A 144,179-nucleotide genomic window follows, 5' to 3' on the forward strand; every position below is an offset into this window, starting at 1 on the left:
TCGAATTTTCCGCGAACAACGCATAATGTTCGTTGTTCGGCGAATGTCCAAACAACCAAAGTTCGGCCAGAACTTATGCTCGGGCCGAACTGTTCGCCCATCCCTAACTTGGATGTTCCAGCTCAGGATCGGCCTCCCTGGCACTTTCCCCTCTATCCTTCCTGACTGTCACCCATCTACTCTTTTTTAGTGCCTGCAACTCTTTGCCTCCACCCGCCTCTGTGCTGGCCCCGTACCTGCTGGGTACGTTCCCGGCTCTCCTTAAGTATGGAGGGTCTTCTTAGTGCTGACAGTTGCTTCCTTAGATTCAGAACCTGTTCTTCCATATCACATGTGTGATTTGGACGTCATTTACATATGCGGGCGCGACTTACGTATGCGTTCGCTTGTGCCAGCAGGGACGGGGGCACTTTAATTATTTTTTATTGTTTATTTTATTTAATTTTTTTTATTTTTACACTTTCCCTTTTTAACAATTTTTTTTTGATCACTTTTATTCCTATTACAAGGAATGTAAACATCCCTTGTAATAGGAATGGTGCGTGACAGGTCCTCTTTATGGAGAGATGTGGGGTCTACAACCCCACATCTCTCCTCCAGGCTTGAAAGCATCAGATAAAAAAAAGAAAAAAAAAAAAGCATCATAACGTCGCGCCCAAGCCTCCGAGGGTCATAGAGATTGCCGGGAACCATCTGTCCTTTGGAAATCTCTATGCCTCTCTTCCGGTGCCGGCCGATTTGTTCTTCGGGTCCCCGATTGCACAGAAGAGCCCGGAGAAGCACCGGAGGACAGCAGGAGGGGGGACTTCCCTTCCCATTGCCGCTAAAAATGATCAAGCGGCTGAACAGCTGCTATTATTATTCTTATTATGCTCAGAATCGCCGGCTCTAAAAAACAATATCTGGATGATGCCTGTAGCTGCAGTCATCATTCAGATATATCCCGTGAAAGCCAAGGACATCATATGATGTTCAGCGGTATAGAAGTGGTTAAATTCATTAAAGTGTATTTTAAAAAAATTGTTTAAAAAAACCCTTGCGCAAATACCGTGTGACATAAAATATTGCAACAATCGCCATTTTATTGGAAATAATACTAAAAGGTTGCGCTTAGCCTTAGAAAATGTAAAATCGAAAACTGTTGCAATCAAAAACTCCTTGAAAAGTGAGGAAAATAGATATGTATATCAATAAGATGGACTGTTTTTGACTGTGATGGTGTCCCTAAAATAAACGCATACCTCCCAACCTTCCCGGATTGGGCGGGACTTTCCCGCATTCAGATCTTTGTCCCGCTTTCCCGATGTACAGGGGCTTTGTCCCGCATAATTATGTTGCTTATATGTCAACGTGTGACTGAATAGGACCTGCAGCAGTTTAAACATCCAGCACATCCAGGGATTGGCGAACAAGCCAGCTGGATGTGCACTGTGCAGCCCCGATGACGAACTTCACCTGTCAAATCCAAGCTGTGATGTCGGGTATGGGCGGGACTGCTACTGAGACCCGCCCCCTCTGTTAAACAACCAGTGTAATGAAAGAGTCGGCTCACATTGTACTTCATTACATGGAGTGCTCCTCCCCCTCCCTATCACATCCCACACACCACACATCCCCATTCCTCCCTTACACAGAGCACAGCGGCCCCTCCCCTATAGGACGTTGTATCTAAGCCCCGCCTCTCCCCCTACATCCTTTCCGGCATGAGCAGCTTCTGTTAGTATACACAGGGAGAACACTGGAGGTGAATGTGAGGTGGGTGTATAGTGAGAGGAGGCTGAGCTCTGATTGGACGGTGGGGTATCTGAGACATTTACAGGAGGGACTACAGGTCCCAGCATGTCAGCTGCATTCTGAGGAGGTTTGTGTGTCTGCAGCCCTGATGTTTGTTATTGTGCCATCGCTATGTACAGTGCTGAGGATATCACTTCCTGGGTACTACATGCTGTGTGATGTTCCATCCACTCACTGTGCTGGTGGTAGAATGATGTGTCAGGCTGGCCTCCCCTTCAGCTGTCTGTAGTGGGATCTCTCATTAGTGGGATCTCTCATTGCAGATATTATATCTCTCTGCAGATTGGATCTGTCCAGTGTGTAGGCTCCAGGGCCCCCTACAGGAGATCTGAAAGGAGGATCAGGCACCTAGGGGTGTCTGGCAGTAAAGAGAACCTGTCATCGTCCATTCAGATCAAAGTAGAAGGTAAGTACTACAGCTGAGCGCCTCCATTGCTGACACCATCCGTGCACTCTCCTGCCATCTGTCTGTCTGTAAGACACCTGGTGAATGCTTTGCTCTGTGCCAAGGCCCTATCCCTGCTGTGGGGAGACATTAAAGTCGACAGTTACCTGAAAATCTAATTGGGTATACACTGTTCATTTTTTCTCATTCAACCAGCAGGCTGAACGAAAAAAAAACTGACAGCTCTGGCTGGCTCTTTCATTATACTGGTTGTTTGACAGAGGGGGCGGGTCTATTGGACAGCTTGTTCCAATGGTGCTTTACCATTGGTCCAAGGCTCCAAGCTGTCCATTGAGCTCAGTGCCTCTGACAAGAAGTCCTCCTCTCAAACAGCGTGTGCCAGCTTGTATTTAAACTGGCCGCGATGTATGTAGCTTCTGACAGACTGCGCAAGGAGCCCCGTATCTCTGAACCATAAGTTTGAGGAGCCCCATATTTTGACCAGTGGTGGGGTAGGATTTTGGCTTTTTGGGGTCTCTGTCACCCCAGGTTGCCGAGCTACGACCCTTAAAGCTCAATTTTGCTTTGCTCTGCCTCACCTGCCTCCCCTGACTGCATGTCCCTGTCACATATCTCACATCATATGATATGAAAAGCAATGGAAAAGGATTATGATGAATTACTGTGTAAAATCTGTTTTATTAAAAGCAAAAATTGCACTTACATCAAAGAAGTCAGAATCGGGCTGTTTGAATGTCAGGCATGGCCGCCCGCAGAACGGTCGGCACGTATTGATATCACGCTGCTATCTCCAACCCAATGCGTGTTTTCTTATAAGGCATCGACTGAAAATGGAGGCTCCATGGGGGCATGCCATCCCCAAGTGTCTTCTGTCTCTAGATGCTGCAAAAGGTAACTTGGCCGGGCAGAGGTCTATGATTACCTGCCCAGATTGTTATGGAAAAATGTCTGCTATCGCCACGCCTGGTTACAGTGATCAGGAGTCATTCCAGGCTAAGTACACGCAAATGAAGACTGAGACACTCAATGCTGTGATGGGTAGGACTATCTTTGATGAAATTGGTACTGGGACGGCAAATACAGTGACTAAAGAGACTGGTTGTGAGACATACAGTGAAGTGGGAGTGACCACAGTTGGGAGACCCGCTCAGATGTTTAGCACTGATGATGAAAATGTGAGGTTTATTGTTTATTGCTGCTGATAATGCAGACAAAATGCTGAGGTATGTGTGGAAGGGGTGACCACGGAGGAAACTCTGTTACTGTATCTCACCTAGCATGTCTGGTGCAGCAGATATCCATGGAGACCTCTGAGGGGCTTGGTGAGTCAGAGGCTTCTCAGGACTACGGTGCAGACTTGGTGGGTGACAGTAATCTGAAAGTGTCCCTGTATTTAAAGCAAACTTCACCCATTATGTGAAATATATGACAATGCAATCTCCTATAGGTAATGATGTATTTGATGTGCAGTTACCAGATATTTCTGTCTCTCTTGGATTGATGGGATTCTTCTAATTCATTCATTCCTCTTTACGTTTATAGGAAGACCGCCTAGTAACTGAAATCTAACTCCATCACATTTTGTATTTTTTTAAGGCAAACTAATATTCCAGAACTTTTATAACTGTATATATTAATATTTCTGTCTTCTATTAAAAGCTGTACAAATATATGAGAAATCTTCATTACACCGACCCAGATGAACGTGAGATCTACTTTAATGAGAGGAGAGAAGTTCCAGCTGATCTTATTTTACAAAGCTGGTATTTTTTTAACAAAACATATTATTCATTTAGAACAATTTCCACTATGCGAAGCCCAGAATATGTGCCTGAACCATTTATCAATTTAAGTGACCCATCCTTCTGGAGAGAAGGCAAAGTAAGAAATCACTTTATTTTCTATTTATATTGTTTGCTGAGGAGGTTCATAATTCGGATTTATTAATATAGTAGCCAATCTGCCTCTCCATGAATGGGATCATTTTTGGAACCCTTGAAGGTTTTTGATTGTGAACATTTTTATACATATGGATTTCTTATAAAATATTTATGTTCTAGGTGTGTATGTATGTGTTCTGGAATTAGGTTGGCAGAGGAAGTAACGGGTGGCTGTAAATCTCTGACACAAATGACATGGAATATAATTATTACAGTAAATAACAGCACTGAAATCAGCAGATTATTAATAAAATCTAATTGTGGAATCGAGAAGTGGGATTTTAGTAGATATATGCAGAATTGAAAAATTTGTTTAGTTTCGTATATATTCGTTTTGTTACAAATATCATTTTGTTTCATTATTCTCTTAGTGTCGTTTCAGAATTTGTTTATTTTCATTTCGTTTTCATTAAATTTCATGACATTTTCATTAAATTTAGTTTTGTTTATTCATTTTCTAATAAATGATCTAATGATCGATCAATTTGAATTCTGTATGAAGAATAGATGGTTGTTAAGCAGCGGGCCAGGAGGCCAGCTGCTGCTTCCCCACTGACAGCTGAAATGTAAACAAAACTATGCTGGCAATAGAAAAAGGCCCTCAGGGTCTGTATTCTAAGAGGAACCCCAAGCCAAAATGTAAAAAAACACGACGTGGAGTCCCCCCCCCAAAATCCATACCACACCCTTACCTGAGCATGCAGCCTGGCAGGCCAGGAAAGGGGGGTGGATGAGCAAGTGCCCCCCCTCCTGAGCCATACCAGGCCACATGCCCTTTAAGTCAGGTTCCCACTTAAAGCAAAACAATAAAAATTAAACATTCCTTTAAATATAGTGCCTGGGGGTCCCCTTAGTCTGCTTGTAAAGTGACGCATCTGTAGCATGTATAGAACATCTGAGAATATCCAAGCACACAGCCTAGCAGGTCAGGAAAGAAGGGGACGAGTGAACACCACCCCCGAACCATACCAGGCCACATGCCCTCAGCATGGGGGGATGGGTGCTTTGGGGCAAGGGGGCTATGCCCCCCATCCCAAATTACCTTGTCCCTATGTTGATGAGGAAAAGGGCCTCTTCTCAACAACCCTGGGCAGTGGTTTTGGGGGTCTGCGGGCAGGGGGCTTATTGGAATCTGGAAGCCCCCTTTAACAAGGGGGCCCCAGATCTCGGCCCGTCCATGTGAATGAGTATGGGGTACATAGTACACCTACCCATTCACCAAAAATGTGTAAAACATGAAGAAAGACAGTAAATGAGTTTCTGACAATTCTCTTATTAAAAAGAAAAACGAATGTCCCCCGATGTGAGTCCATTTCATGCAGTCCGCCACACCGCTGAACCTGAAAAAAGGAAAAAAAAAGGAAAAAACCCTCTGGCCTCATTGAACGCTTGTATGGATGGATGGATGCAGAGATCTGGACAGCCGCACACCGAAATAAATTGTATTCGTCTTTATTCGTAAAACAGGATCATGGGGTACATGGGGCACCACTGTGGGTGGTAGAGAACAACAGCTGACGCGTTTCACACTTACATTAAGTGCTTACTCATAGTTCATTGAACGCTTCCCGCGGACTGCCTGCTCCTCCACTTGACATTTCTTAAATAGCCCAAGGGGTGGAGTCACCCGATAACATCACTTGGTGACCCGTCCCCTGTGACGTCATCGACCCAGCATTGATCAATCAGAGTTGATAAACTTTCAACAAATGGGTAGACTGTACTGATTTTCTCTTTGTGTTTTGCAAGATAAAACTCGCTTACTCAGGAGTCAGGAGAGGTACAGATGGATATCTGGAGATAGAAACACAGTAGTTACAGAAAAAATCAGTACTGTCAGGAAGGGCATGCCAGCACCCAAGATGGCTGCCGAAGAAGACGACCTGTTACCTCTTTCTGTCAGGAAGGCCATGCCAGCACCCAAGATGGCTGCCGAAGAAGATGACCTATTACCTCTGCCCCTGTCAGAATGCCATTGGTGCACACACACCCTGTGACAGCTTTTGACACCCAAACAGGCTACTTAAATTCAGTCAGTTTTCAGACTCAGTGCTGTCTGCTCTACAGCGTTCCCTGTGTATTCTGCGATTACCTACCTGACTTCCATTCCTGTTGTGACCCTGCTTGCTTCCTGACGTTCATGTTTCCTGCCTGCATCTGTCCCCAGCTTGTCCTCTACTCTGCATCTGCCTGCTCCTTCTGCCACTTTGCTGCCAGTCTGCTGACGACCCGGCCTGTAATCTGATTCTGCTTCCGCTTCAGCCTCTGTTCCTGACGTGCCCATTTGTGTATGACCCGGCCTGTCTGTACCTGCCTTCTCTTCAGCCTCGAGGGTGCCACCATCCCTTCTGCTGCACCTGCACTTTTGCTTGTGGGGACCGATTGTCTACTCGCTCCAGCAACCTGCCTACCACTGCTCTGGGATTCCTACAGACACCTCTACAGCCCGGCCGAGTCCAGCTCCAGGTTCAGCGATCCCGCCAGGCACTCGTGCGACTCTGTATCTCGGTGCTTACTGTCAGCTCTATCAGGGGCTCCAAGTCAGAGTTGTAAGAGAGGCCGTCGTCTATATGTCAGGCTCCATCACCAGGTACGTGACAGTACAGTCTACCCGTTTGATAGAAGTTTATCAATTCCCATTGATCAATGCTGTTTATCTATGTACCCTTATTGTTGGTAATTATATGACAGTACGTTTTTTTAATGTATGTAATACTTATGTTTTGAAATATTAAACTATTCTGTACATTTTACATTTTTTGTCTGTGCCTCGTATGTACAATTTGGGACACGCCTATGCCCTCTATATGCCAGCCCATTTTATATGTGGGATATTTATTAGGATTTTTAGATGTGGCAGACATGGGGTATTATTAGGTGTTGACAGTTGTGAGATATTATTAGGTGTGACAGTTGTGGGATATTATTAGTTGGGATGAGCCCGATGTTCGAGTCAAACATAAGTTTGACTCGAACATCGGGTGTTGGCCTGTTCGCCGAATAGCGAACAATTTGGGGTGTAACTAAGATATATTAATAAACACTATTAATTGTAACCAGTCCCCAATGGGTAGTCCCTATAATGGATAAACCAAATAAATATTTTGTGTGTACAATATAGGCACAATATAGGCACAATATAAACATATTCAATGCACAATAGTCACATATTTATTCATGTATAAACATAAAAGAACATGATTGGTACAAAGGACAATAGTGAGTAAAAATCTGATACATAATTGTAATAATAATAAACAGTGCATAATAAAACATAAACATACCCATTGGGGACTGGTTACAATTAATAGTGTTTATTAATATATCTTAGTTACAATATCCTTTATTACAGAGACAAACCTCATTTAAAGTCCCGCTTCCATTTTCTTTTTATTTATATGTACTCTCTAGGGATGGAGGCATGTCTCTGCCAGGTTAGGGGTGTTCTGGGTTACATTTTGTTTTATTTTTTATTTTTTATCCTGCTCATTAAAGTGTATTGGTTCCCCAACAAATTGTGCTTGTAACAACGCTGTGCAAATAAAGTGTGATATCAAAAATTGCAACACCGATCATTTTTTTTAAGGCCTCTGCTAAAAATATATAATGTTTGGGGTTTTAAGTAATTTTTTAGAAAAAAAAATAGGATTTTTAAAACAGCCTACCTATAAAATCCTTTGCTTGGAGTACATCATAGGACACAGAGCCTCAAGTAATTACTTAGTGGGTTATGGGCCTACCTTCAGGTGTTGACACTGGTATAACCAATACAGGAAGTTGACTCCCCTATATAACTCCTCCTCCTTCCAGGAGTCTTCAGTTTTTGTAGCCAAGCAATATAAGCAATATACTCTCACCCAATAAAACAGAAGGCGGGAGCTCTGTGTCCTATGATGTACTCCAAGAAAAGGATTTTACAGATAAGCTGTTTTAAAAATTTATTTTCTTTATCATACATCATAGGACACAGAGCCTCAAGTAATTACTTAGTGGGACGTCCCATAGCAATGCTACTTGAGGGGAGGGAGACACAACCCGTAGGGCACCCCCAGACCTTGAGGAATTATACTGCTGCCTGCAGCACACTGCGCCTGAAGGCGATATCCTCATTCCATCTTACATCTACTTGTTAAATTTTGTAAATGTATGTACTGAAGACCAAGTTGCGGCCTTGCAGATCTGAGACATGGAGGCCTGGTGACGCACTGCCCAAGAAGCACCAACCGCTCTGGTAGAGTACGCCTTAACTTGAAAAGGGGGAATCTTTCCCTTTAAATCATAAGTTTGAATTATAACTTGCTGAATCCACTTAGCGACAGTGGATTTTGATGCTGCCTGTCCTTTCTTAGGACCCTCTGGCAGAATAAATAAGACATCAGTCTTACGAATCTGAGCAGTTTTCTTTAAATAGATTTACACTGCTCTCACCACATCAAGACAATGTATTGACTTTTCTTCCCTGGAACATGATTTTGGGAAAAACGATGGCAGGACAATATCTTCATTCAGATGAAAGCCTGAAACCACTTTTGGCAAAAAGCCTGGACGAGGGCGTAACACCACTCTGCCCTTATGAATAACCAAATATGGCTCTCTACAGGAAAGAGCAGCCAATTCTGAAACCCTCCTTGCTGAGGATAAAGCAACCAAAAATACCAGCTTACTTGTCAAAAGGACTAAAGGAATATGCTGTATCGGTTCAAATGGCTGTTTTTGTAACACCGACAAAACTAAATTCAAGTCCCAAGGACTTAAGGATGATTTAACTGGCGGGTTAATCTGCATCACTCTTTGCATGAAACCCCAGACTAAAGAATGCGTAGCAAGTGGTCTTTGAAATAAAATTCATAAGGCTGAGACTTGGCACTTACTCAGGGCCAACTTCATCTCTATGCCTACTTGTAGAAAGGCAAGAATTCTGCCTATAATATATCTCCGAGGGTGCCAACCCTTGGATTCACACCAGGAAACATAAGCTTTCCAGACTCTGTAATATATAGCTCTAGAAGCTGGCTTCCTAGCATTAAGCAAAGTAGAAATAACTGACCTGGAAAGCCTACGTTTCTTCAGAATGTGGGTCTCAATAGCCAGGCTGGTAAATTTAGCATTCGTAAAGTAGGATGGAATATTGGCCCCTGTGATAGTAGGTCTGGCCTTAGTGGGAGGAGCCATGGAACCTCCACTGCCATCTTTACGATCTCTGCATACCATTACCTTCTGGGCCATGCTGGTGCTACCAAAATTATCAACTTTCTTTCCAGCCTGATCCTGCAAAGAAGTCGAGGTAGCAACTGAATCGGGGGAAATGCATAGATCAGTGAGAACTGATCCCATGGGGTCACCAACGCATCTGTTCTGTATGGGAGTGGATCCTTTGTTCTGGACACAGAGTTGACTAGCTTTGTGTTGAACCTGGACGCTAAAAGGTCTACGTCCGGAGTCCCCCATCTTTGGCAAACAGCCTGAAAAATCTTGGGATGAAGAGACCATTCCCCCGGGAATAACTGCTGGTGACTTAAGTAGTCCGCCTACCAATTCTCTACTCCCGGAATGAAAACTGCCCAAGTTAGAATCTGGTTCACCTCTCTCTGAGCTGAGAGACTTTTGGTGCCCCCTTGGTGATTGATATATGCCACAGCCGTGGCATTGTCGGATTGGATCCTGACAGGACAATTCCTTAACCTGGAGGTCCAGGTTCTCAGAGCCAAATACACTGCCCGAATCTCTAGGATGTTGAAGGGCAAGGCTCTCTCTCGGTTCTTGACCACTGTCCCTGGACAGTCGTCTTCTCTAGTACTGCTCCCCAGCCTGAAAGGCTGGCATCTGTTATTACTACTTTCCAGATAATTGGTCTGAAGGACTTTCCCTTCAGCAGGTTCCGAGTTAATAACCACCAACTGAGGCTTTGGGACACTCTTGGGGACAGCCGCATTGGTAAATCCAAAGCTTGAATCGTCTTGTTCCAAGCAGACAGTATACTGTTTTGAAACAGTCTCGAATGGAATTGGGCATAGGGAACTGCTTCGAATGAAGCTACCATCTTTCCTAACAACCTTGTGCAAAGGCGTATTGAGGGATTTCTCTTTGACCTGACCATCCGCACCAGCTCTTGTATGGAGCTGATCCTTGCGGGAAGAAAGAACAACCTTTCCTGGGCTGTGTCTATGATCAGGCCCAGATACTCCAGCCTTTTTAGTGGCTTTAAGGAGGATTTCTTCAGGTTGAGAATTCAACCCAGACTCTCCAAGTAACTGCTTGTAATGGCTACATCTTGCTTCAAGCTAGCCACCGACTGGTCTATTAACAATAGATCGTCTAGGTAAGCCAAGACAGTTATGCCATGTGCCTTTAACCTGGCTAGAGGTGAGGCTAGTACTTTTGTGAATACCCGGGGTGCTGTAGCAAGCCCGAAGGGCAAGGCTACAAACTAAAAGTGCTTTCGCTCTACTTCGAACCACAGAAACCTCTGGTGAGGGGGGAATATAGGGGAATATAGGGACTTGTAGGATGGAAACAACTGACTTGATTGACTCCATGCGAAAGGAGCGGATCTTTAGGAACTGATTTTTAGATTCCATAGATCTAGACTTGGTCTGATATCCCCATTTGGCTTTGGTACCGTAAACAGATTTGAGTAAAACCCCAAACCTTGCTCCTATTTGGGAATCTGTATGATCACCCCTTGAGCCAATAAATGGTCTAATGTTTGCAACAGGGATTGTTTTTTTTCCTGGATCCTTGGGAACGTTTGATCTCTGAAAACGAGAAGGTGGAAACACTTGGAACTCTAGCTTGTATCCTCGAGAGACTGTGGAGAGAGTCCATTTGTCCCGAATTTCCCTTTGCCAGACTTCTGAGTACCTCAGAAGTCTTCCTCCCACTTTGGTGAGGGGAGATGCCTCTTCATGAGGATGCATTGGTATTCTGCTTTGCAGACTTGTGGCCCCAAGTCTTTTTGTGCCTGGGTTTGACCCTGAGGTCTTCCTCTAGAGTCTGACTGTGGAGGCCGTCATCCCTGCCTAGAGGTGGCTGTACCTGGCGTGGGAAAACAAGTGTGTTTAAATGAAGGACGTTTATATTTTCTTTTGACTAGCAAAAGAATACTCTTTCCGTTAGAAACTGTTTGGATTAATATTTATACAAACTCTCGCTACATAGTCATTCTCCATTAAAGGGAAAACTAGTTAAAAGGTTCTTACAAGGCACTTCAGCTGACCAACCCTTTAACCAAAGGGTCCTTCGCATGTGTACAAGTACAAGCGCAAGGCGAGAAGCCTGATGAATAGAATCCTTCATAGCATCTATGGCAAAGCATAATGCTTTTGGTAGTTCTGCCAACTCCCGGGTCTGTTGTGCAGGGAGCACGTTAAGAGCATCTGTGAACTGGTCCTTTAAGGACTGATAGGTGCCTATAGCTGCAATTGCAGGCTGAGTCACGGTTCCTGCTAATGAAAAATAGGATTTTAACAGACCTTCCAACTTCTTATCTGTTGGATCTTTAAGTATATGCGCATTGTCCACTGGATAAGTTAAACTTTTATTCACATTGGAAATCACAGCGTCAACTGCTGGAACTTTCCATCTTTTTGTGAATTTTTCCTCCATAGGATAGAGAATTGAGAATCTCTTCGGAGGTGAAAAATGCTTATCCGGATGATCCCATTCGGTATAAATAAGCTTATCTAGTAATGCGTGTACGGGAAATGCATGTAAAGGTTTCAGGGAACCCAGGGAGGAGACCGGACCTTCAGCTAACTCTGTTAGGGGTAGCATGTAAGCAGAGCGAACCATTCTAGTAAGGCTCTGTACTTCAGTTTGTGAAGCTGAAACATCAAGTATTGTTCCCTCTGCAGAGAAATAACCGGCTTGTCTTTCCTCTAGATTGTCTGAGGGTAATACCTTATCTTGTTCCCACAATTCCCTTGGACCCTCCACTGTTTGTAAAGAGTTTAAGGTGGGGGAGGGGGATGCTTCCTATCCACCTGGATGGAGGATGCGATTTAAATCCGCTAATCTTCTTTCTAGGCCCTGCAGGGCTGAGGAAAATGCATCTTCAGTCGCGTATACAGGGGCTGAAGTGTGTGAAGCAGTTGCACCACTGCTAGCTTCCAATGACTCACCCTGGCTTGCCATGTCTTGTATCTCCGGAGAGGATGATAGTATGGTAGCATGACTGAGTTTCTAAGCGCCTGGAGGTGGCGCCTTAGGTACCTTTACAGTAGCTCTGGAAGTCATATTGCAAAGTACAAAAGCAGAGGTAACAAAATATATAAATATCTTTTGCTTTGACAATAGTTTTCAAGAAAACAATGTCACCATAGGATCAGCAAAATGCTGATAACAATAGTGTTTCCTACTGGAAATGCCTGTTTTACACCCCTTACGTGCCCAGCGCTGCTGTGTCTCCTTAGTGTGATGTGGCCGTAGGCTGTAACAGACTCTTTTATCAGTTTAGCTTTGTATACTGAGAGCGTTTGTGTTACAAGCATCAGGTGAAAACCTGATTGGCGTCCTCAGCATCTTCCGCCCTTAGCACCGCGTGTTTCCAGACTGTGAAGCTGTGTGGACTTTTTTACTTCCTATACACAGCGCTGCCTGACTATAGAAACGCGCCCCTTAGCAAACCCGCCCCCTCGTCCTCAGCACAACATAGTCTGTGCGCATGCGCTCTGTTTATCTAAAACACAGACACGAGGGGAGGAGGCGGCGTTGCCGACGAGAGCCTGCAATGCTGCTGTACCTTTGAAAGTACTGCCTGTAACAACAGGCTGGCGAATCTTGAATAAAAAATACCAAGCAAAGCTAAGTACACGAGGGCAAGTTTTATATATAAAAAACTGGAAGTTGCCACCGTGCCTCCCTGTGGAGGGAGGGGGAGGGGAATATTAGCAGATATATAGCCTTTATAACAGTAGCTATTTATACATAACATGATTTATATGAAGCAGAACTCAATAGTTGAACTAGTGGCTTGTGGATTAAATCCCATGCCTGTCAGGAAGTCTCCTAAGGCTGCATTAGCTACCAGAGTACTTTAACCTGTGAAATGCTGCTTCTGTAACTGTTGTATCCCCTTGATTCCTCTAAAAGAGTCCCTTGTTCACTGAGAACCTGTCTCTGGCTGCTGGGACCACACATGGCTGTTTATAACCAGACACAGAGCTGCTTGAAGCATCACATTAAGTTATGTGTAACTTACTCCTTCTAGAGGAGACATTTTAAAGGCATACTTTTAAATATGGAAGGAAAGCATAGGCACCTTTTTACAGTACCTAGCCTCTTCCCTTACCTTTTCCTTGCTGCAGGATACTGCTGATTTAACAGACAGATCCAACTTTCCCCCATCACGGTGGGCAGCGTAGTTAAACCTTCAAAGACTGGGGCCCTTTTAATAGGGGTTCCGCTCCTTTGGACCTGTATAGCACCCCTCAGGAACAGCTTTAGGTAATGTAGCAAGACCAAAAGAGTCCTGGTTCCTATGGTCCAGCTCTCAAAGAGAAGCTTACAGGCAAAACCTCTTTTTTGAATCGAGGTCCAGGTACCATCCTATGGCCTCAGTGGCGAGGATGGATCCGATTGTGGAGGTTTTTTAAATCCAGCATGGATCCCTCCCTGGAGCTCCTCAGAGCACATCTTCACTCGTGACCAACACCTTAGACACTGGCGAAAAAACTGAGGAGTCCTGGAAGGAGGAGGGGTTATATAGGGGAGTCAACTTCCTGTATTGGTTATACCAGTGTCAACACCTGAAGGTAGGCCCATAACCCACTACGTAATTACTTGAGGCTCTGTGTCCTATGATGTATGATAAAGAAATAGATTTTTATATATGTGTAAATATTTTTTTTTTATATATATACTCTATGTAAGAAGTGTCAGAATTGGCCCGGTGTTGACATTTCCCCTAAATATACATACCAGACCCTTACTATAGATGAGGGTTTAGTGTGGATGTCAAGAGGCAACCCCACACAAAAAACAACAACCTTAAAATTCATACCAAAGTCTTATCTAAGCTTGCAGCCTGGCTGTCCAGGAAAAGAGGCATAAGTGTACAACCCCTTCCTGAACCATACCAGGCCAAATTTCCTGGGGGTACCTTGTCAGGGGGACCCCCCTTGGGAAGCACCTTATCCCTATATTGATGAGGAAAAGGTGCCTCTTCCCAACAACCCTGACTTGGTGTTTTTGGGGCTCTGGAATCTGGAAGCCTCCATTCAGAAATAAGGGGGGCCTAAGATACCTCCACCCTACATAAATGAGTAGTATTAGTAACCCTATCTAATTACAAAAAAAAGTAAATAAACACACAGAACTTTTTGACACGTCCTTTATTAAAAAAATGAAAAAACCCAAAAAGTCCCACAGTGTAAATCCATCATCAATCACATCACCCAGCGATTCAAATCCACGTCAATCACAATGAACAACATCCCCCTACTCACCTAAAGGTAAATCCCTCCAAGCGATGGACACATCCAATCTCAATGCTACACTCGAATGCCAGTTTTGGCCCCCACTGCCATATTTGGTCAATATCATCAACCAGATATGTCCACATGGCCATATTGGTCACAGCCAGCACATGAATGGAGCCGGGTGGTATCACCGACAGCTAAGGACGCAGCAAGACTCATTGCTTCCTTATTAATTTGCAGTGGAAGTTGTTATATATAGTATTGGTAGAACACAAACAAAACACTACTATATACAACATGACTAACTGAATGAGCACTTGGACTAACAGAGAGCTCATCCCTACCCAGTACCTGAAAAAAGGCAGCCATGCCCTGGTTTTTGAATGTGCCCCTGACCCTTGCTTTGGCCTTTGGATACAAAACCTGCTCATCCCCCTGATGGCTGCACATGAACAACCTCTGTGTCTCCCTTTAAGTGGTTGTAAACCCTGTGGAGATGCGACCCCGTGTCACAGGTGCATATGAGCAGTGTATGCCTGATTTTTGGAAGGCTTGCTAATTGCACACCTTCATAATCATCCCAGGAATAGAGGTCAATGCTCAGACTTGGAGACAGCTCCGCCCGGCAGACAGGAAGTCTGGCCTGGGAGGTCGGGAGGGTCCCAGTAGGAGATGGCTCCAGGAGAAAGAGACAGGAGGTCTCAGAGTTTAAGGCTGCAGGTGGCAGCCTGTGTGTGCACGTCTGTAGCAGGTAGATGTGGCCCGTGACTAAAACACTACGAAGCTGACAGTGAGTGAGCCAGGAGGCTATAGTTTGTGTTTATACCGTGATGGCGGAACCCCCCTGCGAGGGAAGATTACTGTTTGTTTCAACATTTTCATTACCTTTAAATAAAAGTGGGCTGCCATGACCTAAAAACGCAGTCTGAAGTTGCACTTTTCTGGAAAACTGCATGCACCACTTGAACCTAATCACCCCAGATCGTCACAACCCCTACATATACCCAATGAAATGACGCCTCAGTTGATACAGAGATGAAACAAATCCTTCTATGCAAGTTATTTGCAGTCTTCTCTTCTCTACATCTGTTCAAAGTCCAGAATGAATACAGCTAGTCTGATGCCGCGTACACACGACCGGACTTTCCGTCAGAATAGACTCCGACTGTCTTTCCGATGGAGTTCCGCTGAAACGGACTTGCCTACACACGATCGCACCAAAGTTCGATTGTTTAGAATGCGATGACATACGACGGGACTAGAAAAAGGAAGTTCAATAGCCAGTAGCCAATAGCTGCCCTTGCGTCGTTTTTTGGTCCATCGGAATAGCATACAAACGAGCGTTTTTCCCGATAGGAACTGATTCCGTAGGAAAGATTTGAAACATGTTCTATTTCTAGGTCCGTCAGAATTTTAGAAAGAATAAGTCCGATGAAGCCCTCACATGATCGGCATGTCCAACGGAATGACTCCGTCGGACCTTTTTTGCCGGAAAGTCCGGTCGTGTGTACGCGGCATTATCTTTCAGAAAGCAGTGGGCTGGAAGCTGACATCACCTGGTGGAACCACCCCTATTGTGAAGTAATTAACCAGTGCATGCTGTGTCAGTGATGTCAAAGGGGGCGGCGCTACCAGGTGACATCGCCCGGTGGCCCTGCCCTTACCTATATAAGAACTGTCACACAGCAAGCCAGGCATTCAGCAGTTTGCCTTACTGGATGGCAGATTGATTTTTTTTCTTTTTCTGGTGCGGCGGGCATTGTGATTGACAATGGATTTACATGGGGGGACACTGTTTTTTTTATTTTTTAATAAAGGAATTGTCAAAAACTGTCTGTGTTTTTATTATTTTCTTTAGTGAATGGATAAGGGAACTACGTACCACATACCATTTCACATAGTGGGGGCCGGGATCTGGTGGCCTCCTTATTTCCGATAAGCCCCTTGCCCGCAGACCCCCACAACCAGAGCCCAGGGTTGTGGGGAAAAGACCCTTGTCCCCATCAACATGGCGACAAGGTGCTGTGGGGTGGGGAAAAAATGAAAAAAGACTGAATGTTTTGAAAAAGAAAAACTGTTTCATAGTTTGTTATACAATTTTGACAACAGGTAATTTTTCTCCTTCTTTAATGTGTGCTGGTGAAGCGGCACTTATGGGCACTGATGGGCACTGATAGGCTGCACTGATAAGCTGTACTGATGAGCACTGATAAGGTGGCGCTGATGGGCACTGAGAGGTAGAACTGATGGGTGGAACTGATGGGTGGCACTGATGAGCACTGATGGTTGGCACTAATGGGCAGCACTGAAGGGCACTGATGGGTGGCACTGAAGGGCACTGATAGGTGGCACTGGTAGGCAGCACTGATTGGTGGCACTGATGGGCATTGATTGGATGCACTGGTGGGCATTGATAGGTGGCACTGTGGGCACTGATAGATGGCACTGTGGGCACTGGTAGGTGGCACTGTGGGCACTGGTAGGTGGCACTAGTTGGTACTGACAGGTTGCACTGACAGGTAGCACTGGTGGGCACAGATGAGGCAGCCGCAGCTTTCTGTGTGAGGGACTGATGTCCCTCTGACAGAAGCTGGTGATCGGCTGTTACTGATCTTCTGTTTACATTACATGATCAGCTGTCATTGGCTTTCAGCTGAACACGTGGTAAGGGACCGGGATCGGGCGGGAGAACGTCATATGATGGCCTCCCAGCAATTAAAGTGGAGTTCCACCCAAAAGTGGAACTTCCGCTCATCTGATACCACCCCCCCTCCGGTGCCACAATTGGCACCTTTCGGGGGGACGGGGAGACAGGATACCTGTCTTTGAAAGGTGTCCTTTCCCACTTCTGGGAGCCTCAGCCGCGGCTATTGATGTCATGGCCGGGGCTCCCTCCTCCTTCCTCTGTTGCCGGGTCAGTAGGAGAGAGGAGCGGGTACCCTTAACCGCAATGGCGGCAGCAGCACCCGACAGCTGATGGAAACATGAGCTGCAGTGCCGACATCGCTTACCTCCAGGACAAGTAAGTGCCCTATTATTAAAAGCCAGCAGCTGCAGTATGTGTAGCTGTTGGTTGTTCTTTTTTTTTTTTTTGGGCGGACCTCCACTTTAAGGCCCGTGCTGTACCTGTCATTTGGCTATAGCACGGGCGGGAGGAGGTTAAAATATTGTTTTCTTACAAAAGCTCTTCTGGGGTCTTTTATTAAATTCTAAAGTATCTTCCCAACTAAAAAAGTTAAACTCACAGGTCGGTAGTTACTTGGTAAAGACTTTGAGCCCTTTTTAAATATAGGCACCACATTGATCCTAAGCCAATCCAGTGGAACCAAGTCAGTCATTAAAGAGTCTCTAAAAATTAGAAACAATTGGTTAGATATAACAGAGCTCAGCTCTTTGAGAACATGTGGGAGTAAGCCATCTGGTCCAGGTGCTTTATGCACCTTTATTTTATCGAAATGCTTCTGGACCATATCCCCCCCCCCCCCCGCCCGGTTCGGTTCGCACCAGAACATGCGAACAGGGAAAAAATTTGTATGAACAAGCGAACACCATTAAAGTCTATGGTACACGAACATGAAAAATCAAAAGTGCTCATTTTAAAGGCTTATATGCAAGTTATTGCCATAAAAAAGTGTATGGGGACCTGGGTCCTGCCCCAGGGGACATGGATCAATGCAAACAGAAGTTTTAAAAACTGACGTTTTTTCAGGAGTGATTTTCATAATGCTTAAAGTGAAACAATAAAAATGAAATATTCCTTTAAATATCGTGCCTGGGGGTGTCCTTTTTTCTTTTCTTTCCCGTGTTTAGAACAATACCACAGCAAAATGACATTTGTAAAGGAAAAAATCTCATTTTAAACTGCTTGCAGCTGTAATGCATGGTCGGATCCCGGCAATATAAATAAAAATCCTTGAAAAAAACTGCATGGGTTCCCCACCAGTCCATTATTAGGCCCTTTGGGTCTGGTATGAATATTAAGGAGAACCTCGCACCAAAAAAAAAATGCGTGGGGGTCCCCCCAAAATCCATACCAGGCCCTTCAGGTCTGGTATGGATATTAAGGGGAATCCTGCGCCATTTTTTTTTAAAATGGCGTAGGGGTCCCCCCAAAATCAATACCAGTAGGGCTCATCCCTACTGAGGAAGGTATTTAATACATTTGTCTCCAGTCACCAACTCAAAATCTTGTAAAGGGCCTATGTACTCGGATTTGACCTATATATTATTATTATATTTGAATTTGGGGGGTTGTCCTACTTTCTTTTGTAACTTTTTTTGCAGATTTGTTTTCCTTTTTACATATTCTAATATATTCTTTGCGGCTGCTAATATCACTCCTGAACTTTCTGCTTCAATCCAAGATTCCTTTTTACCACACTCAAAGGATTTTAAACTGCAAATCAGTATTCTTGAAAATAGAATGGACACCTTGGAACAGAGGGTTGGTTCTACTGCCAACATTACTGACTCTATTTAAACTCAGTTTAAATCCATTTACATGAGAAAAACTATTATGATGCATACAATTGAGGATCTTGAGAACAGATTATGTAGGAATAAACCTAGCCTAGTAGGTATCACAGAGAGGCTCTGCATTATCTATGTGCCTATGATGTTCCAGAGGCACTGGGCATCCGAGAACTGGTTAGGGTGGACAAGCTCATAGGATTGGCTACCTAAGCAGATTATACAAAGCATCATCCAATTATGGCTTGCTTGACAATGCAGACACAGTATAGCTTGTATCGAGCGAGCTTATAGATCCCAGAAGAAGCTTGTTAATGCAAGCAACACTGGGTGAAAATGTTGCCCAGGAATGACTTTCTAGTCTATCAATAATTAGTGGTTCTGAGAAATTCTGCAACTAATCTTTAATAATTGTCTCCATACTCTCTACTTTTTTTGGCCCCCTATTTTTTTAGCTCTTTAGGGCCCTCTTAGGGTTGAATAATATAAGTGAGTGGGGTAGAGTGGTGGTTACTTTTCTTTTTCTATCTGCTATAGGCTTTAATGTATTATTTATTTAAAATTGTTCTATTGAGGCATTATGTACTTATTTTTAAGATAGCAGTTAGAAGCTGCTTCATTTAAAATGCTATTTATCTGAATTTGAGACTTCAGTTTGGCCAGGTTCTTTCACAGTTGGTACCATCTGGTACTCTCATTGGAAAAAAAAAGTAAGCACGCAAACTGAATTTGCATGAAATGGAATTAGGAGTTTTAAATGTTAAAAATGTCTCATCCGCTGCTTTCTGCCTCTTTGTTTCTTGAGAGATTATAAAGGTTATAACGTTATGGGAATGGGGAGATATGTTTAGGAAAACCCCCAATCCCTCTATTTTCATTTTTGGTGAAATCTTAATTAGGGAGCATTTTAATTCTGTGTAACCCTCCATGAATATTATTTCTTGGAATGATAAGGGTTTTTGATTAGACGTGCAATTTGTTTCAAATTTGTTTTTTGTTAAAATTGAATGAAAGACTATTTGATGAATTTTTTCAAAAACAACTTTTCTGAAAGAACAAAAATTCGAAAGAATGAAAATCCGAAGATTTGTTAATCAGAAAATCAGAAAGAACAAAAATCAGAATGAAAATCAGAAAATAACGGAAATCCGAAAATATGAAAATTCGAAAGAATGAAAAACATTTGGATAATTTTGTTTTTTGTATTTTCTATTATAATTAAATTATTAACCATTATTATTATTATTAGTTTTTATTATTATTATTAGTTTTTATTATTATTATTATTATTATTATTATTATTATTATTATTATATATCATAAATAATAATAATAATAATAATAATAATAATGATAATAATAATAATAATAATAATAATAATAATAATAACTATAATAATAGTTATAAACTATTAAATTATAGGTATTGAAATTTCCTTTCAAATTTGGCTGTTAGTGAATGTAATGAATACAAATTTATCCAAAGTTACGAATTATCGAAATAACAAATACTGCATCTATACAAATGGAACTGAACAAATTAATGGGGTGGGCAACTACATGGCAAATGAGGTTCAATGTAGAAAAATGTAAAATAATGCATTTAGGTGGCAAAAATATGAATGCAATCTATACACTGGGGGGAGAACCTCTGGGGGAATCTAGAATGGAAAAGGACCTGGGGGTCCTAGTAGATGATAAGCTCAGCAATGGCATGCAATGCCAAGCTGCTGCTAACAAAGCGAACAAAATATTGGCATGCATTAAAAAGAGGATTCACTCCAGAGATAAAACAATAATTCTCCTTCTCTACAAGACTCTGGTCCGACCGCACCTGGAGTATGCTGTCCAGTTCTGGGCACCAGTCCTCAGGAAGGATGTACTGGGAATGGAGCGAGTACAAAGAAGGGCAACAAAGCTAATAAAGGGTCTGGAGGATCTTAGTTATGAGGAAAGGTTGCGAGCACTGAACTTATTCTCTCTGGAGAAGAGACGCTTGAGAGGGGATATGATTTCAATATACAAATACCATACTGGTGACCCTACAATAGGGATAAAACTTTTTCGCGGAAGGGAGTTTACAAGACTCGCGGCCACTCATTAAAATTAGAAGAAAAGAGGTTTAACCTTAAACTACGTAGAGGGTTCTTTACTGTAAGAGTGGCAAGGATGTGGAATTCCCTTCCACAGGCGGTGGTCTCAGCGGGAGGCATCGATAGGTTCAAGAAACTATTAGATAAGCACCTGAATGACCGCAACATACAGGGATATACAATGTAATACTGACATATAATCACACACATAGGTTGGACTTAATGGACTTGTGTATTTTTTCGACCTCGCCTACTATGTAACTATGTAACTATGTAACTAGTTTGAATGCATCCGAAGTTACGAATTATCAAAATAACGAATGCGGATCATAACGAATGATATAATAAACAAAAAAAACAAATGTAACGAAAAAAAAAAAATTTGGCAGTACACATGTCTATTTTTGATCACCAAATAAACATTCCAAGAGTCTACGTGAAGATATTGCTTTGTTACAAGTGATCCATCTATGTCAAGATGAGTTGGTTGGTCTGATGTGTGGGGCCCCTGCTAAGGGCTGTAAAGCCCGTATAATTATCTAGCTTCATAAACACATTGGTTACCAGGTGGTTTTGAAGAAATGTGATTCTATGGAGAGGAGGTGGGCAAATGTTACCATCCAAACACTTACTAACTCTATTACTATTTATAGTATTACGGCACAAATGTGGATGATAGTGATTATTTTTTGGATCTTTAAATAATATTCACTATCATCCTCTAGAGTCAAAAATTGTGGTAGGAAAATATTTATAAATGTGGTAGGAAAATATTTAAATGCAGAGAATAAACCATAGAGAAAAGGAAATTACTCACAGGAGCTCTTCTGAGATTTACCCATAGAGATCATCAGTTTTGCTGTTTTATGTCCTCCACGGTACATAGCGATACCTGGAGACATATGAATCTGTAGGGATCATACCCACCTTTCCATAGTTCCTAAATCATTGTCCAGGTTTGATTCTGGTTGCTGGTAACTGACCATATCCAATGTTACTAATTTTACATACTAACTGCAATCAGTAAACCAATCCGGAGATTTCCTGTCTATATGATGATGATGGTTTTAAAACACAATTACAGTCCTGGTGGTTAGGCTATGATCATCATAATTTCCAACATAGAACCAATCTGATTCTCTATTAGGTGGCAGAAAAAAGATGTAGTGAGAGGTAGAAATAATTAGGCATTTAATAATATCCATTAATGGAAGCTAGTAAGAAGGCTAGACTGGCTTATATTGATTTCAAGCATCCTATGACTGTACAGTTAGATGAACACGATAAGTCCATTAGATGCTTTTAAAAATGTAACAATTACAAATTTAGTAATAAGGCAGTACACCCTTGTTAAAGCTTGACTTTCCCTTCAATATATTACTTATATAGTAAATGACCAGGGATATTCTAAAAAGACATCACATATAGCTGAAGCTTCTGCTCAATATTATACTACATTGTTTCCAGGTGATCAACTAACATTGTTAAAAAACAGGAAGGATTTTTTTTTTTCAAATTTGCCCCAATTGAACTGTCAAGATTTGGATATGCTCAATGTGGAAATGTATTTGATAGAAGATAATGTTTACATCACTTAAAAAAGAGTTGTAAAATCTCAGGGGTTTTCACCTTAATGCATTTGATGCATTAAGGTGAAAAACCTTCTGTACTGCAGTTGCCCCACAGAGTCCCCCTATTTCTAACCTGAACCCGATCGTTCCAGCGATAAGCATGAACCCAGCATCTCCAGCGGCTGTCTCGAGTGCCGCCCATCAGCGCCGCCTATCCATGCTGCCTATCAGTGCCCACCAGTGCCGGCCATCAGTGTTGCCTATCTGTGCTCATCCGTGCCACATATTAGTGCCACCTATCAGTGCCCATACGTGAAGAATATTAGTGCCTCCTCATCAGTGCCACCTAATCGGTGCCCATAAGTGCCGCCTTATCAGTGCCCGTAAGTGCCACCTCATCAGCGCACATCAGTGAAGGAGAAAAATTACTTATTTACAAAATTTACTGACAGAAACTTAGAAAACCTTTTTTTTCCAGATGTTTGGTCTTCTTTTTTTTTTTTTTTTCAAATAAAACTCCCAGCAGTGATTAAATAGCACCAAAAGAAAGCTCTATTTGTGTGAAGAAAATGATAAAAAAAATTTAACATGGTTACAGTGTAGCATGACCGCGCAATTGTCATTCAAATTGTGACAGCGCTGAAAGTTGAAAAATGGCCTGGGCAGGAAGGGGGTAAAAGTGCCCTGTAGGTAAGTAGTTAAAGTTGCCGGTCCCTGATGGATTCACTAATGATTTTTTTCAATGTCTACTACAAGAAGTTACATAGTTACATAGTTACATAGTAGGTGAGGTTGAAAAAAGACACAAGTCCATCAAGTCCAACCTATGTGTGTGATTATGTGTCAGTATTACATTACATATCCCTGTATATTGCGGTCATTCAGGTGATTATCTAATAGTTTCTTGAAGCTATCAATGCTCCCCGCTGAGACCACCGCCTGTGGAAGGGAATTCCACATCCTTGCCGCTCTTACAGTAAAGAACCCTCTACGTAGTTTAAGGTTAAACCTCTTTTCTTCTAATTGTAATGAGTGACCACGAGTCTTATTAAACTCTCTTCTGCGAAAAAGTTTTATCCCTATTGTGGGGTCACCAGTACAGTATTTGTAAATTGAAATCATATCCCCTCTCAAGCGTCTCTTCTCCAGAGAGAATAAGTTCAGTGCTCGCAACCTTTCCTCATAACTAAGATCCTCCAGACCCTTTATTAGCTTTGTTGCCCTTCTTTGTACTCGCTCCATTTCCAGTATGTCCCTCCTGAGGACTGGTGCCCAGAACTGGACAGCATACTCCAGGTGCGGGTGGACCAGAGTCTTGTAGAGCGGGAGAATTATCGTTTTATCTCTGCAGTTGATCCCCCTTTTAATGCATGCCAATATTCTGTTTGCTTTATTAGCAGCAGCTTGGCATTGCATGCCATTGCTGAGCCTATCATCCACTAGGACCCCAGGTCCTTTTCCATCCTAGATTCCCCCAGAGGTTCTCCCCCCAGTGTATAGATTGCATTCATATTTTTGCCACCCAAATGCATTATTTTACATTTTTCTACATTGAACCTCATTTGCCATGTAGTCGCCCACCCCATTAATTTGTTCAGGTCTTTTTGCAAGATTTCCACATCCTGCGGAGAAGTTATTGCCCTGCTTAGCTTAGTATCATCTGCAAATACAGAGATTGAACTGTTTATCCCATCCTCCAGGTCGTTTATGAACAAATTAAATAGGATTGGTCCCAGCACAGAACCCTGGGGAACCCCACTACCCACCCCTGACCATTCTGAGTACTCCCCATTTATCACCACCCTCTGAACACGCCCTTGTAGCCAGTTTTCAATCCATGTACTCACCCTATGGTCCATGCCAACGCACCTTATTTTGTACAGTAAACGTTTATGGGGAACTGTGTCAAATGCTTTTGCAAAATCCAGATACACCACGTCTACGGGCCTTCCTTTATCTAGATGGCAACTCACCTCCTCATAGAAGGTTAATAGATTGGTTTGGCAAGAACGATTCTTCATGAATCCATGCTGATTACTGCTAATGATACCGTTCTTATTACTAAAATCTTGTATATAGTCCCTTATCATCCCCTCCAAGAGTTTACATACTATTGATGTTAGGCTAACTGGTCTGTAATTCCCAGGGATGTTTTTTGGGCCCTTTTTAAATATTGGTGCTACATTGGCTTTTCTCCAATCAGCTGGTACCATTCCAGTCAATAGACTGTCTGTAAAAATTAGGAACAACGGTCTGGCAATCACCTGACTGAGTTCCCTAAGTACCCTCGGATGCAAGCCATCTGGTCCCGGTGATTTATTAATGTTAAGTTTCTCAAGTCTAATTTTAATTCTGTCCTCTGTTAACCATGGAGGTGCTTCCTGTGTTGTGTCATGAGGATAAACACTGCAGTTTTGGTTACTGAAGCCCCCCGATTCACTCGTGAAGACTGAGGAGAAGAATAAATTCAATACCTTTGCCATCTCCCCATCCTTTGTAACCAGATGTCCTTCCTCATTCTTTATGGGGCCAATATGGTCTGTCCTCCCTTTTTTACTGTTTACATAACAACATAAAGTGAAGCATAGAATCATGTTTCTAATGGATAGATATCCACCAATGGGAAATTAGGCCACTATAAATGTTCTTCTAAAGAAAGCTAAAGATCAGCCCTCTGATTCCTCCTGTATTGAATTGTATTGTAACTGTACTGTCTGCCCTCATGTTGTAAAGTGCTATGCAAACTGTTGGCACTATATAAATCCCGTATAATAATAATAATAAATACTAAAAGAGGGGGGGGGGGGTCTGTGGGACTTTATATGAGGAGATGACGTTGTCATCAGCCTCCATCCCTATTATTTTATACAAAAGAGAACAAGGAGGCGGGACTTTAAATGAAGTATGCAGAGAGTAAAGTGTTGTGTGGCATCTATAATATATGTAAAGGAGTAGGACATTTGTCTCATAATTCATATTTGATAGAAAATTGATATACTACACATATAATTAAATACCTGCATGGAGTAAGATATTAAATTAGAAACTTTATTTCGTACTGCAATACATAATACATAAATAATAAAAAAAAAAAATGGATGGCACATAATACATATAGAAAAGCCCAAAATTGGAAAGCACATGATTAGAATATAGTCAAATACATATTGCATGAACAGAATCCACAATGACGTCGTAGGATGAAGTATGCGATTTTAACACAACATCTGTTAGCTCAATGCATTTTGTGACTTGATGTCACTCATCAGGAGAAAGCGTGTGCACAAGCAAGATATCTCTGTAATGACATATTGTGCATTTCTAGTTGGTCTATTATAGTCACAGTTGTGAAAAATCTAAAAAGAAATGAGGGGTAAAACACCCTATTTAATACTTACATGGCATCCATGTGCAATTGGTACGGAATTGAGAGTCATGAATTAGGGATGAGCCCGATGTTCGAGTCGAATGTAAGTTCGACTCGAACATCGGTGTTCATCTGTTCGCTGAATAGCGAACAATTTGTGGTGTTCGCAGCAAATTCGAAAGCCGCGGAACACCCTTTAAAAGTCTATGGGAGAAATCAAAAGTGCTAATTTTAAAGGCTTATATGCAAGTTATTATCATAAAAAGTATTTGGGGACCCGGGTCCTGCACCAGGGGACATGTATCAATGCAACAAAAAGTTTTAAAAATGGCCGTTTTTTCGTGGGCAGTGATTTTAATAATGCTTAAAGTGAAACAATAAAAGTGAAATATTCCTTTAAATTTCATACCTGGGGGGTGTCTTTAGTATGCCTATAGCGTGGCGCATGTTTCCGGTGTTTAGAATAGTCCGAGAGCAAAATGACATTTCTAAAGGAAAGAAAGTCATTTAAAAGTACCCCCATGACATTTTTTTTTTAAATTTTGGCATGGGGTTCCCCTAATATCCATACCAGACCTGAAGGGTCTGGTAATAGACTGTAGGAGGATCCCATGCTGTTTTTTTCAATGACTTTTATGTGTATTGTCAGGACCGACAATTCATTATAGCCGCAAATACTTTTAAATGACTCTTTTTCCTTTAGAAATGTCATTTTGCTCTCGGACTGTTCTAAACACGTGAAACATGCCCTACTTTACAGGCATACTATAGACACCCCCCAGATACGAAATTTAAAGGAATACTTCACTTTTCCTGTTTCACTTTAAGCATCATTAAAATCACTGCTCCCGAAAAAACGGCCGTTTTTGAAACTTTTTTTGCATTGATACATGTCCCCTGGTGCAGGACCCAGGTCCCCAAACACTTTTTATGACAATAACTTGCATATAAGCCTTTAAAATTAGCACTTTAGATTTTTCATGTTCGTGTTCCATAGACTTTAACGGTGTTCGCGTGTTCAAACAAATTTTTTCCTGTTCGCATGTTCTGCTGCGAACCGAACCAGGGAGTGTTCGGCTCATCCCTAGTTATGAATATCCCCACATGGAAAACATCTCCTCCGGGAGCTGAGATGGTATGTTAAGCGACAGCCAGCCCAACAGGCAACCCTCCAAGGGACGGTCATGCATCAGGCTGTGATTACTTATATTATAGATATGTTAATTATAATGCCACACAACACTTTACCTTCCGCGTACATCATTTAAAGTCCTGCCTCCTTGTTCTCTTTTGTATAAAATAATAAATATTATTCCACCCCCCTTTTCTTTTTTTTCCCTTTTCTTCTTTCCCTTTCCTCCCTCTCTCTTTCTGTTTTGGTGCCCATGGGTGACCTTTTGTTCCTTTGTTCTTGTTCCATCTTCTCTAAAAAATGGAAGTGTCCACCTGTGCAATCCCTGGCATTTCCTCCTCAGTTTTGGAAGTGAGAAATAAATATGGGTTTTAGCGATGTCTAAATTTTTTGCATTTCTGTATATCGCTTTATATTACCATGCCATTTTGGATCGTCTTTAAATTATGTGTGACATTGCAATACAATATATATACAATTTATATAAATAAAGAATTTGAAAAAAATAAAATAAAAAATAATAATCCCCTATCTTTTGCTTCTTATCAGCATATCTCTTTAATAAACCAAGGGGTTAATTTACTAAAGGCAAATCCACTTTGCACTACAAGTGCACTGCAAGTGCACTTGAAAGTGCACTTGGAAGTGCAGTCGCTGTAGATCTGAGGGGGACATGCAAGGAAAATAAAAAACAGCATTTTTGCTTGTACATGATTGGATGATAAAATCAGTAGAGCTTCCCCTCATTTCAGATCTTCCCCTCAGATCTAAAGGGACTGCACTTCCAAGTGCACTTGGATTTGCCTTTAGTAAATTAACCCCCAAATGTCTAAAATCTAAAATAACAGCTGACCAGCTGTCAACACCTCTTCCTAAATTGATAGGTCCTGAATAGGGATGGGCTGTCTGTTCGAATCGAACATGAGTTTGACTCGAACATCGGCTGTTCACCGAATTTTGAACATTATGGGCCGTTTGCGCCAAATTCTAGCGGCACGTCACGGCCCATAATGCACTGCGCCATCGCAGTGCATTGCTGGCTGATGATTGGCCAAGCATGCACTATGACCCGCATGCTTTGGCCAATCACAGCACCGTCAGCGAAGAGAGCCATAATTAGCCACAGGCAAGGTGCCTGTGGCCAATTATGGTATAGGGGGTTAAGTACACGCCCGCACGTCGGCCTCGTGTAGTGTGTTGGTGGCGTTTGTTCAGAGAGACAGAGAGAGTGTCATTTCATTTAGTTTGAGCAGGCAGGCAATTCCTGGTGTTCTGTTGCTAATATACTTCAGGCAGGCAGGCGAGACAGTTAGATAGCTGCAGTGTATTTAGTATATATATATATATATATATATATATATATATATATATATATATATATATATATATATATATGCATCCCGGTTTTGTATATAAATATATATATATATATATATATATATATATATATATATATATATATATACAATGTATACAGTTTAGCTAGATCCCACTGCAGACCATTCCTGGTGTACTGTTGCTAATATACTTCAGCCAGGCAGGTGACTCACTGAGCTGCAGTGCATTTAATATATAAATATATATATAGGCTTGTATATATATATAGTCTAGCCAAGCCTTAACCTGACTAGGCCATTGCCTGAGTGCATGTTCAAAGACACTTTCAGCCAAGCAGGTGACTCCCTGAGCTGCAGTTCATAAAATATATATCCACTGCATTGTATTCCAGCCAAGCCTATACCCGACTGTAGGCTATTCCTTGAGTGCGTGTTCATAGACACTTTCAGCCAGGCAGGTGACTCGCTAAGCTGCAGTTCATTTAATAAATATATATACAGGCTTGTATATATATAGTCTAGCCAAGCCTATACCTGACTAGGCCATTGCCTGAGTGCGTGTTCAAAGACACTTTCAGCCAGGCAGGTGACTCACTGAGCTGCAGTTCATAAAATATATATCCACTGCATTGTATTCCAGCCAAGCCTATACCTGACTGTAGACCATTGCCTGAGTGCGTGTTCAAAGACACTTTCAGTCAGGCAGGTGACTCACTGAGCTGCAGTTTATAAAATATATATCCACTGCATTGTAGTCCAGCCAAGTCTATACCTTACTGTAGGCCATTCCTGGTGTACTGTTTTTAGTAAACTTCAGGCGTTGTTTTGCTAATCTAATTGTACAGTATGTCTGGAAGGCCACCAAGGAGGCAAGACGCTCACAGGCCACTAAAAGAGGGCAAGCAGGCTCTTTGTATACAGCAAACAGTGCTGGTCATGAACACGGTGCATCCCCAGCAGGTGGCTGTGGGGCACGCTTGTCCTTTTTTTCGGCAGCTGGCCGTGTTGAGCCACAACATGCAGAAGAGTTGGTAGAGTGGATGACCAAGCCGTCCTCATCCTCCTCATCTTCTGTCACCCAGGCTCAGGATACTATGTCTGCCAATGCAGCTGCCAAAGCGGCCTCTTCCATTGGCTCAATGTCATCAGCAATGCTCCTAAATTCAAGCATTGTTTACAATAATCATACTGGTTCTGACCTCCCAGGAGGTGATGATAAACCCCTCGGGCAGCTGGAGGTGCTCGTTATCACAGCAGGCTCAGCTCCCCAACTACTTGATTGAGGACAAGCAACTTCTTTCCAATGTTGAAGAAAATCTCCTATCAGTCGCACAATAAACAACCTGACATGTGACCTGCTCCGGACAGTGTCAGTGTTGTTGCAGTGTTGTTACAGGAGAGAGCAGACGTCTGAGTCAGCAAGCTCCAGCCATCCAGCAGCCCCAGCCTTCCAGCTGCAGCCATCCCAGGACTATCCCGAACTCCCCAGTGGAACCTGCCGGGCCCCCCACCTACACACCGGGCATCCATCACCTTTTCCATCTGGAAGCCGAGTCCCAACTGGCAGCCGTACAGGCCCTTCCTGCAGGACACTCGGCAGTCAGCCTAGCGCCATTAGGAAACTCCGTGGCTTCGGCCTAGCGCCGGGCCAGGGTCGTCCTGCTGTTTCACCGCCCATAGCCGGATTGGCGGGCCGACCAGCAGGCCCAGGATCACCTCCTCTCAGATCGATCCGACCCCATCGCCATGCGGACTGACCGGTAGTCGCGCCGGTATCAGAACAACCGGACAGCTGTGGCTTGGGCCTAGCCGGCGGCCATCTTGGTCCTCCCTCCCGAGGCCATAGCACTCCGCCAGCTGCCCGGAGATCATCCCAGACATCCAGCAATACCACCGGGACATCGGCCTCAGCGGACCCCCAGCCCAGGTCACCAGCATCCCCACCACCACATTCACCTCCCGCCTCAGCACTCCCACGGCGGCCCAGGCCTTGGCCTTCGGCCATCTTGGTCCACCCACTTGGCTGTGATTATCACCTCCACCCAGAGCTCATCCACGGACCCCCAGGCAGGTAGTACTAGGACCGACCACCATCCACCACAGGACCTGCAACCTCCAGAGAGCGAGCATCTGGACAGCCCGTGTCTCGGATCCATCCCGTCAGCCATCTTGGTCCTCCCAGTGCGGCTGAACCTCCACCTGGAGCTCAGCCCGGACTCCCCCAGCAGGTTAGTACCCAGACCGCCCCCCCAGGCCTGCACCATCCCACTACCAGGCAAGGACCACCATCCCTCACCCCCCCTCCTCAATCCACCCGGGGCACTACCGCAGCCGCCGTCCAATCACCCGCTCTCTAGCTATTAGACTCGGGGGACAGACCACGGCTGCGGCCTAGCTCCAGCCACCCAGCTCCCACACCTGTCCAGCGGGCCCAGTGCCCCCACTCCCGGAACACCCCCTCCTCTACATTGACTTCACTGCGTGGGCACAGCCTACCACCAGAGACGCTGGACCAGACCAGTGTCCATCTTAAGTTCCGCCTAAACCCAGTCACAGCATCACTCCAACCGGTAAGTAGCGGCCAGATCCCCTTACCCCCCACCCCCCCGCCATCATCCTCCAGACCAGCCTGCAGAGGTAAGCCACCGGGGTACCACAGCAGTTGATCCAGGGTCCTGAGCCGATCGCACCTCGGGGGGTCAGGAAGGAATTTTTCCGCTGCTGTAGCAATTGGCCAGCTCAGCCAGAGGTTTTTTCGCCTTCCTCTGGATCAACGGGGAGGGTGGTAGGCAGCCTCCATCACCTCCATCATCCTCCTTCAGCAACTTTCTTGCGTCACCATGTGTAATCTCAAGTACACCGTGGACGCACTCCACAGGCTAAGAAACATCTGTTCAACTCTACCAACCGCCACTCAAAAAATACTAAGGAAAGAAAAATTACTGAGGACCAACCTACAAGCAACCATCAAAAACAGGGAGACACCAATCCAACTACAACAACTAGCATGCGCCCTGATTAATACTAGATCTGCAGTCAAGCACAGACTAGAAGTCCACGAAATCATGGTCGACAACAACATAGACTGCCTCTTCATTACAGAAAGTTGGCTAACATCCGACTGCAACACCATCCTAGCTGAATTGGTGCCAGAGAACTACAGCATCCTAACCGAGCATAGAATAGGAAAAAAAGGAGGAGGCCAAGCAGTGATCTTCAAATCGCACCTTGCCATCACCAAACCAACCTCACTGAACTCGGTGCATTTCATGGAGATACTCCCCCTGCAACTTCAAACTACACCCCAAAACACCATCCACATATTACTATGCTACAGACCACCAGGACCAAAGACCAATCTCCTCACACCACTTACGGAATTCATCTCAATGCACACCCTGAAAACCAAAAACCTTCTGGTACTTGGAGACTTCAACCTTTGGGCAAACTCCACCCAAGATCCTATTGCGACCGCCTGCATCAACGGACTGGAAGAGTTAGGTCTCCAACAGCTGATAAAGACTCCCACGCACAGTTCAGGACATACCCTAGACCACATCTACCAACAGAACATGGACATCAACATATCCGACAACACTCCACTACCATGGACGGACCACTACGCCATCAAATTTAATATCACCACCAACTCCATCCTCCAAAAACAGAAACATTCAACAACAACACACTGGAACAGATCCCAGAAGAAACTGCATTCTGAACTCTTTAAAACCACATTATCAAACAAAATACAATTAATAATGGTAGACCTCTCAACGGAACAAACACTAAACTCCTTAAACAAGGCTTTACTACAAACAGCAGACTCAGTAGCACCAATACGCAGAACACTCATCCGCAAAAAAAAACTCGAGATGGTTCAACGGCACACTCACTCTACTCAAGCAAGAACGTAGAAGAGCGGAAAGAGCATGGAGAAGAAATCCTACCATGGAAAACCATACAAACTACAAAATACTCACTGTGAAATACCACAAAGCGATTTTCACAGCCAAAAAAGAACATTTCTCGAACACCATCGCAACTGCCTTAAACCGACCGGAACTAGTCGCCCAATCAATGAACCCAGCCTGCTTAGAGCCCCCAACAAACGATGCTCAAGAATTTTGCAATGAGCTAGCTAATTTTTACATTGACAAAATCGACAGCATTCGGGAATCAATTCAACAGAAAAAAGCAACCAACCTTACCCAACCAAAACAAAAAGAGGACATTGACGTGAACAGCACAACAGCACACAACCGCCAGACTTCTTCCTGACCCCAATCACCACTGACATGACCAAAAACATTATGAGAAGCCTTCGAGACAGCACATCACCAAACGACATCATTCCCACGAAACTCCTGAACAAATGTGCCGACATCCTGGCTCCCACTATAATGCCCCGTACACACGGTCGGACTTTGTTCGGACATTCTGACAACAAAATCCTAGGATTTTTTCCGACGGATGTTGGCTCAAACTTGTCTTGCATACACACGGTCACACAAAGTTGTCGGAAAATCCGATCGTTCTAAACGCGGTGACGTAAAACACGTACGTTGGGACTATAAACGGGGCAGTGGCCAATAGCTTTCATCTCTTTATTTATTATGAGTAGGGATGAGCTTCGAGTTCGAGTCGAACTCATGTTCGACTCGAACATTGGCTGTTCGCAAGTTCGCCGAACAGCGAACAATTTGGGGTGTTCGCGGCAAATTCGAATACCGCGGAACACCCTTTAAAAGTCTATGGGAGAAATCAAAAGTGCTAATTTTAAAGGCTAATATGCAAGTTATTGTCAAAAAAAGTGTTTGGGGACCTGGGTCCTGCCCCAGGGGACATGGATCAATGCAAAAAAAAGTTTTAAAAACGGCCGTTTTTTCAGGAGCAGTGATTTTAATAATGCTTAAAGTCAATCAATAAAAGTGTAATATCCCTTTAAATTTCGTACCTGGGGGGTGTCTATAGTATGCCTGTAAAGGGGCGCATGTTTCCTGTGTTTAGAACAATCTGACAGCAAAATGACATTTCGAAGGAAAAAACTCATTTAAAACTACCCGCGGCTATTGCATTGCCGACAATACACATAGAAGTTCATTGATAAAAACGGCATGGGAATTCCCCAAAGGGGAACCCCGAACCAAAATTAAAAAAAAAAAAATGACGTGGGAGTCCCCCTAAATTCCATACCAGACCCTTCAGGTCTGGTATGGATTTTAAGGGGAACCCCGCGCCAAAAAAAAAAAAAAAAACGGCGTGGGGTCCCCCCAAAAATCCATACCAGACCCTTATCCGAGCATGCAACCTGGCAGGCCGCAGGAAAAGAGGGGGGGACGAGAGTGCGGCCCCCCCTCCCTCCTGAACCGTACCAGGCCACGTGCCCTCAACATTGGGAGGGTGCTTTGGGGTAGCCCCCCAAAACACCTTGTCGCCATGTTGATGAGGACAAGGGCCTCATCCCCACAACCCTGGCCGGTGGTTGTGGGGGTCTGCGGGCGGGGGGCTTATCGGAATCTGGAAGCCCCCTTTAACAAGGTGACCCCCAGATCCCGGCCCCCCCCTGTGTGAAATGGTAAGGGGGTACTTATACCCCTACCATTTCACGAAAAAAGTGTCAAAAATGTTAAAAATGACAAGAGACAGTTTTTGACAATTCCTTTATTTAAATGCTTCTTCTTTCTTCTATCTTCCTTCATCTTCTGGTTCTTCTGGCTCTTCTGGTTCTTCCTCCGGCGTTCTCGTCCAGCATCTCCTCCGCGGCGTCTTCTATCTTCTTCTCCTCGGGCTGCTCCGCACCCATGGCATGGGGGGGAGGCTCCCGCTCTTCTCTTCTTCTTTTCTTCTCTTCTTCTCTTCTTCATTTTCTTCTCCGGGCCGCTCCGCAATCCATGCTGGCATGGAGGGAGGCTCCCGCTGTGTGACGGCGCTCCTCGTCTGACAGTTCTTAAATAACGGGGGGCGGGGCCACCCGGTGACCCCGCCCCCTCTGACGCACGGGACATGACGGGACTTCCCTGTGGCATTCCCCGTGACGTCACAGGGAAGTCCCGTCAAGTCACCGTGCGTCAGAGTGGGGCAGGGTCACCGGGTGGCCCCGCCCCCTCCGTTATTTAAGAACTGTCAAACGAGGAGCGCCGTCACACAGCGGGAGCCTCCCTCCATGCCAGCATGGATTGCGGAGGGGCCCGGAGAAGAAAATGAAGAAGAGAAGAAGAGAAGAAGAGAAGAAAAGAAGAAGAGAAGAGCGGGAGCCTCCCCCCCATGCCATGGGTGCGGAGCGGCCCGAGGAGAAGAAGATAGAAGACGCCGCGGAGGAGATGCTGGACGAGAACGCCGGAGGAAGAACCAGAAGAACCAGAAGATGAAGGAAGATAGAAGAAAGAAGAAGCATTTAAATAAAGGAATTGTCAAAAACTGTCTCTTGTCATTTTTAACATTTTTGACACTTTTTTCGTGAAATGGTAGGGGTACTTATGTACCCCCTTACCATTTCACACAGGGGGGGGGGCCGGGATCTGGGGGTCACCTTGTTAAAGGGGGCTTCCAGATTCCGATAAGCCCCCCGCCCGCAGACCCCCACAACCACCGGCCAGGGTTGTGGGGATGAGGCCCTTGTCCTCATCAACATGGAGGGAGGGGGGGCCGCACTCTCGTCCCCCCCTCTTTTCCTGCGGCCTGCCAGGTTGCGTGCTCGGATAAGGGTCTGGTATGGATTTTTGGGGGGACCACACGCCGTTTTTTTTTTTTTTTTGGCGCGGGGTTCCCCTTAAAATCCATACCAGACCTGAAGGGTCTGGTATGGAATTTAGGGGGAACCCCACGTCATTTTTTTTTTTTAATTTTGGCCGGGGTTCCCCTTAATATCCATACCAGACCTGAAGGGCCTGATATGGAATTTAGGAGGACTCCCACGTCATTTTTTTTTTTAAATTTTGGTTTGGGGTTCCCCTTTGGGGAATTCCCATGCCGTTTTTATCAATGAACTTCTATGTGTATTGTCGGCAATGCAATAGCCGCGGGTAGTTTTAAATAAGTTTTTTCCTTCAAAATGTCATTTTGCTGTCAGACTGTTCTAAACACAGGAAACATGCGCCCCTTTACAGGCATACTATAGACACCCCCCAGGTACGAAATTTAAAGGGATATTACACTTTTATTGTTTGACTTTAAGCATTATTAAAATCACTGCTCCTGAAAAAACGGCCGTTTTTAAAACTTTTTTTTGCATTGATCCATGTCCCCTGGGGCAGGACCCAGGTCCCCAAACACTTTTTATGACAATAACTTGCATATAAGCCTTTAAAATTAGCACTTTTGTTTATTCATGTTCGTGTCCCATAGACTTTAACGGTGTTCGCATGTTCGAACGAACTTTTTTCCTGTTCACATATTCTGGTGCGAACCGAACAGGGGGGTGTTCGGCTCATCCCTAATTATGAGCATGCGTGGCACTTTGTCCGTCGGATTTGTTTACACACGATCGGAATTTCCGACAACGGATTTTGTTGTCGGAAAATTTTATATCCTGCTGTCAAACTTTGTGTGTCGGAAAATCCGATGGAAAATGTGTGATGAAGCCTACACACGGTCGGAATTTCCGACAACAAGGTCCTATCTCACATTTTCCGTCGGAAAATCCGACCGTGTGTACGGGGCATAGCTCACCTCATAAATCAGTCATTCAAAGAAGGGATTGTGCCAACCACCCTCAAGCAAGGCATCGTCAAACCCCTGCTAAAGAAACCCAATCTCGACCCTAAAGACCCTAACCACCGCAGACCGATAACAAGCCTCAACACCGTCTCCAAGATTATGGAGAAAGCGGTAGTACAACAGTTACAACGCCACCTTGACACGCATCAACTTCTGGACACTCTACAATCAGGTTTCCGCCCAGGCCATGGTATGGAAACTGCACTTCTAAAAATATGGGACAATGCACTCGAAGCAGCAGATGACGGAGAATCATGTCTCCTGGTACTGTTAGACCTCAGTGCAGCATTTGACACAGTGGACCACAATACTCTACTTGTCCGGCTCACAGAAGTAGCAGGAGCCACAGATTCTAGTCTAAAATGGTTTGCATCCTTCTTAGAGAATCGCTTGCAGACAGTGAAACTTTACCTCGGAAACCCGGGCAATCTCCTGTGGAGTCCCTCAGGGCTCCCCCTTGTCGCCAGTGCTATTCAACATTTACATCCGCCCTCTCCTCAATATCATCAAAAAATCAGACCTCTGCTTCCACTCATACGCAGACGATACCCAAATCTACTTTCGGATCACCGGACAAAAAGACCACCATCAACAACTAGAGAAATGCCTCACTTCAATAGATGACTGGATGACCATTAGTTCCCTCAAACTCAACAGGTCAAAAACAGAACTTCTCTACCTACACACTAACCAAAATCCCAAAACCAAGACCCCATGGACACCCCCCGCCATTTTTGGACAGACTATCTCTCCGAGCACCAAAGCCAAAAGTCTAGGGGTTATCTTTGACTCAGAAATGACAATGGATGGACAAATAGGATCAGTAGTTAGTGGATCGCACCATCTCCTCCGCATGTTACGCAGACTCATCCCCTTCATCCCAGAAGATGACAAAGCAGCAGTAGTTGGAACAATCATCAATTCCCATCTCAACTACGCAAACTCACTCTACATAGGATTACCCCAATATCAGCTTACGCGCCTACAGGCCATTCAAAACGCGGCAGCAAGACTACTAACAGGATAAAAAACCCTGGGAGTCCACCTCCCCATCCCTGAGGAGCCTACATTGGCTAACAGTAAAGAATCGGGTCACCTTCAAGACCCTCTGCCTTACCCACAAATGCATACATGGTAACGCCCCTCAATACCTCAGAGAGAAAATAAAACATTACACACCGAATCGCAATCTGCGATCATCTAGCCAAAACCTCCTCCTCGTTCCCAAATACCGCTACAAAGTGGTGAAGAGGGGAGAACGAAGATTTGCAGTCCAGGGACCTCGGCTATGGAACTCTCTTCCGACTCACATCCGCATGGAAGAAAACCATCTGGCATTCAGGAAAAAACTCAAGACTTACCTCTTCTAATGAAGCTGACAACACAACGCATCAGCGCCTTGAGGCGATTCAGTTCGCATTTGCAGCGCTTTACAAATCATTCATTCATTCATTCATTCAGTCACTCCTTCCCTAGCCCCACCATCATGCCCTGAGGAGTACCCCGAACTATTTGACCACAGAGTAGGGTACATGCTGCAGGAGGATGTGCATCATTTTGAAGGCTCTAATGATGGTACCCACGTTGAGGATGAGGCAGTAACATGAGCCCAGAGAGAAGAGGGGGTGCCCAAGAAGTACAAGAAACTGGCAGTCATGTTCCCCCAGCTGCAGCATACTGCCAGGTTTGCTCCAGTGGTGAGGAGGGAGGGGATGATGAGGTCACTGACTCTACGTGGTTGCCTGATAGAAGAGAGGAGGAGGAGGCACATCTCCAACGAGGCAGGATGCCCTCCAGGGGCCAGCTTAAGGGCAGCCAACCGACTGCATCACACCGCAGAGCATGTGCAGGGCGCTGCTGACTCTGCACGTTTTTCCAAAAGTTCTTTGGTGTGGGCCTTTTTTGATACATGCGCAGCAGATTGCACTGTTGCTGTTTGCAACATATGTCTGAAGCGTATCAAGCGTGGCCAAAACAGCAGCCGCCTGGGCACCACATGCTTGACCAGACATATGTCGAGATCCCATGCAGTCCATTGGCAACAGTACTTAAAGATCCACACCAAAGAACAAGGCGGACCTCTCCTTGCTCCTCATCAGCTGGGATCTCCAACCCCACTATACCTTCAGTCCTCTTAGAAACCAGCATTGACAGGTGTAGAATTAGGTGTGCCAAATACTTGCGGGCAATCTGCTATCGCTACACCAACGTCTGATTGTAGCAGGCAAATTTCCCTACCCCAGTTGCTAATCCGGCGAAAGAAATTCTGTCCCAGCCATCCACATGCTCAGTGCTGAATGCTAGTTTGGCCAAATTCCTAGCACTCCAACTGCTGCCTTTTCAACTGGTAGACTCTGCCCCTTTCGAGAATTTGTGGAATGTGCGGTACCTTAGTGGCAGGTTCCCAAACGCCAATTTTTTTCTCGCAAGGCGATTCCGGCTCTCTACCGACATGTGGAAGTCAATGTCTTGGCCTCGTTGGACAGGGCGGTAAGTTGCATATTACTGCTGACTCATGGTCCAGCAGGCATGAACAAGGATTTTACCTTTCTTTCACAGTGCACTGGGTAACCCTGCTGGCAGCTGGGAAGGATGCAGGACAGGGTGCAGTATTGTTGGAGCTTGTTCCGAAACCACGCCTCCAAAATGCTGGTAGTGGTGATTCTGCCACACCTCTCTCCTCCAACCCCTCCTCTTCTTCTTCCTGGCCTCTTCCTGTGCAGATTTGTCCTCAGAACCAGCAGTGCTCTCCAGAGGTTATGCAAGCACTCAGGCAAAAAGATGCCATGCGGTGCTTGATTGGGTCTGCTTAGGGGACAGGAGCCATACTGGGGCAGAGATTCTGTCAGCTCTGCAGGGGCAGACTCAGAGGTGGTTGATGCCACACCAGCTTCAGCCAGGGGTGGTGGTTTGCGACAATGGCACCAACCTCCTCTCCGCCCTCTGACAGGGACACTTCACCCATGTGCCCTGTTTGGCTCACACCCTTAATTTGGTGGTGCAGCAGGTCTTGTGCAGGTACCCGGGCTTACAGGATATCCTGAGGCAGGCCAGGAAAGTCTGTGGGCATTTCCGCTGGTCATATAATGCCAGTGCTCGGCTGGCTGATCTTCAAAAGGAATGCAACCTGCCCAAGAACCGCCTCATCTGTGACATGCCTACCAGGTGGAACTCAACGTTGGCAATGCTGCAGTGGCTGCACACACGACAGAGGGCCATCAACAAGTACCTGTGCGAGTATGGCACCTGGACAGGGTCAAGGGAGCTTGGCTTTTTTTCGTCATGCCAGTGGCTCATGATCAAGGATGCATTCACTGTCCTGTCACCATTTGAGGAGGTCACGAGGATGGTGAGCAGTGACAGTGCATGCATCAGTGATACTGTCCCTCTTGTCTACCTGTTGGAGCACACACTGCATGGAATAATGGACAGGGCACTTGAGGCAGAACAGAGGGAGGAAGAGGAGGACTTCCTTACCTCTCAAGGCCCCCTTTATCCAGACAGTAATTCTGCGGGCCCGCCGATCTCACAGGAAGAGGAGGAGGATTGTGTCAGCATGGAGGTGGAGCCTAGCACTCAGCATCAGCAGCAGTCTTCAAGGGATCGTTTTCAGTCCCCAGAAACCCATGGACTTGTACGTGGCTGGGAGGAGGTGGCTGTGGATCAGGTCATCCTTAGTGACCCAGAGGATTCCAGATCGAATGCCTCAGTAAAACCTATGCTGCATGGCCTCCCTGATCGTGCAAAGCCTGCAAAAGGACCCTCAGATTCGTGTAATCAATGAGAGGGATCACTACTGGCTGGCAGCCCTTCTTGATCCACGTTACAAGGGTAAGGTTGTGAAACTTATCCAGCCATTGCAGAAGGAGTAGAGGATGAAACATCTTCGGGAGGCCTTGCAGAAAGGTTTGTGCAACGTGTTTTCAGAGCCTGGGAGGGTACAAATTCCTGGTCCTGGGCAAGGTGTTGCTGAGGCTTCGGTCAGTCACAGAAGGAGTGGTGGAGAAGGTGGCCATCTGACCGATGCGTTCAGACAATTTTTTAGTCCACAGCCCCAAGGTATGATCGGTTCCAGCAACCATCACCAGCGTCTGTTGTACATGGTGCAGGAATACCTAGGGGCAAGATCAGACTTGGTGACCATTCCAACCAAAAATCCACTGGGTTACTAGGTCTTGAGGATGGATCACTAGCCAGAGCTTGTACTCTCTTTTGGAACGCACATTCAGTGCTGCTGGAGGCTTTGTAAACGATCACAGAGTGCGCCTGTCCACCGACTCAGTTGATCAGCTCACCTTCATAAAAATGAATCAGTCTTGGATCACCAGCTACCAAGCACCTGATGCTGATGTAACCAAATATTTTTTTTATGAATGTGAGATCCTTTGAAGACTGCCTATGCTGATGCTGACTGACTATCCTGTTATGCCGAGTGACTATCCTATTCCTCCTCAATGTTCATGTTGATAGCTTCTAAGAAGATTTTTGGTTCTGGGCACCAGCACCAGTGCCTAAAGCCCAATTTTTCTGCCCCTGTTTAACAGGGGAGCGTAATTACAACTTTTGCTGTAATATTTTGCAGCAGGGCTCGTTCCTGCACTCAACTAGAGTATCTGTGAGGGGTTGCAGTGTTGTGGCACCAGCACCAGTGCCTAAAGCCCAATTTTTCTGCTCCTGTTTAACAGGGGTGTGTAATTACAATTTTTGCTGTAATATTTTGCAGCAGGGCTTGTCCCTGCACTCAACTAGAGTATCTGTGAGGGGTTACAGTGTTGTGGCACCAGCACCAGTGCCTAAAGCCCAATTTTTCTGCTCCTGTTTAACAGGAGCATGTATTTACAATTTTTGCTGTAATAGTTTGCAGCAGGGCTCGTTCCTGCACTCAACTAAAGTATCTGTGAGGGGTTGCAGTGTTGTGGCACCAGCACCAGTGCCTAAAGCCCAATTTTTCTGCTCCTGTTTAACAGGGGCCTGTAATTACAATTTTTGCTGTAATATTTTGCAGCAGGGCTCATTCCTGCACTCAACTAGAGTATCTGTGAGGGGTTGCAGTGTTGTGGCCCCAGCACTAGTGCCTAAATCCCATTTTTTCTGACCCTGTTCAACAGGGGCATGTAATTACAATTCTTGATATAATATTTAACAGCAGGGCCCGTTCCAGCGCCCACCAAGAGTAACTGTGAAGGCTTACAGTGTTGTGGCAACACCACCACACCACCACCAAAGGCCCAATTTTTCTGACCCTGTTTAACAGAGGCATGTAATTACAATTCTTGATATAATATTTAACAGCAGGGCCCGTTCCAGCGCCCACCAAGAGTAACTGTGAAGGCTTACAGTGTTGTGGCAACACCACCACCAAAGGCCCAATTTTTCTGACCCTGTTTAACAGAGGCATTTAATTACAATTCTTGATATAATATTTTACAGCAGGGCCCGTTCCAGTGCCCAGCAAGAGTAACTGTGAGGGCTTACAGTGTTCTGGTACCACCAACACCTAAGGCCCAATTTATACAGTAGGTGACCGCAATATTGTGTCAATCTTGCCGCATTTATCGGCGAGATTTGACACCTGTGAGCCCCGTCGCGGGAGCCAGCGCCGAGCTGGCTCACTGATCGGGAAAGGAAAACTTTTTTTTCTTTCGCGATGAGCGACAGGCAGTGCTGACAGCTGTCTGGTATGAATCATGAGGGGGAACGCCGCGGCGCCAAATTTTAAATGAAAAAAAAACGCGTGGGGCATACCAGGCCCTTAGGTCTGGTATGGATTGTAAGGGGAACCCCCTACGCCGAAAAATCATCGTGGGGTTCCCCCCCCAAATCCATACCAGACCCTTATCCGAGCACGCAGCCCAGCCGGTCAGAAAAGGGGGTGGGGAGCCTGCAAAGAGATACCTTAAGAGCCCATATCACCCTCATTCCCAAGGAAGGAAAGCACCCTACCACCTGTGGGAGTTACAGACCTATATCCCTCTTGAATATAGATCTGAAACTTTATACTAAAATACTGGCCAATCGGCTGTCACAGCACATGACAGATCTCATACATCTAAGCCAAGTAGGCTTCATCCCCTCAAGAGAGGCTAGAGACAATACCACAAAGGTACTCAACCTAATACATAGAGCCTCAGTGACCAAAACCCCAGGAGTATTTCTCAGCACAGACGCTGAGAAAGCTTTTGACCGGGTGAACTGGGAATTTATGTTTGCTGTTCTCAAACACGTCGGTTTAGGAAATAAGATGTTACAATGGATCTCTAGCATATACTCTATACTGACTGCTCAAGTTAAAGCTAATGGAGTTGTCTCTGAACCCTTTACCATCTCTAACGGCATGAGGCAAGGCTGTCCGCTGTCTCCTCTGCTCTTCGCCCTAGCTTTAGAACCATTTTTATGCACAATACGGAAGAACCCAGATATAACAGGTATCACTATAGACCAAGACCAATACAAGATCTCAGCATATGCTGATGACCTTCTGTTTTCCCCAACTAATCCCTTTATATCCCTTCCAAATTTAATTAAAGAATTCAGAAAATTTGGGAATATATCTAATCTGAAAATAAATTTTGATAAGTCCACAGCCATGGGCATCAATATGACACCAGACGAACTGTCTCCACTGATAAATAAATTTAGATTCAAATGGTCAGATAGTCATCTAAACTACCTGGGGACATGTATTCCAAATGATTTGAAACGCACCTTTGAACTCAACTTTCCCCCAATGCTGACAAAAGCCAGAGAGCTATTAGAAGAGTGGAACAAGGGACTACACTCCTGGTTCGGCAGATGTAATCTCATCAAAATGTGCATCCTCCCGAAATTTCTCTATCTGTTCCAAGCACTGCCAATCAGGATCCCATCCCTATACTTCAAACAAATACACTCCCTTTTTACCAAATTTGTAAATTTGTATGGTCACATAAGAAACCAAGACTACGCACGCGACTCTTGACACTATCAAAACAATATGGCGGTCTGGCCCTCCCAGACATAAAAAACTACTATCTGGCAGTACATCTAGGGAGAATCATTAACTGGAATAGACACAGACAGAACAAATTGTGGACACGGATAGAATGCAATCAGGTACATATTCCTCTAAAGAGGGCGATATGATGTTATGACCAACTTCCCTCAGACATGAAAACACACCCCATCATAGGGGCCACGTTACGCGTTGGTTCGAGATTGATTAACACGACCTCTCTGACATCCAAAAACTCCCCTTTATAAGCCTGGTTTGAACCAAGCGGAATATGAGACACTTTGGAAAGAGGGTAAGGACTGCGCGGTACACTATGTGGACGGAGATCGATGGCCATCGATCCACTCGTTGATGGATGGCACTGGTAACTTTAGACTCTCATTCTGGACAGCTATACGTCTACATCACTTCCTCCACTCCATACCAGAGCCAGTGCAGTATACACGTGACTTGACAATATTTGAAGACTACTGCAGAGACGAAGGTGTACTACCTCAAGTACTGACAAAAACTTATACCTTACTTAACACTCCAAACAACCAGACCTGGGGTTTTTACATATTTGGGAAAAAGACCTGAAACAGACCTTTACTGATGTACAAACAAAGAACATTTTCAGATTCTCTCTGAAATCATCAATCTGCACCAGAATACAAGAAACAAACCACAAGATTCTCACAAGATGGTACTATACATCGCAACTACTGCACAAACTCTTTCCTAACACAACAGACAAATGCTGGAGGTGTCACATAGATAGAGGAACACTCTTTCACATTTTTTGGTCTTGCCTATTATTGCTACACTTCTGCACGACAATAGAGATGATCATACAAAAATTCACTGATCACAGGATCCAAAAAGATCTGACGTTCTTTCTGCTGCACGCTACCACAATCCCAGCACAATTGTACAAAACATCCATTGTACGACACTTCCTCAATGCAGCTAAATCGTGCATCCCAGCTACATGGAAACAAAACACACCCCCATCCATTGGATTGTGGTTGCGTAAGGTAGAGGAGATTAGGAAATTAGAGGATCTAGTGCTTACAGCTCAAACAAACAAGAAAAACACTCCAAAGTCTGGAGGCTATGGAACCTATACATATACTCTAATGAAGGGCAATCCCTATTAAACTCTTAAAAGTCCTACGGATGCTGGTCAAGCGTGCGGGACACTACTGATATATCTATCACCTCCGTGCTGAAAAATAACCCCCTCTCCCCACCCTTAACACACCCACCCTCTTCCCTCTCTATCATCTTCTCGCTTTTTCTGTCTTCTCGATTTTTTCTTCTTCAAACTGCTGGTTTTATGTCTAGATGGCTAGGGGCTGCGTATTTAGTTTGGATTACGATCTCTGCAACTAAACATGCAATGTGACAATCAACAGGTCATCATATTCACTAGAAAACAAGATCAAGAAAATTATTCCCAACGTGGATTATGTTATTAAAACCATATTGAAATGTTGGTCAGTTGTAACAGTGTATGTAGTCCGCGTTATAGACTGCGGAGGGGCTTTAACTGGAAGGCCCACATGTAACATAACATTTTATTGTTTATCATAACCACAGTTGTACTGTATCCCCACTGTATTTCTTTGTTGGAAAACTTAATAAAATCAATATTTGAAAAAAAAAAAAGAAAAGGGGGTGGGGACGAGCGAGCGCCCCCCTTCCTGAACCATAGCAGGCCACATGCCCTCAACATGGGGGGGTGGGTGCTTTGGGGCAGGGGGGCACCCTGCGGGCCCCCGCCACTCCAAAGCACCTTGTCCCCATGTTGATGAGGACAAGGGCCTCTTCCCGACAACCCTGGCCGTTGGTTGTCGGGGTCTGCGGGTGGGGGGCTTATCGGAATCCGGGAGCCCCCTTTAATAAGGGGGCCCCCAGATCCCGGCCCCCCACCCTATGTGAATGCGTATGGGGTACATGGTACCCCTATCCATTCACCTAGGAAAAAAAAAGTGTCAATAAAAAAAACACACTACACAGGTTTTAAAAGTAATTTATTAGGCAGCTCCGGGGGTCTTCTTCCGACTCCGGGGTCTTCTTCCGACTTCGGGGGTCTTCTTCTGACTTCTCCGCTCTCTTCTCCCGGTGTTCGGCTTCTTCTCCCGGGCCCCTCCGCTATCTTCTTCCAGCTCTTTTGCTAGCGGGGGCCCGGTCTGCTGTGCTGTCTTGTCCTCTCTTCTCTTCTTCCGATGTTGACACGACGCTCTCTCCTGCTGGAATGCTGTGTCCGAGCTGCATAGCCATTTATATAGGCGGTGACCCTGCCCCCTTGTGACGTCACAGTCCCAGCATGCGCAGGGACTCTGGGGTCACGTCCCCTTATGACGCCAGAGTCCCTACAATACAAGACCCAAAGGGCCTGGTAATGGACTGGGGGGGTACCCATGCCGTTTGTCTCAATGATTTTCATCCATATTGCCAGGACCCGACATTACATTAAAGCCGAAAGTTTTAAATGACTTTTATTCCTTTAAAAATGTGCAGAGACTGTTCTAAGCACGGGAAACACGCACCACTTTACAGGCATACTATAGACACCCCCCAGGTACGAAATTTAAAGGAATATTTCACTTTTATTTTTTCACTTTAAGCATTATTAAAATCACTGCTCCCGGAAAAACGGCCATTTTTAAAATTTACTTTTGCATTGATACATGTCCCCTGGGGCAGGACCTGGGTCTCAAAACCCTTTTTAGGACAATAACTTGCATATTAGCCTTTAAAATTTGCACTTTTGATTTCTCAATAGAATTTAACGTTGTTTGAATGTTCACACAAACTTTTGGTCTGTTCGCATGTTCTGGATGCGAACCGAACCGGGGGGTGTTCAGCCCATCCCTAGTCCTGAACAGGCAGGTATTGTGGTTGGTAGACAAGCGATGATTAATGTGGGGGAGGTTATTATTGTACCTGAGAACTATAGATTGGTGGATTTTTTTCCAAAGTCAAGAGCCATTGGAAGTGGCTATTTCAGGCTCTACCTCATTTTGTTTTCAGAGCACACTTATTTTGTTGTTTAGATAGTTTCGAAACTACAACTCAGAAAAGCCAAGGGGCTCTTTGGGCCATTTGAAATGTTTCTGATCCAACAAGATTATATACTGTATATTGAAGGGTTCATTATACTCTGCTTGGTTTTATCCTCTGGAACATAATATGAGGATACTCCAATATGTATTCTTTTTAACCCTTTCTGCTTTTTGTGTATGAGAGGATGGATATTGTTAGTGTACGCAATCTACTTCTTTCTTCATGTTAGAGGTATATTTGGATACTTTAATGTCTGTAAAATTTGAGAGCTATAATTATTATAATATATTTGATTCATTTGTATTGGTGAAAATCAAAATTAAAATATAAAGAACATAATTTGACTTTTGTATTTTCGATGTCCCAGCTGAATGATCATTTTTATTTCTTTTTTCAGTTGGTGCCTGGCCCTCAAGACCTCTGCCAAGCTCCCTATGCCCCTTGCTTTACAATGCCTAGTCTATTAGACTAGAAAATTGCCATTACTGATTCCTAAAACTTGGCTTCAATTGGTTTTAATGGGGTTGAGATTCTGGATCTGAACTTTGACAACATTCGCAGAACTTATGTTGAACAGAACTCGGGTACATTCCACTCATCCCTAGTCATAACTAGTGAAAGATTAAACACAAACATCATGCATCTTGCCACTGCTATGGGGAAAATTGCTCGCCCATATCTCTTCCCATTTAATCATAGTTAAAATTCTGGAAAAATATTTTTCTTCCTTTAGGTGTCTAGAAAAAAGGAAAATCCAATTGCAAGGGAACTGAGGATCTTGGCGATGGACAAAGATACATCCACTTCTAACAATAATAGAATTTTCTTATGTGTTAATAGCTGGAGATTGTTCAGATAATTTTATTGTTTGATAATCAGGTCATTATATTCATGAGAACAACATGTTTAAAGTACCATTCTTGTATATATCAGAGAATGTACAAACACCCCCAGTTTACCAATTACGTAAATTAAATTTGGATTATTTTTCGTCAGGTATGTCAATGGTAGTTGCACTCTATAGATTTGACTCTTCTATGTTCGAGGCAAGTATATTTCTGACCCGCCATTCAGTGTGACACGAGTAGTAGGGAATTGGGTATTAGGGATGGGATGAAAAGAGGGGATTCTGGTGCTCCAATAGGTGTAATGTCCTTAGTTTAAAACCATGGGTGGATAGCTGTAATATCAGTAATCAATAATTCAATGCTGGTGACTGGTATTTAACAATAAAGGAGGCAGCCATCCTCAGAGGGTGGCCATTACCTCTGTAGACAAGTCAGTAGTAAAGAGGAGATGGGGGAGGCACCAACTGGGTGTGGAAAATTAAAAAAAAAAATTCACAATAAAAAAAGGTGTGCAAAGTCCAAGAACGAGTGAAGATGCCTATCAAGATGATCAGTCTGAGGTCATCTGATGCCGCTCTGATGGCTCCACTGGCTGTCCACTTGCTGATGGGGATGTAGATCTTTTTGCTGGCCCTGTTCTGTGTCTCAGGAAGCTCCACGCTGACCAGCCTGGAACGCGAAAGCAGATGTGACGTCACCGAAACCGGAACAGGCATTTTTAAAAAAGAATGTGTTCCCTTTTTTTTAGCAAAACATAAAATACCCAGTAGTGATTAAATACCACCAAAAGAAAGCTTTATTAGTGTGAAAAAAAGATAAAAATGTCATTTGGGTACAGTGTTGCATGACTGAGTGATTGTCATTCAAAGTGTGACCTCGCTGAAAGCTGAAAATTGGCATAAAACAGTGGAACTATCAACTTGCAATAGAAATCAGTATACACCCCAAATGAATAAAACCCCCAAAATACTGCCCTCCCCCCTGAATGGATCTCAAACCTGAAGAATTCACTGTGAACTCATGGTGGGGGCAAACATGAACCTCGTTTGTATTTGTAGCACCTAGTTTGTATATCCTCATGTGATATGATGAAAAATAATAATAATAATAATAATAATAATAATAATAATAATAATATCTGATTTCAGATCCCGGTATCTCGATGCTCAGATCCCTGTTTACCTGGCAGCAGAAAAAAGTTTGGCTCTTCAACAAATAAATGCTTCTATGAGTGTGTCCCATGTTCAGAAGGAGAGATATCCAACATTTCTGGTAGAGTTTGTATTTGTTAACAAGTTATTGTTGGACTGGACAGAAGGTACCTCTTTGGTTAAAGTGTATGAATAAGACATATGAAGTACATCTCTGCAATGTGTGCACATTTCCCCCGAGCTTTATCCTTTTAAAGACCCTGTAAGTACCGAAGTATACCTGTTGATCCCGCCAGCAATGCACTCAGCTTATAACTCCTCAAATTAATTGTAAGCTGACACACACAGATGTTTTTGGACTGAAATCATAAGAAATGGTGCCAGCCCTGCCCAATTGTATTTTGCTATTTTGCTGTAATACTATTAGAAAATACTGAATCCCTCCCATCTTCTCATTTTTTTTCTGACAACATCAAAGGGTATTTTTTGCACGTTTATATATTTAAAAAAGGAAGAGTGTGGTCCCTCGTGCTACCAAGTGAATAAACAATTTAAATAATGATAAATGTAACTGCTGCTAGACCTATAGTGTACACAGTGCACATGAATGAATAAAATAGTAAAATGATCAGTGCACTTTCTAAATAGTAAATATAAATCACTATATAAAGTATCAAATAACAGTGACATACTAAATGCCACAAACAATAAGTGCAAAACGGTGAAGCTACAATCCAAAAGATTCTTCCAAAATATCTATGAGACAGTCCTTCAAAAAAAAATTTCCGTGCAAACAAACAGTGTTCCCATGACTTCACACAATTGCTTAATGCGTACAGAACTTTCATCTCTGTGAAATGGTGAATCAGCCTTATGGGTATCTTTGGTGATGGCGGGCTTCCACTTCCAGGCTCCCATCTACCAGGTCTTAATAGATCACTCAGGGTTCCGGGTACCTCTATGAAGTAGTCAATAAACCTTATGGATATCTATGGTGATGGTGGGCTTCCACTTCCCGGCTCCCAGCTACCAGGTCTTGATATGTTACTCAGGGTCCTGGGTACTATGTGAGAATACAATAAATGCCTCCCATAGTGTAAAACGTTTAAACAACTAAAGATTTATTAAAAAGCCAAATGGAATCTTACATAAAAAGAATATAAAAGTGCATCAAAATGTAACAACAGTGTTACAGATGCCTCCTACATCACTTTCAGTCCGCTCTTTACTTCCGGCCATGCCCTATGCGTTACGTCACGTGACTTCATCCCTGATGAAGTCACATGACGTGACGTTACCCCTACGGCATTATGTTTTTCTTATTTTCTTTTCCAAGAGCATCACAGTGTTTTCTACCCAGGAACTGACTACCAGTGGTATGACCTTCCCTCAGATCTCCAATATCTTATACTGTGTAATCTCTATTATTTTTCACATCAGCTATCATTATGACCCTGCCTTATGAGTATTAACTTCTTGTCCTCCAATGCCAAAGGGTTAAATTATCCTGCTACAAAGGCCATCCTTATGGAGAGAGGCTCAAATTTTTAAATGTGACATGCTATTGTCCAAGAAACCCACTTCCACCAGGCATCCCCTCTCAAATGCTCTTGTAAAGAATTTCCGCATATTTTCACCGGCCAACATGATAACGAAGAAAAGAGGTGTTTTGACCGATATAAAAGTCTCTGTCTCTGTACAATCCCAAACCCATCCAAAACTGATATAGATAATTTCTTACAATCACTAGATCTTCCAAAATTGTCTGCATCCCAACACCAGGCTCTAAGTGCCCCATTCTCTTTGGAAGAAATACATAAAACTTTAAATTCCCTGCCAAATAACATTTCCCTCAGCCTAGATGACCTTATTGGAGAATATTACAAGCAATTCAATCATGTGATAGCACCCCATTTCCAGAAGATGTATGTCACTGCTGCTTCTTCCTCATCCTGCCCTTCAGGAATGTTGGAAGCCTTAATTATCACACTACCAAAGCCAGGAAGAGAGCCTGACAAACCGCAAAACTTTTGTCCTATATCTGTTCTCAACAATGATTTGAAACCTTTTATACTAAGCCTTTAGCTTCCAGAATAGTCAAATCTTACCAGATTTGATACATCCTGACCAATCTGGCTTCACCAGAGGGAGACAAACCTCTAACACCACCAGGTGACTTATCAATATCACTCATCTTGTGGCCCACTCTAAAATGCCTTCTCTGCTCCTAGCCTTGGATGTAGAGAAGGTGTTTGACAGAGTGCATTGGACATATCTGGCAAAGGTCCTCACTAAATTTGGGATCACTGCCAATGCTGCTTTATTAATCACCATCAGGCTGGTTATGTTCTCGTCTGGTATATTATCACAACCTTTTCAAATATCGAACGGCATGCGCCAGGGCTGCCCGTTATCTCCCGATTTTTAGTCTAGTAATGGAGCCCTTGGCAGCCTATATTATAGCAAACCCTAAGATTACAGGCTTTTGCCTTGGGGCTAGAGAGTATACCATAAGTCTGTTTGTGGAGGATGTTATTTTAATGCTAACCAATGTCCAATCCTTTTTGGCTTTGGTACACCCAACTCTCCAACTGTTTATCAAGATAGACTATATTAAAAAAAATGTGGGACACCTGCCTTTGTACGCACATGAACTTTAATGGCATCCCAATCTTAGTCTGTAGGGTTCAATATTGAATTGGCCCACCCTTTGCAGCTATAACAGCTTCAACTCTTCTGGAAAGGCTATGCACAAAGTTTAGTGTCTATGGCCTGTCTCGCAGTCTCTACTCTAATTCATCCAAAAGGTGTTCTATCGGGTTGAGGTCAGTACTCTGTGCAGGGCGGTCAAGTTCTTCCACCCCAAACTCGCTCATCCATGTGTTTATGGAAATGGTCCCCCCCATTTCAGGCCAGGAAAGGGGGGGTGAGCGAGTGCCTTCCCTCCTGAACCATACCAGGCCACATGCCCTCAGCATGGAGGGGTGGGTGCTTTGGGGTGGGAGGCACTCTGCCCCCCCACCCCAAAGCACCTTGTCCCCATGATGATGGGGACAAGGGTCTCTTCCCCACGACTCTGGGCTGTGGAGGTCTGCATATCCAAACAAGAAGACTGGCTGCTCCAGGTGAGGTTTTGAAAGCCTGATGATCTTGACAGGTGCCCGCCTCGGCTCACCTCCGCATATAATCAAAACAAGAAATGGCCGCACTCTGTACTCGATCAAAATTCCTTTATTCAGAACGAAGTGTTTGACAGAAAGCTGGTAGATGCATTTCACACACTCCAAGTGCGCTTAATCATTACACAGGAAGAGCAGCATAGATTCCCTTATAAAGCCCCACCTAGTTGTATAACAGGTGACACTAATCATTGAATTGCATGCTTCCTGTTAGATGATACACATAGAAACTAAGAAAACAGAAAAACCTACAGCAACCCATAGCAACGCACACACATATAAATATGTGTCACATTGCATATGGATTCATGTAAAGTAGAACAACCTTATAATGTGAAAAGACATTACTAAACATACTCAAGAACACACACCATAAAACCATTGTAATCACCATATTGGATTAAAACAAGTCTGTGTAACCCATCATATACCATCCCTTACCAGGAGTATGCACACACGCATCACACACACACATATACAGTCAGGTCCATAAATATTGGGACATCGACACAATTCTAATCTTTTTGGCTCTATACACCACCACAATGGATTTGAAATGAAACAAACAAGATGTGCTTTAACTGCAGACTTTCAGCTTTAATTTGAGGATATTTACATCCAAATCACGTGAACGGTGTAGGAATTATAACAGTTTGTATATGTGCCTCCTACTTTTTAAGGGACCAAAAGTAATGGGACAATTGGCTGCTCAGCTGTTCCATGGCCAGGTGAGTGTTATTATTCCCTCATTATCCCATTTGCAAGGAGCAGATAAAAGGTCCAGTGTTCATTTCAAGTGTGCTATTTGCATTTGGAATCTGTTGCTGTCAACTCTCAATATGAGATCCAAAGAGCTGTCACTATCAGTGAAGCAAGCCATCATTAGGCTGAAAAAACAAAACAAACCCATCAGAGAGATAACAAGAACATTAGGTGTGGCCAAATCAACTATTTGGAACATCCTTAAAAAGAAAGAAGGCACCGGTGAGCTCAGCAACACCAAATGATCCGGAAGACCACGGAAAACAACTGTGGTGGATGACCGAAGAATTCTTTCCCTGGTGAAGAAAATACCCTTCACAACAGTTGGACAGGTCAAGAACACTCTCCAGGAGGTAGGTGTATGTGTGTCAAAGTCAACAATCAAGAGAAGACTTCACCAGAGTGAATACAGAGGGTTTACCACAAGATGTAAACCATTGGTGAGCCTCAAAAACAGGAAGACCAGATTAGAGTTTGCCAAACAACAACTAAAAAAGCCTTCACAGTTCTGGAACAACATCCTATGGACAGATGAGACCAAGATCAACTTGTACCAGAGTGATGGGAAGCGAAGAGTGTGGAGAAGGAAAGGAACTGCTCATGATCCAAAGCATACCACCTCATCAGTGAAGCATGGTGGTGGTAGTGTCATGGCGTGGGCATGTATGGCTGCCAATGGAACTGGTTCTCTTGTATTTATTGATGATGTGACTGCTGACAAAAGGATGAGCACCTATATAGCGTAACAAAAAATCTATCAACAAATGTGGCCATGTGGCATTGATACTACTATTCAAAAATAACTACATAGTGATCTATTCATCTTTCATTATTTACTATTTTTTTTTATTTTTGTTATTTATATATATATATTTTCAGATACATATTTTTTCAAAAAATAGTTTTTTCATTATCTCATCCTTTTATTATTACTCTCAGGGTCCGTCCAAGACATGTACTTCATACACACAGGAATGTGCATTTGCATATTCTTCGGGTATAGACATATATATACATTGAGTGGATGGAGGGCGGCTGAAAATTTGGCCTTATATTCACCGCCCTGGTCTTTCTCTCCGCACAGGCCTGCAAATGCACATTCCCGTGTGTATGAAGTACATGTCTTGGACGGACCCTGAGAGTAATAATAAAAGGATGAGATAATGAGAAAACTATTTTTTGAAAAAATATATATCTGAAAATATATATATATAAATAACAAAAATAAAAAATATAGTAAATAATGAAAGATGAATAGATCATTATGTTGTTATTTTTGAATATTAGTATCAATGCTCTGTTGGAGAGACTGTATTCATCACATTTATTCATAATAATGGGTCACATCCCACTCAAAATGTAACCCATGTGGGATGCGAGTCTGATGCTGGAAAATCCAGAATACCTCTCTACGACAGAGTAATCAAAATATATCACCCCCTCTGGGTGGAACCCTGACTTTCTCAATAATTTGTATATGCATGGCTGCAAAATTGCCATTATGGCATAAGTTAAAGTGTTTGGCCACATTTGTTGATAGATTTTTCGTTACGCTATATAGGTGCTCATAAAAAAGATCATGTAGACGTCTAGTTGTTCTGCCAACATACTGAATGTGGCATAAATCGCAAGTCAACAAATAGACAACATAGCAAGTATTACAATTATAAAAATGTTATATTTTATATTCTTTATGTGTCATTGATGAGGCGAACTGGTCACCATAATATGGCCCAACAGGAACATCCCGTTATACCGCACCTAAAGTTTCCCTTAAAATGCAGCCATGTGGCCGGCTTAGTAGTTTTCTTATTGAAGAAACTAGGGGACAAGGTGCGACTCAGGGAAGGGGCTCTGTGGGACACTGCATTGATAACACCCACCCCTCCTGCACAATATTGGCCCAGGTTTCATCCGCATATAGAACAGGAAGATGTTTAGTGATTGTATCTCTAATTTCCCTAAATTCATTGCTATACGGAGTAGATAAAGTCATTCTGTCTAGATGGCAATCCCTAGTCCGCAATTTCCTCCTGATAAGATCCCCCCCGGTTCTTACTTCTAGCAATAGTCAGAGCCCTATCAATCATCCACCTTGGATATCCTCTTTCTAAAAAATGTTGGAACAGGGATGCTGCCTCACATTCAAAATCCAAATCATATCTCCAGATTCTTCTCACTTGTAAAAATTGTCCCACAGGTATACCTTTTATTGTGTGTCTGGGATGTCCTGATTAGGCTAACAGAAGAAAATTACCTGACAGAGGCTTTCTCTATAGGGACATGCAGACTCTCGTGTTCCGTCCCTTACACATTAGTGTATTTCATCATTATGAACTTCACCAGTAAAGGTGAGATTTTTGTTATTACAATTAAGGTACTCCAGAAAGGGAATGAATGTGGATGTCCCATCTTTCATGATGAACAAGAGATCATCTATAAATCTCAGGTATAACCTGATAGAAGACTTAAAGGGGTTCTCCCCTCCAAAGATGGGGGACCGCTCCCACCAACGCATGTACAGATTGGCTAATGAGGGCGAAAATTTAGCCCCCGTCGCTGCCCCGCACTTCTGTAGGTAAAACACACCATCAAATGAGAAATAATTATGGGACAGTAGATATTCCAAGACTTCCACAATGAATTTGCTCTGTTTAATTGGTAAATCCGTGAATGTCTCTAGGAAAAAAAGACACTGATACAATGGCAAGGTCATGAGGAATTAACTAATATAAATTCGCCACGTCACATGTGACCCATGAGTACTCATTTTTCCACTGAAAATCCTCCATGACCTCAAGAAGATGATTTGTGTCTTTTAAATATCCAGGGAGTTGCTGAACCAAAGGCTGTGATGGCCTATCCAGCCACTACCCTAGTTTCTCATTGAGGGAATCGATGCCTGATATAGTAGGACGCCCTAACAGGGGGTCTAGTCCCTTATGGGTTTTGCGGAGATGGTAAAATGTGGGAACAATAGGACTTTCTGGTATTATTTTGATAATTTCTTTATGATTGAATATACCTATTTTTACTCCTCTATTGACAAGTTCTGCCAACACTGATCTAAACTGTTTAGTTGGATCCCCTCTAAGCTGGATATGTATGGGTGTCATATAGCTGTCGGATGCCTTCTCTTCTATATGATTCAACATCCATCACGACTATAGGCCCTCCCTTATCTGAGTTACGAATAACAATAGTGTCATCACCCTCTAGATTTTTTAGGGATACTCTTTCATCCTTAGTCAAATTGTCACGCCATACAGTGTCCCCTACCATAACCTGGGATGCCAGAGCCGTCAAATCCCGTTCTACCGCTCTCTGAAATTTGTTTATCTCAGGAGTGCGGGAATTTACAGGATAGAAATCGGATTTTGTTTTAAAAAGATTTGACAGCACTGGCATCACCCATCTGTGCAATAGGAGGATTTTCACTAGATAAATCCTCAGGATCCCTTATGGCACAATGTTCCCTAAATGAGAGATCTCTGTCCTCTTATACATCAGTGGATACAGATACAGATGACCCAAGACCTTCACTTTCTCCTGCTAAATAATAAAGTTTTTTCATAGTCAAATTTCTAATGAATCTGTTCACATCCAGAATGGTATCAAATAAATTTAGATGCCTCTGGGGACAAAAATGTAAACCTTTAGGCAATAAAGACTTTTCATTGTCCACAAGAATCCCCTCATATAAATTCAAAGCGTTAGAATATTTGATTATGACTTGCGTGGTTGCCTGCGGGATGGATATCGTTTCTGTTCTTCCATTTCTCCCCCTTCTGAACCATGGCGTGTCCTTTTGTATCTCGGGTTCGATCCCTCTTGCGCTGTTTGCGCCTCTTGACCCCTTTTTTTGCTACTGCAGAGGGGGCAGATCCGGCATGTACACCCCTAATAGCTGAGCGGGGTGGTGACTAGTCAGAGTCCTATGCAGCCAAGTTATTATCCCAAAATTCGGGGTCCATATCTGAAAAACTGACATGTTTAGTGGTACCGCTAACCGGCTGGGATGTCCCACTCAAGTGGCGCCTCCACTTCCATACATACAGTCAGGTCCATAAATATTGGGACATCAACACAATTCTAATCTTTTTGGCTCTATACACCACCACAATGGATTTGAAATGAAACGAACAAGATGTGTTTTAACTGCAGACTTTCAGCTTTAATTTGAGGGTATTTACATCCAAATCAGGTGAACAGTGTAGGAATTACAACAGTTTGTATATGTACCTCCCACTTTTTCAGGGACTAAAAGTAATGGGACAGATTAACAATCATCCATCAAACTTTCACTTTTTAATACTTGGTTGCAAATCCTTTGCAGTCAATTACAGCCTGAAGTCTGGAATGTATAGACATCACCAGACGCTGGGTTTCATCCCTGGTGATGCTCTGCCAGGCCTCTACTGCAACTGTCTTCAGTTCCTGCTTGTTCTTGGGGCATTTCCCTTCAGTTTTGTCTTCAGCAAGTGAAATACATGGTCAATCGGATTCAGGTCAGGTGATTGACTTGGCCATTGCATAAAATTCCACTTCTTTCCCTTAAAAAACTCTTTGGTTGCTTTTGCAGTATGCTTCGGGTCATTGTCCATCTGCACTGTGAAGCGCCATCCAATGAGTTCTGAAGCATTTTGCTGAATATGAGCAGATAATATTGCCTGAAACACTTCAGAATTCATCCTGATGCTTTTGTCAGCAGTCACATCATCAATAAATACAAGAGAACCAGTTCCATTGGCAGCCATACATGTCCACGCCATGACACTACCACCACCATGCTTCACTGATGAGGTGGTATGCTTTGGATCATGAGCAGTTTCTTTCCTTCTCCATACTCTTCTCTTCCCATCACTCTGGTACAAGTTGATCTTGGTCTCATCTGTCCAAAGGATGTTGTTCCAGAACTGTGAAGGCTTTTTTAGATGTTGTTTGGCAAACTCTAATCTGGCCTTCCTGTTTTTGAGGCTCACCAAAGGTTTACATCTTGTGGTGAACCCTCTGTATTCACTCTGGTGAAGTCTTCTTTTGATTGTTGACTTTGACACACATACACCTACCTCCTGGAGAGTGTTCTTGATCTGGCCAACTGTTGTAAAGGGTGTTTTCTTCACCAGGGAAAGAATTCTTCGGTCATCCACCACAGTTTTCCGTGGTCTTCTGGGTCTTTTGGTGTTGCTGAGCTCACTGGTGCGTTCTTTCTTTTTAAGGATGTTCCAAATAGTTGATTTGGCCACACCTAATGTTTTTGCTATCTCTCTGATGGGTTTGTTTTGTTTTTTCAGCCTAATGATGGCTTGCTTCACTGATAGTGACAGCTCTTTGGTTCTCATACTAAGAGGTGACAGCAACAGATTGCACATGCAAATAGCACACTTGAAATTAACTCTGGACCTTTTATCTGCTCCTTGTAAATGGGATAATGAAGGAATAACACACACCTGGCCATGGAACAGCTGAGCAGCCAATTGTCCCATTACTTTTGGTCCCTTAAAAAGTGGGAGGCACATATACAAACTGTTGTAATTCCTACACCATTCACCTGATTTGGATGTAAATACCCTCAAATTAAAGCTGAAAGTCTGCAGTTAAAGAACATCTTGTTCATTTCATTCAAATCCATTGTGGTGGTGTATAGAGCCAAAAAGATTAGAATTGTGTAGATGTCCCAATATTTATGGACCTGACTGTACACATTATTGGTGTCATAGTCTATTTTGTCCCGTAACATTTTTTCTTTTTTTTCCTGATATAATCTCTTTTTTCAAACGTGGGGGTCTGCAGGCAGAGGGCCTATCGGAATCTGGTAGCCCCCCAGATCTCAACCCACCCCATGTAAATGAGTATGCCTACCTATTCACCAAAAAAGTGTCAAAAAGTAATAAAAACACAGAGATTGTTTTTTATTTTTTAATAAAGGATTTGTCAAAAACGATGTCCCCGATGTAAAACCATCATCAATCACAACGACAACGCCACCACCAACCAGAAAAAAAAAGGCTTCGCTACCAACCTAGGCAAACCACGAAATGCCCGGCTTGTCGTTTCACAGGTCTTATATAGGTAAAGGCGGGAACACCTGGCGACGTCACCTGGTGGCACCGCCCCCTTGTGACATCACTGCCTCAGCATGCACTAGTCCATGATGTCACAAGGGGGCGATGCCACCGGGTGATGTCGCCATGTGGCCTCACCCCTTACCTATATAGACTAGAATAAGAACTGTCAAACGGCGGAGAAGCCATTCAAGGGTTTGCACAGTGGACAGTGCAGTGGACAGTGGAGCAATTTTTTTTCCTTTTCAGGTCTGGCGGTGGTAGCGGCGTTGTGAATGATGATGGATCCACATCGGGGGACTATGGGGGTTTTTTTTTTTCTATTTTTAATAAAGAAAATGTCAAAAACTGTCTCTGTGTTTTTATTGCTTTTTGACACTTTTTTGGTGAATGGCTAGGGGTATTATGTACCCCATACTTATTCAATGGGGGAGCGGGATCTTGTTAAAGAGGGCTTCCAGATTTTGAGAACCCCAATGCCCACAGACCCCCACAACCACAGCCCAGGCCCATCAAAATGGAGACCCCCCTATCAATCTGACCTCCCCCTGCAATGACCCCCCCTCTTACTTTTTCACCGAAATTGGTTCCCGCTGTTCTTCTGGCCAGCATTCCCTCCTCTCCCTCCCATTGGCTGCAGCTGCTGATTGGGGACACAAGCTGTCAGGATGGAGAGTGGTGGGGGAGAGGGGGGTTTAAACATGTGTATACCACCCCCACTTTCTTTCCTTGAATGGGCACAGTGAGCGATCACAACCGATTGCTCCTGTGTCCATGAATCACTGGAGAATAGTAAACTGTGTTTATTATGCTTCAGTTTTGTTAATGGATGGGAGTCTCTATACAGACTCCCATTCATTCAAGTACAATGCAACTCAGGCTGTAGAGAAAGGGGCCATCTTCAGGACTGTTCTCTGTTTCAAAAAAGAGACACCAGGGCTCTGCTTTGACTTGATATCTCACTACCACCACTCCCCCAAAAAATACAAAATATAAAAAAATAAAATTGTAAAAAAAAATGTAATTAAAGTAAAAAAAACATAATAAGTCTTTTTTGGCAGAGGGCATACTAAAGTGTATGCCACTGCAAGGCCGTATGCCACTGTTGTGTTTGCACTAAAAATTATTTTAGTATATTCTTAGTGAATATAGCGATTTGATGAACATTTGAGCAACTATTGAGGGGCCTAAAAAATCTGCAGCATTTTTTTTTATCATGTGCAGATCATATGCTTTCAGAAAATATATGGTGTGTGTGTGGGGGGGGTCTTTTACAAACTCTGAAAGTTATAAGGGAAAAATAATAAAATAAAGCAATGGAAGAATTGCAAGTATGGTCTGGCCATTTTGTGGGATATGGCACTCTGTTACCTTAACTGACAATTGTGTGGTTATACAACACTGTATCAAAATAAAATGTATGTCATTTTTTTTCCCACACATAGAGCTTTCTTTTGATAGTATTTGAGCACCTCTGTGTTTTTTCTTTTGTGTGCTATAAACAAAAAAAATACAAATAATTTGGGGGGGGAAAAAAAATTACTTTCTGCTATAAAACACATCCCATAAAAAATTGAAAAAAATCTAATTTATTCATAAATTTTGGCCAAAATATATTTTGCTACATACTTTTGGGAAAAAAAAATCCCAGCAAGCATAAATTGATTGGTTTGCATAAAAGTTATAACGTCTACAAACTCTGGGATTTTTTTTTTACTACTAGTGATCAGCAACTTATAGTGGGACTGAGATATGCAGCAGGCATTCTGACACTAACTGACTCTTTTTACACTTTTTGGGGACCAGTGACACTAATACAGTGATCAGTGCTAAAAAAATGCACTGTCACTGTACTAATGACACAGACTGGGAAGGGGTTAAACATCAGGGGCGATCAAAGGATTAGCTGTGTGCCTAACCAGTGTTTTACTGTACTGTGTGTGGTGCTTTTACTAGGGGAAGAGATGAAATTCCCTGATTCCCTGATTTGCAGGGACACAAACTTCATTTCTTCCCTCCTGTCAGAAGATCTGCCTTGTTTACATAGGCAGATCTCAGTTCTGTGCCACTCCTCGGCGATCGTGGGTGCCAGTACACATCCAGTCCCTGGCACCCTCTGACTTGAGTGGAGCAGGATCGCTAGTGACAGGTAATACCTGCACCTGCTGTGAGTCCCGGTCTCTCCCCACAGTGCAGAGCCAAGTCAGTGAGTGGCCCTCATGCTCTGCTAACAGCCACCACCCCCCCATTTTTTATATTTTATTAACCTCTCCCACAATGCGTTTATGGATGAGACAATTCATTTTCTCAAAAGGTCTGACCACGATGCTCATTGTGTTTGTATTGTTCTTCCTGCAGACAGTGAAAACTGCATGAAATGTCCTGATGATGAATGGCCAAATGAGAAGAAGGATCATTGTTTTCCAAAATTGGTGGAATTTCTCTCCTACACTGATGATCCCATTGTTGCAGTATTTTCAGCTGTCTCCATCCTCTGTTGTCTTCTGACTGTTTTAATATTGGGAACATTTATACATTACCAGGACACCCCCATTGTTAAAGCTAACAACCGGGACCTGAGCTATCTTCTCCTGGTCTCCATCATGCTGAGCTTTCTCTGTGTCTTCTTGTTCCTTGGCCATCCAGTAGATGTGACCTGCATGTTGCGTGTAACCTCTTTTGGTGTCATCTTCTCAGTTGCAGTCTCTTCTCTACTTGCCAAAAGTATCATGGTGTGTATTGCTTTTAAAGCCACCAAACCTGGGAGTCCCTGGAGGAAATGGATGGGAGCCAAACTGTCCAATTTTATCATTTGTGTCCTCTCACTGGTTCAAGTCATAATCTGTGTCACTTGGTTGTCTATTTCTCCTCCCTTCCAGGAACGGGACAATCACTCTTATCAGGGGAAGATCATCATTCAGTGTAATGAGGGCTCAGTTATCGGCTTCTACTCTGTCCTGGGATATATGGGGCTTCTGGCAGCTGTGAGTTTCATTATAGCTTTTTTAGCCAGGACATTACCGGACAGTTTTAATGAGGCCAAGTACATCACCTTCAGCATGCTGGTGTTCTGCAGTGTCTGGATTTCCATGATCCCGGCCTATCTGAGCACCAGAGGGAAATACATGGTGGCCGTGGAGGTTTTTGCTATAATGGCATCAAGTTCTGGACTTCTTGGATGTATATTTTTCCCAAAATGTTACATAATTCTATTCAGACCTGACCTGAATACAAAAACAGTTATCCGCTAATATATATGGAGCAACACTGGGTTACCAGTAGTTATAGCATTATCTCTATCATTGTTAATGTTAGCATGTTGTTAGTGTACTGAGAATGAACACTGTTAAATTGAAATGTTTAATAATTACCTCTCTGGTGGATGGTGAGTCTAATTTCTGTTCTGGACACCGCTGGTATCAGACGCTTTGAGTTTGTTGGAAACCTTGTCCCCTGCTGGGTGTAGTGGTTCCTCCCACCAGCCATCAATACAGAACAATGGAGTCACTTAGTGAGGAGAAAACACAGTAACCAGAGGGGGACAAAATATACAAAACATCCTAAAGTGTCAGATACCAGAGACACCCATCACTCTTCAAGAGAGGGGAGATTTCACTCCCCATTTTCCCGGAAGATAATCATTGAACATTCTTCCTTTTATAAGCTGCTTGTAATGTAATTTTTTTTGTGTCTGGGTCACATTATTGTATTGTATGTAGATATATCCGGCTATATTAATAAATACATGTTGTTGGTATATTCTAAAATACATTTTTAATATTAGTGAGGCCGGGTTCACACTATTGCAAATTGGACGCGGGATCCCAGCATCCAATTCGCAATAGCAGGAGAATGTGACCGGCTTTCTATGGAGCCAGTTCACTTATCTCCGATGCGGCTCCGGTGCGAATTTGCACAGGAGCTCTGTGCGTCTTTTGGTCCGGTTCTGGTCTGAATTCAGCCCAAAATTTGGGCTGAAATCGAACCCGAAATGGTGAACCAGAACGCACAGGACCCCTGCTGGGTAACACATCGGCATCCAGTGTGAACCGAGCCTTAAAGTTGATGGAAGCATGTTCTCAGCAAGTTCACTGGTATAATAGCATAGAAGAGCCATCGCTTCTGGAAATTAAGTCTAAAGTCTTTATTTCGGCATGACCATGTAAAAAGGTGAATGCTAACACGTTTCGGCAAGAGCCTTCACATTTTTTACATGGTCATACCGAAATAAAGACTTAAGACTTAATTTTTTTCCTTGTATATTTCTTTGTAAACTGCTGCCACAAGGGAGTATTCGGCTTCCACGTACAATGCTGCAGAGACAACACTCCTACCCCACACCTTGCCAGATCCTGATAAGAAAACTTCCAAAGCTATAAACAGGTTCCTGGTGCTCATTGATCAGTCATAGGTTTTATTCTGAAGAAGACATTAAACATTCAAATTGTGTTAGCTTAATATGTTTTGTAATGACTCATAAAGGCCCCATAATAGGGTATTTCTGCCATCTCCAAGATCTTCTAGTCAGACGTGTCAAAGAAAAAGCTAAAAAGATTAAAAAGTAATAATCCCCCTGATCCCTTCCTATAAGCATTCTAATCATATACACTAAGAACAACACTGCATAAAATAAAAACCTATATAAAATTAACTATTATATAATACTCATCAATAAATAAACCCCACAAATATTATATAATACTAATAATACTAATCAAATAAATATAATTACTCATACACAAAACATTATAAAAGTGAAAATAATAAAGTTCCAAACAGTTTAAGATGAATACATAGATCTCCAATGATTTAACATAGAAAAACTCATCCCACAATAAAAGTACCAAAGAATGTGCAAAACAATCAAATCCCCTTAAATTATGTACAATATGTGAAGATCAAACTCAGTCTGAGCGTGCTCAGTCTGAGGCTGTGGAACTTTGTGTAAGTGGAGCTGGTATAAGTGGGAGTTAAAAACCAGAGTTATAGAGTAAATAAATCTTGCTTGTTGATTGCTGGGTTTGCTGGGTTGCATTTTTGGGGCTTTTCCTTTTAGTTTTTCATTTGCCTTTTTCTGTCACTTTTTAAATAGCTTTTTTTTTTCTCTCTGGTTCCTTCAGTCTATCAATTAAGGGGGGTGGTTAATTGCTCACAGGTGCCTATTTAACTGGGTGTAGAACTCAGTCTGAGAGTGCTCAGTCTGAGGCTGTGGAACTTTGTGTAAGTGGAGCTGGTATAAGTGGGAGTTAAAAACCAGAGTTTAAAACAGGAGGTTATAACAGGGGTCATAGTACCTGTGTAGTGTGAGTATCTGAGTGTTGTCTGAGTAGTGTGTGTGGATCGTTAGTACTTGTGTATTGTGTACTGTATACTTGAGTATTGCGAGTGCACGTAGGTCTGCGACTGTTCTGCGATTGCACGTAGGTCTGTGAGTACCTGTGTATTGTCTTGTTGTGTACCTGTGTATTGTCTTGTTGTGTACCTGTGTATTGTCTTGTTGTGTACCTGTGTATTGTCTTGAGTATTAGTGCCAGGAAGCTAGCTGTTAGGTAATTTGGACAGGGTAAAATCCCAAAATCCTCACTAAATTTAATAGGTACGATGCCCGGTGGGTGTGGAGAGGCGACTCTTTGTACATCTTGCCGCATGTATGCGTTCCTTGATCATCCGATCGAGGGCGAATACTGCTGTGCAAAATGTAAGCACATTGTTTCCCTGGAAGCCCAGTTTCTGAATCTGGGGAAGCAACTGTCAGCACTGAGAAGTCCCTCCATACTAAAGGTGAGCCAGGAATGTACACGGCAGGTGCCGGCAGGGGCCAGCACAGAGGCGGGTGGAGACAAAGAGGTGCAGGCACTAGCAAAGAGTAGATGGGTGACAGTCAGGAGGGGTAGAGGGGGAAGTGCCAGAGAGGCCGATCCAGGACTGGAGCATCCCAATAAGTATGCTCCATTGAGTGACATTGGTGAAACCAGTCAGGGACCAGCACTGCTGGAGATGAGGGACTCTCCTAGCTGCCAGTGGAAGAACTCCTCCAGTGAGAGTGGGGGGGCAGCAAAGGGAAAGGAAAGACAGATTCTGGTGGTAGGGGACTCAATTCTTAGAAGGACAGAGAGGGCAATCTGTAACCAAGACCTGAAGCGCCGAACAGTATGTTGTCTACCGGGCGCTCGGGTTCGGCACATCACGGATCTTGTGGACAGATTACTGGGAGGGGCTGGGGAAGACCCGGCTGTCATGGTGCACGTTGGCACCAATGACAAAGTCAGAGGCAGATGGAGTGTCCTAAAGAACGATTTTAAGGACTTAGGTGCTAAATTGAGGAAAAGGACCTCCAAGGTAGTATTCTCAGGAATACTACCGGTACATCGAGCCACACCAGAAAGGCAGAGGGAGATTAGGGAAGTAAACAAGTGGCTGAAGAGCTGGTGTAGTAAGGAGGGGTTTGGGTTCCTGGAGGACTGGGCCGACTTCTCAGTTGGTAACCGGTACTATAGAAGGGACGGACTGCACCTAAATGAGGAGGGTGCAGATCTGCTGGGAATGAAGATGGCCAAAAAGTTAGAGGGGTTTTTAAACTAGGCGATGGGGGGGGAGGGTCCAGAGACAGTGATAGCCAGCGCGGAAGATATTCCAGAGGGTAGTATTGGGGGCATTAGTGGTAGGTTAACCAAAGCACAAAAACACAAGGTGAGTATAGTAGCAAGTCCTAGTTGCAATTTTGAAACACCCAATATGAGGACAATATGCGACCGGTCTAAACTATGTGGCATGTTCACCAATGCCAGGAGCATGGCGGACAAGATGGGTGAACTAGAGATACTGTAGTACAAGGAGGATTTGGATTTTGTGGGAATTTCAGAGACCTGGTTCAACAGCTCTCATAATTGGCTGGCAAACATTCAAGGGTATACCTTATACCGCAGGGATAGAGAGGGTAAAAAAGGGGGAGGGGTATGCCTATATATCAAGAATAATGTACAAGCGAATGTGAGAGATGACATCACTGAGGGAGCTAGAGAGGAGGTGGAATCATTATGGGTAGAGCTCCAAAGGGATGAAGCTAAGGGGAAAATAATACTGGGAGTATGCTATAGGCCCCCTAACCTGAGGGAGGAAGTGGAGACGGATCTCCTATCACAAACTGGATTAGCAGCAAGGATGGGAAGTGTTATCATAATGGGGGATTTTAATTATCCAGACATAGACTGGGCGGAGGGAATCGCGCATTCATTTAAGGCTCGCCAGTTCCTTAATGTCTTGCAGGACAATTTTATGGGTCAGATGGTAGACTCATCAACTAGAAATAAAACATTACTGGATCTACTGATTACCAACAATACAGACCTGATCACAGATGTGGAAATACGGGGCAATTTAGGTAACAGCGATCACAGGTCAATTAGTTTCAGTATAAATCACACAAATAGGAAACATGAAGGGAACACAAAGACACTGAATTTCAAAAGAGCCAACTTCCCTAAACTACAAACCTTGCTAAAAGGCATAAATTGGGATAAAATATTAGGAACAAAGAATACGGAGGAGAGATGGGTTTGCTTTAAGAGCACATTAAATAAGGGCATTAGCCAATGTATCCCATTGGGTAATAAATTTAAAAGAGCGAACAAAAATCCTGGATGACTTAACTCCAATGTAAAAATGCATATAAAAGCAAAGGAGAAGGCCTTCAAAAAATACAGGGTTGAGGGATCATCCTCAGCATTCAGACTTTATAAAGAATGCAATAAGAAATGTAAGGGTGCAATTAGGATGGCTAAGATAGAACATGAAAGACACATAGCGGAGGAGAGCAAAAAAAAATCCCAAAAAATTCTTTATGTATGTAAACAGTAAAAAAGGGAGGACAGACCATATTGGCCCCATAAAGAATGAGGAAGGACATCTGGTTACAAAGGATGGGGAGATGGCAAAGGTATTGAATTTATTCTTCTCCTCAGTCTTCACGAGTGAATCGGGGGGCTTCAGTAACCAAAACTACAGTGTTTATCCTCATGACACAACAGAGGAAGCACCTCCATGGTTAACAGAGGACGGAATTAAAATTAGACTTGAGAAACTTAACATTAATAAATCACCGGGACCAGATGGCTTGCATCCGAGGGTACTTAGGGAACTCAGTCAGGTGATTGCCAGACCGTTGTTCCTAATTTTTACAGACAGTCTATTGACTGGAATGGTACCAGCTGATTGGAGAAAAGCCAATGTAGCACCAATATTTAAAAAGGGCCCAAAAAACATCCCTGGGAATTACAGACCAGTTAGCCTAACATCAATAGTATGTAAACTCTTGGAGGGGATGATAAGGGACTATATACAAGATTTTAGTAATAATAACGATATCATTAGCAGTAATCAACATGGATTCATGAAGAATCGTTCTTGCCAAACCAATCTATTAACCTTCTATGAGGAGGTGAGTTGCCATCTAGATAAAGGAAGGCCCGTAGACGTGGTGTATCTGGATTTTGCAAAAGCATTTGACACAGTTGCCTATAAACGTTTACTGTACAAAATAAGGTCCGTTGGCATGGACCATAGGGTGAGTACCTTGATTGAAAACTGGCTACAAGGGTGTGTTCAGAGGGTGGTGGTAAATGGGGAATACTCAGAATGGTCCGGGGTGGGTAGTGGGGTTCCCCAGGGTTCTGTGCTGGGACCAATCCTATTTAATTTGTTTATAAACAACCTGGAGGATGGGATAAACAGTTCAATCTCTGTATTTGCAGACGATACTAAGCTAAGCAGGGCAATAACTTCTCCGCAGGATGTGGAAACCTTGCAAAAAGACCTGAACAAATTAATGGGGTGGGCGACTACATGGCAATTGAGGTTCAATGTAGAAAAATGTAAAATAATGCATTTGGGTGGCAAAAATATGAATGCAATCTATACACTGGGGGGAGAACCTCTGGGGGAATCTAAGATGGAAAAGGACCTGGGGGTCCTAGTAGATGATAGGCTCAGCAATGGCATGCGATGCCAAGCTGCTGCTAATAAAGCAAACAGAATATTGGCATGCATTAAAAGGGGGATCAACTCCAGAGATAAAACGATAATTCTCCCGCTCTACAAGACTCTGGTCCGGCCGCACCTGGAGTATGCTGTCCAGTTCTGGGCACCAGTCCTCAGGAAGGATGTACTGGAAATGGAGCGAGTACAAAGAAGGGCAACAAAGCTAATAAAGGGTCTGGAGGATCTTAGTTATGAGGAAAGGTTGCAAGCGCTGAACTTATTCTCTCTGGAGAAGAGACGCTTGAGAGGGGATATGATTTTAATTTACAAATACTGTACTGGTGACCCCACAATAGGGATAAAACTTTTTCGCAGAAGAGAGTTTAATAAGACTCGGGGCCACTCATTACAATTAGAAGAAAAGAGGTTTAACCTTAAACTACGTAGAGGGTTCTTTACTGTAAGAGCGGCAAGGATGTGGAATTTCCTTCCACAGGCGGTGGTCTCAGCGGGGAGCATTGATAGCTTCAAGAAACTATTAGATAATCACCTGTATGACCGCAATATACAGGGATATGTAATGTAATACTGACACATAATCACACACATAGGTTGGACTTGATGGACGTGTGTCTTTTTTCAACCTCACCTACTATGTAACCTACTATGTAACTATGTAATCAAGTCCCTCACAATACTAAGTGCAATAAATCCCCTCCTTGATAACATGGAAGAATCTCCTTTGTGTTCTTCAAAGGAAATCTTCTTGACCCCCCTATCCATCATCCACTCACCTTATAAGTCTGAACTCTTCAATTAATAAGTTGGTCATAGAGCGCTTGTTGTATATAAAAAAAATCACCCGGGGAACTTGGATCCACATAGACAAATGCAGTCAGTCACACATGAAACAAAACCTCACTTTTCTATAGAGAAGTCCTGCTACAAAAAAATCAGTTCAGCATAAAAGAGAGGTCCTATTATCAACAAATAATAATCAATATACCTAAAAAGAAATAAATACAAACACCAAAATCCCCCCCCCCCCCTGAAACAAGAGCCAGAAGAAAGGGAATCAATTCAGTAAAAATATTGGTACTTGCCTCACAGAGGTGATGGCTACAAGGAATATCACCTAGGTGAGAGTAGAGAGAGGGGTGTCTCTAATGGGTTACAAAGACCATTTCTGAAGGCCAGAGAGAACCAGATTTCCATGGATGGACTGAGGAACCGAGTCTAAGTACACCCCCCAGATCTTTACCAGAGACCCCACAAAAGGCAGAAACTTTTCCTTTCATAGTAGAGAGAGCCAAATGCTGATCCAGACCTAGTCATTTTCCCTTCCACCATCGCTGCTTTGTTATTATTATTTTTTTTGTTACACAAATTTAATTTATATTTTTGCTTAGTTACATTTTTTTTACATTATTTTTACGTTTTCCTTGTCAGTTTGTTATTGCCCCGATCAAACAAACCATTATAGGGAAGACAAGTGATCATATCTATGGATTAGTGGGTGTCAAGGATCTACAATTGGCTGGAGGTGACCAGTATGCCCTTGAGGTACTAGACCTCCCTGCTGTACATGTCATGTAAGGAAAAATATCTCAATTAATAGACAATCAGTAGATAATGTGATGACAATTGAAGAGTTAGCTATCAGTCAGGTGTTGCAGACAGATATCGGTCCTTAAAAGAGGGAAATCATTCAACTCCCCCATCCACACAAAACAGATGAGGGAATCTCCTCTGGTGGCTATAAGACCCCTTTCACACGGAGGCAGTTTTCAGGCGTTTTAGTGCAAAAAATAGCGCCTGTAAAGCACCTGAAAACTGCCTCTCAAACCACCCCAATGTGAAATCCCGAATGGGGCGGTGTGCTTGCAGGACGGAAAAAAAAGTCCTGCAAACAGCATCTTAGGGCAGTAGAGGAGGGGAATATACACCGCTCCTCCACCACCCCTGCCCATTGAAATAAATGGACACTGCTTCCGAAGCACCTGAAAAGCGCTTCAGAAGTGCCACATCATGGGTGCTTTTCATCCCTTTTTAACCCCCTCTTGGGGGTTAAAAGCACCCAGTTACCACCCCGAAAAGACAGTGCCAAGGCACCACTTTAACAGCGGGTAAAGCATTGCTAAAACGAGCAGCGCTTTACTGCTAACGCCGGCACCGCCCCAGTGTGAAAGTACCCTTATATTTGGACAGCAGAAACTGTGGCCTTCTGAATAACCAGACAGTAACTGCATCTAATTGGATGCAGTCACTGTTTGGCTGATCATTTTTCCACCCAGCTCCTTTAATTTTGAAGCTGGATTTGTTGAGCCGTTTGACTGATTCAGCAGGAATTTTGTAAGTTATGCTATGTTGTGTCCACTAAGGCTGGATTCACACCTATGCATTTTTAGTGCTCTTTGCAGTTTTCAGATTTGCATTACAGTTCATTTAACATGGTTTCCTATTCTGTAAAGCAAACCTGTAAAATGGAAAAAGCACTGAAAATGCATAGGTGTGAATCAAGCCTTAATGCATTTTTTGTAAAAAAAACTGTTTTGATATTTTGCCGACCAGCCGCCGCAGTTTTACTGTGGCAGAATGGCACGGCTGGGCGAAACGACGTTACCTTACGTCACTTCACCTTTTGGTCACTAGGGGCGCTCGCCAGGCTCCCGCGATCGCTCATGACAGAGCGAGAACCGGGATCTGTGTGTGTAAACACACAGATTCCGGGTTCTTTCAGGGGAGAGGAGACAGATTGTGTGTTCATAATAAGTATGAACACCGATCTATCTCTCCTTCTAGACATTCCAATCCCCCCCTACATTTAGAACACAGTGAGGAAACACAGTTAACCCCTTGATCGCCCCCTAGTGTTAACCCCTTCCCCGCCAGTGACATTTATACAGTAATCAGTGCATTTTTATAGCACTGATCGCTGTATAAATGACAATGGTCCCAAAAATGTGTCAAAAGTGTCCGATATGTCCTCCGCAATATCGCAGTCCCGATAAAAATCGCAGATCACTGCCATTACTAGTAAAAGAAATAATAATAATAAAAATGCCATAAATCTATCCCCTATTTTGTAGACGCTATAACTTTTGCACAAACCAATCAATATACGCTTATTGCGATTTAAACTGAGGAAAAAATGTTTTTTTTTATAAGAAATGTGGGATATTTATTATAGTAAAAAGTAAAAGATATTGTGTTTTTTTCAAAATTGTCGCTCTTCTTTTATTTATAGCGCAAAAGATAAAAAACACAGAGGCAATCAAATACCACCAAAAGAAAGCTTTATTTGTGGGAAAAAAACAACATCAATTTTGATTGGGTGCAGTGTTGCACAACCGCGCAATTGTCAGTTAAAGCGGAGGTCCACCCTAAACAAAAAAAAAAATTTTACTTACCAGAAACCCCTGTTGCTAGGCAGTCTTCCTAATCTGCCTCTTCCTATTTTGCGGCACTGTTCTCCTCTTCGGCGAGATGCCTCATTGTCTTCTGGGACATGTGTGTGTCCCAGAAATCAACAGGGCCATTCACAAAGCGCCACGCGACTCGGGCATGCGCAGTAGGAAATGGGCAGTGAAGCCGCAAGGCTCCACTGCCTTTTTCCCTTTGTTAAGATGGTGGCACCGCCACCCGGCCTCGGGGGGCCATCATCGCGGGCTCCCTGGACAGGTAAGTGTCCTTTTTAAAAGTCAACAGCTACAGTGTTTTCTCCCCCTCTGCTTCCTCCCCCTTCTGTTTCCTCCTCTTCTGTTTCCTCTCCTTCTGTTTCCTCCCCTTTCTGCACCCCCTTCTGTTCCCCCCCCTCTGTTTCGTCTCCCTTCTGTTTCCTCCCCTTCTGTTTCCTCCCCTTCTGTTTCCTCTCCTTCTGTTTCCTCCCCTTTCTGCCCCCCCTTCTGTTCCCCCCCCTCTGTTTCCTCCCCCTTCTGTTTCCTCCCCTTCTGTTTCCTCTCCTTCTGTTTCCTCCCTTTTCTGGCCCCCCCTTCTGTTTCCCCCCCTCTGTTTCGTCCCCCTTCTGTTTCGTCCCCCTTCTGTTTCCTCCCCTTCTGTTTCCTACCTTTCTTTTGTTTCCTTTTTATCTTTTTTCTCTTATTTCTCTCCTTATTTGAACAACGGAAATTTTTTTTCGGATGTTTTATAATGACACTTACCACAGTTTTTTTTCTTTTATATACTGTATGGTTTATCAATATGAGTTAAGCTATGGGCGATAGACATTGAGCAGACTTACTGTTTCATTTTATTATTTGATGTCATACTTCTGTATTCTGACTGTTGTTCTTAATAATAAAAACATTTTCCAAAAAACATTTTATTGAAATTTGAATAAAAACATTTTCAACCCTAACTTCAGCTTGTTCAATTAAACTTTGAAAAAAACAAAATCCTGAAAGTTGATTGGTTTCTATGCAAAGCTGCACCAGATTTTGTAGTAAATAAACTGCACAGTTTTTCATATCTAGAAATCAACAAATTATTTTCAACAGGCATCAATTTGAACAGGACCCCCAACATGCATGTCCAATTCTAGAAATTAACATTACAGTGTCATTTCACAGAAAAACCACCCATAAGATTGTCCTGTATGTGTGCAGTATTAAATTATTTGCACTAAGGCCCATTTACAACTAGACATGAACAGATTTGTCAAAATTAATTAAAAAAACGAATTTGGAACTAAACAAATTGCACATTTTGAAATATTCAAATTAATGAAAACCCGAATAACAAATTTGTCAGAATATTGGGAAATTTGGAAATTCGAAATTCCCTAAAGTCGAAAATTTGGAAATTCAGAATTCGAAGATCCGAAAATTCGGAAAATTCTGAAATTTGAAATTCGAAAATGCGAAAAGAAAGAATGAAAACTTTGAAAATTCAAAAGAATGAAAATCTGAAAATAAGAACTAAAATCCGAAGATTCGAAAACCCGAAAATGAAAAAATCTGAAATAGTAACTTACTAATGCCCCGTACACACGATCGGACATTCCGACAACAAAATCCATGGATTTTTTTCGACGGATGTTGGCTCAAACTTGTTTTGCATACACACGGTCGCACAAAGTTGGCGGAATTTCCGATCGCCTAGAACGCGGTCACGTAAACCATGTACGACGAGACTAGAAAAGGGCAGGTCCGAACCAAGCGCGGCACCCTTTGGGCTCCTTTTGCTAATCTTGTGTTAGTAAAAGTTTGGTGAGAGACGATTTGCGCTTCTTCAGACTCGTGGTTTTCAGATCTTTTTCTGCTGTTCAGTTTCTGTTTTGAGTTTTATCTGGTCTTCAGTGCATGCAGCCAGTTACATGTGACTCTGTCATTGTGTTCTTGTTTGTTCGTTAATGTTTTTCAGGTCGCTCTTCACAGGCCTTGCTGTTCTTCAGTGCGTTCTGTTACTTCGTTCTGAGCAGCCGACCGTTTTCTAGCCATGTTGCGTATACGTACTCCTAGTAGAGTTTGTGCTGTGTGGGGGGCTTGGTGTTGGGGTCCTTACCTTCATACAAGTCCAGTCCATGAACAGGGTGGGGAGGAGTTCATGGACCAGGAATTGGTTGCTCCAGCGTGACCAGTTCTGTCACATGCCTTTGCTCCGTGAGATCCGTGAGAATAATCCTGATGATTTCAGGAACTTTCTCCGGATGACGGACCCCGTATTTCACCGTTTGTTGGCTTTGCTGACCCCTTAGCAGGCAGGATACCTACATGAGGCAAACCAACACTCCGGAGCAGAGGCTCGTCGCCACCCTGCGGTACTTGGCGACGGGGAGAAGCCTGCAGGACCTCAAGTTCTCGACAGGCATCTCCCCCCAGGCTCTTGGGATCATTATCCCAGAGACCTGTTCTGCCATCATCCAGGTCCTGCAGAAGGAGTATATTAAGGTAAGATTTATCCTTTAACATCACATTTTATTGTATATAATGTTTGTTAATATATTGTATTTCTTTCCTCATTCCCTAATGACCATGATTGTAATATGCTATGAATGTCCCCTTTGTCCCCATGCATGCTGGATTTTTATCTAATTTTTTGTGTCCTTCATACATATTTGCCTTCACTTACCTCCCTAGCATGGTCTCCTGGCCCTATATTCACCTCATGTAGTCACTTAACAATGTATTTTATCAGCTCCATAGTAGTGCTTTACCCTAAATGCCCCCAAAATGTTTTAAAATGTGATTGATGCAGAGTGCCAGAGGCTTTTTTGGGGGGTCCCCAAATCATTTGGAACCCTCCCTCCCCCTAACTGCTAAGTCCACTGATACCAAATCTCTATTCTCCTTGTTAAAAGAAGTTTATTGAGTATACAATGTTATAAAGATACATAAAGTAAGTTTACAAGGATCTATAAAGTAAGCTCATTGTTTTACAGTAGGGTTTATATAGGTAAATATCATGAAATTTCAAATATTAAACATTGGGTTCACGTAAACCTAAATTAAAGATATATATCATTTCCTTAGTTACTTTTGTAGAAATTTAAATGATTTATACCTACTGTACATATTGTTTACAAGTAGAGTGTATATAGGTCAAATAAATTCTGATAATGAGCTTTAATCGTAAGGTGGAGAAAAGGAAAGAGAAAGAAGAAAAAGGGTTGAAAGGTAGAGGTATGGTCCACAAGGTTGTCCCGCTCGTCAGTTTATTATTCTTTTTAGTTCTCTTTGAAGCCTTAGAATGGGTGTCTCTGTAAGTCATTTAATCTGTTACCATGGCAACAGGACAGAGTCATTGAAGTTTGACAGGAACTGTTGTTTTATCCAAGGATGCCAAAGTTTTTCAAATTTTGGAATTTGATTTTGATCGATGGCTACCATCTTAGCATGGGACATTGTATTATTCATTCTGTGAATTGTTTCTGCTAGTACCAATGTAGGAGATTTCCATGCCTTGGCCACTGTTTGTTTTGCAGCCGTTATTAGTTGGATCATAAGTTTGAATTGAGAGAGTGTTAACCATTCCGGTTTTAGATTAAGTAAAGTTAAATATGGATCTGGTTGTATTATTTTTTTAAATATTTTAGATGCAATCACGAAGACTTCCTTCCAGAAGGTTTGGATTACTGGGCACGTCCACCATATGTGTAAATATGTGCCTATTTCTGGGCATCCTCGAAAACAAAGAGCTGAGGTATTAGGTGAATATTTTGCCACTCTAGCGGGTACAAGGTACCAGCGAGTTAGGACTTTATAATTTGTCTCCAGTGCTAAGATGTTGGGTGAAGATGACTTAGATGTGAGCCATATGTTAGACCAGTCCGTGTCTTCTAAAGTTCGTCCCAGGTCCTCCTCCCACCTCTGAACGTAAGAGGGTCTATTAAGATTTGCTACTCCATATAATTGATTATAAAGTGATGAAATTGTACCTTTAGCAAATGGATCTTTTGTACAGATTGATTCAAAAATGGATAATTGGGATAATGGTGTATCCCCCTTTAGGAATGGTGTATAGAAATTTTTGATTTGGAGATATCTAAATATCTCAGAGTTTGGTAGATCATATTTTTCTCTAAGCGATGGGAATGAAAGGAATGATTTAGATGCTATGAAGTCATTTAGTGTCTGAATGCCTGATGTTGTCCAAGCTTTAAAAGAATTTGGGTAGATCCATGCCGGATAAAAGGCCGGATTTCTGATAAAAGAAAGGAGAGGATTGTGTGGAGATTGTAACTGATATTTGGTTTTTAGTTTATCCCAGAGAGATAAGAAGTGTTTAGTTATGGGATTATGAATTTTAAAGCGGTCTTTAGGATCAAGCCATAATAAATTTGATATTAATAGAGGATCATTTTCTGAAGCCTCTATAAATACCCATAATGGGATTTCCTGTTTTGCATGGTATTTGGACAGACTGGCCAAATGTGCCGCTCTGTAGTAGTTAGTAAAATTAGGGTATCCCAGGCCTCCTTTATTTTTGGGAAGATGTAGTGTGTGTATAGGTATACGTGGTTTAGAAGAGCCCCATATAAACGAAGTTGCTCTTTTTTGTACTATTCTCAAAAAATAGGAAGGAATTGGAATAGGGAGGACTCTGAATAGATAAAGCAATTTGGGTAGAATAGTCATTTTGATTGCATTAATCTTCCCTATCCAGGATAAAGGAAGTTGCGACCATTGTTTTATTAGATTTGTGATCTGTCTTAATACAGGAGGATAATTGGTTGAGAATAAGTCAGAATGAGAGGCTGTTAAATGAATTCCAAGATATGGGATTGATTTTTCTGCCCATGTGAATGGGAGTGCAGCCCTAGCCGGGATCAATTCCATGTTTGTGAGTGAAATATTAAGCACTAGGCATTTCTTGGGATTAATCATAAGGCCGGATAGGGCTGCAAATCCATCAAGAGCTGGTATTAAGTTAGGACCAGAGACCTGTGGTGATGATAGAAAAAGTAATATATCGTCTGCAAATATACATAATTTGTGTGTAATACCTCCTACCTCAATGCCAGTTATAGTTTGGTTTGTTCTGATATATTGGGCCATGGGTTCGAGTATAAGGGCAAATAATAAGGGAGATAATGGGCAACCCTGTCGGGTACCTCTTTCGATATTAAAGGCTTCAGATTTGTATCCAGCATATTTTATATAGGCTTTGGGTTTATTATATAATGCTTTGACCCATGTTAAAAAGTGGGGTCCAAAACCCCATTTTTGTAATGAATATTGCATATATTGCCAGGATACTGTGTCAAATGCCCTCTTAATATCGAGAGATAGAAAACATAAAGGGATTTTCCGTTTTTTAGCAATATGTGCCAATAACACTGCCCTGCGTATATTATCGCCTGCCTGTCTATTTGGCATGAAGCCTACTTGATCTCTATGTATTAATTTTCCTATAATGCTATTGAGGCGTTTTGCTATTATTTTTGCTAATAATTTAATATCGAGGTTTAACAGAGAGATAGGCCGATAATTCACACAGGAAGTATCATCAGAAAGGGGTTTTGGGATCATACAAACAATTGCCATTAGCGTTTCTTGCCGAAAAGAATGTCCATCTAGAAGTTTGTTAAAAGTTTCAGTGAGAATGGGAGAGAGTATTTCTGAGAATGTTTTATAGTATAAAGCCGAGTAGCCATCTGGGCCTGGTCTTTTGTTAAGTTTTAGGTCTTTTATGGCGTTAGCAACTTCATCTATAGTTATAGGCTCATCCAAACTGCTTTTTTGATTCTGAGATAACTCAGGTAAGGTTATTTTTGAGAAGAAGGATTCAGCCTCTGTAGGATTAAATTCATTGTTTGTCTTGTATAAAGTTGTGAGATGTGAGTGAAATTTATGGACTATTTTAACTGGATTACAAGTGTAAACATTTTTTGATAATTTCAAACGTATTGGTTTGAAAGATTTGTTAGTTGAATTTAATGCCCGAGCCAAATATGTACCTGGTTTGTTTGTATTCATGTAGAAATTGTGTTTGGAGCGTTTGAGGGATTTATCAACTGACTCAGTGAGAAATAGATCGTATTCCAATCTAGATTTTTCCAGATGAGATTTTGTACTCTGAGATGGATTATCTTGAAATGATATGTAGGCTGCATTAAAATTGAGTTCTAGTTTTTTGCTAGATTTTTGCGTTCCCGTTTAAATAGTGCCATTTGTCTTTGTATTGTACCACGCAAGACAGGTTTATGAGCTTCCCACAGTGTTATTGGGGAGATGTCTGTTGTATTATTAATTGATATGTATTCCTTTAAAGCTTGTTCAATGGCCATCTGATGTAGTGGGTGTTTGAGCATTATGTCCGGTAAGTACCACGTTGGGTCATGCGCTTTTGGTATGGCTGAGGCTATAGTAGTGTATACTGCATTATGGTCAGACCACGGAATCGGAATTATATCTGATGCAATAATTTCTGGTATCATTCCTATTGTTAGAAAAATATGATCTATTCTGGTGAAGGTTTGATGAGGGTGCGAGAAATAAGTGAATTTCTTTTTCATTGGGTTACTTTCTCTCCATGAATCTACCAGATTGTATTTGGAAAGAAGTTGAGAAAAAGGTAATCTAGAGGTTATTTTGGATGGTGTAAAAGGTGATTTATCTAGAAATGGGAGGAGGACCTGGTTCGAATCCCCACACATTATCACTGTTCCTATTTTGTGTGTATTAATCACTTGTAATATATGTGAGAGGAATGGTGTAGGTTGTTTGCTAGGAGCGTAGTAGGAAATCACCGTGATTGCTGTATCCATTATATAACCCATGAGTATCAGGTATCTACCTTCTGGGTCTTTAATTTCTGATGATAAGGTGAATGGTGTGGATCGGTGAAATGCAATTAGAGTTCCCCTTTGCTTGGTACAGGCAGAAGCCGTGTAAATTTGTTGATAAAAAGGAGAAATATATTTTGGAGTAGAATCTTTGGTGAAGTGTGTTTCTTGGAGGCATACTATGTGAGCCTTCTTGTTATGGAAAGTACGGAAGGCTTTGGTCCTTTTTTGAGGGACATTTATTGCCTGAACATTCAGGGAAAGTATATTCAGTGGTGCCATGGCAATAGATCAAATAGTTTTGACTTACTTTTTGTTATGCAGAGCTGACTGCGCAGATCAACCTGTGTGGACTGAAGAGATGAATAGATAGAAAAGAAACCAGTGAATTCTGGAGTAAAGAGTAAACAAAAAACATATGAGATTAGATGATACATTGTATAAATTATTTCTTGCAAGTAATCACAATTTACCCGTGAAAGAGAATAAATATCTCTCTCAGGAGAATAAGTGCCTTCGTCACACTCCCACATAATATGGTTGGGAGAATGAGGAGGGCTAATGGGGGTACACGGATCTTCCGCTTACAGGAGAGAAGTGCTATGTCAAAAGACATCAAAATGATGTTTCATTAGTTGGAGTGCAGAATATAGTTTTTGTTGAAATTATTTATTCCAGGGTGGTTGTATATGGTTAGTCTTGCCCTAGGCTAAATAATTCAGTTAGAAAGGTACTGTTAATAACTTTGGTATTGATGAAGATAGTTTGAATTATTTTGGGATTTTAACCCTTTTAGAGTAAACAATTACATATTTTATTCATATGTAACTGTTTAGATATGTTAACTCATAAAATTGAGGCTGTATTGCTTCAGATTAGAATAAACAAAAACATAATTCTAGGAACTAGTTAGGTAATAATATATTTGTTTTAAGAAAAGAAAGAAAAAAAAAAAAAAAAAAAAAAAAAGCTTCCATTACTTCTGGATTATTGAACATATTTGTCCTAAAAAGTAATAAATCTATTGTTATTACCTGATAATATATAACTGAACAAGAATTTCCTTATTTCACTTATATATTCTAAGGTTATATGAATCAGAAGTAATAAGAAATATAACTGGAATGTAACATGATCCCATACAGTGTGTGACTATCAGAATGCAGTTACATTCAGTTATAAATATAGGTTTTTTATAGAGAACCATCTCTTAGTATAATAAATGAAGAGATATCAGGAATTAGGATGTCAGTCCATTGAATCTTCTTGGTCCATGGATGATGTGGCATAACGGCCTCTTTTGTGAGAATGATGATTCCCATGTTGTTCTGGAATTTTCTGGGTGCTGCCTGAAGGTGAAGATGATGCCATTCTTCTGCGTGTGGGAGTGTTGCTGCTTGTGGGTTCTGTCAGATTTAATTTTAAAAGGGTTTGTTGTAGTTCATCTGCTGATCTGCTTCTGTAAATTGTACCTTGGTAGTTAAATCTGACTGAAAAGGGGAAGTCCCATTGATACATAATGTTGTGGCGTTGCAGTTCCATTAGTTGGGGTTTCATGGATCGTCTTTTAGTAATAGTAAGTTGGGATAGGTCAGCAAAAATTTGATAATTGTGTCCTTGAAAATTAAGTTCCTTTTTTTCTCTTGCAGCAATTAGTATTTGTTCTTTCGTTCTGTAATAATGAAATTTTGTGATTATATCACGTGGGGGTCCATCTTTCTTTTTGGCTGTGAGGGCTCTGTGTACTCTGTCCAGTTCTAAACGTTCAATAGGGATATCTGGCTTTAGTTCTTGTAATAGAGCAGTAATAGTAGATTGCAGGTCTGTCACAGTTTCAGGTATTCCCCTTATGCGCAAGTTTGAACGTCTGGCTCTATTTTCGTAATCTTCGAGCTTAGTTTGAAGTATTAAATTCTCTTTTTTTAATTGTTCCAATTCTGTTATATTTTCTTGGGTTGTAATTTCAATTTCATCCATTTTTATTTCTAAGGCTGCGGTGCGGTTTCCCAGCTCTCTTATTTCTTTGGTTAGGCTGTTTGTTATTTGGTCTGAGGTTTGTTTTAAAGCCTTATGAAGCATCTTTTCAAATTGTAATAATATTACTGGGGATACTGAGGAGGCTTGTGGAGAAGTTTGTGAGAGGATTTGTTCTGTATCTGACTCAAATGGAGAGTCTTGCTGTGACATTTTCTGTCTGTGAGAGCGCCCTGATGCTGTATCTTGTGAGGTGACTGGAGCTGCTTCAGCTGCAGTGAGTGCCTGTGAGCTCTTTGTGAGGTGATTTTTATTTCTGCCACGGTTTCCTCCCAGTACCATATTTCCTGCCCAAACTTTCACAGTTTGTTCCCTGGGGCAAAAAGGTTCAAATGGATACCTTTTGAGCCTGCAGGCTCCGCTTTGTCCTTCTCTTCTCTCCTCAGCGGTGTGGAGCTCTAACAATGCATGTCTGCTCCCTCTCTATCTATTCTCAATCATCTATCTGCTGACTTTGCCAAACCCATACACATTATACCCACCTCTTTTGTGGTCAGATTTATGGATGAATTCCCCAAAGCATGTTGTGGAAGGGCCTGCCTGTATACTTTCAAATGGTACTGTTTCAAGTTTTTGTATCCTATTATTATCTTGATAGGTATTAGCAGAATTTCCAAGTGTGCTCAAATGTGTACAGTGTGTATTTATCTCTTTGTATGGGGGGGGGGATCTGATAGGTGTACCTTATACTTTGGTCTTTAAAAACTCCCTCAAATAAATGTTATCTTGATGTTGGCCAAGAATGTTTGTGTCTAATCTGCTTTCCCTGTTTATGTGCAAAATGACACAGTTTCCTTCCAACCCACAGGAATGGCAGACTGTGGCCTCCCACTTTGCCCAGCGGTGGGACTTTCCTAACTGCGGAGGGGCAATTGATGGGAAACACGTCCACATTGTCCCACCACCCAACTCGGGGTCATACTATTTCAACTATAAGGGGTTCAATATTATTGTGATGTTGGCGGTGGTGACGGATACTTACGAGTTCCTGTATGTGGACGTGGGGAAGGATGGCCGAATGTCCGATGGTGGAGTGATCGCCCAGACGGAGTTCTACAGGCATCTCCAGAATGGCAGCTTGGACTTGCCACCTCCAGAAGACAATGTGGAAGGACTCCCATTCGTCTTCGTTGCGGATGAAGCGTTTGCACTGGGGGACCATCTTATGCGGCCATTCCCGATGAGGACTCTCAACCTGGACCAGAGGGTTTTTAATTACCGGCTGGCCAGAGCCAGAAGAGTGGTGGAGAACACGTTTGGAATCATGGCCAGCCGGTTCCGCCTATTTCTTACACCCATACACATGGCGGAGTATAAACCGAATCATATTATCCTGGCGTGCTGTGTTCTACACAACTTTTTACGGCAACATTCTGCCAACTATGCTGGCTCAGTTGGGCCTGAGGCCGGAATTCCAAATGAACCAACCCTGACGGTGCTTGAAAGTGGCCGTCCTGGCTTGCCCCCCCCTGAGTGCCCGTGAGGTCCGTCTAAGATACCTTGAATACTTTGCGGGTAGGGGGGCCATCAATATGCCAGACAATGTCTGAAACCTTTTTCAAATAAATAAAACATTTTAACTACTAAAATCTTTGGTGACATTTACTGCTTGTGTTTCTTTTAGCTGACCCTGACAGAAATGTGGTGAGTCCTGAAAATGGCGTGATTATGTAACATTACAAAGCATTGTTGGGTCTTATTTACTAAAGGCAAAGACACTTTGTACTACAAGTGCAGTTGAAACTGCACTTGTAGTGCAAAGTGGCTTTTCCCTTAGGAAATAACCCCCATTGTCACAGAAAACACCAATTAGAGCACAACCAAAGTTTTGGAGCGTTGAACATTAGCCAATGTATCCCATTGGGTAATAAATTTAAAAGAGCGAACAAAAATCCTGGATGGCTTAACTCCAATGTAAAAATGCATATAAAAGCAAAGGAGAAGGCCTTCAAAAAATACAAGGTTGAGGGATCATCCTCAGCATTCAGACTTTATAAAGAATGCAATAAGAAATGTAAGGGTGCAATTAGGACGGCTAAGATAGAACATGAAAGACACATAGTGGAGGAGAGCAAAAAAAAAATCCCAAAAAATTCTTTATGTATGTAAACAGTAAAAAAGGGAGGACAGACCATATTGGCCCCATAAAGAATGAGGAAGGACATCTGGTTACAAAGGATGGGGAGATGGCAAAGGTATTGAATTTATTCTTCTCCTCAGTCTTCACGAGTGAATCGGGGGGCTTCAGTAACCAAAACTACAGTGTTTATCCTCATGACACAACAGAGGAAGCACCTCCATGGTTAACAGAGGACGGAATTAAAATTAGACTTGAGAAACTTAACATTAATAAATCACCGGGACCAGATGGCTTGCATCCGAGGGTACTTAGGGAACTCAGTCAGGTGATTGCCAGACCGTTGTTCCTAATTTTTACAGACAGTCTATTGACTGGAATGGTACCAGCTGATTGGAGAAAAGCCAATGTAGCACCAATATTTAAAAAGGGCCCAAAAAACATCCCTGGGAATTAGAGACCAGTTAGCCTAACATCAATAGTATGTAAACTCTTGGAGGGGATGATAAGGGACTATATACAAGATTTTAGTAATAAGAACGATATCATTAGCAGTAATCAACATGGATTCATGAAGAATCGTTCTTGCCAAACCAATCTATTAACCATCTATGAGGAGGTGAGTTGCCATCTAGATAAAGGAAGGCCCGTAGACGTGGTGTATCTGGATTTTGCAAAAGCATTTGACACAGTTCCTCATAAACGTTTACTGTACAAAATAAGGTCTGTTGGCATGGACCATAGGGTGAGTACATGGATTGAAAACTGGCTACAAGGGCGTGTTCAGAGGGTGGTGATAAATGGGGAGTACTCAGAATGGTCAGGGGTGGGTAGTGGGTTCCCCAGGGTTCTGTGCTGGGACCAATCCTATTTAATTCTTGGGGTTCTTGGACCCCTTCTCTTCTCTATCTACACCACCTCTCTTGGTCACCTAATAACTGCCCACGGCTTCCAATACCACTTATACGCTGATGACACCCAAATCTATCTGTCTACTCCTCACCTCACTCCTTCAGTCTCCTCTCGCATTACTAACTTACTAACTGACATATCAGCATGGATGTCGCACCACTTCCTTAAACTAAATCTCTCTAAAACTGAGCTATTAATATTCCCCCCCGCCCGTGCCCCCCTCCATGACTTTTCCATCAAAATCAACAATGCAACCATCAGTCCCTCCCCTCACGCCAGGGTACTAGGTGTAATCCTAGACTCCGACTTGTCATTTCAGCCTCAAATCCAATCATTGTCAAAAGTTTGTAGAATTCACCTCCGTAACATCTCTAAAATTCGCCCTTTTTTAACAAATGAAACCACCAAGCTCCTCATTCACTCCCTTGTTATCTCTCGCCTTGACTATTGCAACTCCCTTCTCATTGGCCTACCGCTCCATAGGCTATCCCCTCTTCAGTCTATCATGAATGCTGCTGCCAGACTTATCCACCTTACCAACCGCTCAGTGTCTGCCAACCCTCTACTTCAATCCCTACACTGGCTCCCAATCACCCAGCGAATTAAATTCAAAATTCTAATCACAACATACAAAGCCATTCACAACTCTGCCCCAAGCTACATCACTAATCTTGTCTCCAAATATCACCCAAATCGTCCTCTCCGCTCTTCTCAAGACCTCCTGCTTTCAAGCTCTCTCATCTCCTCCTCCCATGCTCGTCTCCAGGATTTCTCCAGAGCCTCTCCCATCCTCTGGAACTCGCTACCTCCATCTATCCGGCTAGCCCCTACTCTTGCTACCTTCAGGCAATCCCTGAAAACTCATCTCTTCAGGAAAGCCTATCACGTCTCCAACTAATCTCCTACCACTTCCACCAGCTCATTCCCCACAGTTACAACCTTTTGTACCACCTGCCCCACCCTATTAGATTGTAAGCTCTTCTGAGCAGGGCCCTCTTAATCCTATTGTATTGTATTATATTATAACTGTATTGTCTCCCTTTTATATTGTAAAGCGCTGCGTAAACTGTTGGCGCTATATAAATCCTGAATAATAATAAAAAATAATAATTTAATTTGTTCATAAACGACCTGGAGGATGGGATAAACAGTTCAATCACTGTATTTGCAGACGATACTAAGCTAAGCAGGGCAATAACTTCTCCGCAGGATGTGGAAATCTTACAAAAAGACCTGAACAAATTAATGGGGTGGGCGACTACATGGCAAATGAGGTTCAATGTAGAAAAATGTAAAATAATGCATTTGGGTGGCAAAAATATGAATGCAATCTATACACTGGGGGAGAACCTCTGGGGGAATCTAGGATGGAAAAGGACCTGGGGGTCCTAGTAGATGATAGGCTCAGCAATGGCATGCAATGCCAAGCTGCTGCTAATAAAGCAAACAGAATATTGGCATGCATTAAAAGGGGGATCAACTCCAGAGATAAAACGATAATTCTCCCGCTCTACAAGACTCTGGTCCGGCCGCACCTGGAGTATGCTGTCCAGTTCTGGGCACCAGTTCTCAGGAGGGATGTACTGGAAATGGAGCGAGTACAAAGAAGGGCAACAAAGCTAATAAAGGGTCTGGAGGATCTTAGTTATGAGGAAAGGTTGCGAGCACTGAACTTATTCTCTCTGGAGAAGAGACGCTTGAGAGGGGATATGATTTCAATTTACAAATACCATACTGGTGACCCCACAATAGGGATAAAACTTTTTCGCAGAAGAGAGTTTAATAAGACTCATGGCCACTCATTACAATTAGAAGAAAAGAGGTTTAACCTTAAACTACGTAGAGGGTTCTTTACTGTAAGAGCGGCAAGGATGTGGAATTCCCTTCCACAGGCGGTGGTCTCAGCGGGGAGCAATGATAGCTTCAAGAAACTATTAGATAATCACCTGAATGACCGCAACATACAGGGATATGTAATGAAATACTGACACATAATCACACACATAGGTTGGACTTGATGGACTTGTGTCTTTTTTCAACCTCACCTACTATGTAACTATGTAACTATGTAACTATGAACCCAGGTTCACACCTATGCAAATTAGATGTGCATTTCCCCGCATCTAATTCGCATAGCAGGAGAATGTGACTCGCTCCTTATGGAGCCGGTTCACATATCTCCTGGGCGGCTGCGGAGCGCACTGCACAAAAACGCTGTGCATCTTTGGCTCCGTTTCAGGGCCGAGTTCAGGCATAGAATCAGCCCTGATTCGTCCCTGAAACGGGGAACAGGGTCGCACAGCGCTCCTGTGCGATCCGCAGCGCGTTATAGTGTGAACCCGGGCTGAAACAATAATCCACACATTCTTGATTATCAATCTTTTTAATACCAGCACAATCACATGTGCATTTGTAAAAGGTTTTTAAAACAAACCAACATGTTTGTTGTATAACAATTTTTGGGGTCACATTAGAAAAAGTAGAAATGTCCATTTAGGATAAAACAGGCATGTTTAAAACCAACAAGAAAGACACAAATCTTGAACTTACAAAGTCCACATTTGGTAGAACTTGAAGGCAATATCAGACATGAGTATTTACAAACTGTGTTTGATATTGCGTTCAGATGGGGTGAAGTCACCCCAGGAAAAGCCAAATTTTGAAGATGCACACAAATTGCCGAATGTCAACATGTGCTAGCTGCCATCATGGGGGATCAAGGGACGTGTTTTGTGGGGGCAACCCCTGCCTCACAGCTACTTTATTATTGAGGAAGGGGTTGCACCCCCAAAATGCCTACATTGATCTCCTGTGATGGCAGATAGCACATGTGGACACACTGTGTGCATCTTCAAAATTTGGCTTTTCACAAATATGTCAAAAAATTTTAGAAATTTTTAGATCACAAAAAGCACAAAAAAAACAAAGGGATTTTGAGGGGTTTCTAACTCTCCCTAAAACATCAGTAATGTTCTTCATTTTTTTTGAACATCATTGATGTTTTTCTGGATATTTTCCAAGTCCCTATTACACCCCATGATCTCCCCGATCAGGATCTGGGCACTTTCAGAGGTGAAATGTCCGGCATCCACAACATCACGATCACCTAAAAAGATAGAAACAAAAACACACCATGTATTATAAATATGTCGGCATCCATCTCTTACCTGAGCCTGTGGTCGCAGACACTCACCTGTTGTGGTGACTAGTTCCACCACATCTCCTTCCTCCTCCTCCTCCTGTTCTCTTTGTGGTATTTCCCCTTCTTCCAGAGGTGGGGGGTCTGTGGGCTCCTCGGATGAGGGGTGTCCTCCGAGTCTTTTATCCCCTATGTTAAAAAAAATATGTGTACTTAGCACACAGATATTTCATGGCAGAAATAGAAATATGAAACATTGTTTGGAAGTTGGGTACAATTGTCTCTTTTGACAGAGTTCCAAGATGAAGAAATATTTTTGTCCTTTGTCAAGCTTGAATACTTACCTGTTTTGTAGAAGCTTCACAGATGGAGACACCCCTATAGTATACACTGGAGCACCTGTGTGGGCTCCCTAATAAAAAGGGTGTTCTTAAAGCATAACACGCTTGCGTAGTACGTACGATCTGTGAGCGGAGGAAGGAGTAACGGAGGCACCGATCGTGATAGCGAAGGTAAGATTTAACATTGGGCTATACTGCTTCTAGATTGAGGCCTGTATTTGCACAAGTTTAGAAGACTTTAGGCTGACATTAGGGTTTTTCTTGTGTTGTGTCTTACAGTTAAAATGGATATCTTAAATGATCATGACTTCATGCCAATCTGCATAGATATGTTCAGGGAGCTGTCGTGTCTGTGGCAGATAAACCACCCTAATTATAAGAACCAAACAAAGAGGAACTCAGCGCTGGATAAGTTGATGCAATTTGTGAAGTCGGTGATCCTCACGTCAGACATCACCTATTTGAAGATCCTAATTGGTGGCCTGAGGAGCACATATCTAAGGGAGCACAAGAAGGTCCAGGATTCCCAGAGATCAGGAGCTGCAGATGACATTTATGTCCCCAGGCTGTGGTACTATGACAGGCTGCATTTTCTGGCAGGTCATACTGAACCCAGGCCAGCACTCTCCACTCTTCCTTCCACGCTTCCTTCCCCCCAGCTGAGGCTTCTGACGCCCAACCTGGGCCTTCCAGGCAGCAACATGTGGAGGAGCCCAGCTTGAGCCAGGTATAGCATTCTTCTAAATATTTCTGGTTGTCAAATTAACAATGTTAAATCTATGTTAATTTGGAGTACTAATTTATGATTGTGATTGATGAAGCAAAAACTAAAACCATTTCCCTTTTTCATGCACAGGGAAGTCTCAGCCAGGAGGTGGCTGGACCAAGCAGGCTGCCCGACACCCAGGTCCCTACCCTCTGCCTTCAAAGACAAAGTGGCAGGAAGAGGCGTAACCTGGAGGAGTCTGCCATAGGCCTATTTTGGAAGGCTACTGAGACCCTCAGAACACCCCACAGTGTGGAGGAGGATTTTGCTGTCATAACTGCATGCAAAATGATGCAGATGGAGGAGGGCCAACGACTCCTATGTGAGTTTTTAATTTTGGAAGCTCTAAATAAGGGGTTGAGGGGCCAACTCACATGTGCAACCCACATTTGCCACCTCACCCATAGTCCTCCTCCTCCTCCTCCAGGTCCTACTCCTCCTCCTGCCACATCTCCAACACCAGAGCCACAGCTGGGAAGGAAGCATGGAAGGAAGACCAGAGAGTGATGACCTGGGTTCAGTCTGGTCTGGCAAAAAATGCAGCCTCTTGTAGTACCACAGCATGGGGACACAGATGTCATCTGTTGCTTTCATGATCTCTGGGACTTCTGGACTGCCCTCCCTTATATATGGACTCCTCAGACCACCAACTTTGCAGGAAATTAATTGATGTCTGCCCTGGGGGTCAAAGGCTTTGCCAATTTATGATGTTTATCCAGCGTTGCCTCCCTCTTTGTTTGGTTCTGAGGCCTTAATAAAGGAATTTTTGGTTCAATTATACACGCCTACATGTGTTTTCCTTCAAAAAGGACAGTTTGTTTGTGAGGAGGCAGGTACATTTGTAAACTACAATGTGAAATTAACAAGAGACACCAACACCAAGCAACCTCCTTGAGATTAAATAATACAAGATAATAATGGTGTTGTGGTAACTTGACACACAAAACACACACAAAAATATTCTGGAGTAAAAAAAAATCAAAAAAACATCAGCCTTGAAAAAAATACAAAACCAAAAAAAAAAATATATATTTTTGGTCAGATGTGACAAATCAAAATATATTGAGGGAATCATGATAAATAATAAAGAAATAAGTTTGTGAGAAGTCTGTGTGAATATGAGCAGCAAAACTACTTCATTCTTCTAGCATTAGAAAGAAGAAGAGAGTGCGCTGTATTAAACAATTTTAAAGATTGCAGCCTGACGAAAGTGCTCTATCCATTCCGAACGCTAATTTTACCAGACCGAGCTGTTCCGTCTCGGAATTTTTTTTGAGCATGCGTGGCACTTTGTGCGTCGGAATTGTCCACACACGGTGGGAATTGACGCGATTGGATTTTGTTGTCGGAAAATTTTATAGCCTGCTCTCAAACTTTGTTTGTCGGAAAATCCGATGGAAAAAGTCCGATAGAGCCCACACACGGTCGGAATTTCCGACAACACGCTCCGATCGCACATTTTCCGTCGGAAAATCCGACTGTGTGTACAGGCAATAGAAAAACTTAACTATTACTAAACTATTAAATTATAGGTATTGGAATTTCCTTTCAAATTTGGCTATTAGTGTATGTAACAAATACGTTTTTATCCGAAGTTACGAATTACCCAAAATAACAATTGTCGTATCTAAATGAATGGAATGTAACAAATTACTTTTTATTATTATTATTATTTTTTATTATTAATTTGTTCCATTCCATTTGTTTAGATGCGGCATTCGTTATTTTGGATAATTCGCAACTTCGCATAAATTCGTATTCCTTATGTTTACTAACAGCCAAATTCAAAAGGAAATTCCAATACCTATAATTTAATAGTTAATTACTATTAGTTATTAATTTTTATTTTTGAATTTTCTTTCTTATTTTTGGATTTTCACATTTTCTAATGTTTGGATTTTCGAATTTCTGAATTTTCGAATTTCTGAATTTTTGGATTTCCGAATGTTTGAATTTTCAGATTTTCGAATTTACGAGTTTACGAATTTTCAAATTTACGAAAAAAAACCACAAAAACGAATGAAGCGAAAAAACTAAAAGAAATTTTTCGTCAGTGAACATGTCTATTTACAGCAGGACCCTCCAACATAGAAATCAACATTAGAGTGTCATTTATTCACAGAAACAAATGCCCCACAAATGTTTTTGGGAAGTAATAAATGATTTGTACTAAACCCCAACATAAACTAACTAACACTCTTTTTGAAATGATGTTAAGCTGTGGTCACTGCTTGGAATATTACATACCCCCTGGAGACACTTCAAAGAATGATCGAGAATGGTGCCCGTAGCTGCAAAATAATCATGCATGTGAATGTGCAGAAAATCCAAACAAAAGAACTCACTGCTCCAGGTGAGACAGGAAGCCTAATGATATCACGGGTGCCCGCCTCGGCTCGCCTCCGCATACGATTAATACTGAAGAAATGGCTGCACTTCAAGATCCATCAAAATTCTTATTTAATGAACGAACATCCCAAGTGTTACAAACAGTTCAAATGGTAGACGCATTTCACACACTAACAGGTGCACTTATTCATTATGACACTTGGGATGTTCGTTCATTAACCATTTCAATACCAGCCACTTATGCACCTTCCCACCCAGACCAATTTTCAGCTTTCAGCGCTCTCATACTTTGAATGACAATTACTCAGTCATGCTACACTGTATCCAAACAAAATGTTTATCATTTTGTCAGGTACTCACCAAGGCCGGAATGCTGAGAGCGGCTCCCCTAGCAACTAGGTGCGAGATACCCCTGAAGGTGGTACAGAGGGTATCAGGCACAGAGAGGCACGGGTTGCCAGCAGGTGTGCAGGTCACCAAGGTGTCACTAGACGTGTAGAACCCGTGTAGCGTGGACTGGTTGCTAAGCTAGAGAGAAGACTGGCAGGGACTCCAACACTTGACCTGGAACCAGGAACAGAGCTGAGGAGAAGCACAGGGTTAAGTAAGGCAAGTCCGTTTAGCAGGCCGAGGGTCAAACACCGGGTAATCGTAGTAGTAAGCACAGGTTTAAGCAAGGCAAGTCCTTTAGCAGGCCGAGGGTCAAACACCAGGTAATCGTAGTAGCAAGCACAGGGTTAAGCAAGACAAGTCCGTTTAGCAGGCCGAGGGTCAAACACTGGAGAGAGGATCAGCAGAAGAGTCGTTAATCAAGCCGGGGGTCAAACACTGGAGAGAAGGTAAGCAGAGAAGTCCTTAATCAAGCCGAGGGTCAAACACTGGAGAGAGGAAAATCTGAGTAGTCAAACGGTCTGGGTCACTATAGGCAGGAACAGGTATGCAGAGGATAACGGGAACACTGGAAGCTGAGAAGACAAACCAGCAATGAGCACAAGGCATAGCTGCCTTTATATAGGCCCGTCAAGGGGACGTCCCGCTGTACGTGCATGCGTTCGTGTGCCCACGTGTGCTAACCCGTTCGGGTCACGCACTCGTACCCGCCGATCGTGTGCCCGTACGCGTTGATGTGTAGCTCTACCGCGCAGGCGCACCGGGACGCACCGATACTGACAGGCTCTGACTGTGTTAACCCTCTGACACATTTTCTTGTTACAAATATAGCTTTCTTTTGGTGGTATTTAATCAGCACTGGGTTTTTTTTATTTTTTGAGATATAAGCAAAAAAATTTTGAAAAAAACATACTTTTTTTTAGTTTCTATTGTATAATTTTGCAAATAAGTCATTTTTCTTCATAAATTTGTGTCAAAATGTATACTGCTACATATCTTTGGTAATAATAACCCAAATTAGTGTATATTATTTGGTCTTTGTGAAAGTTATAGAGTCTACAAACTATGGTGCCAATCTCTGAAAATTGATCACACCTGATGTACTATCTCACCTGAAGACCTATCTCATTTCTTGAGACACTAATGCTGCGTACACACAACCAGACTTTATGGCATACTTGGTTCGGCGGACTGGAGTCCGTCAGACAATTCGATCGTGTGTGGGCTCCAGCTGACTTTTTTCCCCAAAAGTTCGACAGACCTAGAAATGAAACATGTTTCAAATCTTTTCGACGGACTCAAGTCCGGTCGAAAAGTCAGCTCATCTGTATGCTAGTCCGACGGACAAAAACCGACACTAGGGCAGCTATTGGCTACTGGCTATGAACTTCCATGTTTAAGTCTGGTCGTACGTCATCACGTACGAATCTCGGACTTTGGTTGATCATGTGTAGGCAAGTCCGTTCATTCGTAAAGTCCGTCGTAAAGTCCGTTGAAAAGTCCGCAGGACAAAGTCTGCCATAAAGTCCGCTCATGTGTATGCGGCATTACAAGCCAGGAAAGTACAAATACCCCCCAAATGACCCCTTTTTGGAAAGTAAACAGTCCAATGTATTTGCTAAGAGGCATGGTGAGTTTTTTGAAGTTGTAATTTTTTCCCCACAATTCTTGGGAAAATTAGGATTTTTTTTTTTTTTTTAAACAAACTGGTGGTCATATTAATATGTTATTTCTCTCACACAGCATATGCATAATTGCAACTACACCCCAAAATACATTCTGCTACCCCTCCTGAGTATAGCAATACCACATGTGTGAGACTTTTACACAGCCTGGCCACATACAAAGGCCAACATTGAAGTAGTACTTTCAGCGATTCCGAATCCTGGGCTGTCTCCATGTGTTCATCTCTAGAGCTCTAGAGATGAACACATGGAGACAGCCCAGGATTCGGAATCGCTCCTGACTAGAAGCATCCTTAATACCAACACACCAAGAACCACCACCAGGGGACACACTCCAACTAGTCCCAGACCATCACCTGTATCTACACCAAGGCTTTATTTTAAGCCCTTTAAGGTAAGGGCAATGGGAGACTTGTCTTAAGGGAAGGAAACCATCTAATCATTGATTGTATGTGAAAATACATCATCCAGCTAATTTTTCACCAAAGTGTCCTATAGGAAATTAGAAGTTCACACTTTTCACTATTATTGGACATTTCTTATTGGATTTACACTATTTATTTGATTTATCGTTATATATTGAATTTTCACTTTATGTGTTTGCGCGAAATCCTTTTCATACAGTTTACTACTATGGTGATTCAGTGAGCACTATTTGATTTTGCAGCATCACTCTTATGGTTTTATACACATCCTACTGATTCAACGCATTTATTTAGTAGCGCAGAGGTCCCATCACTTAATTGTTCATGTGAATGTGCTTTCAGGTGAAGGATTATAGTAAAAAGTCCATAGGTCCAAAGATATCCATGGAAGCTCCTCAATGAGACTGAAGTCATTCTGCAATATATGAAAAAAACAGCAGAGGGCGCCTCAGGCATGAAAAAGGTGCAGATAAAGGATCTGCTGCTGTCAAAGTCAGTCAACCAATGAGGAGAGAAAGGGGGTCGGGCCACGGCTCCATGTCTGACACAGTGAGCAGTGACTCGGCTCGGGTGCCCCTATAGTAAGCTGCTAGCTATGGGGGGCATTTAACAGGGCAGAGGGGCCAGGAGCACCAAAGAGGGTCCAGAGAAAAAGAGGATCTGGGCTGCTCTGTGCAAAACCATTACACAGAGCAGGTAAGCATAACATGTTTTTTTTATTTTTATCTAAAAAAAAATGAGACTGCCATAACCCTGGTATTTTCAGGAACGGCGTGCATTTCTCTTTACGATAAAAGTGGCCTATGCTGCGGATTCACCGCAAAATCACTTTTATCGGTGGCGGGAGAACGGGGCCCCCCTCTCCCGCCTCGCTCCGGTCATCTCGGCCGCTTACCGTAGCTGTCGTAGTGGCGGAGAAGAACGCGTCCGCTCCCCTCACGGCCTGGATGCCGAGTGAGGCGAAGATGGCCCCCCGCTCGGCTCCATAGCATTGGAGGATGGAAGCGACCTCAAATCTCATATTTAAGATGTCCTGTCATGCTTTTTTTCTATTAAAAGAGATGTTTACATTTCTTGTAATAGGAATAAAAGTGACCCAACATTTTTGGACAGTGTCCACATAAAAAATAAAAAGTAAAATAAATAATTAAAAAAAAATTTAAAGCGCCCTGTCCTCGCAAACGTATATGTGTGTAGAGCCCGCATATGAAAACGGTAGTCAAACCACACATGTGAGTTATCACCAAGATCGTTAGAGCGAGAGCAATAATTCCAGCCCTAAACCTCCTCTGTGACTCAAAACTGGTAACCTGTAGAAATTTTTAAACTTTATATATAAGCCTGTTGCCATTCCACGAGTGGGCGCAATTTTTAAGCATGGCATGTCAGGTATCAATTTACTTGGCGTAACATTATCTTTCACAATATAAAAATAAATGTCTTATTTTTTAACTTAAAAAAATTATTTTTTCCAAAAAAAAAGTGTGCTTGTAAGACCGTTGTGCAAATACGGTGTGACAGAAAGTATTGCAATGACCGCCATTTTATTCTTTAGGGTGTTAGAAAAAAAAAAATATATATATATAATGTTTGGGGGTTCTAAGTAATTTTCTAGCAAAAAAAAAAAAATGAAAAATAGGCTCAGTCCTTAACTGGTTAAGCGCCAACACATGTAGTAACTGCCAGTGTGCAGTTACTGAGACTGTCCATGAAAATTGTACTGTTCCATAGAGCTTTAAGGTATCCCACAAGCATGTCATCTAAAGGGTTTGTTGCATATAAAGCCAAGAGAGGCCATCTTCTTTTCCCTTTATGTCTGATATGAATTTAGCATCAACATTCACCTCCCATAGACTTCAATAAGGTCAGAGTTTGTGAACGTCCCGCAAACCAAACCACGGCAGATTCATATTCACACAAAAAAATAAAACAATTTTCTCAGGAAGGAAGCCTGTTATTAAAGGAGACTGTAAAATCCCTAATTTGTAAAACCCCTCCTAAACCATATGTGTAGAATATTATACTGCTCATACATGTACATATATTTGTGCTATACACTAGCCGGTATATGATAAACATACATTTGCTGCTTTTATTCTATGACATCATAGTGTACAGGAACTTTTCTGACAGGTCATTTAGCTTAGTACATGTACAATTCACTGCACAGAACGCCACTCACATTCTTTTATTTTCTTTTTTCTCTTAATTCATCTGAAGTAATGTGTGTTGATCTGTATTATGTATTGCACCTTATGGGGGCATAAAAGCAGCAATAACTGGATGTTCAACACCAATAGCAATCTATGGCTGTAATATTGACCATCACTGTACAATCCTATCAGTTATTTGTATAATGCTAGTTATAAAAAATATGTATAACTAAATATTATTATCAGTAACTGGCTTTACTAGTCTGCTGCAATGTGTGAGATATTTTCATCATATGGTAACCAGCCACCAGAATATCACCTATCAGGGAATTCCAACATAACACGGAGATGAAAGATGTTTCCGTATAAGACACAAGAAATATAAGATTCTAAATGTGACTTCAGTGATCAGGGGAAGAATAGTAAATTCAGATTCCATCCCCTGAGAGATTGTACAGAAACTTTCATCCAATAGAACAAACTCCGGCTGTTCCCTGAAGAAGATGTCTAATAATACTTTACTAAAGAACTGCTTTCCAGTATCAGCAATGCCGAGGAATAAAAGTTATAAAGTTTAGTAGTGTCTTTTGCTAGATATTCATTATATATTATATTTAAAATTCAGATGTGAGTTTACAAAATAATATACCGTAATTGTTATTAGCATGTAAAATATATGTAGCAATAACTCTCGGTGGAGCTGCTGGTTTAAAGCGGGCTGTTACCGTCACCTTCGTTACCTCAGTTTCACCAGAACCGGGTCTAGGGTCCCGTTGAGTTTGAAACCGGACAATGTAGGCACCGGACACTTGAGTATCTTTTCCAATGCTTTAATAAACGTAACTGAAGGAAGTAGCAGGAAAGAGGTAGAAGAGTTGCAGGGAAAGTTCAAATACCTTTTCTTAGTGTAGTATTAGGAATTGGAATCTTGTAGATGAATGTACTCTCCTTTTAGAGCTGAATCTTTGCCCGCCTGGATAGGTTTCTCTCACTAACCTAGTAGCCAGTACGCAGCACGAACAAAAGTCTCTGCCACAGACTTGAATGTAATAGAAACCCGTACGATCCTCTGCCCCAGGATGTAATGGTTTACGATGGATAGCAAACACAGAACTAGAACTTTTAAGCCGACCCGGCAGTACTATGTGGTAGGATTACTTTAGGATGCGTCCTCCAACTGAGTCACCAGGCCCCTCTCCAGACCAGCACTCTGCATGATCCTTCCAGGACGGGTCCTCCCCTGGGATCTCCTCAGTTGTCCAGCTTCTTCCTGTAGGACAGACAGCCAAGGACCATTCCTTCGCCGCTGTGGTAGGCCCCAGACAGGCTTCTGGGCCCACCCACACGCTGCAGCAACGTGGGCCTCCCGGTCGAAGGACCACGTGGTAGTACTCCTAGCACATACCTGTCGGCCAGGAGGGCCAGCAGGTGGAACCAAAAGAACCCTAAAACATGGCGTCTGTCCCATAAATACCCTCTCCCAGAATGCAACTCGGAGGACCACCTCCACAGAGTTATCTCCGGGACAGAGGAGCACTCATACACTTTAACGTGCTGCCTTTCCAACACCGACCCATGGTGACGACACCCACAGGCACAGTGTGAAACTACGTGCAACTCAGCCAAGCTGGAACAGAGGCAAATCTGACTATGTATGAACAGATAACCCACTAAATTTACCTATAAGCAGTAGATTGAAAATCTACCAGCGCTACATATAAAAAAAAACTGTATATAATAATTAAAGATAAAATGTACTGTTCAATAAAATATCAATAAGAATAATAATAATTATTATAATAAATCCTATGAATAATGGACTTATGACTTAGGAAGAAAGGTTATGTAATATATACGGACATCTTGTTCGTTAAATGCAGGGATAACTTTAATCTTTTTAACCACTTCAGCTCTCACGCCTATACCCCACCTATGGACCAGAGCAATCTCTACTTTCCACTATGAACCTATTGATTCAGCGATAACTTTATAATAACAAAGTAATACATACAGTATATAGTTACATAGTCAGGTTAAAAAAAGACACAAGTCCATCTAGTATTTATTTTCTTAGGACAAAAATATACTTTTATTGCTGATATTGCCTTACAAAAATGTTTTTATTTTTTATGCAATCCATAGACAAGAAATAGCCAAACATAAAGCCCAATTCCTGGATAACTGTATTGCAGTGGTAGAAATACCAATTTTTTATACGATGCTCGGTTTCCACCAAACAGGGGGCTGAATAGGCAAACGTTTAGGCATTTGAACAAACGTCCAAACAACCAAAGATTGGTCCAAACCTAGGTTTGGACTGAAACGTCGGCTCATTCTTATTCTTCACCCATAAGCCCATCCCTGCCCTCCACCATCATGTGGAAAGTACCATATATACTCGAGTATAAGCCGAGATTTTCAGCCCTTTTTTTTAGGCTAAAAGTGCCCCCCTCGGCTTATACTCGAGTCACCGTCGTCTGCCTACCTGATCAGCGTTTCATGTAGACAGACGGCGGCCAGCGTGTCATAAAAACATACAGTGGTATGAGGATGAGTGGATGTCCATGATAGGCTCAACACTGACTGCTGGGAAATTAGGTGTTCTGCCTATCACAGACAAGGAGGGGGCGCAGCTTTTGAACGCTGGAATGAACGCCGTTTGTTTTTATGACACACTGATTGGCACAATGGTGGCAATGGTGGCTGCAGATCGGCACACAGAGGCTGCAGATCGGCACACGGAGGCATGCACAGGACACAGGGAGGTATACACAGGACACAGGGAGGTATACACAGGACACAGGGAGGCCTGCACAGAACACAGGGAGGTATACACAGGACACAGGGAGGCATGCACAGGATACAGGGAGGTATACACAGGACACAGGGAGGCATGCACAGGATACAGGGAGGTATACACAGGACACAGGGAGGCTTGCACAGAACACAGGGAGGTATACACAGGACACAGGGAGGAATGCACAGGATACAGGGAGGCATGCACAGGACACAGGGAGGCATGCAGCTGCAAATGGGCATTGTTGACCCTCTTTTCCACTTACAGTAGCTGCTGCATTTCTCATCCTCGGCTTATACTCGAGTCAATACGTTTTCCCAGTTTTTTGTGGTAAATTAAGGGCCTCGGTTTATATTCAGATCGACCTATACTTGAGTATATATGGTAAGTCTTTTCAGAATGTGGTCAACAGGGGGGTCAACCTGGTCACAGACACATGGTCCAACAAGTAATGGCAGAAATTTTATATATTGTTCATCACCCACTGGGTACCTCTACTGAAGCCGGAAAAAAAGCAAGATAGCCTCAAATGGCTTCAAACTCTTCTATTCTGCTTCATAAGATCCTGTAAAACAGGGTACCAATCTAGGAATATCTGCACCACCAGGTTGAGGACCTTTCTTGGAACAAGGTGGAGTGCTACCTTTGGACTTGACCCATCAGAGCTTACAGAATCTTTGCCGCAGTTGGAATCCTGTTCCCTAGACATATCAGCTACAACAATATGTGGCTTAATTTTGCTTAAACACGCTTAAAAGTTGTGGTGAAAATCTGCTAACTAGGGATGAGCTGAACACCCCCCTGTTCGGTTCACACCTGACCTTGCGAACAGGCAAAAAATACATGCGAACACCGTTAAAGTCTATGGGACACGAACATGAATAATCAAAAGTGCTAATTTTAAAGGCTTATATGCAAGTTATTGTCATAAAAAGTGTTTGGGGACCTGGGTCCTGTCCCAGGGGACATGGATCAATGCAAAAAAAGTTTTAAAAACGGCCGTTTTTTTGGGAGCAGTGATTTTAATAATGCTTAAAGTGAAATAATTAAAGTGTAATATCCCTTTAAATTTCATACCTGGGGGGTGTCTATAGTATGCCTGTAAAGGGGCGCATGTTTCCCGTGTTTAGAACAGTCTGACAGCAAAATTACATTTCAAAGGAAAAAAGTAATTTAAAACTACTCATGGCTGTTAATGAATTGCCGGTCCAACAATACACATAAAAGTTCATTGATAAAAATGGCATGGGAATTCCCCACAGGGGAACCCCGCGCCAAAATTTTAAAAAAATGGCATGGGGTCCCTCCAAAAATCCATACCAGACCCTTATCTGAGCACGCAACCTGGCAGGCCATAGGAAAAGAGGGGGGACGAGAGAGCACCCCCCTCCTGAACCGTACCAGGCCACATGCCCCCAACATTGGAAGGGTGCTTTGGGGTAGCCCCCAAAACACCTTGTCCCCATGTTGATGGGGACAAGGGCCTCATCCCCACAACCCTTGTCCGGTGGTTGTGGGGGTCTGCAGGTGGGGGGCTTATCGGAATCTGGAATCCCCCTTTAACAAGGGGACCCCCAGATCCCGGCCCTCCCCAAAAGTACAAAAAAAATCTTCTATCTTCCTTCGGTTTCTTCCTCCATCTTCTTCTTCTTCTGGTTCTTCTGGTTCTTCCTCCAGTGTTCTCATCCGGCATCTTCCTCTGCGGCGTCTTCTTATCTTCTTCTCCTCGGGCCGCTCCGCATCCATGATGGCATGGAGGGAGGCTCCCGCTGTGGTATAGATTTTGATGGGGACCCCACGCCATTTTTTTTTTATTTTGGCCGGGGTTCCCCTTAATATCCATACCAGACCTGAAGGGCCTGGTATGGAATTTAGGGGGACCCCCACGTAATTTTTTTAAAAATTTTGGTTCGGGGTTCCCCTGTGGGGAATTCCCATGCCGTTTTTATCAATGAACTTTTATGTGTATTGTCAGACTGTTATTTCATTAATAGCCGCGAGTAGTTTTAAATGACTTTTTTTCCTTTGAAATGTAATTTTGTTGTCAGACGGTTCTAAACATGGGAAACATGTGCCCCTTTACAGGCATACTATAGACACCCCCCAGGTACAAAATTTAAAGGGATATTACACTTTTATTGTTTCACTTTAAGCATTATTAAAATCACTGCTCCTGAAAAAAACGGCCATTTTAAAAAAAATTTTTTGCATTGATCCATGTCCCCTGGGGCAGGACCCAGGTCCCCAAACGCTTTTTATGACAATACCATGAATATAACCCTTTAAAATTAGCACTTTTGATTTCTCCTATAGACTTTTAAAAGGTGTTCCGCGGCATTCAAATTTGCCGCGAACACGCCAAATTGTTTGCTGTTCGGCGAACTGGCGAACAGCCGATGTTCGAGTCGAACATGAGTTCGAATTCGATGCTCATCTCTACTGCTAACATGTACTATCTTGATTCAATCTTGGAAAAAAAATAAAACTTATTTATTTTTTCTAGCTGCAGTCTACTTGCTCTCTCTCTAAGAAAAAGTGGCCTGGCCAAAAAGGATTACACCATTAACAGCAAATCTCTCACATGTATGTTTATTCAGTCTGTGAAAAAGGAAGCCAGTTTCTCAGTTGCAGATCTGTTCACTCTCTCCCTCATAAATTGTGGTCAATTTTATGGACAATTTTATGGTCCAGTTTATCAAGGCCCCAACTAGGATCGACGTTCTGCTGGACCTGGTAATCTCAAACCATGCAGAGCTTATTACTAGGGATGAGCCGAACACCCCCCTGTTCGGTTCGCACCAGAACATGCGAACAGGAAAAAAGTTCGTTCGAACATGCGAACACCATTAAAGTCTATGGGACACGAACATGAATAATCAAAAGTGCTAATTTTAAAGGCTTATATGCAAGTTATTGTCATAAAAAGTGTTTGGGGACCTGGGTCCTGCCCCAGGGGACATGGATCAATGCAAAAAAAAGTTTTAAAAACGGCCGTTTTTTCAGGAGCAGTGATTTTAATAATGCTTAAAGTCAAACAATAAAAGTGTAATATCCCTTTAAATTTCGTACCTGGGGGGTGTCTATAGTATGCCTGTAAAGGGGCGCATGTTTCCTGTGTTTAGAACAGTCTGACAGCAAAATGACATTTTGAAGGAAAAAACTCATTTAAAACTACCCGCGGCTATTGCATTGCCGACAATACACATAGAAGTTCATTGATAAAAACGGCATGGGAATTCCCCAAAGGGGAACCCCGAACCAAAATTAAAAAAAAAATATGACGTGGGAGTCCTCCTAAATTCCATACCAGGCCCTTCAGGTCTGGTATGGATATTAAGGGGAACCCCGGCCAAAATTAAAAAAAAAAAATGACGTGGGGTTCCCCCTAAATTCCATACCAGACCCTTCAGGTCTGGTATGGATTTTAAGGGGAACCCCGCGCCAAAAAAAAAAAAAAAAACGGCGTGGGGTCCCCCCAAAAATCCATACCAGACCCTTATCCGAGCACGCAACCTGGCAGGCCGCAGGAAAAGAGGGGGGGACGAGAGTGCGGCCCCCCCTCCCTCCTGAACCGTACCAGGCCACATGCCCTCAACATTGGGAGGGTGCTTTGGGGTAGCCCCCCAAAACACCTTGTCCCCATGTTGATGAGGACAAGAGCCTCATCCCCACAACCCTGGCCGGTGGTTGTGGGGGTCCGCGAGCGGGGGGCTTATCGGAATCTGGAAGCCCCCTTTAACAAGGTGACCCCCAGATCCCGGCCCCCCCCCTGTGTGAAATGGTAAGGGGGTACATAAGTACCCCTACCATTTCACGAAAAAAGTGTCAAAAATGTTAAAAATGACAAGAGACAGTTTTTGACAATTCCTTTATTTAAATGCTTCTTCTTTCTTCTATCTTCCTTCATCTTCTGGTTCTTCTGGTTCTTCTGGCTCTTCTGGTTCTTCCTCCGGCGTTCTCGTCCAGCATCTCCTCCACGGCATCTTCTATCTTCTTCTCCTCGGGCCGCTCCGCACCCATGGCATAGGGGGGAGGCTCCCGCTCTTCTCTTCTTCTTTTCTTCTCTTCTGTTCTTCTTCATTTTCTTCTCCGGGCCGCTCCGCAATCCATGCTGGCATGGAGGGAGGCTCCCGCTGTGTGACGGCGCTCCTCGTCTGACAGTTCTTAAATAACCGGGTGGGCGGGGCCACCCGGTGAACCCCGCCCCCCTCTGACGCACGGTGACTTGACGGGACTTCCCTGTGACGTCACGGGGAATGCCACAGGGAAGTCCCGTCAAGTCACCGTGCGTCAGAGGGGGGCGGGGTCACCGGGTGGCCCCGCCCCCCGTTATTTAAGAACTGTCAGACGAGGAGCGCCGTCACACAGCGGGAGCCTCCCTCCATGCCAGCATGGATTGCGGAGCGGCCCGGAGAAGAAAATGAAGAAGAACAGAAGAGAAGAAAAGAAGAAGAGAAGAGCGGGAGCCTCCCCCCTATGCCATGGGTGCGGAGCGGCCCGAGGAGAAGAAGATAGAAGACGCCGCGGAGGAGATGCTGGACGAGAACGCCGGAGGAAGAACCAGAAGAGCCAGAAGAACCAGAAGAACCAGAAGATGAAGGAAGATAGAAGAAAGAAGAAGTATTTAAATAAAGGAATTGTCAAAAACTGTCTCTTGTCATTTTTAACATTTTTGACACTTTTTTCGTGAAATGGTAGGGGTACTTATGTACCCCCTTACCATTTCACACAGGGGGGGGCCGGGATCTGGGGGTCACCTTGTTAAAGGGGGCTTCCAGATTCCGATAAGCCCCCCGCCCGCAGACCCCCACAACCACCGGCCAGGGTTGTGGGGATGAGGCCCTTGTCCTCATCAACATGGGGACAAGGTGTTTTGGGGGGCTACCCCAAAGCACCCTCCCAATGTTGAGGGCATGTGGCCTGGTACGGTTCAGAAGGGAGGGGGGGCCGCACTCTCGTCCCCCCCTCTTTTCCTGCGGCCTGCCAGGTTGCGTGCTCGGATAAGGGTCTGGTATGGATTTTTGGGGGGACCCCACGCCGTTTTTTTTTTTTTTTTTTTGGCGCGGGGTTCCCCTTAAAATCCATACCAGACCTGAAGGGTCTGGTATGGAATTTAGGGGGAACCCCACGTCATTTTTTTTTTTAAATTTTGGCCGGGGTTCCCCTTAATATCCATACCAGACCTGAAGGGCCTGGTATGGAATTTAGGGGGACTCCCAATTCATTTTTTTTTTTTAATTTTGGTTCGGGGTTCCCCTTTGGGGAATTCCCATGCCGTTTTTATCAATGAACTTCTATGTGTATTGTCGGCAATGCAATAGCCGCGGGTAGTTTTAAATGAGTTTTTTCCTTCAAAATGTCATTTTGCTGTCAGACTGTTCTAAACACAGGAAACATGCGCCCCTTTACAGACACACTATAGACACCCCCCAGGTACGAAATTTAAAGGGATATTACACTTTTATTGATTGACTTTAAGCATTATTAAAATCACTGCTCCTGAAAAAACGGCCGTTTTTAAAACTTTTTTTTGCATTGATCCATGTCCCCTGGGGCAGGACCCAGGTCCCCAAACACTTTTTATGACAATAACTTGCATATTAGCCTTTAAAATTAGCACTTTTGATTTCTCCCATAGACTTTTAAAGGGTGTTCCGCGGCATTCGAATTTGCCACGAACACCCCAAATTGTTCGCTGTTCGGTGAACTTGCGAACAGCCAATGTTCGAGTCGAACATGAGTTCGACTCGAACTCGAAGCTCATCCCTACTTATTACTAATTTTCATATAAAGGAACATCTTGGTAGCAGTGACCATAGCATGATTTAATTCAATGTTAGCTGTAAGCAAAAAACACATACGGGAAAGATAAAAACACTTAACTTCAAGAGAGCAAATTTTCCAAGGATGAGGGCTGCTCTCCAGGACTGGGAGGGAGTATTGGCATTAATGGGCACAGAACAGAAATGGGAATTCTTCAAAGTGACTGTTTGTGAACTCACTGCAAAGTATATTCCCATGGGCAATAAGTTTAAAAGGCTAAAAATAAAACCTTCGTGGCTCACAGCCAAAGTTAAAAAAGCTATAAACAATAAGAAAAGAGCTTTTAAAAATATAAAAATGAAGAAACCCTAGTGATGTTTAAATGTTAGAATACAAAAGAATATGTAAAAAGGAAATCAAGGGCGCAAAAACACAAAACTAATGACAGATTGCAAAAGATAGTAGGACAAACCCCCAAAAATTCTTTAAATATATTAATAGTAAAAAGGTCAGGTCTGAGCATGTAGGCCCTTTACAAAATAATCTGGAGTAGGTGAATGGGGACAAAGAGAAGGCAAATGTATTAAATACTTTCTTCAGCTCTGTGTATACAAAGGAGCATGAGGAGCTCATGTCCATAATGGGGGTGGTAGTGACACAGCCCCAAAGGATCCACAATGGCTCAAAAGGGATATGGTCCAGAAATATTTAGACAGAATAAAGGTGGATAAAGCACCTGGACCAGATGGCATCCACCCACAGATCCTAAAAGAATTGAGCTCTGTAATTTCAAAGCCATTGTATCTCATTTTTAGAGAATCATTAATGACGGGAATAGTACCACTGGATTGGCGTAGGGCCAATGTGGTAAGCTCTAATGAGTAGGGCCCTCTGATTCCTCTTGTATTGAATTGTATTGTACTTGTATTGTCCTCCCAAATGTTGTAAAGCGGTGCGTAAACTGTTGGCGCTATATAAATCCTGTATAATAATAATAATATATTTAAAAAGGGAACAAAGTCTTTACCAAGTAACTATAAACCTTTTAGTTTAACTTCTATAGTCAGGAAGATACTGGAGAGTTTAATAAAAGACCACATAGACGAGTTCTTGCTGAAAAAAATATTTTAAGCAAGAGACAGCATGGGTTCATGAAAGAAAGAAGTTGTCAAACAAACCTGATTTCTTTTTATGAGGAGGTAAGTAAAACCTTGGACAGAGGGGTGGAGGTGGACGTGGTGTACTTGGATTTTGCAAAAGAGTTTGACGCAGTTCCCCACACACGGCTCATGTGTAAGGTAAAGTCTACCTGCTTGGAAATATCAGTTTGTAAATGGATAGAAAACTGTCTAAAAGACAGAATTCAGAGAGTAGTGGTTAATGATTCATACTCTGAATGGTCTAAGGTTATCAGTGGTGTACCCCAAGGTTCAGTGCTGGGACCCTTACTTTTTAACATCCTTATATATGATATTGGGTCTGGGATTAAAGGTAACATTTCTGTCTTTTCAGATGACCCTAAGCTATGCAGTGGAATAACGTCCTTACAGGATGTCTCCAATTTACAAGCCGACCTCAATGCACTGTCTAATTGGGCGACTGTGTGGCAGATGAGGTTTGAAGTTGATAAATGTAAAGTTATGCACTTGGGGGCTAAGAATATACATGCATCATACATATTAGGGGGAGTACAACTGGGGAAATCAATGGTGGAGAAGGATCTGGGGGTTTTGCTAGATAATAAGCTCAATAATAACATGCAATGCCAAGCTGCGGTTTCCAAAACGAGCAAAGTCCTTTCTTGTATTAAGAGAGGTATGGACTCCAGAGAGAGAGAGATCTTTTTGCCCCTGTTCAAATCATTAGTAAGACCTCATCTGGAATGTGCAGTTCAGTTTTGGGCACCATTTCTCAAAAAGGATATCGGGGAACTGGAGAAGGTGCAGAGAAGGGCAACCAAACTGATAAGAGGCATGGAGGAGCTCAGCTATGAGGAAAGATTAGAGGAACTGAATTTTGTATTCACTTTTGAGAAGAGGAGATTAAGGGGGATATGATCACCATGTATAAATATATAAGGGGTCCATATAGTGAACTTGATGTTGAGTTATTCACTTTACGGTCACCACTGAGGACAAGGGGGCACTCTTTACGTCTAGAGGAAAAGAGATTTCATCTCTAAATATGGAAAAGTTTCTTCACAGTAAGAGCTGTGAAAATGTGGAATAGACTCCCTCCAGAGGTGGTTCTGGCCAACTCAGTAAATTGCTTTAAGAAAGGCCTGGATTATTTCCTAAATGTACATAATATAACTGGGTACTGACATTTATAGGTAAAGTTCATCCAGGGAAAATATGATTGCCTCTCTGGGATCAGGAAGGAGTTTTTTTCCCTACTGTAGCAAATTGGATCCTGCTTTTCTGAGGGGGGGGGGGGGTTGCCTTCCTCTGGATCAACTGTGGGTATAGGATTGGATATATGGGATTGCATGATATTTTTTTATTATTTTACTTTTTTTTATTTTATTTTTTTTTGGTGGTTGTGGGGGTCTGCAGGTGGGGGGCTTATCGGAATCTGGAATCCCCCTTTAACAAGGGGACCCCCAGATCCCGGCCCTCCCCAAAAGTACAAAAGTACCCCTACCATTTCACAAAAAAACTGTCAAAAATGTTAAAAATGACAAGAGACAGTTTTTGACAAGTCCTTTATTTAAATGCTTTTTCTTTCTTCTATCTTCTGTCTTCTTTCTTCTATCTTCTATCTTCCTTCGGTTTCTTCCTCCATCTTCTTCTTCTTCTGGTTCTTCTGGTTCTTCCTCCAGTGTTCTCATCCGGCATCTTCCTCTGCGGCGTCTTCTTATCTTCTTCTCCTCGGGCCGCTCCACATCCATGATGGCATGGAGGGAGGCTCCCGCTGTGGTATAGATTTTGATGGGGACCCCACGCCATTTTTTTTTTATTTTGGCCGGGGTTCCCCTTAATATCCATACCAGACCTGAAGGGCCTGGTATGGAATTTAGGGGGACCCCCACGTCATTTTTTTTTAAATTTTGGTTCGGGGTTCCCCTGTGGGGAATTCCCATGCCGTTTTTATCAATGAACTTTTATGTGTATTGTCAGACTGTTATTTCATTAATAGCCGCGAGTAGTTTTAAATGACTTTTTTTCCTTTGAAATGTAATTTTGTTGTCAGACGGTTCTAAACATGGGAAACATGTGCCCCTTTACAGGCATACTACAGACACCCCCCAGGTACAAAATTTAAAGGGATATTACACTTTTATTGTTTCACTTTAAGCATTATTAAAATCACTGCTCCCGAAAAAAACGGCCATTTTAAAAAAAATTTTTTGCATTGATCCATGTCCCCTGGGGCAGGACCCAGGTCCCCAAACGCTTTTTATGACAATACCATGAATATAACCCTTTAAAATTAGCACTTTTGATTTCTCCTATAGACTTTTAAAGGGTGTTCCGCGGCATTCAAATTTGCCGCGAACACGCCAAATTGTTTGCTGTTTGGCGAACTGGCGAACAGCCGATGTTCGAGTCGAACATGAGTTCGAATTCGATGCTCATCTCTACTGCTAACATGTACTATCTTGATTCAATCTTGGAAAAAAAATAAAACTTATTTATTTTTTCTAGCTGCAGTCTACTTGCTCTCTCTCTAAGAAAAAGTGGCCTGGCCAAAAAGGATTACACCATTAACAGCAAATCTCTCACATGTATGTTTATTCAGTCTGTGAAAAAGGAAGCCAGTTTCTCAGTTGCAGATCTGTTCACTCTCTCCCTCATAAATTGTGGTCTATTTTATGGACAATTTTATGGTCCAGTTTATCAAGGCCCCAACTAGGATCGACGTTCTGCTGGACCTGGTAATCTCAAACCATGCAGAGCTTATTACTAATTTTCATATAAAGGAACATCTTGGTAGCAGTGACCATAGCATGATTTAATTCAATGTTAGCTGTAAGCAAAAAACACATATGGGAAAGATAAAAACACTTAACTTCAAGAGAGCAAATTTTCCAAGGATGAGGGCTGCTCTCCAGGACTGGGAGGGAGTATTGGCATTAATGGGCACAGAACAGAAATGGGAATTCTTCAAAGTGACTGTTTGTGAACTCACTGCAAAGTATATTCCCATGGGCAATAAGTTTAAAAGGCTAAAAATAAAACCTTCGTGGCTCACAGCCAAAGTTAAAAAAGCTATAAACAATAAGAAAAGAGCTTTTAAAAATATAAAAATGAAGAAACCCTAGTGATGTTTAAATGTTAGAATACAAAAGAATATGTAAAAAGGAAATCAAGGGCGCAAAAACACAAAACTAATGACAGATTGCAAAAGATAGTAGGACAAACCCCCAAAAATTCTTTAAATATATTAATAGTAAAAAGGTCAGGTCTGAGCATGTAGGCCCTTTACAAAATAATCTGGAGTAGGTGAATGGGGACAAAGAGAAGGCAAATGTATTAAATACTTTCTTCAGCTCTGTGTATACAAAGGAGCATGAGGAGCTCATGTCCATAATGGGGGTGGTAGTGACACAGCCCCAAAGGATCCACAATGGCTCAAAAGGGATATGGTCCAGAAATATTTAGACAGAATAAAGGTGGATAAAGCACCTGGACCAGATGGCATCCACCCACAGATCCTAAAAGAATTGAGCTCTGTAATTTCAAAGCCATTGTATCTCATTTTTAGAGAATCATTAATGACGGGAATAGTACCACTGGATTGGCGTAGGGCCAATGTGGTAAGCTCTAATGAGTAGGGCCCTCTGATTCCTCTTGTATTGAATTGTATTGTACTTGTATTGTCCTCCCAAATGTTGTAAAGCGGTGCGTAAACTGTTGGCGCTATATAAATCCTGTATAATAATAATAATATATTTAAAAAGGGAACAAAGTCTTTACCAAGTAACTATAAACCTGTTAGTTTAACTTCTATAGTCAGGAAGATACTGGAGAGTTTAATAAAAGACCACATAGACGAGTTCTTGCTGAAAAAAATATTTTAAGCAAGAGACAGCATGGGTTCATGAAAGACAGAAGTTGTCAAACAAACCTGATTTCTTTTTATGAGGAGGTAAGTAAAACCTTGGACAGAGGGGTGGAGGTGGACGTGGTGTACTTGGATTTTGCAAAAGAGTTTGACGCAGTTCCCCACACACGGCTCATGTGTAAGGTAAAGTCTACAGGCTTGGAAATATCAGTTTGTAAATGGATAGAAAACTGGCTAAAAGACAGAATTCAGAGAGTAGTGGTTAATGATTCATACTCTGAATGGTCTAAGGTTATCAGTGGTGTACCCCAAGGTTCAGTGCTGGGACCCTTACTTTTTAACATCCTTATATATGATATTGGGTCTGGGATTAAAGGTAACATTTCTGTCTTTTCAGATGACCCTAAGCTATGCAGTGGAATAACGTCCTTACAGGATGTCTCCAATTTACAAGCCGACCTCAATGCACTGTCTAATTGGGCGACTGTGTGGCAGATGAGGTTTGAAGTTGATAAATGTAAAGTTATGCACTTGGGGGCTAAGAATATACATGCATCATACATATTAGGGGGAGTACAACTGGGGAAATCAATGGTGGAGAAGGATCTGGGGGTTTTGCTAGATAATAAGCTCAATAATAACATGCAATGCCAAGCTGCGGTTTCCAAAACGAGCAAAGTCCTTTCTTGTATTAAGAGAGGTGTGGACTCCAGAGAGAGAGAGATCATTTTGCCCCTGTTCAAATCATTAGTAAGACCTCATCTGGAATGTGCAGTTCAGTTTTGGGCACCATTTCTCAAAAAGGTTATCGGGGAACTGGAGAAGGTGCAGAGAAGGGCAACCAAACTGATAAGAGGCATGGAGGAGCTCAGCTATGAGGAAAGATTAGAGGAACTGAATTTTGTATTCACTTTTGAGAAGAAGAGATTAAGGGGGATATGATCACCATGTATAAATATATAAGGGGTCCATATAGTGAACTTGATGTTGAGTTATTCACTTTACGGTCACCACTGAGGACAAGGGGGCACTCTTTACGTCTAGAGGAAAAGAGATTTCATCTCTAAATATGGAAAAGTTTCTTCACAGTAAGAGCTGTGAAAATGTGGAATAGACTCCCTCCAGAGGTGGTTCTGGCCAACTCAGTAAATTGCTTTAAGAAAGGCCTGGATTATTTCCTAAATGTACATAATATAACTGGGTACTGACATTTATAGGTAAAGTTCATCCAGGGAAAATATGATTGCCTCTCTGGGATCAGGAAGGAGTTTTTTTCCCTACTGTAGCAAATTGGATCCTGCTTTTCTGAGGGGGGGGGGGGTTGCCTTCCTCTGGATCAACTGTGGGTATAGGATTGGATATATGGGATTGCATGATATTTTTTTATTATTTTGCTTTTTTTTTTGGTTGAACTAGATGGACTTGTGTCTTTTTTCAACCCGACTAACTATGTAACTATGTAACTGTCTATCCAGTGAAGGCTTGAAGTGTGGTGTGATTTTGTGCAATGTTAATGTTTTCAATTTAAAACAAAAGGAATCTAATTTTTTAGTTCCAGATGTAAAATGCCCACTTAATCACTCAGAAATTGAAGCTTCCCCATACACACCTAATATCGGTCGTGCAAATTTCTAACCTTTTCACATCTTCAGTCTCCACATGTAATTTGTTTACTCCCTCCTTCAGAAATTGTGGCCTATCCAATAAAAGCTTTAAAGTTGTGCTGCAAATCTTTACAATTGTTTTCTTTAAAATTAGAAACAAAGAGGCATTGTTTTTTTTTCAAGATGCGATATGCCTGCTCAGTCCCTAAGAAATTGCATCGTGTCCAAAAATGCTAAATAGCTGTGGTGTAAAATTGCAATTTTTTCCCATTTCAGTCTCTGAATTAAGACACTCATTGACTTAATCACTCAAAAAATGGTAGCCTGTCCATATAGACGTAATATCTGTTGCGCAAACATTTTTCCATCTATGGCATGTAAATTCCCATTGATCACTAGTCCAGTAAGGATACTGGGAGTAGTGGGAGCCCCAGCTCCATTTATGAGCTAGTGCATTGAGCCAACAAACAGGTAAAGGGATATTTTTTAAATTACACAGGGAGGGGGAGAATGAGGTTGTCCACGCTTCAGGGTCTCATTGTATGTGGCAGCCCAGCCGGGCTTGTAAGCAAAATTGTAGGTGGATGGCCCCAGGATTAAAACAATGCCAAAAAAACATAACAGAGAAACCCAACAAATATTAGCGCTGACTATCTGTAGTAAGCCTGAAAACAGTCCAAATGGTTATGGCCCTATGTGCAATTATATCTACTGTGAACTGGCATTAGGTTTGATAAGTGCTTGTGGTAGTCTACCACTTAGGTAGGGTTTCGGTTCCGAGAAGAGAGGTCTCCAGTGTAATGCAGCTATGGAAACAAGTGATTGCAGGGCTGCGGCTCAGCTAGTTTTGGGTATGTATAAGGAGGAAGGGGTCGCAAAGCCTTTGTATGTAAGCATAACATGGGTATAACCTGCACCAACCCTGGGCAACTAGGTTAACAAGGGGTTTGAGCAGACCATCCCCTAGCCCATATGCAGATCTGGAAAAGGACCCTATAGATTGAATTGGACAGTGAATCAACTCAGTCCAGTTCAGGTACCACTGTAATGTAACGTACAGTCCCTCTGCCACTGGGGGGGGGGGGGGGTAGGTTGCAAAGCTCAATATAGTGACTAACCACAATACAATTAACAAGTACCATCTATGCTCTTGGATACCAAGTCTGTAGTTTAGGAGAAATATGGCTCCTGTTAGAGAGCAAAAATGGTATCATCACACAGAGTATGGAGAGATGTTTACAGGTAATGCAAGGACACTTAGTAACTGAAAAAAGGGAGGAAAAACAACATCATAACCTGCTAATTGTGAAAAAAATATTCTAAATATATATACTCGCACTGATGGTATAACAAATATGACAATGGTAGTGAATAAAACAAAATAAATTAAAAATATATAAGTTGCAGCTGCTGTACACAAGGTGCTATTCAATTGACAAATAAAATAAAATATAAACTACAACGCTAGCAACAACATCAATATATATATATTAAAAAACAATAAAAAGTGAATGCCCATATAAAGTGACTGCTGTGCTCCAATCCAAAAAAAGTGCAAAGTGCTCCAGAGTTTTCAAGGTGTGCCAAAACACCCCCTCCTGTGTCCCCACTCACCAAACGGAATGGACCCCTAGCTTTTCAGTCTAGGGGTCGCTTCAGGCTTATACTGGTGGCCAGGGATGGCAGCTTTAACATCAAGTCATCAGGCGGATCCCTCTTGTTATAGATACTCAGCCGAAATAAAGTACCCAAAAACGAGATGGAAGGAAGTCGATTCCACAAACAGGGCAGGAAGTCCCTTATTATGATCACATTAATTTAGGAAACAATTTGGTGTTTACTCCAAAAAATTGAAATAATCATTTTTTGAGGTTTATAGAACTTTAGTGCAGCAAGATTTAGAGAGCTTACAAATTAAACCTAGTAGACGTAAAAATGAAATAGAGAGGGGTATTAAATCTTTGGAAAGAAACAAACAGATTGTGATTAGAGGGGCTGACAAAGGAGGGGGATTGTTCATCCTTAATAAATCAGATGATTTAGCAGAATTAAACAGGCTTGTCAATGATGTTGAAACATATGAAATTTTGAGAGGTAACCCAACCAACAAATTTAAAGCTAAGCTGATACGATTGGTCAAAAATGCTCAAGCTGAAGATATTGTCACTAAAAAGGAAGCAAGATACCTTGTGCCTGATGCCCCTAGGGTGCCAGCTATCTATCAATTACCCAAGGTCCATAAGAACCCGTCCACACCATCGGGTAGACCCATTGTCAGTGGGGTGGACTCCTTGTTTGCCAGAATTGGTGAATATTTGGATCAGTTCTTACAGCCTTTGGCACAGAGTTGTCCAGCCTACCTAAAAGACAGTAGGAATCTTATAGAATTATTGCAGCAGGTAGAGGTCAATGAGGGATACCTATTGGGCAGTATTGATGTTAATTCTTTATATACTACCATTCAACAGCAATATGCCATAGAAGCAGCCGTGTGGGCCCTGAATAGCACTAAAATAAAGAACAAAGATTTTTTGGTTCATGCTTTAGATCTGGCTATGAGCACAACTTCTTTTGGCATGATAAGCAGTATTTTAGGGAAATGAAAGGGGTAGCCATGGGGGCTAATTATGCTCCTTCGGTGGCTAATTTATTTATGAGCCACTGGGAAAAAGAAGCCATTTTTAGTGGAGATATACCCCAGTTAAAATTTTATAAATGCTATATAGATGATATTATAATTATCTGGGCTGGGACTCGGAATATTTTCCTACATTCCTGAATCCAGTAATGGCTGGGCATCATCAAGGCACAAGTGGCTGACGCTGTGGTCTAATAACTCATAACTAATAACTAATAATAGATGTGGACAAAGAGGCAGGTTTATCCACTCTGGCAACTGCAGGGGACTGCACACTTGCATGACAGAGGATGGGGAGGTTGAGGAAGGTTTAGTAAGCCAGTCCACCACCTCCTCTGCATGCTGTGGCTGGATAGCATGGGCAAACTCACAAAACAGAGGAAATGATGCCCTGCCTGAGGACTGACCACCAAGTCCACCTTTCCCTGTGGACACATTTGTTGCTGGCCCCCTTACATTGTGCCTGAAGAGGTCTGAGTCACAGTGCTGAATTTGTGTCATGATCATCCCCTGGCAGGCTATTTTGGGATGCATAAAACTCTGGAACTAGTCCAACGTACATTTTGGTGGCCGGATCTTGAGAAGAACTGCAGGGAATATAAGCTCTTGTGCTACCTGTACCTGTAGCAAGACCACTAGAAGCAAGGCCTGGGGTCTGCTCAGACCCTTACCAGTCCCTGAGCATCCTTGGAAAATGATTGTCATGGATTTCATAGTGGAACTTCCCCCATCAGAAGGTTTCTCAGCCATTTTTGTCGTGGTTGAACGTTTATCCAAGATGGCCCACTTTGTTCCACTAAAAGCACACCCTCTGCCATGGAAACTGCCCAGGTCTTCATTAAAGAGATAGTAAGGCTACATGAGGTTCCTGCGGACATTGTCTCGGACAGAGGGGTGCAGTTCACCTCTCGCTTCTGGAGGGCTTTGTGCAAGGCTCTGAAGATTGAACTGTCCATGTCCTCGTCCTATCACCCTCAGACCAATGGGCAAACTGAGAGGAAGAATCAAATGCTCGAACAATATCTCCGATGCTTCACCTCTTTTGTTCAAGATGAATGGGTAGCACTACTACCCCTGGCAGAATTTGCCTTTAATAATGCTAATCATTCGGCTACAGGTAAATCTCCATTCTTTGGCAATTACGGGTTCCATCCAACCTTCCTACCTGATCTCATCCCAGATTCAACAGTCCCGGTGGTCCAGAGTACCGTAGATTTCCTGACTCGTAATAGCAAGTTATTGCAGGAAGCCATGACCAGGGCACAAGGGACCAATAAGAGGATGTTCGTCAGGAAGAGGAGAGGGGAATTATTTCTGCAACAGGGCGATCAAGTATGGTTATCCATCACCAATCTTAAAATGGCTTGCCCCACAAGGAAATTGGCACCCAAATTCATCGGTCCCTTCCCAGTAAAACGGAAATTAAATGACGTTTCCTACGAACTTGCCTTACCGGAGTCCTTGGAAATCCACCCGGTATTTCATGTTTCGTTATTAAAACCTGCAGTGCCTGATCCTTTCCCAGACAGGGGATCGAGACCACCTGAAGCTGTGATCATTGACGGAGATGAGGAGTTCGAAGTGGAGGCCGTCTTAGACTGCCAAAGAAGAAGGAACCAGCTGCAATTCTTGATCAAATGGAAGGGTTACGGTCTGGAAGAGAATTCCTGGGAACTCCAACGGAACATTCACGCTCAAGAATTAATTCAGGCCTTTTTCCGCAGTCACCCACAGAAAATAGTTCTCTTGGGCACCCAGAGGTTGCCCTTAGGGGGGGGGCACTGTCAGGGATGTGCTGCTCGTTCCAGAAGGCGTGCACCTATGCGCATACGCGAGTCACGGACTTCGCACACGAATGTGCGCATGCGCGCACATTAGACGCGCTTTGGCGTCCAACAGTCCATAAAAGACGCTCAATTATGCTGCCCCTTGCGGTTTGATCTGCTTCTATTCCCTGTGTTCCTGATTCCGTACCAGTACTCTGTTCCTGTGTTGACCCGGCTTCCTGACCCTGCTAATGTCTCCAATCCTGACCTCAGCTTGTTTGACCCTGCTCTGTTACCTGCCTGATTGCCTGTTGCTAAGACCCAGCCTGGATTCTGACTATTCTCTGCCTGCCGTTTTTGCTGTATTCCCTGATGTGTATGACCCGGCTATTCTGACTCCACTTCTGCCTGCTGACCTACATCCGCTGCCCTGCAAACCTGCATCTGCTGACCTGCATCCGCTGCTCTGCAACCTGCATCTGCTGACCTGCATCCGCTATTCTACTAGCCTGCATCCGCTGACCTGCATCCGCTACTCCAGTTCAACGCGAGGAGACTACTTCAAGCAGTAAGGACTCAGCAGGCACCTTTACCTCACTGTGCTCTTACCGCCACTGTTCCCACTCCAGTGGTCTCCGAGCCAGGGTGGTGTGGTGAGGTCTTCCTCCGCATGTCAGGCTCACATATCAGGTACGTTACAGGCCCCTAGATATGGGGCCCCAAAGTCGGTTTGGAAAATGTAATTCTCTGCTGCAGAAAAGTGCTTGACATTTTCCGAACCGAATTTGGGGCCCCGTATCTCGGGACCACTTAGTGCTAGGAACCCTAGCTCTGGATATGTTGTAGTACTAGTTCCACTGGGTTTGCACACCAAACTTGGGGTTCCTAGCACCAAGTGGCCCCGAGATACAGGGCCCCAAAATCGGTCAACTGTGTCCATCTGCAGCAATGTCATTTCTGGACCCTTTGGGTCCAGAGACCCCAAATTTTGGCTGCAGCTAGGGGGCATCTAGAAACCCTTAACTATCGAGTTTGACGTTTGGGGGACCAATGGCTGCAAATGGGCACAGTGAGGTTGCAAATGGGCATTGTTGACCCTCTTTTCCACTTACAGTAGCTGAGCATTTATCACCCTAGGCTTATACGCGAGTCAATAAGTTTTCCCAGTTTTTTGTGATAAAATTAGGTGCCTCGGCTTATATTCAGGTCGGCTTATACTTTATATATACGGTAAATATATTTCCATCCAACCAAAATATATTCCTAATAATAATAATATTTTTTACATCTGTTAATGGAGATTTCACATAAACTCACATGTAACAACAGTATTAGATTTGTAACAGGACCCCCAATATCCATTCTAAAATCTAGAAATAAACAGTAGAGTGTCATTGAATTATGTAAAAATCCCCCAAAGAATTGTAGGTACTGTACACAGGCAGAGTATTGAATTATTTGCTAGTCTGAGCAGGACCCCAACTGCATAGCTCCTAACTGTCCCTGATTTCAAGGGACTGTCCCTGATTTGGGACAATGTCCCTCTGTCCCTCATTTCTCCTCATTTGTCCTTCATTTTGGTCTGATCTATATAGTTGTATATAAAATGTATCTATCAAAAAGTGTTTTCCAGTGCTAAACCTTTCATCTGATTTCTAAATTGCTGCATTTGTAAATTCCAAAAGCCAATATATATAGTAGTGGTAGTAGTGGTAAAAAAGCACTTGTGGGTTTAACCAATTTTTTTGTACAATTCTCCTTTAACCACCTCAATACCGGGCATTTTCGCCCCCTTCCTGCCCAAGCCATTTTTCAGCTTTCAGCGCTGTCACACTTTGAATGACAATTGCGCGATCATACAACACTGTACCCAAATGAAATTGTTATCATTTTTTCCCCACAAATAGAGCTTTCAAAGGAGGGACGGGGGGGGAGGGCACCAAAAAGGCGAACAGCCTATGTTGGGCGGGTCACTACTGAACCTTTCTACTGTTTGGTCCAGGCTCCCCAGATCTTGGAGAACTTTTTGGGGCATTTACGGTTGATATACGTGATTTTATAAAGCGGTAAGATGGAATTTATCATATCCTTCCATTGAGTTAACGTGGGGGGGTCTGGGTGCTTCCACCTGAGGAGAATAGCCTTCCTGGCATAGAATGAGACATAGAATACAAACAGTCTTTTGTGCACACTAGGTATAACATTGTCACATACCCCGAGGAGTAGAATAGTCGGACTTCTTTGTATATTTAGATTACCTACTGTATTAATCACTTCAACCACCTCTGTCCAAAATTTTTGTATAAGCGGGCATTCCCAGACTACATGAATAAACGTACCCAGCTCCCTCGTACATTTCGGGCATCGGTCCGTTTGTGTCGGGTATATTCTAGCTAATCTCTGTGGCGTGTAATATACTCTATGAATAAATTTGAGCTGGATGAATCTATCCCTTGCCGAGATCATAAGGGGAATATATTGCTGCAAACCTTCCACCCAATCATCTGGCGCCAGGTCTGGAACGTCCCTCTTCCATTTATCGTATAGTCCCATTTCTCCAGTCTGCTCCTCAGTGAGAATTTGATTGTATAGGGAGGATAAAGTTCGATCTAAGTGTTTAGAAACGAGAAGCTTCTCTACCCCGTGTGACTGCAAAGCAACGCCGCCTGGATATTGGGCCTGTACTGCATGTCGCAGTTGTAGATAGCGAAAGAACATTTTGGAGGGGAGCTGGAAGTTATTTTTAAGAGTGTCGTACGGGATAACTCCATCCCCAGACCACACTTGTTGCATTGTTTTAATTCCATATCCCACCCATAGGGCTGGATCTGGGACTGTCTGGAGATGCTTTAGTTTAGGGTTGCTCCACAACGGTGTGTAAGGAGAGATAGTATTAGGTCCTGCGATCTTTTTTGACATCTGTTCCCATACTGCGACTGTCGTTCGCATCGGAGTTGTCATATCTTTATGTGTCTTGACCCCTCTAAAGACCAGATTGCTCAGAGCTGAGTATGACCCCATTATTGCTGCCTCAAGATTAAGTGAGGGGTTCGATTTCGGTTGGGAGAACCACCACCGGACAGTAACTACTACTGCAGCCCAATAGTATTTTCTAAAACAAGGGAGCGCCAGGCCTCCCAGCGCCAAAGGGAGTTGAAGGGTGGTTCGTGCTACTCTAGGGGCAGATCCCCCCCATACAAATGAGATAACAACCTGGTCCAGCTTATCAAAGAAGGATTTGGGGATAGGGATTGGGGTGTTGCGGAATACGTATAAAAATTTGGGGAGGAACGTCATTTTTAAAAGATTAACCCTACCTACTGGTGACAACGGGAGGGACCTCCAGGTCTGACAGCGAGCAGTAAGTTGGTGTAAGATTGGGTATACATTGTCTATTAAGTACATGTGTGGGTCTCTCTGAATCTCAATCCCCAAGTATTTAAACCTAGAGACCAAAACCAGAGGGTTTGAAGGGTCAACATCCGGCAACGTCGGAGACAACGAGAATATAATGGATTTTGTCCAGTTAATCCGAATGCCTGAGAAGGATCCATATTGGTTGATAATTTCAAGGGCTGCTGACAACGATGCCGACGCGTCTGGAAGGTACAGCAACGCATCATCAGCATATAATGAAAGCTTCTCATTCAGCGGACCAACTTTTATTCCCCCTACCTCCGGGGACATTCTAAGCAAAATAGCCAAAGGCTCAATGGCTAGAGCAAATAGGCCCGGGGACAGTGGACATCCCTGTCTGGTCCCTCTCTCCAAAGAAAACGGGGGAGAGAGTAATCCATTCGTTCGGACTCTTGCTGTGGGGTTCGTATAAAGCAGTTTTATCCATGAGATGAACCTGGGGCCAAAATTGAATCGCTGTAACACCCGCCACAGGAACCTCCATTCTACCGAGTCGAAGGCCTTCTCGGCGTCCAGAGAGGCCACCACTCCCGAGGATTGGGACCTCTCTGCGTGTGAAATATTAGTGTACAATCTACGTAAGTTTATGTCCGTGCCCTTACCTGGCATAAAGCCTGTCTGGTCGCCATTTATAATAGATAGAATAACCAAATTGAGTCTATTTGCTAGGATTTTGGTAGTTATTTTGGCATCCACATTTAAAAGTGAGATGGGGCGATACGATGAGCACGATGTGGGGTCTTTGTTGGGTTTAGCTATAACTACAATTACAGCCTCCGACATTGAGGGAGGGAGGGAGCCTTCTTTTAGCATTGTAAGGAGCAGTCTGTGAAATATAGGGTTGAGGAGTTCCTTGTTTGCCTTATAGAATTCTGCAGGCAGGCCGTCAGGGCCTGGGGTTTTTGCTGATTGAAGAGATGCCACTGCTATTTGGACCTCTTTAAGAGTAATTGGTTCCTCTAATTTGTTTCTGGCCTCTGTAGTTAGTTGGGGGAAATCAATCTGATCTAAGAATGCACACATATCTTCCTCAGTAGAGGTGACCCTAGAGGTATATAACTGTTGATAGTATTGTGTAAATTGCCCATTTATATCCCTGGGGTCCGAGTGGATCACGCCCTTGTCATCCTTGATATGGGCTATGTGTAGGGAAGAGGAACGTTCCTTGGCCAACCAAGCTAGCATTCTACCTGTCTTCTCTCCCTGCTGGAAGATGGGACCATTCACATTTATACAGCGATCCGTGCTATAAAAATGCATTGATTACTGTATAAATGTGACTGGCAGGGAAGGGGTTAACACTAGGTGGTGATCGAGGGGTTAACTGTGTTGCTAGGGAGTGATTCTAACTGTAGGGGGCGGGGACTCACTAGGGGAGGAGACCGATCGGTGTTCCTCTGTACTGGGAACACACCATCGGTCTCCTCTCCTCTGACAGGACCGTGGATCTGTGTGTTTACACACACAGATCCACGGTCCTGCTGTGTTACCGGTAATCGCGGGTGCCCGGCGGACATCGCGGCCGCCAGGCACGCGCACCGGGTGCCCTAGGAAAGCGAGGACGTCATATGACACCCGCCCGCCACGAGAGCTGCGCCGCCTGGCCGTCAATTGACGGCCGGCGGTCGGCAAGCAGTTAAGGGGGCGTGGCAAGGGGTGTGTCCTATGGCCTGCATACTTTTGCTGATAGGTGTCCCTCATTCCCATCTCAAAAAGTTGGAAGGTGTGCCCAATTGCCATTTTAACCGATTGCCGCCCACCCAACATCACATGACGTTGCAGACTTTGAGTGGTGATATCTGAATGATGGGTGCAACTACAGGCATCATCCAAATATATTCTGTTAGAGCCAGTGATTCCCTGCTGTTCAGCCGCTTGATCGCTCTTGCGGTGCTTCTACCAACTCACCCGCGCGATCGGTGAGCCGGAGAAGGGATCCGCTGGCGCCAGATGCTGATGCTAGAGATTTCCGGCTGGCCAGACGGTCCCCGGAGTCTCTATAGTTGTTTGGAGGCCGGGCGCGATGTTGTTACGTCACGCCCTAGCCTCTGCAACAATTTTAAGCTTCTTAGCCTAGAGGTGAGATGTGGGGACTTATAGACCCCAGATCTCACTGTAAAGAAGACCTGTCATGCCATATTCCTTACAAGGGAAGTTTAGATTTCTTGTAATAGGAATAAAAGTGATTAAAAAAAATAGAAAATGTAAAAAGAAAGCATCAAACTAGAAAAATTATAGTAAAATTACCAATAAAATAAATAAATAAATAAAGTGCCCCTTTCCCCGTGCGCTCGCTCGCAGAATCGAACGCATACGTAAGTTGCGTCCACATATGAAAATGGTGTTCAAACCACACACGTGAGGTATCGCGGCGATCGTTAGAGTGAGAGCAATAATTCTAGCACTAGACCTCCTCTGTAACTCAAAACATGCAACCTGTAAACAATTTTAAAAGTTGCCTATGGGGATTTTCAAGTACCGAAGATTGGCGCCATTCCACGAGTGTGTGCAATTTTGAAGCGTGACATGTTAGGTATCAATTTACTCTGCGTAACATCATCTTTCACATTATACACAAAAATTGGGCTAATTTTACTGTTTTGTTTTTTGTAATTCATGAAACCGTTTTTTTTTTCCCAAAAAAAGCGTTTGAAAAATCGCTGCGCAACAACCGCCATTTTATTCTCTAGGGTCTCTGCTTAAAAAAACATATATAACGTTTGGGGATTTTGTGTAATTTTCTAGCAAAAAAAATGATGATTTTTACATGTATAAGAGAAATGTCAGAATTGGCCTGGGTAGCAAGTGGTTAATATCTAGAAATCAACAAAAAAATTGCCATGAATACCATGTATTTCAACACTTACATATGTGGTATTAACTCCTTAGTGACTGAGGGTAAAACAAATGTTAATGCCTGAACACAATTTTACAACTTTGACATGTGTTAGGAAACTGTACATATCATCACAACTACTTTGTGTATCCACGTGGATACAGGATAAATTGGGCTTTCTTTTGATGGTAACTGGTAACAGATATATCTTAATTTTTTTTTTATTATCAAAGGAAAACTGGCCAAAATGAGTAAAAAAAAAAATATATATATATATATATTTAATTTTAGCTGTATATTTCTTATTATTACCATAATTTGCCACCAAAGAACAACCCAATATACATTCTCCTGCTCCTGGAGAATGTCACCATATGTGTGTGTTAGTTGTTATTTATAAGCATAATAGGGCCCGGAAACAATGATGAGCATTCTACTTTTTTTTGCCTACCTAAAACACACTGAAATTAATTTAAAAAATGTTTTTTTAAAACAATCCTACCCAATTCTTCCCAAAACATACTGACCCTGACCTTTCACCCCAACCTTTGACCTGGACCTTTGACCCTTACCTTGACACTAACCCTGGCACTGACCTAGATCAAAACCTTCATCTAGCTATTTTTTTCTTTACTTTTATTATTTTCTATTTGAAAAAAAACCTTTTGTTTGTTTACATCTTCTTCTCCTGCAAGGAGAGAAAGATACAATGTATCTTTCTCTTCATTCAGAAGTGGAAGTAAACACCTGGGTGGGCTGCACAGTGACTGATCACTGTAATAGCCAATCAGGAGATATCATAGTGATCAGGTGACCCCGGAACCGGGAGCCTCGGGTCCCGATTGTTAGTATGAGACCCGGGGCTCTCGCTGAGAGCCTGGTCTCTGTGCTGGGAACACAGAGACCAGGTAGAGATAAAGACCCACTTCCTTGAGGCCGCATGCATGCATAAGATCGGCGTGAAGAGTTTAAATGATGTAACCACTTCAGCCCCGGAAGGATTTGCCCCTTAATGACCAGGCCATTTTTTGCGATACGGCACTTTTGGTGGTATTTGATCACCTCTGCAGTTTTTTTTTTTTTTTTTCCAAAATCATGTTTATTGTCAGAAAAAGTAAAGTTACACAAAAGCATAACAGAGTAAAGATACAGAAGAATATTTTGGTGTATAATATGTGGTACAATGAACATCTTATTCAGTAATCCATCGCATGGTCAACTAAACTATCAATAAACAAAAGTATGATATAACCATGAGTAACTGTATTCCAGTGATAAACCTAAAAACAATAAGGTCTGTGCCTAAAGGCTATTCAGTGAACATGTTTTATTTTGTGGACCCAGATGGGACTTTCTATGATTCGTGCAATGTCCCCGAGCCATTGTGCGTTTAAATAATTCAGGGGGCCTGTCAGTTGTCGTTTATCTCGTGTCGACCCCTTGTGAATGGCTCGGATAAAGTTATATGTCCGACTGGGGTGCGTGAAGGTATGTGTGAGGTCGTTTCATCATACTTCTAATTGTAATTAATGGATTGGGGTTCTGGTAGTGTCTTAGTGTGAAGTGCTACTCTTCAGAGTAATTTGCCTCTGGGTATGTTGACGTGTGGTAGGATTGCGGTCTCCGGACCACAAGCAGTCCTACTCTTAGTTGTGTATGGGGGACGGAATTTCCTATCAGGAGGGGGTGGGGTGATTAAGAGGTTAGGGGAGGAAGGATCGGAGCGGGTCTGGATTACTTATAATGACTTTTTGTCATCTAGAAGAATCCCAAATGGGTAGAGGGGAGGCGAGGAGTAGGGTGGACTATGAGAGGGGGGGGGGAGTATAGGTGGGAGAAGGGTAATAAAAGATAAAGAGTAAAGTAAGTATGTTAAGTAAAGAAAAGTAATTCCTCCTCCGACAGAGTTTCAAATGATAGTATAAGATCTTAGGACAATAGTTCCTTATATTCGGCTGTCGTTTGGAAATGTTGCCAGCAAGACCAAATAGTTATGAATTTAGAGAAAGTATCGTTGCTGCAGTTTTTATTTTTGCGCTATAAATAAAAAAAGAGCAACAATTTTGAGAAAAAAAAAGTATTTTATACTTTCTGCTATAATACATATCCAAAAAAAATAAATATAAACAAATGAATTTCTTCATCAGTTTAGGTCAATATATATTCTTCTACATATTTTTGGTAAAAAAAAAAAAAAAAATCGCAATACGTGTATATCGATTGGTTTGCGCAAAAGTTATTGCGTCTACAAACTATGGCAAAGATTTATGGACTTTTATTTATTTTTATGTTTTTACTGGTAATGTACAAAAATAGAAGCAAGATTGGCTGGGACTTTGTATGATAACAGTTTCCACTGACAAACATAACAGACATTACAAAGTTCAATCAGATTACAACTTTATCTGACAAGACATGAAATGACATGGAGTTGGGTAAATGATTTTTGTAATGACACGTCAGCCTTGCATTGCATAGACACAGGGCTGCTGTTAGAAATTATGGGGCCCCGTACAGCCCATCTGACAGGGCCCCCCCCCCCGAAAGTATCAAAACAATATTTTTACAAAGAATGCACTAAGACTTGATTCACACCTATGCATTTTACAGATTTGCTCTACAGAATGTGTTCCATAGGAAACCATCTTAAATGAACTGTAATGCAAATCTGCAAAATGCAAAAAGCACTGAAAAATGCATAGGTGTGAATCCAGCCTTAGTGGACACAAATATAGCATAACTTGCAAAATTCCTGCCAAATCAGTCAAACAGCTCAACAAATCCAGCTTCAAAATCAAAGGAGCTGGGTGGAAAAATGATCAGCCAAACAGTGACTGCATCCAATCAGATGCAGTCACTGTCTGGTTATTCAGACAGCCACAGTTGCTGCTGTCCAAATATAAGGGTAGTTTCACACTGGGGCGGTGCCGGCGTTAGCGGTAAAGCAGCGCTCATTTTAGCGACGCTTTACCGTTGTTATAGCGGCGCTTTGGCGCCGTTTTTTCGGGGCAGTAGCGGGGCGCTTTTAACCCCCAAGAAGGGGTTAAAAGTGCCCATGATGTGGCACTTCCGAAGCGCTTTTCAAGCGCTTCGAAAGCAAGGTCCATTTATTTTAATGGGCAGGTGCGGTGGAGGAGCGGTGTATACACCGCTCCTCCACCGTCCCAAAGATGCTGCTTGCAGGTCCCTTTTTCCTGTCCTGCAAGCACACTACCTCAGTGTGAAAGCACTCCGGCTTTCACATTGGGGTGGCTTGAGAGGCAGTTTTCAGGCGCTTTACAGGCGCTATTTTTTGCACTAAAATGCCTGAAAACTGCCTCCGTGTGGAAGGGGTCTTTTGGCCACCAGAGGAGATTCCCTCATATGTTTTGGGTGAATGGGGGAGTTGAGTGATTTCCTTCTTTTGGGACTAAACAGGAGAAATGTTCACGTGTATAGCGAGCCTTAAGCCCCGTACACACGACCATAATGACATACGCCGGTACAAAAAATACTGGCTGACATTCTGCCCGTGTGTATGTTGGGCTGTCTGACAGAAGCTAGAAGTTTAGCCGGCTTCTGTTGGACGTGCATGCCGGAAAATCCAGTATCCGACCGACTCCCAATCAGCAATCTCAGCCAATAGCAGAGAGCGCCTGTCGGAGTGTTCTGGTGGGGGGGGACGTCCCCCAGTCAGAACACAACACCTCAGCGGGGGGAGATTGCTGGACTAACCTCGCATGGTTAGTACAATGGCTCCCGACCAGAGCTGTCAGGTTTTTTTTTTCGAGCAACCCGTTTGTTTTTAGTGGACAGGATTGGATAGGATGCTGGCGGGTGTCAGCGGTCACATGTCCGCTAACATCCTCTGCTCCATAGAGAGCTATGGATGGTCCGATCGGGTCCGCCTGAAAAACTGACAGGCGGACCCAATCGGTGAATCGATATTTGACTTTAGGATGAAGGTGACAACAGTAGAAGATTACTGGGCAATGCGCATCAGTCAGATTCCTTGGGAAAGCACATAGCAGGGTGATATACAGGCAGGAACTGTGGGCAGAGCATTGTCACCCCATAATTCAAAGTGTCCAAACAAGGACTTCATATCAGTATCACCGGCTGATATTTTCATGAAAACTAGTGATTCAAATAACAAAAGGTTTTGCAAGTAATGTTATCATGTTAAAGTTTATATGAGATTTCAGGGTTACGTTTTCTTATGTGTCCTGTCTGTGTACACAGATCTGCACAACCAAAAAAATCATTATAAGGACCGATATCTGTCTGCAACACCTGACTGATAGCTAACTTTTCAATTGTCATCACATTATCTACTTTTTGTCTATTAATTGAGATATTTTCCCTTACATGACATGTACAGCAGGGCAGTCTAATACCTCAAGGGCATATTGGTCACCTCCATGTCTTCCCTGCCATGGTTTGTTTGATCGGGGCAAGAACAAACTGACAAGGAAGACGTAAAAATAATGTAAAAAAAAATGTAAATAAGCAAAAATATAAATTTGTGTAACAAAAAAAAATAATAATAACAAAGCAGCGATGGCGGAAGGGAAAATGACTAGGTCTGGATCAGCATTTGGCTCTCTCTACTATGAAAGGAGACATTTCTGCCTTTTGCAGGGTCTCTGGTGAAGATCTGGTGTGTGTACTAAGACTCAGTCCATCCATGGAAATCTGGTTCTCTCTGGCCTTCAGAAATGGTCTTTGTAACCCATTAGGGACACCCCTCTCTCTACTCTCATCTAGGTGATATTCCATGTAGCCAGGGCCGCTGATAGGGCAGTACAACCAGCCCTGTTGTACCGGGCCCGGCCAGCAGGGGGGGGCCCGAGCAGATTTCTAGCTAAAAAAATGAATTAGCTAAATAACTTTATTAACCTGCACCTACTTGATTGGTAAGGTATATAGTACCTTCCTTGGCCCCATAAGTTTAATAGAGGGGCCCAGGAGGTGAGAGAAGAAGAGGGACTTTTTCTCCATTTTCGGGTGGAGGCATACAATCCCTTCTCTGCATCAGTGTGCCTTGTGCTCACCGTATGCTTTCCTCGGTGGATGGATTCAATTGTAATGCGGATCCCTTCCCTCAGTAATTGCCGTGCTGCAGCCTGAAGGAGAGACTGAAAGAAAGAGTAACCCCAACGCTGGTCCACAGGTAAGCAATCCCCCTATACACACATCACACACTATGACATCACACAGGCTGAGGCTCAGTCCCCAGACTCCCCATTGTGTGCTCATGGTCATTATCATTATGATGATCAGAGCACAGCAGGTTCTTTATGGCTCTGTCAGTGTAACATGCTGTTGCTTGCTAACTTTCTTAATATATGGCTGTACTGTGTGTTACAGACTATAACACAGCACAGCCATAAGAAAGTCAGCACCCAACAGCATGTTACACTGGCAGAGCCATAGAGAACCTGCTGTGCTCTGATCATCATAATGATAATGACCATGAGCACACAATGAGATACAACTTCACACATTTGATGGGGGGGAAGGGACAGTAAAATCACACAGCCAAGCTGCATTGTTACCACGCCCAAAACCACTCCCCTTTGAGAATTTTTCATCCAAGCTTTGCAATCAGGTCTGCCTGTCAGTTTTTCCCGTGGACCAGTGGGTACAGTAGCTGCGTATGATGGCACAGTGGCGGCAATTGATGGGCACCGTAGCTGCGTATGATGGCACAGTGGTGGCAATTATTAGTATTAACTTATATTTTTGGGGTTTATTTATTGATGAGTATTATATAATATTTATTGTTCAGTATTAAATAATATTTTTGGGGTTTATATATATATATATATTTTTATTTTATGCAGTGTTGTTCTTAGTGTGTATGATTAGAATACTTATAGGAAGCGATCGGGAGGATCGTTACTTATTAATCTTTTTAGCTTTTTCTTTGACACATCTAACTAGAAGATCTTGGAGATGGCAGAAATACCCTATTACGGTGCCTTTATGAGTCATTTCAAAACATATTAAGCTAACATAATTCTAATGTTAATGTCTTCCTCAGAATAAAGCCTATGACTGATCAATGAGCACTAGGAACCTGTTTAAAGCTTTGGAAGTTTTCTTATCGGGATCTGGCAAGGTGTGGGGTAGGAGTGTTGTCTCTGCAGCATTGAATGGGGAAGCCAAATATTCCCTTGTGACAGCAGTTTACAAAGAAATATATAAGGAAAAAACTTAAGTCTTAAGTCTTTATTTCGGTATGACTATGTAAAAAAGGTGAAGGCTAATGCGTTTCGGCAAGGGCCTTGTGCACAGCACAAGACTCTTGCCAAAACGCGCTAGCCTTCACCTTTTTTACATGGTCATACCGAAATAAAGACTTAATTTCCACAAGCGCCGGCTCTTCTATGCTATTATACCAGTGACCTTGCTGAGAACATGCTTCCATCAACTTTAAGGCTCGGTTTACACTGGATGCTAATGCGGCTCCCAGCAGGGGTCCTGTGTGTCCTGGTTTACTGTTTCGGGTCCGATTTCAGTCAAAATATTGGGCTGAATTTGGACCTGAACTGGACCAAAAGACGCACAGGGCTCATGTGCAAATTCACACCAGAGCAGCATCGGAGATATGTGAACCGGCTCCATATAGAGCCGGTCACATTCTTCTGGCCTCACTAATAATAAAAATTATTTTAGAATATACCAACAACATGTATTTATTAATATAGCTGGATATATCTACATACAATATAATAATGTGACCCAGACACTAAAAAAATGACATTACAAGCAGCTTATAAAAGGAAGAATATATTCCGCAAAAATGGTGAGTGAAATCTCCCCTCTCTTGAAGAGTGATGGGTGTCTCTGGTATCTGACACTTTAGGATGTTTTGTATACTTTGTCCTCCTCTGGTCACTGTGGTTTCTCCTCACTAAGTGACTACATTGTTCTGTATTGATGGCTGGTGGGAGGAACCACTACACCCAGCAGGGGACAAGGTTTCCAACAAACTCAAAGTGTCTGATACCAGCGGTGTTCAGAACAGTAATTAGACTCACCTTCCACCAGAGAGGTAATTATTAAACATTTAAATTTAACAGTGTTCATTCTCAGTACACTAACAACATGCTAACATTAACAATAATAGAGATAATGCTATAACTACTGGTAACCCAGTGTAGCTCGACACATATTAGCGGATAACTGTTTTTGTATTCAGGTCGGGTCTGAACAGAATTATGTAACATTTTGGGAAAAATATACAGCCAAGAAGTCCAATACTTGATGCTATAATAGCAAAAACCTCCACAGCCACCAGGTATTTCCCTCTGGTGCTCAGATAGGCCGGGATCATGGAAATCCAGACACTGCAGAACACCAGCATGCTGAAAGTGATGTACTTGGCCTCATTAAAACTGTCCGGTAATGTCCTCGCTAAAAAAGCGATAATGAAACTCACAGCTGCCAGAAGCCCCATATATCCCAGGACAGAGTAGAAGCCGATAACTGAACCCTCATTACACTGAATGATGATCTTCCCCTGATAAGAGTGAGTGTCCTGATCCTGGAAGGGCGGAGAAATAGACAACCAAGTGACACAGATTATGACTTGAACCAGTGAGAAGACACAAATGATAAAATTAGACAGTTTAACTCCCATCCATTTCCTCCAGGGACTCCCAGGTTTGGTGGCTTTAAAAGCAATACACACCATGATACTTTTGGCAAGTACAGAACAGACAGCAACTGAGAAGATGACACCAAAAGAGGTTACACGCAACATGCAGGTCACATCTACTGGATGGCCGAGGAACAAGAAGACACAGAGGAAGCTCAGCATGATGGAGACCAGGAGAAGATAGCTCAGGTTCCGGTTATTAGCTTTAACAATGGGAGTGACCTGATAACATATAAATATCCCCAATATTAAACCAGTCAGAAGACAACAGAGGATGGAGACAGCTGAAAATACTGCAACAATGGGATCATCATTGTAGGAGAGAAATTCCACCAATTTTGGAAAACAATGATCCTTCTTCTCATTTGGCCATTCATCATCAGGACATTTCATGCAGTTTTCACTGTCTGCAGGAAGAACAATACAAACACAATGAGCATCGAGGTCAGACCTTCTGAGAAAATGAATTGTATTGAGTTGTCTCACAGCTAGCAATTGGATTTCCATAAATGCATTGTGGGAAAGGTAAATAAAATATAAAAAATGGGGGGGGGGGGGGGGGCTGGCAGCAGAGCATGAGGGCCACTCACTGACTCGGCTCTGCACTGTGGGGAGAGGCCGGGACTCACAGCAGGAGCAGGGATTACCTGTCACTAGCGATCCTGCTCCACTCCAGTTGCAGCAACACAGGGAGATGTAGAGGAAGGAGCGGGGGAAGCCTAGGAAAATTGCAGAGCTTTTCCCCTTTCATTACCATTCCTTCACCCAAGATGGAGCCTGCTCAGGATCAGCAGCAGTATGGCACAGTGTGGCAGGGGGTGAGAAGAAGGACGGCATACCAGCATCCAATGGGGGATATTTTTCACAGACCTCTTCTCCCTCCACCATCCCAGCCAAGTCTAAACCCAGAATGTCACCTCCAGAGCCTGCACTTTCTGAGGTGAATCCAGCTGCCTGTACTTCTGAGGATTTTAGTGCCACTCATTCCTCCATAACTACATTTCCCACGCTTCAGCCCTCATCAATCAGTGTCTTTACATAGCTCTATTTAGGCAGATCTCACTTCTTTGGTCCACCAATTTAAAGGGGAGCTTCATGAGATAGGCAACAGGGTTAGCTACATTGAAAATCGCATAGGGGACTTTGCCGCCACATTCAATGAGCTGGTTGACACTCACACTGAAAAAGAGGAGGACATGGAGTGGATCAAGGCTAAAATGACAACCTGGAGTAGCACTCCAGGTGTAAAAATTTTAAAATCCATGGCATTCCAGAAACTGTTCAGACAGCAGAATTGAGAAAGTATTTTACTAAGCGACTTTCCACCTTTTTTCCTGATGCCTCTCCAGCTGAGTTGATTTTAGACCGGATACACAGATTGTTAAACTGGCAAACTTGCCAGACAAGCTACCCGCAGAGTGGTGAGAAAACATTTCGATTATAATAACCCCTTTTGCTGTCAGGCCCTGCGCATCACTTTTACCCACTTAAGGTCCGCGCTATAGCAGTACCCGACACATCTAGGTGTGCATATATGCGCCCTGCCAATTACACACAGCACAAGCCGATAGGCGGGTGCCAGGGACTGGAAGTCCACTGGCACCCACGATCGCTGAGGAGCGACACAGAACTGAGATCTGCCTATGCAAACAAGGCAGATCTCAGTTCTGACAGGAGGGAAGAGATGGAGTTTGTGTCACTGCAAAGCAGGGAATAAATTCCATCTCTTCCCCTAGTAAAAGCACCACACACAGTACTTGCTGGTTAGGTGCACAGCTAACCCTTTGATCGCCCCTGATGTTTAAATCCTTCCCAGTCTGTGTCATTAGTACAGTGACAGTGCATATTTTTACCACTGATCACTGTATTAGTTTCACTGGTCCCCAAAACGTGTAAAAAGTGTTAGTTAGTGTCAGAATGTCCACTGCAATATCTCAGTCCCACTATAAGTTGCTGATTATTAGTAGTAAAAAGAAAAATCCCAGATTTTGTAGACGTTATAACTTTTATGCAAACCAATAAATATATGCTTGTTGGGATTCTTTTTTTTTTTTTTTTTTTTTTTTCCATAATATTTTATTGGTAGAATAAAAATAGGGTTTACATTGCCTTTGGTTACAGAAAATGAGTCATAACAGAGTATTCAGCAACACTGTCATTCAAAGTTAACAGACAATAACTCTTGTAATAAAAATAGAAACATAAACGAAAAGGGGACCTTTCTTCCGCTGACTCTGGTAAGGTGTACCCTTATAAGAAACAATGAGATATAGTTGTGAAAGGTCACTTATATAAATGCATATGTTCCACTGCTATTAATTCTGTCTGGTGTTTACGGATGTTTGGGTATATTTCTTCAATAAAATCGAAACTGTGCTTTAATATAGTGGTTAATGTTAAGTGTCTATTTCCGTTCAATATTTGCTCAGCTAAGGATGATTGAACATCAGTGTATACAAAGAAAAGATTCTGTCTGAAGGGGACCTAGCTTATGGTGTAAACCTCGATTTATAGGAAAAGAAAGATAAAGAGGGGTAGGGAGCGAGGGAGGAAGAGAAGACAGAGAGTGGAGGGGGGGGAAGGCGGAGAGAGTGGGGGGGATAGGATAGAGTCAGTAGTGTCTTGCAGTCTCCGCCACCATATTTAAGGGTTTGCATTCTTGCAGGGAGGATTGCCCAACTAGCGGGTCTTTAGGTGGGTACGTGTAATATGTGTCAGATGACCTCCCCCATTCATCCCTTGTTTAGGTGGGGGAGGTCGGCCACCATAAACCTTAATAGATTTAGCTTCTGAATGATATAAAGAAGTTAATAATGGTTGCTAGCGTTTTAGGGATCGCGATCTGTGTGAGTTTGGTTGGTCAACTGTTTATATTGATCAGTGGTACGAAAGTGGGACCAGCATGCCCATGTGAATGAGAATTTGGTTGGGCAGTCTTTGGCTATGGCGATCAATTCCTCCATTTCCGCAATTTTTTCTACTCGTTTGAGCCATTCCGGGATCGTGGGCGCATTTGTTGTTCCCCAGTGGAGAGGGATACACAACTTGGCTGCATTTAGTAAGGGTGGTATTAGCGTTTTGCGATATTGATGTACCGGAATGTCCGAGTGATGAAGGAGGCATTGTGCTGAGGTGTGCTCTAGAGTATATGTGGATATTTGTGAGGTCAGTTCCCTGACTTGGGTCCAAAAGGGCTGGATTAAGGGACAGGACCACCATATATGTTCTAGTGTACCCACTTCATTGGCGCATCTCCAGCATTTGTCAGATAGGGTAGGATAGTATTTGTGGATAATTGCGGGGGTTCTGTACCAACGCATTAAAATTTTATAATTATTCTCTTGAATCGAGACATTAAGGGAGCCTTTATGTGCTATCATAGAAATGTGTTCCCATTGTGCCTCTGTTAATTCTGTTTGTAGGTCTCTTTCCCAGTTTACGCACGCTTTGATAGTTTTCATTGAGCCTCCTGAGGAGAGCAGGTTGTAAACGTTTGAGATCATATGTTGCTGGGGTGTAGAGTGAGCACATAGTTGCTCAAATGTCGTGAGTGGACGGGAGACCGAGGAGCCACTGTCCATTTCTTTTAAAAAATGTCTGATCTGGAAGTATGTCCAGAGTGGGAGGGGAGTACTATTTGCATTAATCGGTAGGGAGGAGCGCTCTAGAAGAGTACCCGAATGAAAGAAGTGATGGGCTAGAACCGTTAAGTGTTGCCATGTACCCGTCAGGAAGTTAGTGAACATGCCGGGAGGGAATGCTGGGTTGTGTTTTACCGGAGTGAGGGGTCCCGGATTGGAGGAAATGTGTAGCTTCCGACAGGCTTCCTTAAAGCATTGGAGTGTCGGGGCGATGAGAGGATGACTATTTAGTATTCTCGGGGTGTGTTTGGATAAAGTCCAAGGCAAGGATCGTAGTGGTAATGGGGAGAATGTATGTTCAAGGGTGACCCAGTCTTTACATTTGTCGTGTACTGACCAATCTATAATTCTAGAGAGGTGACAAGCCCAGTAATATTTCTTGAGATCCGGGAGGCCGATGCCCCCTTTTGTCTTAGGGTGCGTTAGTTGGTCGTAGGCTATTCTAGGTCTTTTCTGTCTCCATAGAAATTTAGTGCATAGTCGTTTGTAGAGTTGGAAGAAAGTTGGGGGGAGTTTAATAGGTATAGTTTGTAAGATATAGAGGATAAGGGGAAGGATATTCATCTTTAGGATTGCTGCCCTACCAAACCAGGAAAAATGGGGATTATTCCATTTGCTTAAGTCGTTCGTAATGGTTTTGAGGATGGGTTGATAGTTTTTGGAGTATAGGTCTGAAAGCTTTGTCGTTAGTTGTATCCCGAGGTATTTAATCTGGTCATGCCTCCATTGGAAGGGAAAATTGTTTTTGCATTGTGTTACCTGTTCCTGTGAGAGGGAGATATTTAGGGCCTGGGATTTTGTGAAGTTGATCTTAAAATTGGAAATGGTGTGAAAGGTATTTGTTTCTTTTAAGAGGCTTGGGATCGATATGTGTGGTTCTCTCAGGAATAGTAATATGTCGTCCGCGAATGCAGCGATCTTGTAGGTGCGATCGGCAATGCAGAAACCTTTGATGTTGTCGTTGGATCTGAGACATTGGAGAAAGGGTTCTAGGGTTAAGACAAATAATATTGGGGAAAGTGGACATCCCTGTCTTGTTCCATTATTAATAGAGAAGGCGTTCGACAGGTGGCCGTTGACACGCACCCTAGCGGTCGGAGTGGTATAGAGGGACATGATAGCATTAAACATCCGATCTTGGAGACCAATGCGTCTCAGAACTGCTCCAAGGTAGTCCCATGCCAACCTGTCGAATGCCTTCTCTGCATCCAGGGACAGGAAGAATCCTTTGTGTTTTTGGTTCGTGATCCAGTGATGTATATTCAGCGCTTTGATTGTGTTGTCTCTAGCCTCTCTTCCAGGGATGAACCCCACCTGATCCCTCCCTATCAGGGAAGGCAGGAGAGGCAAGAGACGGGAGGCCAGAATCTTGGCATAAAGTTTTACGTCAACGTTTAATAAGGATATCGGCCTATAGTTACTTACTGAGGTGGGGTCTTTTTCATCTTTCGGGATCACTGTGATGTGTGCTTCAAGGAATCTATGGAAGGGGAGAGTGGATGAAGTTAAGGAGTTAAAGGTCCTAAGTAAGTGTGGGGCCAGTGTATCTGTGAAGATTTTGAAGTAAGTGGCTGTAAACCCGTCTGGGCCTGGACTTTTCCCATTTTTAAGTTGCTTAATAGCCGCTTTGAGCTCTTCTTCTGATATAGGATTTTCAAGGTGTGCTGCATCTTCTTTATCTATGGGTTTGGGGGCAAATTTGCTGAGAAACGACTTGATTACCTTACGTCTGTTCTCAGATCCATACTGGCTTGTATCTTGTTTCGGGAGATTGTATAATTTAGAGTAGTAGGTCTCAAATTGGGCTGCTATGTCTGTCGAGGTGATGTGCGATTTACCCTGGTGATCTTTAATAGTATGAATGGTTGCCTGTGCTTTCCTGGTTTGGAGGGCTTTAGCAAGGTATTTACCACCTTTATTGCCAAATTCATAGAAAATCTTTTGATATAACATAAATTTACGTTGCGTCTTACGGTTTAATTCATCTCGTAGCATCTTCCTGATTTGGGTGAGTTCGTGATAAGTTTGCTGTGCTTGTGATTGTTTGTGGGCAAGTTCAAGCCTTTTAATCTTGTCAAGGAGCTCTGTGATTTTCTGTTGTTGGGCCTTTTGGCGCGAAGCTTTAAGAGCAATGAGTTTGCCTCTGATTACGCACTTGTGGGCTTCCCATTGTGAGAGAGGGGCAGTGTCTGGCGTGTCGTCTTCTAAGAAGAAGGTGTGTATGTAGTTATTGATATCATTGGTTACTTCTTCCGAAGTAAGCAGAGACGCATCTAGGTGCCAAATTTTTTGTTTGGGGATGTGTTTGTCAGGGAACGTCAGGGTCATTGTGATTGGATGGTGGTCTGACAGCACCATTGGTTCAATGGTGGCAGTCGAGAGAAAGGGAATATCTTTCTGGGACAGGAACAGATAGTCGATCCTCGAATATTTGTTGTGTGGGGCCGAGAAAAAAGTAAAGTCCTTCTCGTCGGGGTGCAGGGCACGCCACGTATCATGTAAAAGAAGGTCTTGGATTTGTAGTTTAATTTGTCGGATAGCTTTGTATGGTAGAGATGTCGTGCCTGTGGAGGTGTCTAAGATTGGGGAAAGGGCAATATTGAAGTCTCCCCCTAGAATGGTCAGTCCGGCATGGAAATCTGAGAGTAGTCGCGAGATTGTTCTAAAGAAACTTACTTGTGCAGAATTGGGGCTATATATGTTGGCCAGGGTCACTGGTCGTCCCTGGAGTCGTCCTTTCAAGAAGAGGTATCTGCCTTCGGTATCTATGAGTGAGTCCTCGAGTTGCCAGTCTAGGTTTTTGGATAAGAGAATTGAGACCCCTTTGGACTTTGCAAGAGAATTGGTGGCATGATATACTGTTGGGAACATGCGGTTCAAGAGTTTGGGTATTTTGTTTGTGTGAAAGTGTGTCTCTTGTAGGAACACTATGTTAGCCTTAAGTTTAGACATCATATCAAGAACTTGACTACGCTTCTCCGGGATGTTTAATCCCTTTACATTTAGCGAGACTATTTTGAGTAAAGAGGGTTTTGTAGTGGAGCGTATGTGTGCCATAGCGGATAGTTGTTCAGTCAGAACGCTAGCGAGTGAGCGAGAAACAGGTAATAGCTCAACCTTCCTGTGGGAATTTAGAAGGGTTCGGAGGAAAGGGCTGTTTGCAAGTTTTGCCTTAGCCGGGATGTGGAGGTGGCGGAGACTGCAAGGAAGGAAAAGGAGGGAGAAAAGAGAAGAAAAAAAAAAAAAAAAAGGGGGGAGGGGGGGGGGAGGTGGGGGGAAGACGAGTAGAAGAAGAGGGGAAGGAAGGGGAGGAAGCGAGAGAGAGAGAGAAAGAGAGAGAGAGAGCACAAGAGAGAGATGGGGAGAGAGAGAGATAAGTTAACTGGGATTTAGAAAAAAGTGAGATGTATGGTATTCCGGAGTGAGGGAGGTTATATAAAACCTACCCTACAGATCGAAAAGTGTCCGGTTTGTTTTGACAGGAATACCTACTTTCCTGTCTTGTGGGGGGGTGGAAAGTGTCGGATCGAGACTGTCGAGATTTAGTATCACCCGTCCACCGAGGCTCGTGCCTATGAGTATAGGTGGGAGCCAACGGAGTTTTAAGAGCTAAATAAGATACCCTTGGGTCTAAACTCATGGGGGTCAAACATGCGTCAAACTAGACAGGTCATTTAACAGATATATTGAATCAACATTGTATAAGCAGAATTTGCACTACATTGTAAACCAAGTAGAGTGGTGCTAAAACCAGAACCTTAACGGGGGTCCTCTAAACTTAAAAGTAACAGTAAGCCCCATTGTGTCATCAAGGGAATGGGGATGAGGAGGGACTCTAGCAGTTAAACATATCAACACTGATAATAATATTCTTCCGAAGTATTCTACACCATCGGGTTACCACTGACTCAATATCTGAAAATAACCCTTCTCATTTGTGTGTGTGTTCGGGCAGTCTACAGGTTATGGTCGGTATTTTAACAGAGTACACTCTAAGTTGAGTTGGGAAGTAGACCTCTCCAACCTTAATATGAATTTAATATCTCAGAGGAAACAGGTGAAACCGCCTGCTCCCTCTGAGATGGTGATAGATAAGTAATCAGACCATGTTTGAATCGTATTGGAGATATTCCCTTTGGTTGGATATCTAGGATTTGAGGATACTTCCTAAATGAGGAGCATGGACTTTCTAACATACTGTAATTTTTTAAACATGAACAAACATATAACCTTAACTTTTTACCCACGTAAGGTGCCAGGAGGAAGGGTGAGGCCTCCACAGATGCCGCATTTCGGAGGTTCATTAGAGTGACTAATGCTGTCGAGTAGTCTAGGGGCGATTGAAAATTTAGATTCGCCTCATTATAGGAGGCTTGAGAGATAGCAAAGCGGAATAAGTCCGTTGCTTGACCTGGAAGGGAGGTTGGCATCTGTGTGGCGTCACCCCCCACAAGTCGCCCGACCAGAGTGTATGAAACTACATTCATAAAAATTATTGAGCTTTGGAATCAGAAATTATTGCAAGCCGAGTGGACTATGAGGCTCACCTGTAGCATACCTTCTCGGGCAAATGGGATTGGGGGAGGGTGGCGAGGAAAGGGAGGGAATTGGGTAGGGAAAGGGGTATAGGAGGGTGAGGGAAGGGCATAGGGAGAGGAGCTGGACGGTATTTTAAATGAAAGTCTCATTTGTAAAGCATAGATACCGTCAGCGCTTCTAGAGGGGTCAAACATTGTGCAAGGGTTTCCCAAGGGGAAGGTCCGACTCACAGTTTTGCTGGGGGTGGTTCCACCTGTTCGGGGACCAGTTTTCACGGTGGGTTCTCAGGAGCAATGTAGGATAACTGTTACTGAAATGGAAAAAGAAAGGTTATCTGTGAGGAAAACGTTTTTGGGAAGCGCTTGCTGTCCTGGGTGTTGTTGATGGGTGTTGCGGGCAGGTTCCTATCTTGAGGAGACGTATTCAGTCTTGAGAGATACAGGATGGAAGGGTTGAGGTTGTTCAGTTGGATCTGTCATGGCGGGCCCTTCTGTGGGCCGGGGAGGCCGTAGGGCTGTTGGGTGGAGCGTTCCGGGTATCTGGCATGGTAGGTTCCCTCGATGGGGTGTGTCTGCGACGTCTTATGTGGAAGTCATCACGGACTGGAATGGCATCAGTAGAGGCTGACCTTCTCATGCGCGGTGGGCGAAGAGTGGTGTACCAATCCGGGATATCGATGCGTGGAAGATTTAGTGCTTCACAAAAACCTGGCAAATCTTCTGGTAGGCGTAGGTTTGCAGTGCGACCTTGGAATGAGGCAGAGAGGCAGAAGGGAAATTTCCACCGGTATTGAATGCCTTTGGTGCGCAGTAGGTCAAGAAGGGGGCGCAAGTCTCTCCTATTTTGAAGGGTAATGGGCGAGAGGTCTTGGAACAGCTTTATATCGGCTCCTTGGTAAAGTAAGGAGTGACGATCCCTGGCCCTATGAAGAATTTCCTCCTTCAGTTGAAAGTTTATGAGACAACATATCACGTCTCTGGGAGGGTCAGATTCTCTGCCTCTGGGCCTCAAGGCTCTATGCAATCGTTCAAACTCAATGGGTGTTTCAGGAGGTCTGCCCAAGAGATCGTTAAATATGGTGATAGTAGCTTTCGTAATTTGCGTATTTTCAACTGATTCAGGGATACCTCTTACCCGTATGTTGTGGCGACGGCCGCGGTTGTCTAAATCTTCCATATGCCTCTGAATGTCTCTGAGCTGTGAAGATTGTGCCTGAGAAGAGGTCTGTAAGTGTTGAATGGAGGTGTCATGGCGGTTGGTTGCTTCCTCCAGATCATCCAGGCGTATTGTCATTACCTGGACATCTCTCCTGAGATCCGTGATGGCTGCAGAGAGTGTGGCTTTAATATCTTCTGCCACAGATCACAGGTCTTGCATGGAGAGGGGCTGTGGGGTAGATGCTGCTTCAGCTGGAGGCTGAGTTTGTGTGTGGCTTCTCCCTGAGGGGCTGAGGCTGGAGGAGCGCGCAGCGTTCGGGTAGGCCCGATTTGAAGCCGGGGCCTCGCGTGCCTGGGTCCGGAAGATATCCGGTATATTGCGGCCGATTTGCGAGCCGGACCCCCTGGGGGAGCGGGACCTGGCTGGGGATGGCTCCCTGGACGTTTTCCCCATGGTTGGGCTAGGATGGCTCCGAAGTGCTGATAAGTTTAGCCTCGGCGGACGGGAGCTCGGGATCTAGGCGGCCATTCAGCTCCGGCTCCAAGCCACGCCCCCTGGGATTCTTTTTCCAAAAGTATGTAGCAAAATATATTTTGGCCAAAATGTATAAATACATTTTGAAACAGAGAACAGTCCTGAAGATGGCCACTTTCTCTACAGCCTGAGTTGCATTGTACTTGAATGAATGGGAGTCTGTATAGAGACTCCCATCCATTAACAAAACTGAAGCATAATAAACACAGTTTACTATTCTCCAGTTATCCATGGACACAAGAGCAATCGGTTGTGATTGCTCACTGTGCCCATTCAAGGAAAGAAAGTGGGGGGGTATACATATGTTTAAACCCCCCTCTCCCCCACCACTCTCCATCCTGACAGCTTGTGTCCCCAATCAACAGCTGCAGTCAATGGGAGGGGGAGGAGGGAATGCTGGCCAGAAGAACAGCAAGAACCAATATCGGTGCAAAAGTAAGAGGGGGGGCATTGCAGGGGGGAGGTCGGAATGACAGGGGGTCATGGGCGTCTGCAGGTAGGGGCAAGGGGGGGCAAATGACCCCCCCTGGAATCGGCAAGGGTCTGCTGTGACCGCATCTGTAGCTGTGCTGGCTCTCTGGGTTTGTGCGAGTCGGCTCCACAGCTGCTGCAGATCAGTGTCACTGAACTAAGAGCCCTTTCACACTGGGGCGGTTTGCAGGCGTTATTGCGCTAAAAATACTGCCTGCAAACCGACCCAAAACAGCCGCTACTGTTTGTTCGGTGTGAAAGCCCGAGGGCTTTCACACTGAAGCGGTGCGCTGGCAGGAGAAGAAAAAAACTCCTGCAAGCCGCATCTTTGGAGCGGTGAAGGAGCGGTGTACTCCTTCACCACTCCTGCCCATTGAAATCAATGGGGCAGCACAGCTATACCGTGGCAATACCGCGGCTATAGTCGCGCTATGCGAGCGGTTTTAACCCTTTTTCGGCCACCAGCGGGGGTTAAAACCGCACCGCTAGCAGCCGAATACCACCGCAAAAACGACGGTAAAGCAGCGCTAAAAATAGCGCTGTTTTACCACCGACGCCCCCACCGCCCCAGTGTGAAAGCAACCTTACAGAGCTCTTCACTGCCATCTCTGGCTGCTTCCTGTATGTGCGCCCCTCGTGTTTGCTTTGCTGTCTGTTGTATTTTCACAGGGACATGTGGAAACAGGACTTGGGAGAAGGAAGACTATCTTACAAGTGGGGGCTGTGAGTACAAGTGAAGGGAGGAGGCTGTTTGTGTATGGGGGGGCAGAGCTGTGTGTGTGTGTGCTTACAGATGTGTGTGGGGGGCCTGACATATATACAGATGAGGGGGGCAGCTGAGTGCATACATGTATGATCAGTGAAGGGGGGTGCCAGATATTGGAAAGCTCATATCATCTGTCCTGTTCTGTATACAGCTAGGTGCACCCATCTTCCTGTATTCCTCCTTTATCACTGACTGCAGATATACATTATCTGTCCTGTACATATAGCTGTATACAGGACAGATGATGTATATCTGCAGTCAGCGAAGATGGAGGAAGGTCTCTATATACAGGTAGCTGTATATACCCACCTTCCTTCCTGTATATAGAGACCTTCCTCCATCATCACTGACTGCAGATATACATCATCTGCCCTGTATACAGTTATATACACCCACCTTCCTTCCTGTATATACTAATACCATCTACCCCCTATATATTCACATACTATACACCCTCCTTACTGTACAGGCTACATTTGATGGGCACAATGAGGCTGCAATTGATGGGCACATGCCTGCGCTTTATGTGATAATGACTAAGCCCCTCCCCTTCATGACACTGTCAAAAAGGGGCGGAGCATGTGTGACCTAAAATGATGCCCCCCCTGAAAAAAGTTCTGCGGACGCCCATGAAGGGGGTGTGTCCATTTTGATGGAGAGAAGGGCCTCATCCCCACAACTCTGAGCTGCGGTTGTGGGGGTCTGTGGGCATTGGGCTTATTAGAATCGGGAAGCCCTCTTTAACAAGGGGGCCCCAAGATTCCGCTCCCCCATGTGAATAAGTATTGGGTACATAATACCCCTAATATGTAAAAGAAAAAACTGCGCTGGTAGACAACAAATATGAACATCAGCAACTCAAAGTGAAATACACACCAAAACTAGAGATAAAGAAAAAACGAAGCTGTGCTACAAAAAAGGAAGTATACACAGTAAGGTGAACAAACATGTGCCAGTCAAATAAACACATATATTGACATGCCCTGCCATGAAGGTGTTCAGGGACTTGGCTTTAAAAGACCTAGATAACCTAAAAACTACGTTTTTTAGAACCAAAAAAGATTTGGAATTAGGCATTGACTTCTTATGTACAAACAAAAATCTCGTTTTTGTCCCGGCTGATAAGGGCGGGGGGATCATTATTTTAGACAGAATGCACTACATGCAAGAAATGCATAGAATACTTGGGGATGGTGACACTTATACCCCCTTAACGTTCAATCCTAACAATAAATACAAAAAAATCCTGGATGGCATTGTAATGAAGGGTTTTGATCTCAATATTTTAAATAAAAAGGAGAGGGCATTTTTGGTGCCGACAGCACCAAGAATTCCTATCCTATACTATTTACCTAAGGTGCATAAGAGCCTTACTTGTCCCCTGGGACTACCTATAGTTAGTGGCATTGACTCTGTTACCCCCTGGGTGGGCAAGTACATGGACTTCTTTTTGCAGCCTTTAGTGTGTATTATGCCTTCTTATATTAAGGACACCCGACAGGATATCAATATTCTGTCGAGACTTAGGCCTCGTGATGGCATGTGGCTGGTGACTGCTGATGTCACCTCACTATATACAGTGATTCCTCATGCTCTTAGTCTAACTGATGTCAGGTTGTCAGGTTTGGTTTGATGGCCACATTTTCCACCAGGATAGGGGTGTTGCCATGGGGGCTAAATACACCCCGAGCCTGGCGAACCTCTTCATGGCCCAGTGGGAGGAGGATGTCATCTATGCCCAGCCAAGATCGGAAGTGGTTTTGTCGGCTCGCTATATAGATGACATCCTCCTCCTATGGGATGGGGATGAATCAGACCTTTCTGATTATATGTGTGCACTCAATGAAAATAACAGAGGCATTCATCCTATTTATGAGGCCAGTCAATTTTTGGGATCTCACTATTTCTGTCAATGGAGATTCGTTAAATCAACCTATTTTAATGGCCTGCAGGAGTGCCTGGTTAGATCGGTTACCGGAGGCGTTGGGAGGACCTAAAGGCACAGTCTGGGTAGAGGCCACAAGCTTTTACAGCTCGCTCAGCTACCACCGGAGGTGTGAGGAGGACCCAAAGGCCCAGGCCGGGTATAGGCCACAAGCTTCCACTTGTTCAGCTGGCAAGCCTCCAGTCTATATGGTGGTGGATTCACAGTGTTTCTTAATATGAAAGATTTCTCACAGGGTGTCTCTAAACACTCCGTTTGAAAATAACTTTTTGTGCAAAGACTTTATATGCTGCTGCAAGAATTTTTATGTTAAATTCTTCTTCACAGGTTTATCGTTATTGAATATCTGTTCATTATTTAATCGCTTGTTATAGTGGACTATTTTTCACTTAAATTTTTCATTATTTTATTTTTTTTGTGCTCACTGGATTATATCCACCTATATTGTTTTCTTTGCAGGTCAATTTCAATTGTTATCATTATATGTGTTTATTTGACTGGCACATGTTTGTTCACCTTACTGTGTATACTTCCTTTTTTGTAGTGCAGCTCCGTTTTTTTCTTTAACATAATACCCATACCCATTCACCAAAAAGTGTCAAAAAGCAATAAAAACACAGAGACAGTTTTTGACAATTCCTTTTTTAAAAATATATAAAAAAAAAAAAACAGTGTCCCCCACTGTAGATCCATCGTCATTAACGATGCCGCCACCACCGCCAGACCTGAAAAGGAAAAAAAATTGCTCCACTGCCCATTAAGGCAAACCCTTGAATGCCTCCTCCGCCGTTTGACAGTTTTTATTCTATTCTATATAGGTAAGGGGCGGAGCCACATGGCAACATCACCTGGTAGAAAAGGAATGATAAAGTGATCTTGCAATTTTTTAAAACAATTTCACATGTGTGAATTATTAAAGTGCTGATGGAGACAAAATGTGAACAATAAAATATATAACACAGCAAAAAAAGTGAAGATAAAAATGTATATAAAGTGCAAAGTGAATAAAAAACTCCAAGGGGATATGCACTCTCATAAGTCTCTATAGCTATAATGATTAACAGAGATTAAGGAGAAGCCGTTTGAACCATGGTTTGTCTATGAGAATCTGACGGGGCTTTATTTGGATTCTGCACTAATATCCACCTACTCCGAGATATCTGTTGATGCTGATTTCTTCATACACATGAGGTGAGAGTTCTGAGAGACCACTGACACTAGGAGGTCACCGGTGGAGTTGCCCAGGAACCTTTCTTCCTCTTTTTAATCACCTTCGCACTTCATCACCTTTTGTACACCCCAATTTTTTACCTTTCTGGAAGGACTTCTTCATTTACTATCCCCATCCATTCATTTATGGTTTTATCTTTTTACAGTTAATCATTATAGCTATAGAGACTTATGAGAATGCATATCCCCTTGGATTTTTTTTTCACTTTGCACTTTATATACATTTTTATCTTCACTTTTTTTGCTGTGTTATATATTTTATTGTTCACATTGTGTCTCTATCCGCACTTTAATAATTCAAGCATGTAAAATTGTTTTAAAAAAATGTTTATTATTTTTGGGCGATTTTATAAGACCGCACGAGATCACTTTATCATTCCTTTTCTATTTTGTGTACTGTGAACAGTTTTAGGTTTTGCTGCTGGTCCTGTACATTTATTTACAGACTCTGGCTATAGAATCAACTCTATTTACTCAGATTAGCGCGAAGGACGCTCTCAGATATTTTTCGTTTATTAACATCACCTGGTGGCACCGCCCCCTTGTGACATCATGGACTGGTGCATGCTGAGCCAGTGATGTCTCAAGGGGGCGGTGCCACCAAGTGACGTCGCCAGGTGTTCCCGTCTTTACCTATATAAGACCTGTGAAACGACAAGCCGGGCATTTGGTGGTTTGGCTAAGTTGGCAGCAGAGCCTTCATTTTTTTCAGGTTGTTGGTGGCATCGTCGTCGTGATTAATGATGGTTTTACATCTGGGGACATCGTTTTTGACAAATCCTTTATTAAGAAATAAAAACAATCTCTGTGTTTTTATAACCCCATACTCATTTACATGGGGGGCAGGATCTGGGGGTGCTTCCAGGTTCCAATAAGCCCTCTGGCTGCAGACCCTCACAGCCCAGAGTCATGGGGAAGAGACCCTTGTCCCCATCATTATGGGGACAAGGTGCTTTGGGGTGGGGGGTAGAGTCCCTCCCGCCCCAAAGCACCCACCCCCCCATGCTGAGGGCATGTGGCCTGGTATGGTTCAGGAGCGAGGGCACTCGCTCACCCCCCTTTGCTGGCCTGAAATGGGGGACCCCACTTTTTTTTTTTTGGAGCTCACAAAGAAGGTCCATAAACACATGGATGAGCGAGTTTGGGTTGGAAGAACTTGACCGACCTGCACAGAGTACTGACCTCAACCTGATAGAACACCTTTTGGATGAATTAGAGTAGAGGCTGTGAGCCAGGCCATAGACACACTCCTAAACCTTGTGGACAGCCTTTCCAGAAGAGTTGAAGCTGTTATAGCTGCAAAGGGTGGGCCAATTCAATAATGAACCCTGAAGACTAAGACTGGGATGCTATTAAAGTTCATGTGCGTGTAAAGGCAGGCGTCCCAATTTTTTTTTTAATATAGTGTATCTTGATAAACAGTTGGAGAGTTTGGTGTACCAAAGCCAAAGAGGATTGGACATTGGTTAGCATTAAAATAACATCCTCCACAAACAGACTTATGGTATACTCTCTAGCCCCAAATCAAAAGCCTGTAATCTTAGGGTTTGCAATAATATAAGCTGCCAAGTCTCCGTTACTAGATTAAAAATCAGGGGGGATAACGGGCAGCCCTGGCGCATGCCATCTGATATTTGAAAAGGTTGTGATTATATACCAGACGAGAACACAACTGATGGTGATTAATAAAGCAACATTATGGCTGAAAAGAAAAGCCCAGTCAACCCAAATTTAGTGAGGACCTTTGCCAGATATGTCCAATGCACTCTGTCAAACAACTTCTCTACATCCAAGGCTAGGAGCAGAGAAGGCATTTTAGAGTGGGCCACAAGATGAGTGATATTGATAAGTCACCTGGTGGTGTTAGAGGTTTGTCTCCCTCTGGTGAAGCCAGATTGGTCAGGGTGTATCAAATCAGGTAAGATATTGACTAATCTGGAAGCTAAAGGCTTAGTATAAAAGTTTCAAATCATTGTTGAGAAGAGATAAAGGACAAAAGTTTTGCGGTTTCTCAAGCTCTCTTCCTGGCTTTGGTAGATACCCATAAGGCTGATTCACCATTTCACAGAGGTGAGAGTTTTGTGAGCATTAAGCAATTGTGTGACGTCACAGGAACATTGTTTGCATGGAAATTTTATTTTGAAGGACTGTATCATAGATATTTGGAAGAATCTTTTGGATTGTAGCTTCACCATTTTGCACTTATTGTTTTGTGGCATTTAGTATGTCACTGTTATTTGATAGTTTATATAGTCATTTATATTTACTGTTTAGAAACTGCGCTGATCATTTCACTTTTTTATTCAATCATGTGCACTGTGTACACTATAGGTCTAGCAGCAGTTTCATTTATCATTATTTAAATTGTTTATTCATGTGGTAGCACGAGGGACCACACTTTTCATTTTTTATATATATAAACGTGCAAAAAATACCCTTTGATGTTGCCAGAAAAAAAATGAGAAGATGGGAGGGATTCAGTATTTTCTAGTAGAATTTTAGCAAAATAGCAAAATACAACTGGGCAGAGCTGGCACCATTTCTTGTGATTTCAGTCCAAAAATGTCTGTGTGTGTCAGCTTACAATTATTATGAGGAATTATAAGCTGGCGGGATCAACAGGTATACTTAAGTACTTACAGGGTCTTTAAAAGGA

The 144,179-nt window shown here is 43.1% G+C and overlaps 1 protein-coding gene across 1 annotated transcript; it reads left to right on the forward strand.

Moving 5' to 3' along the window:
• The first annotated feature begins 3,030 nt into the window (after positions 1-3,030).
• Positions 3,031-61,545, forward strand: LOC141132318 (vomeronasal type-2 receptor 26-like). The gene is made up of 4 exons (XM_073620633.1): positions 3,031-3,375; positions 3,860-4,081; positions 48,286-48,409; positions 60,653-61,545. The coding sequence occupies exons 1-4, from the start codon at positions 3,031-3,033 to the stop codon at positions 61,543-61,545; spliced, it is 1,584 nt and encodes a 527-aa protein (XP_073476734.1).
• The last annotated feature ends 82,634 nt before the right edge of the window (positions 61,546-144,179 follow it).

This window comes from Aquarana catesbeiana, linkage group LG01 (genome assembly GCF_042186555.1).
Source record: "Aquarana catesbeiana isolate 2022-GZ linkage group LG01, ASM4218655v1, whole genome shotgun sequence".
Classification (NCBI taxonomy): Eukaryota; Metazoa; Chordata; class Amphibia; order Anura; family Ranidae; genus Aquarana; species Aquarana catesbeiana.

What these genes read in the sequence shown, in the direction of transcription:
- LOC141132318 (XM_073620633.1), top strand. Translation starts at nt 3,031, where the DNA reads ATGGAGGCTCCATGGGGGCATGCCATCCCCAAGTGTCTTCTGTCTCTA. An exon ending in CCTTCTGGAGAGAAGGCAAA is followed by an intron (nt 4,082 to 48,285) that starts GTAAGAAATCAC and finishes ATCTGATTTCAG; the next exon opens with ATCCCGGTATCTCGATGCTC. An exon ending in AGAGATATCCAACATTTCTG is followed by an intron (nt 48,410 to 60,652) that starts GTAGAGTTTGTA and finishes TTCTTCCTGCAG; the next exon opens with ACAGTGAAAACTGCATGAAA.